This window comes from Mobula hypostoma, chromosome 9, assembly GCF_963921235.1.
Source record: "Mobula hypostoma chromosome 9, sMobHyp1.1, whole genome shotgun sequence".
NCBI classification, from domain to species: Eukaryota; Metazoa; Chordata; class Chondrichthyes; order Myliobatiformes; family Myliobatidae; genus Mobula; species Mobula hypostoma.
This window is the reverse complement of record NC_086105.1, coordinates 138,252,271-138,377,033: the sequence shown is the minus strand read 5'-3', so window position 1 is coordinate 138,377,033 and position 124,763 is coordinate 138,252,271. Positions and strand designations below refer to the sequence as shown.

At 43.7% G+C, this 124,763-nt stretch overlaps 2 long non-coding RNA genes and 1 other non-coding gene across 7 annotated transcripts; all 3 read right to left on the bottom strand.

Moving 5' to 3' along the window:
- Positions 1 to 21,139: 21,139 nt before the first annotated feature.
- Positions 21,140 to 70,787, bottom strand: LOC134352102 (uncharacterized). 5 transcript variants are annotated; one of them, XR_010019340.1, is made up of 5 exons: positions 70,471 to 70,787; positions 70,094 to 70,153; positions 65,729 to 65,810; positions 34,824 to 34,960; positions 21,140 to 23,570 (listed from the first exon to the last, which is right to left on the bottom strand). It is a non-coding gene; the product is annotated as an uncharacterized LOC134352102 (long non-coding RNA). The 5 variants fall into 5 exon arrangements; XR_010019341.1 differs by lacking the exon at positions 65,729 to 65,810; XR_010019344.1 differs by lacking the exons at positions 34,824 to 34,960; positions 70,094 to 70,153 and adding an exon at positions 47,452 to 53,104.
- A 9,068-nt stretch (positions 70,788 to 79,855) lies between these two features.
- Positions 79,856 to 120,029, bottom strand: LOC134352103 (uncharacterized). The gene is made up of 3 exons (XR_010019345.1): positions 119,883 to 120,029; positions 96,711 to 96,838; positions 79,856 to 79,919 (listed from the first exon to the last, which is right to left on the bottom strand). It is a non-coding gene; the product is annotated as an uncharacterized LOC134352103 (long non-coding RNA).
- Positions 119,996 to 120,067, bottom strand: trnat-cgu (transfer RNA threonine (anticodon CGU)). Its single transcript has one exon. It is a non-coding gene; the product is annotated as a tRNA-Thr (tRNA).
- Between the last annotated feature and the right edge of the window lie 4,696 nt (positions 120,068 to 124,763).

Sequence of the window (124,763 nt, the reverse complement as noted above, 5' to 3'; positions counted from 1 at the left end):
AACGTGTGCTGGCACTTTGGGCTACCCACAGCACATCCTTAGGCTTTGGCTGGTAACAGAAAAAAACATTTCACTGTATGTTTAAAGTTCAAAGTCCAACACAAGTTTATTAACAAAGTGCACACGTCACCATATACAACCGTGAGACTCATTTTCTTGCAGGCATACTCAATAAATCTATAATAGAATAACAACCATAATAGAATCAATGAACCACGCCATCTTGGGTGTTCAACCAGTGTGCATAAGACAATAAACTGTGAAAAACTGTACATGTGATAAATAAATCTGAAATCTAAAATGGGTGAGACATTATTTTAAAACAGTGGCTTTAAAACTGGTTCTAGAGTTTTCCAAAAGAAGAAACTTCCTTTGCACACCCAACTTATCAAGACCTTGTTTCAATCATCCGCTACCCTGCCGAGCACCAGTAGCTATAAACCTGGCTTTCTAACCTCTCTCTCTACAAGACAATCCACTCCTTCCAGCTATTAGTCTGGTAAACCTTTGAACGACTTTCAAAGCATTAAGATCCTTCAGTAAGGAAATCAGCACTAAATATAGTCCTTCAAATGTTATCTCAGCAATGCCTATGTAACTGAGGCGTCAAATGGCAGTTCAGTAGTATGGCAGTTAGCATAAAACTATCACAGGGCCAGCAATCAGCAACCTGGCATTCAGTTCCCACTGCTCTCTGGAAGGAGTTTGCATGTTCTCCCCGTGACCATGTGAGTTCCCTCACGATACTCTGGTATCCTCCCACATTCCAAAGGCGTACAGATTAGGGTTAGTAGCAGAAGCATAGCGACACTTGTGGGCTGGCCCCAGCAAACATTCGGACTGTGTTGGTTGTCGACGCAAAGGTCGCATTTTTGGTTTTAAGTACATGTGACAAATCCCCCATTTTTCACTCTATTCCCCCTGGCAATACACCTTATTTAACGTTCTCACTCACTCACTTAACCACCCTTTTGCGAATCATGCCACAGAGTCACCCAGGTCCCACTGCATTTTAGATCTCTGCGTTCTTTTGCCATTTAGATCCCCTCCCCCCCAGCTGAATAGATTATTTCACAATTTCCCACATTATACTCTATTAGCTGAACCTTTATCCACTCACTTGACATTCCCAACACCTTTTGTACTCAGCCACTACTTTGGTTTTCCTGTTAAGCAATCACACAATGCAAACGTGTTGTTCTTAAATCACTTCTGCTGTTATTCCTTCCTTCCTGCACCCCAGTGCACACAAAGATCAACTGATTTATATCCCTGCTTACATTCGAATGATCCCAGCAGGAAGCTTGTGTGGAATTTAACCAAAACTCCAGCCCTCTGTGGGATTTCCTAAAATCTGGGATTATTCTAGAACCTCCAAAAAGTGAAGATTATTTCCTAGGCCACTATTAAGTACCTCAAGAGAAAACTAGATACAGATTTATTCATCACGTGTGCATTGAAACTTAACAGTGAAATGCATCATTTGTGCTGACCATAAGGCATTGGAGAAGATTTAGGGAATTCAACCCATCAAGTTTGCTCCACCATATGATCAGGGCTGATTTTCTACCCCTCTCAGTCCCATTCTCCTGCCTTCTCCCCATAACTTTTAATGCTCATATCAATCAAGAGCCCCAACACTCCACTTTAAATATATCCAGTGACTTGGCTTCCACAAATTCATCATCCTCTGGCTAAAGAAATTCCTCATCTCTGTTGTAAAGAGATGTCCTTGCACTCTGAGGCTGTGCCCTCTAGTCTTAGATTCTCCCACTATTGAACATATCCTCTCCACACCCACTCTACCCAGGCCTTTTATACTCTATGAGATCCACCCCCCACCCCCCATTCTTCTAATCTCCAGCAAGTACAGGCCCAGAGCTACCGTATTAAATACTTCTCATCCATTAACTCCCAGGATCATTCTCATGAACCTCCTCTGGACCTCTGCAACACAAGTACATCTTCTGAAAGATAAGGGGCCCAAGATTGCTCACAACACTCTGGAGGCCTTCTGACCAACGCCTTACAAAACCTCAGCATTACATCCTTGCTTTTGTATTCTGGTTCTCTCGAAATTAATCCTCAGATAGCAGTTGCCTTCCTTACTCAAGCGGCAAGTTAACCATTAAAGAATCCTGCACTAGGACTTGCAAGTCTCTTTGTACCTCCAATACCTGGATTTTCTCCAAGTTTAGGAAATAGTCTACGATTTTATTCCTTCTACTAAAGTGCATGAACATGCACTTTGCACACAGCTAAGAATGTATTGGGTGCAGCCCACAAAGGTCATCACACTTTCCGGCGCCAATATACCATACCCACAACATTCTACTGATCCATTAACAGGAGTATTAGCAAAGAAATATCACAGAAGACAAAGCATTTTCTCACCTGTGGTTAAAAGTACAGAGATAAAGGTTGAGCATCACAAACTGAGACAATTAATCCATGCCAATTTTAACATAGAACTTTACAGCCCTTCTGCCCATAATTTTGTGCTTAACCCTTTTACAAAGAACATTTGGAAGATAGGAAGTTCAGGCTTGATAGAACAGATTACTGATTATTATTTATTAATAATCAGTTTTTTTTATCCTTTTTGTATTTGCACAGTTTGTCTTTTTCACATTGGTTGTTAATCTTTGTGTGTGGTTTTTCATTGATTCTATTGTATTTCTTTGTTGTATTGTGAATGTCCACAAGAAAATGAATCACAGAGTAGTATATGGTGAATTCAGTTTACGTACTTTAATAAATTCACTTTGAACTTTGATCAAGGAGAGACGAGGACAAAGAAGTATGTAGTGAGTTCTCACATGGAAATGTCTATCACTTAGAGTTGACACCCTAAATTCTATAATCTCAGAACTTTTTGTTAAAGGAGGATCATACCATTGCCTATCATGCAGTTTATAGAGAGCTATCATTCTGATACCAATTCTTGTCTCTAATCTTGTGTGTTGGATTCTGCCACACTTATGTCCCCACTCCCTGAACCAGAACTTCAGGCTATGGTAAGTCAAACATGTCTCCAGGCTCTATCAGTACTGCCCTTGTTGTCTTGCTGACCAATGCAGCAATCCCACTGAGAAATGGATTACCGTACAACCATCAGGCTCCTGAACCAGTGTGGATAACTCCACTCACCACAACTCAAAGTTCAAAGTAAACTTTATTATATGGAGCTCATTTCTGACTGACAGACTTAAGTAGGCTATTTAAAATTTTCCTGTTTTCGAGTAACTGGTTTGCATTGGAAAGCTAGTGTTAATAATTGCATTCCTCTTTGTGGGTGGTGTGATAACATCAGAACTAGCATGAGTTTATGGCTGGTTATTTCTAATCACTGATAAGAGCATACCACACAACCTAGCTTACTGAATTTTGAATGTTGAAACACACACACACACAGCCTAAGTGACAGTCATATAGAGCATTTTCAGAAAATGCTTTTTTTTCATTTAAAAAATTCATATTTATTTCTCCTGCCACTAATTTTGAAGGGAGAGAAATTCTCCAGCGTCGTACCTAACAGTTATCCTTCAAGTGACATTACTTTTAACCAACATCATTTATAGAACCTGCTCTGAATAATTGCTACATTGCTTTTTCCTGCACCGCAGTTTGACGACACTGAAGGAGCTTAAGGGGGCCCTGAGGATGTAAATGGATAATGTACAGTTCTGTATGAACTAGATGGGCCAAAGAGCCTGTTTCTGAATTTCTCCACGACTATTTTTTGAAAGTTCCATCAGCCAGCTCCATCATGGGTACTAGCCCGGAGAACATGGTCAAAAGGTGGCATCCATCACTAAGGACCCTCACAATCCAGGCCATGTCCTCTTCTACCATCAGGGAGGTGGTACAGAAGCCTGAAGACGCACACTCAACACTTTAGCAGCAGATTCTTCCCCTCTGCCACGAGAGTTCTGAATGGATCATTAACACTGTCTCACTATTTTGTGCTTTTGTTTTGCTACTTGTTTTAATTTCCTTATTGTAACTTACAGAAATTAATGTACGGCACGGTACTGCTGTCGCAAAACAACAACGTTCATGACATATACCAGTGATAATAAACCTGATTATGATTCTGAAGTACACTCCGGTACATAGCTGTGGCCCCATGGCAACCGGTGCAGAATTAAAAACTTGCGGGCCGACAGCCAGTGACGAGTTTCAGATATTTATCTTGCGAATGGGTGGGATATATTCACTCTGAACAAAATATAACGCCACTGTCAGTCCCCGGGTCTGAGCCACGGCGACCGATCATCAATTAGCCCCCAGGGGTCAACAGTGAAGATGGGAGCCCGAGGGTCGATCGGAGGTTCGGAGGGCGCTGCTCAGCGGCCGAATCTGCAGGGCTGTCCGTGTGGGTGGGGAGAGGCGGGTACCTAAGACTTCCGCACAGCACCGTCTCGTCAATATGGAGAGTTTGTAAATCTGGCGGGAGCACAGGAAGTTGGGAATGGTGAGGGTGGAGCGCAACGAGAAGGGTGTGGGGCAGACGGTAGAGAGGGAGCAGACAGACACACCCAGCCCTGAGACTTCCAGGCAATGTCATTTGATTCCAAACAACTGGTTTATTGATCAGTACAGAATGTCCCTCTGGTGCTTCCCGCTCGCTTCCCCTTTTCCGAATCATAATTCTCTCCCTGCCCCCTTCCCACTCTCAGTCCACTATAGAGACCCATATCAGAATCAGGTTTATCATCACTCACATACGTCATGAAATTTATTACTTTTCTCCCGTGGCAGCAGTACTGTACAGTGCAATATATAAAATTACTACAGCACTGAACAAAACTCCTCGGCACACTAGGTCTATATTGCGCAGACCTGTAGTTACATTTGCGGGCTGCCTCCGGCACATCCTTAGATTGCGTTGGTTGTTAATGGAAGCGAAGTATTTTATGTTTCAATGTACATGTGATCAATAATCCCTGCTCAGAGAAATCAGTGATGTCGCATCAGAAAAACTCCCTGACATCACCCAGGTCTCATCATTTACAAAGCACCCCGGTGTTATACAGTTTACTTTTTAAACCTGTGTCGTAAATGCACCTTTAATTATTCGTTAAGTTATTTGTGGTAATGTCACTTTGTGTGTTGTGTGTGTAAGTTATATAGACTGTGTTGGTCCAGAGGAACGATGTTTCATTTGGCATAATACATGTACATGTTTGAATGACAATAAACTTAAAATAGAGCGACACAAAATACTTTAGATATCTCCATACTAGAAAAGTAATCGTTACCATCAGTAACCACTGCTACAATGGCTAAATCATTTATGTGCAATGTCACTTTTCAAATATTCAAACACAAATTCGTTGTTAAGAAAAGCTGGGGTGTTCTGTAGCTGCCCTCCATTCCCATGCTTTTTAACAGACTGAAGATTTCAAAGCAACATGTAAAGATCATAAAACATAGGAGTAGAATTCGGCTACTCAGCCACCGAGTCTGCTCCGTGTCTGATTTATTATCCCTCTCAACTCCATTCCCCTGCCTTCTCACAACAACCTTTGATGCCCTGACTAATCAAGATCCTATCCACCTCCACTTTAAAATATGCCCAATGGGTTGGCCTCCGCAGCCGTCTGTGGCAATGATTTCGACAGATGCACCATACTCTGGCTCAAGAAATTATTCCTCTTGAAAGATAAATCCCAGTCAGCATGATTTTATTTTATTTTATTTGGTGATACCTTCCGGCCCTTTGAAAGACACTGCCCCTCAAACCCCATCAATGCCAAATTAACCCTAATCTAATCACGGGACAATTTACAATGACCGCTTAACCTACTTGGTACATTTCTGGACTTTGGGAGGGAACTGGAGCGCCCGGGGAAAATTATTGTGTTCCACGGGAGGACATACAGACTCCTTAGAGGGGACGCCGGAATTGAACTCCAAACTCCGACGCCCCTAGCTGTAATAACAATAAGGGCATTCTTATCTGTTGTGTTTTTGAAAAGCCCAAAATGATACAAGCTGTCAGTTAGAAATGAATGTAAAATTTCTCAAACTGGAATTACTTTAACTAGGACAGGTACCCCAGTATCTGAAAGGACTCTCCAATCTCACAGGATTAATGAAACGAAAGCCAGGCTTTTGAACAGAAGGGTGGGGTGCAATTAACCTTCGACCTCATCCACTGCTTACTTAAACTATGTTTATAGTTTGCAACTTTAAGGTGTCTCAGATTTACACAGGCAGTGGAACAATACATTTTAACAATTGTTCTTTAAATACTGTTCTCTCTGAGGAGAGAGTGGAAAGCCTTATTGTGGTACAACTGTAACCGTTTAATCTCAGCCCAGACCGGTTGCAATGTGCTCAGGCGATCCTTTAAACCTGACATTCACATTACTGGCTGATGTCAGTGCATCTAGTACCTTATGTAACCTCACTCCAGTTCTTGTTCCCGAATTCCTTCTGTTGACAGTTATTTGCTGCCAGTGGTCAAAAATAGATTATACAGTTAAAGCTATTTTAATGAAACCTCAAAACACACACACACAAAAAAAAAACAAAATGCCAGAGGAACTCAGCACGTCGGGGGCTTCTTTGGAGGAGAACAAACAGTTGACATTTTGGACTGAGACCCTTCATCAGGACTGGAGAGGAAGGGGGAAGAGGCCAGAATAAGAAGATGGAGGGAGGGATAGGGATAGAAGGAGATAGGTGAGACCAGGTGAGGGGGGGAGTGGGTGGTGGGTTGATGTGAAAAAGGAAGTGGTGCAGAGTTGAAGAGGGAGGATTCTGATTGGAGGGGACAATCTATGGAGTAAAGGGAAGATGGTGGAGAACTAGTGTGGCAAGTCATGAGGGCAAGGGAGTGTTAGGGAGGGGTGAGAGGGCCACCAAAAATGGGGAAAAAACAAAAATGGTCATCTTTCATTCCATCATCCTTTGTTTTCTCTTACCGAACCACCTCGCTAGCTCCCCCCAAATCCCAAGTAACCTAACTTTCCAGAGCAGCATGCCATGAGGAACCTTGTCAGGTACAGACAACATCCCTTGCCCTACTTTCATCCATCTCCTTACTTAACTCTTTGAAAAAACTCCCCAGAGATACATCAGGCATGACCTCCCACGCACCAGCCTAGCTGACTATCCTTGATCGAGCCTTGAATTTTATTCCTGATCAAGCCTTGACTGTTCCTGATCTATTCCCGATCAAACTTTGAATTCCTGATCAAGTCTTGACTATCCAAAGGATAGATCCAACTGTCACTCAGAATTCTACTCCTGATCAAACCTTGGCTATTCTTGATCAAGCCTTGACTATCCAAATGATGGATCTAATGGTTGCTCAGAATTCTCCGCAGTAATTTCTCTGCAACTGAAGTCCAGCTCACTGGCCTGTCCATACTACCCTTCTTGAACAACACTAGTTAGCTTACCTTATATTCCTATGTTCTAGGGAATAAAGTCCCAGTTTACACAACCTTTCCCTGTAACTCAAGCCTTCCAGTTCAGTCCACTTCCTGGTAAATTTTTTCTGCACTCTTTCTAGTTCAATATCATCTTTCGTATGGCAGGATAACCAAACTCTTCACAATACTCCAAGTATGGCTTCACTAGTGTCTTCCATAACTGTAATATAATTTCCCAACCCCTATGCTCAATGCCGACTGATGAAGACCGCCGTAAACACTTTCCTCATCACCCTATCTACCCATGACATCACTTCCAGCAAATTATGCTGGGCAAATTATACTGCCACACCCCTTTTTTCCATAACACCTCCCAGGAGCCTACCGTTCACTGTATGTCTTATTCTGGTTTGATGTTCCAAAATGCAAAACCTCAGGGTTATTTGAATTGAAAGCCATTAGCTAATCCTCAGCCTGCATATCTAACCGATCACAGTTCAAAGTAAATGTATTATCAATGTACGTACATGTCACCATATACAACCTGAGGTTCAATTTCTTGAGAACCTATTCAATAAATCCATAACAGAGGCTTCTTCACTAAATATATTTAAGATACGGTTAGATAGGTTTTTACATAGTAAGGGAATTAAGGGTTATGGGGAAAAGGCAGGTAGATGGAGCTGAGTTTACGGACAGATCAGTCATGATCTTATTGAATGGTGGGGCAGGCTTGATGGGCCGGTTGACCTACTCCTGCTCCTATTTCTTATGTTCTTACGTTTTTATGTAGAATCAGTGAAAGACCACACTGACTTGGTGACAACAAACTCTGCAATACAAAAAGAAAGAAATAATGATAAGGAAGTAAGCAATAAATATTGAGAACATGCGATGAAGAGTCCTTGAAAGTGAACCCATAGCTTGTGGGAACATTTCAATGATGGGGCAAGTGAAGTTGAGCGATATTTGGTTCAGCAGCCTGATTGTTGAGGCTAATAACTCTTCCTGAGCCTAGTGCTCTGGATCCTGAGGCACAAGTGATCCTAGATCTTCTTTTCTGATAGCAGCAGCAAAAAGAGAGTTGGGCGACCTGGGTGGTGGGTGACCTGCTTTCCTGTGACAAGAAAAGACCCCCCCATAATTTTTCCATAACCTTCTACATTATCTATAATTTTAGTATCATCTGCAAATTTGCTAACCAAGCTTTGTACATGAACATAGCCACATTATTCCTTTCTTTTGCATTAATTATTTCTGCAATTTATTGTAACTTTTTGGCTTTGTAAGGTACTACTGATGCAAACAGCAAATTTCGCATCATCTAAGCCAGTGATAACGGACCAGATTCTGCTATTCTGGTGTGAAGCACAGATAGATAGACTCTTCGCGGCCTGATGGTTATATGGTGCACAGTGGCTCATTTGACAACAGGTTATTGATGCTGAACAGGTTATTTTAGATCCTGATCTTGTAGACCCCTATCAGGTCACCCCTCAGTCTCTCACATTCCAGGGAATGAACTCCCAGGTAAGATAAGAACAGGTTATTCATATTATGTGAAGCTGAAGGAATACAAACAGGTCCCCATCAGTAAAATGACTTGTTACTGAAGTGGTCCCCTATGAAGACCAGGGCAACCATTTTGATGGTAATAAAGGTCCATCAGTCCAGTCACGTTATTTCCAAAAGTGGATTTCACCACTCTGGTTTGAGGAATTTACTTGCAGCATCAAACTGTACAAACTTATGTTGAAAATTGATTTCAATGCAAGAAGGTAGCTCTGTTGTGGCTGCCTCCGCAGATTAATTAAACACTGCCAAAACACTGAATATACTTAATTCGTGCTCTTTTAACAAATAAATCCAAATGGGACAGTAGTGCAGATTCTTTTTTTGTCCCTGCCGAGTTTCCACACCTAAGTGGAATTAGTTAGAGCAGGCCTATGTTCTCAGTGAGATTCCTTCCAAATTCAATGCTCTTCTCCCTGTGGATTCTTGAGGATTTGCAGAAAGCATGCTGTACTTTCTATTTAGAGGTTTGAGGAGTGTTGGATTAATAGCTTAAAATGGTTCAACCTACTCCATTGCCTGGATCTTTTAGAAACTAGTTTGGCTAATGAATGAGCCCACAAGCTCTAGGGAAGATCCAGGCCTTAGCAGAGAATTTCACGATCTACATTCATCCCAGTCTTACACCGTGCTATGTACCAATAGGAAGGTTAATTGGTCATTGTAAGTTGTCCCGTGATTAGGCCAGGGTTAAAGCAATGGGTTGCTGTACAGTGTGGCTCAAAGGGCCAGAGGGCCTACTCCATGCTGTATCGCAATCGATCAATAAATCCATAAATATTAGATTAGATTAGATTAGATTATGAGGACAGTCAGTCCTTGTTTATTGTCATTTAGAAATGCATGCATTAAAAAATGATACAACGTTCCCCCAGAATGATATCACAAGAAAACACAGGACAAACCAAGACTAAAACTGACAAAACCACATAATTATAACATATAGTTACAACAGTGCAAAGCATTACCATAATTTGATAAAGAGCAGACCATGGGCACGGTAAAAAAAAGTCTCAAAGTCCCGATAGACTCATCATCCCATGCGGGCGGCAGAAGGGAGAAACTCTCCCTGCCATGAGCCTCCAAGCGCCGCCAACTTGCCGATGCAGCACCATTGGAAGCACCCGACCGCAGCAGACTCTGAGTCTGTCCGAAAACTTCGAGCCTCCGACCAGCCCCCTGACACCGAGCACCGAGCATCATCCTCTGCCGAGCGCTTTGACCCCACCCTGGCCGCCGAGCAACAAGCAAAGCTGAGGACTCGGGGCCTTCTCCTCCAGAGATTCTGGACCACACAGTAGCAGCAGCAGCGAAGCTGGCATTTCAGAAATTTTCCAGATGTTCCTCCGTACTCTCACGTCTGTCTCCATCAAATCAGGATTGTGCACAGTACCCTACTTGACAAATAACAGACATCACCACCACAGTGGCCGCTGCGAGCTGCGTCGCGCCACCATCTTCTCCTCCCGATGATTAAATCATTATTTGCAGATACACTCATGCAAAATCATGACCGACTGTTTATGTTCCATGTTATCTGATGCTCACTATCTTCAAAATAATATTGCCTTGGATTTTGCTGTCAAAATACTGAAGCTACTGTTGATCAACGTTATTTATGGCCACAAGGCAAAGCCAGCTGTGGGGCTAATGTGCAATACTGCACAAATTGTTCTCGAGATGCAGCACTGTGCCATTTGCTTCTTGGAAAGAGGTCTCATTGTCTTTCTGATGTCTGCAGTATATTAAACAACCTAATGTTGGTGTATTTACACACAGACAGAAACTAAGCTCACTGCAGAAAGTTACATCTTTATTAATAACTCAGCAGTCTTTAAAGATTGTTCACAAGGGACTCTGCAGATGCTGGAAATCTTGGGCAAAACGTTCAAAATGCTGGAAGAACCCAGCTAGTCAGGCAGCATCTATGGTGGGGAATAAACAGTTAACATTTCAGGCTGAGATCCTTCATCAGGACTGGAAAGGAAGAGGGCAGTATCCATGGAGAGGAATAAACAGTACTCTTTTCCCTTCCACCCCAAAGGAGTCAGAATCATAGAGCTCAACAGCTTTAGTTTGGCTTCTGCCCCCCCTTTCCAGACCTGATGAAACGTCTCAGCCTGAAATGTTGACTCTTTATTACTCTGCATGGATGCGCACGATCTTGACGTAGGGTTTGGAGCCCTCATGTGCCTCAATGACCCAGAGAGAGCTATGTTGGATGGAGTCAAGGCCTTGTGCTTCGACTCTTGGTCGGGTCAGCCATGTCAAACAGGTCAAAGGGTAGAGGCCAGTCTCGGAGCCATCCACTGATCCCTCCGGGTTCGGGGGTTCAGCTCAGGGCCAACAACCCCGACTGGTCAAAAATAAACTGTTACAGAAACAGCAATGAAGAGTTCTTCTACAGACAGAGATGGAGGACCTTCATTGCTGCCCTAAGTGACAGCAGCATAACAAGCAGTATGTGATAGATGCTGCCTGACCAGCTGTTCTTCCAGCATTTTGAGTGTGCTGCTTTAAACATCATATTCAGCTTTCATCACTTCATTTTCCAGGCCTTGTTGATTAACTAACGCAAATGTAGAGTCTTAATTCTTCAGATCTTAAGTTTTTTGAACAACAAAATGCAAAAATCATTTGTTTTTACCTTCTCTCTACTTGATTCCCCAATTGGTCCACTTTCTGGTCTGGCCAGGTACAGTATTAACACCTGACCACAGCCAACCCAAACCACAAGTCCTGATGAAGGATCTAGGCCTGAAACACTGACTGTTTACTCTTTTCCTAACCTGCTGAGTTCCTCCAGCATTTTGTGTGTGTTGCTTTGCAATTCCAGCATCTACAGAATTTTTCGTGCATGTCAAAGGGAGTGTAAATGTTCTCGCACCTGAAAGACCCATCATCTTTAATGGGATTACAAATAGGCTATATATAGGGGTGTTGCTTGTTCATTAATTTCTTTCCAACACCAATTTATTTGTTATCACAGTTGAACAGGGAAGTTATGCATAGATTTGTCAGGATAGGGATGACCAGATAGACAGAGGAAAACATTCAGGGATGTGCTCCAAATTCCCTTGATAAAGTGCGACACCCCTTTTAATTTTTGGAATCCCTGGCCCATGAAAACTCTAACGTGGAGAAGCAGCATTCTGGGTGATACTGAGAACTTCGAATTCCAGCCATTGGGATGAATATTGAGAGGCCTAGAGACAGTGGACATAGAGACGATGTTTCCAGTAGTGGAAGAGTTTAGAACCAGAGGGCACAGCATCAGAATACAAGAATGTCCCTTTAGAAAAGAGATGAGAGGGAATTTCTTTAGCCAGAAAGTGGTAAACGTGTGGAATCCACTGCCACAGACAGCTCTGCAAGTCAAGTCACAGGGCATATTGAAAGCAGAAGTTGATATGTTCTTGATTAGAAAAGGTGTTACTGTTAAGGTTACAAGGAAAAAGCAGGAGAATGGGGTTGAGGGGGCACAATGGAATGGCAGAGCAGACTAGATGGGCCAAATGGCCTAATTCTTCTCCTACGTCTCATGAACCACACAGAAACTGCCTGTAAAGTGCAGAAGAAATTACTTAATTCATGCACCCTGATCACCTCCTCCATAAAGCATAGGAGCAGAATTAGGCCATTTGACCCGGAGTTTGCTCTGCCATTCCACCAGGGCTGATTTATTATTCCTCTCAACCCCATTCTCCCGCCTTTCCCTCACAACCCTTGACAGTCTGACTCATCGAGAACCTGTCAATCTCAGCTTTTAAATATGCCCAATAACTTGGCCTCCACAGGCGTCTGCGGCACTGAATTCCACAGATTCACCGGCCTCATCCCTCCTCATCCCCGTTTTACAGGGGCGTCCTTCTATCCCGAGGCTGTGCCTTCTTGCCTTAGACTCCTCGACAGAGTTCAAGTGCCTCCAAAATAAACCTCAAAAGTGCAGGTCCTGGGGCAATTCACCCTCTCCTCTCCTCTTTGGAACACTAACTAAATATTCATTAAACGAATCGAAAACTAATCATTCGTTCCAAAAATCCAAGATTCAAGATTCTTTAATGTCACTTCCAGTACACAAAGTGTAAAGGAGAATGAAATAATTATTATTCTGGATCCGATACAGCACAAAAGTAATGGCAGCACAATATTAAAAACAGTATATATAAATCCATTCTAGTTTAAATAGATATACTGATTGTATATACAGTAGATAAAATGACGCCAGGTATAGGAGTGTCTGTACATAAGGTGACTGACAAAGTAGTGGTGGTTGGGGGTTTGTTGATCAGTCTTCTCGCTTGGGGAAAGTAACGCCTCACACAGGAGGACGAAATGGGAGAAGGCGGCAGTGTATTGTGGCATTCTTTTAAAAAGATACTTTTTAAATGTCAGCTCATTTCAAAGAGGCAGGAGCCGCAACTCGAGCATTGTTCGTGAAAGCAGATGCGAACGCCCGCTCCCCGGCTCGGTCCGCCGCGACGTTATTTACTGCGCCGTGTCCTGAATTCACCCGCTCGAAAGGCAGCATGGGTCTGCTGGCTGGCAGTCGGGCAGAGTGAGTCAGCGGCTAATAGCGTCTATCATTACACATCAGAGGAGCAGGCAGAGAAAAAAAGTTCTCTGGTTTCATTTTCTTGGCTGAAGCCCGTAACCCTCGACTGATGCATAATACACAGTGTGCGTGTGGATCGGTAACTCAGGCAACCATAGGACATGAAGTTGCAAACTATGACAGAAACCCCATCCAGAGAACTGTTGCTGAGGTTTACGCTTTCTTGCCAAATGTTTCAAACTTTTTTAAAATAAAGAAAATGTCACAAGCTCTTGCAAAATGATTTTTGTAAGGCCACTAACAGACAGCGAGCTTTGCTTCAGCAGTACAATAATAGGCCTTGTCTCCCACAACATGTTTTAAATCATGGTCTGTCACCCTCTCTAAGTTGCATCCCAAACTCATGCATGATGGATTAAGGCTTTCTTCCCCCTTGCTAAAATTCCACACCCTTCATTTATGCGCAACTGGTCGAGCAGCTTTGTTAAGGCATTGATTAGACCACATGTGGAATACTGTGAGTAACGTGCGCACAAAAATGCTGGAGGAACTCAGCAGAATCAATGTGGAGAAGATGTTTCAGAGGACACAATCTCAGCATTTAGAACAGAGATCAGGAGGAATTTATTTGGCCAGAGGTTGTTGAATCTGTAGAATTCTTACCATCCAGGCCATGTTCTTTTCTCGCTGCTGCCACCAGGTAGACGATACAGGAGCCTCAGGATGTGCACCACCAGGTTCAGGGACAGTTACTGCCCCTCAACCATCAGGCTACTGAACAAAAGAAGGGGATAACTACACTCACCTGCCCATCCATTGACATGTTCCCACAACCAATGATCTCACTTTAAGCACGTCATGCTGTTATTTCATGTTCTCATTTATTCATTGCTTTGTATTTACATTTGCACAGTTTGTTGTCTTCTGCACTCTGGTTGATCTTTCACTGATCCTGTTATAGTTACTGTTCTATAGATTCACTGAGTATGCCTGCAGGAAAATGAATCTCAGGGTTGTATGTGGTGACATATATGTACTCTTGATAATAAAAGGAACTTGACCACAGACAGCTGTAGAGGCCAAGTCATTGGGTACCTGTATGTCTAATGAGGAGTTTGATAGTCAGGGCATCAACTGCTAAAGAAGAAGGCGGCAGAAGATAATACTTCAGCCATGATAGAATGGCAGAGCTTGATGGGCTGAATGGCTTAATTCTGTTCATGTCCTACAGTCCATCAGCATCTATGGAGAGGAGTAAACAGTCAGTGTTTCAGGCTGATAAGTCACTGAGGGGCTGAACCTGGCAGAACTGAAGAAGATGGAGTCTTTTATATAAATAAACATACATTCAGTGGCCATTTTCTTAGGCACACCTGCTTGTTCATGCAAATATGTCTAAATCAGCCTATCATGTGGCAGCAACTCAATGCATAAAGCATGCAGACATGGTCAGGAGGTTCAGTTGTTGTTCAGACCATACACCAGAATTGGGGGAAGAAGTGTGATCTCAATGACTTTCACCATGGAATGATTGTTGGTGCCAGATAGGGTGATTTGAGTAACTTAAACTGCTGCTCTCCTAGAGTTTACAGAGAATAGTGCAAAATAACAAAAAATAAAATCCAGTGAATGGCAGTTGTGTGGTTAATGAGAGAGGTCAGAGGAGAACGGCCAGACTGGTTCAAGCTGACAGGAAGGTGACAGCAATTCAAATAACCACACATTACAACAGTGGTGTGCAGAATGGTAGTGGACAACACATGGTACTTTAAAGTGGATGGGCTACAGCAGCAGCAGACCACAAACACTCAGGGGCCACTTTATTCGGGTACAGTAGGTACCTAATAAAGTGGCCACAGCATGTTTTTACATTTGAGTCAAGGTCAACAACCTTCCCATACCACAAGCCAAGCCTGCCTTTTAATTAGCTGATTCATATCCGTGCAGTAAATCATGTTGTTTTGCAAATTTAATTGTTTGAGGGCAGCTTTCATTGCAGAGAAGACCAAAAATATCAAGTCTCTTCAGAGTTTCAAGTAATAGCTTTAGTAATGATTTCTTACTTCAGGAGGGAATGTGAGCTTTGACGCATTAAGATTTGAATCAAAATACAGTTTAAACATTCTGCAACATTTTCCAGGATTATATCACTTTTAACTTTGCCATAGGCAGCCTCAAGCCTGGCTGCTGCTGGGAAGGAGGAGGGTAGGGCATGGGACTAGCAACTCTGTCCTGTAAATATCCAGCGCTACAGAAACATCAACAGCAGCTCCAAAGACGTCATTCCTGAGAGAGGAAGGATACACTAAGAAGATGGGCTATACCTGGGGACAACTTGAAAGACAGGCCAGGGCAGAGTACTCTCCCGAGCTGCTGGCTTATGCCCCAGTACGGGTGATGGCCTTAAGTAGTAGTAGTAGTAGTCATACTTTATTGATCCCGGGGGAAATTGGTTTTCATTACAATTGCACCATAAATAATAAATAGTAATAAAACCATAAATGGTTAAATAGTAATATGTAAATTATGCCAGGAAATAAGTCCAGGACCAGCCTATTGGCTCAGGATGTCTGACCCTCCAAGGGAGGAGTTGTAAAGTTTGATGGCCACAGACAGGAATGACTTCCTATGACGCTCTGTGTTGCATCTTGGAGGAATGAGTCTCTGGCTGAATGTACTCCTGTGCCCACCCAGTACATTATGTAGTGGATGGGAGACATTGTCCAAGATGGCATGAAACTTGGACAGCATCCACTTTTCAGACACCACCATCAGAGAGTCCAGTTCCATCCCCACAACATCACTGGCCTTACGAATGAGTTTGTTGATTCTGTTGGTGTCTGCTACCCTCAGCCTGCTGCCCCAGCACACAACAGCAAACATGATAGCACTGGCCACCACCGACTCGTAGAACATCCTCAGCATCGTCCGGCAGATGTTAAAGGTCCTCAGTCTCCTCAGGAAATAGAGACGGCTCTGACCCTTCTTGTAGACAGCCTCAGTGTTCTTAGACCAGTCCAGTTTATTGTCAATTCGTATTCCCAGGTATTTGTAATCCTCCACCATGTCCACCCTGACCCCCTGGATGGAAACAGGGGTCACCGGTACCTTAGCTCTCCTCAGGTCTACCACCAGCTCCTTAGTCTTTTTCACATTAAGCTGCAGATAATTCTGCTCACACCATGTGACAAAGTTTCCTACTGTAGCCCTGTACTCAGCCTCATCTCCCTTGCTGATGCATCCAACTATGGCAGAGTCATCAGATGAAGAACTCGCTTTTAGGAATTATTTAAAAGCCAAATATGCACCTGTAGGATTAAAAAGGATTACTACATAAAATACATTTTAAAAGTAGTAAAGTCAAACCTGCCAAACAGCCTGATGACTTTTGGTGATGGTAATCATGGTCACCTTGGCTGCAAATTGTAGAGTGCAGCTCTGCCTTTGTAATATCTAACATGAGGAAGTTTTGACAATATGCCAAGAGCTGAAAGCTATAGAGTGTCCTGAAGAAGGGTTTTAGCCTGAGATATCCATCATTTATGTATCTCCATAGATGCTGCCAGAGCTGGTGAGTTCCTCCAGCATTTTGCACATTACACAATGAAGTCTGGAACCATTTTAGCTATCGAGATACTTCCTGTCAGATGTACAGACTGATTGCCACTTGGACTAGCAGCACTCTTAAATTTCCCAATTTGATTTGGTCCTGCCAAACTCCAGGAGATCAACCTCCATTGAACTGAATGGATTTTTAAAAAATCCACTGAGATCAAAGATGCAGAGGGGTGGTTTTGCTTTGGACCGCCAAAAGTGATGGCGGAGCCTGATTCATCTACAGCATTCAATCTATTGGATAGACACCCAAAGTTCAAAGTAAACTTATTATTAAAGTACGTATTTGTCACCAAATAACCACCTTGAGATTCATTTCCTTCTACTAAAGTACATGGCCATTCATTTCCCTGTACCATATTCCATCTGCCACTTTGCCCATTCTCTTAATCTGTCCAAGTCTTTCTGCAGGCTCCCTGCTTTCTGAACAGTACTTGCCTGCCGTCTGCAAGCCTTCAATTCCACCATCCAAACCATTGACAGAAAACTTGAAAAGAGGCAGTCCCAACACTGACCCCTGCACAGTTTTTAAAAAAATATATAATTCTTTTGACTGAGATGTAATATTGACCAAGAGACAAGACACCCTTATATGGTAACTGAGTGCAAACTATACTAGATAGGATTTGAATGGGTTACAGTCACAAGAACAGATGATTGATTCTGCTATCATGATATCCAACTCTTCAGAGTCCAAGTTGCACTCCATGTGAAGTAACTGGGTTGAAGATTAAAATCAATACCAAAAAAAGAGATACTCTTTTGTTGATTCAAACTATCAGCTTTGTAATAGATGAACAATTCGCTTAAATATTTGTCACCCTCACATGTTCATCAGCTCAAAGGGGAATACAAATTCAACAAGGAATCACTAAACTTACTTGCTTATCATACTGGTCTCGAGGAAATCCAGATGACAACTGGTGCTCATCTGCATACCTACTACAAGTTGTGCAGAAGTGAGGTTAATGGTGCCTGGGCATAGAAACACAAGCAAAATAAGCAGTAGGCCATTCAGCCCCTCAAATCCATTCCCTCTTTCAATAATATCATGGTTGAGCTATCCCAAGACTCATTCCATCATCTGTTCAGTTACTTTGAACCAGGATGCCCACAGCCCTCAAATCCCCAATCTTTCAAAAAGATATCTCCCTCCACCTGAATTGACTTTATTTCTTATATCCTTCACATACATGAGTAAAAATCTTTACGTTATGTCTCTATCTAAATGTGCAATCATAGTAATTTATAATAATTTATAATAAATAGAACAGAGAATGTAACATAGAAATACACTCAAATCAGTGTGAGTTAGTTAATCAGTCTGATGGCCTGGTGGAAGCAGCTGTCCTGAAGCCTGTTGGTCCTGGCTTTTATGCTGCGGTACCGTTTCCTGGATGGTAGCAGCTGGAATAGATTGTGGTTGGGATGACTTGGGTCCCCAATGATCCTTTGGGCCCTCTTACAAAGACTGGTGTGAAAAATGTCTTGAATCAGGGCAAGTTCACAACTGCAGATGCGCTGGACTGTCCGCACCACTCTCTGCAGAATCCTGCGATTGAGGGAAGTACAGTTCCCATACCAGGCAGTGATGCATCCGGTCAGGATGCTCTCAATTGTGTCCCCGTAGAAATTTCTCAGGATTTGGGCGCCATATCAGATTTTCTCAACCATCTGAGGTGAAAGAGGCACTGTTGTGCCTTTTTCACCACACAGCTGGTGTGTACAGATCATGTGAGGTCCTCGGTGATGTGCACGCCGAGAAACTTTATGCACTTTCAATGATCTAGTATCCACAACTTGCCGATGCAGAGAATTTGCGAGATTGGATAGATTTAGATTAGCTTTATTTGTCACACGCACATCAAAACGTAGAGTGTGATGCATTGTTTGTGTCAACAACCACAGACTGAGCGTGTACTGGAAGCAGCACATTTCCAGCACACCCACATCTTCAGAACGAGGGAGGAAACCAGAACGCAAGAGGGAGCTGTCAGAGTCACGGGGAGAACGTACAAACCCCTCGCAGATCGTGGTGAAATTGAAACCCAGTCTTTTGTCATTCCAGCTGTCGGCTCCCAGATTCCACCACTCACCTGTATTTACCCGCTGCCGGTTACACCGCTAGCGTTTAGGGCAGCACTGAAGCTCCTCCACCTCTGGTGGCGTTCAGGGCTTCCTTCATCGTGCCAGTCGCTTCTTCTCGGTTTTCACTACTGCCAGTCATGCAAGCCCTGGGTAGAGATTCAGGAATACCATCGCACTTGTACACAGAAGGATTCGCCATTGCTGTTTCGGTAACAATATTGTTTGACCAGTCAGGGTTGTTAGCCCTGAGCTGAACCCCCACTCCTGGAGGACCAGTGGACCACTCTTAGACTGGCATCTACCCCTTGACGTGTTTGGCATGGGTGACCCTACCAAGACCCAAAGCATAAAGCCCTGACTCCAGCCAGCATAGTTCTCTGGATCATTGAGGCACGGAATCCTCCAAACCATGACAAGATTGTGTTCCCCTTAGAGGCCTCACCATAAAGGTAACTTACAGTGCAAAATTAACATATCAACCTGACAGTCTTTGGGATGCGGGAGAAACCCATGCAGTCCCAGGGGTGACGTAAATGTTCTACACAGATAGAGCCCCAGGTCCAGATTGAACGACTCTCCGGCACCACGAGGCAGCTACATCACTATGCCACCCAAATATCACCATTGCTCAAAATGGTCCCTTCCCCGAACCATGTCAGTGTTCTGTACAGAAATCCAGTTCACCCCATTCCACTGCTCAACTCCCCCAAGGTCCTGCAAATTATTTACTCCATTCCCATCCAGCTCCCTTCTGGAAGTCTGCACCAACCCGGCTCCCAGTATCTCTGACGCCAGTGCGCGCAGAGTTCAAAATAAATTTATTATCAAAGAAACGCATACAAAATGCTGGAGGAACTCAGCGGGTCAGGCGGCATCTGTGGAAAGGAATGAACAGTCAATGTTTCAAGCCGAGACCCTTCACCAGCAACAAAATGTCGACTGTTTAATCCTTTCCATAGATGCTGCCTGACCTGCTGAGTTACTTCAGCATTGTGTGTGTGTTTGTTACTCTGGATTTCCAGCATCTGTAGAATCTCTTGTGTTTATTATCAAAGTATATATATATCATCATATACAACCCTGAGATTCATTTTCTTGTAGGCATTCACAGTAGAAGAAACCGGTGGGTATAACCATTCAACTTCACTCACCCCATCACTGAACTGTTCCCACAACCTATGGACTCACTTTCAAGGACTCTTCATCTCATGTTCTCAATATTTATTATTTTCTCTTTTGAATCTGCAGAGTTTTTGTTGTTTGCACATTGGTTGTCTCTCTTCCCTGTTGGATATGGTCTTTCATTGATTCTATGAAGGCTCTTCAATTTACTGAGTACACCCTCTGGGTTGTATATGCTAACATACTAGGGGTGATTGCTAAGTTTGTGGCCTAAGGTAGAAGGAGTCAATTTTAGAAAACCTAGCACATTTATTTTTCAACATAGTCCACTCCTACATGTACACACTTAGTTCAGTGGTCGTGGAGCATACGGATCCCTTCTTTGTAGAAGTGGTCCACAGCAGGGGTGATTGATAAGTTCGTGGCCTAAGGTAGAAGGAGATGAGTTATTAACTTCAAACTTTCTCCATTTTCACTCAAAGAGTTGAACTGCCCTTGCATGTAACGAGAGCGTCTTGGACCTCCAGGTGGTCCACAGCAGTTCGTGGCCTTAGGTAGAAGGAGATGAGTTATACAGTCCTTGTTACATGCACGTGCAGTTCAACTCTGAGTGAAAATGCAGAAAGTTTGAAGTTAATAACTCATCTCTTTCTACCTTAGGCCACAAACTTACCAATCACCCCTGCTGTGGACCACTTCTGGAGGTCTAAGACACTGACTTCTACAAAGAAGGGATCCGTATGCTCCACGACCGCTGGACTAAGCGGATAAATGTAGGAAAAATTAATGTGCTAGGTTTTCTAAAATTGATTCCTTCTACCTTAGGCCACAAACTTATCAATCACCCTTTGTATATGTACTTCAATAATAAATTTACCTTGAACTTTGACAAACAACCAATGTGCAAACAAAGGCAACCCGTGCAAATACAAAAAGAATAAAATAAAAATGCAAGTAAATAAATAATATTGAGAACATGAGAGTCTCTGAAAGCAAGCCCATAGGTTGTGAAATCAGTTCAGTGCTGAGGTGAGTGATGTTACCCATGCCGGTTCAGAAGCCTGATGGTTGTGGGGTGGTAACCATTTCAGATCACTGCTACTCCCTGCAATTAATAAAAGAATCGTTCCCTTTTGTATTTTTTTTTTGCCTTTTGCTTTAAAGCTGAGTGGTGTGATGCTTGAATCATGTGTTACGTGGAAGACCTCTCTATTCACTGTATCTAATCTCCAATTATCTGGTTCTGATATCTATCCAGAAAAATGCACTGCAGAAGATATGCTTGCTCCTCAACACAATAGCAATGTTGACACACGCACAGAGGTCAGATGAAAACCTTCGGCTATCACGTTACCTAACTGAGGACATGCAGCCGAAGAGAAGGTGACTTGCAATTATGTGGCTTTTATAATTTTACCTGAATGTTGTAAAAAAAAAACGAGGTGTTTCAGGGGCTTCTGAAGAGTTGTCACTTTTGTAATAGAAACCAGTTTATCCAAAGAGGGATTTGTAAACAGAGCTGGTAGAGACTTTGCCTCATGCTGCAGTGATCCGCGTTCAATTCCCACCTCAGGTGTTTCCGTGTGGAGTTTACGCGTTCTCCACATTTCTGGGTGGGGTTTTCTCCCGGTGCCCTGCTTTCCTAAAATAAAGTGCAGTTTAGTAGGTTATTTAACTTGGGTAAATTGTCCCATGCTCTGGGTAGAATCTTGTGACAGTGAACAGAGATGTGAGGAAATGGTTAAGTGCATAAAGTATACAAGTATGTATTTCAAAGTTCAAAGTAAATTTATTTTCAAAGTACATAAAAATGCATAATAGAATAATAATTTTACTAGAATTAATGAAAGACCACACCAACATGGGTGTTCAACCAGTTTGCAAAAGACAACTGTACAAATACAAAAAGAAATAATAATAATAAATAAGCAATAAATATCGAGAACATCAGATGAAGAGTCCTTGGGTATTCATACAAAATGCTGGAGGAACTCAGCAGGCCAAGCAGCACCTATAGAAAACAGCAGTTGATGCTATGGGCTGAAACCCTTCACCCAGTCCTGATGAAGGGTTTTAGCCCAAAACATCAACTGTTAGCTCTTTTCTCGTGAACTCAGCTGCCTGGCCTGCTGAGTTCTCCCAGCATTTGTGTCTGTTGCTTTGGATTTCCAGCATCTGCAGACTTTCTTGTGTCGATGGATATTTATATTTATTGTGTTTCTAAAAAAACAATTATTGTATTTTACCTTAGTGGTTTTTTGTACTGCATCGAATCTAGGGTAATAATTATTTTGTTCTCCTTTACACTTGTGTACAGGGATTAACATTAAACAATCTTGAACATCTTGAAATGGAACTTGTACAAGACAAATATAAATTGTGACTTTTATTAAAAAGAGTCTTGACCCAAAATGTCAGCCATCTCCTTGCATGCACAGATCCTAACTGAACTGCCCACTTCCTGCAGCAGTTTTTTGCTGACTGTAAATGGCTGCTTGATGGTTGGCCGGGACCGTGTTCTATGACCATAACCCTAGCACCACCACCTCAGGAAGAAGGCCAGGTTCTACCGAGGCACATTCAGTGAGTGAGGAGCAGTCACCTTCACTGTACATACCGAGGCAGTTGCCCATGGTATTGTTGCGATTAGCGCAGCACTTTACAGCACCAGTGATTACCAATCAGAGTTCAATTCCTGCTATTGTCTTTAAGGAGTTTGTTCGTTCTCTGTGTGGGTTTCCTCTCACATTCCAAAGATGTACAGGTTAGGGTTTGTAAGTGGTGGGCGTGCTACGTCGGAACCAGAAATGTTGCACCAGTTGTGGGCCCTGTCCAAGGGTGACCCGTGAGGCGTGTGGCCTTGAGGCCAAGCAGCCCACAATCGACTCCATTTCCTGATGATTGAAGTGCCGAGGAAGATAGAAATCATTGAGGCGAGTGCAGAAGGCGAGTGAGTGTTCAGTGTTGTCTACCAGCATCTCACTCGCTGCTGCCAGAAGAAGGTTTCTGCGTGAGTCTCAGTCTCTCTCTCTCACTCACCGCTCCCAGAGGAAGGTCCCTGCATCGAGCTGGTCTCTCTCCCTCAACCTCGATGCTGTTGGAGGATTTGCGTCTTGTGCAAGGTTTGATCAAAGTGGTTCATGAATTGGACTCTGCAGTTCACGTTATGATGTCTTTCTGGTTTTTGGCCGCTCCTTTCTTGTTTTCTTTGGTTTTTGTTTTGTGGTTGTCTGTGGAGAAGATGAATGTCAGGGTTGTATACTGTATACATTATTTGATAATAAATTTACTTTGAATCCCTTGGTGTTGGTCACTCGTCCAAATGCCCCATTTCACTGTTTGTTATTTCGATGTACATATGACAAATAAATCTTTAAATCTTATCCTTAAATGTGCCTGGGAACTTCAGATAGACTCTGCCAGGGTAAACTTTGAACTCCACCTTGGATGATCCCAAGCCCGGCTGCAGGAGCAGGAGGGTTGGGCATGGGGTCAGGAATCCATCCAGTGAAAAGCCAGCACAACAGAGACACCAACAGAAGCTCCAAAGACCTCACCCCTGGGAGAGGAAGGATCTGCGACAGACTGAAAGAGTGGCCCAGGATAGAGGACTCTGTCCAGTTGTGGTCAGCAGCCTGTGTCCCAGCAGGGGTGATGGGGCCTGAAGAAAAAAGGGTAAATTCCCAGTTATGACTGGGAAAGGGGGGAGCGGGCTGGGACGCCTGCAGTAAATCTGGGTCAGGTGCGAGACCAGTTACTAATTTGATGATCCCAATGATGGAGAGAGAGTGAATTGTTTCTGCAAGGAAAATGTACATCACTCCATTAAACAAGTTGACTGCAGTCACCAAGTAAAAAGGGAGGCATTTGTTGTTGCTACCCTGGTATTGAGAGGGGTTGGGTTGGCCCTGGAGAGGCGGGGGGGGGGGGAAGAGATTGCATCAACTAGGAGATGAAAGGCAGGGCAAAGAGCAGGGCTCAATGCTAAGGGTCTGATTTCTCAGTATATTGATTTTCTCTAAGCTTTTTGGACAGCAAAGTGGAGAATACCAACTACAATTCTCAATAAAAAGTAGACAATTTCTCCACTGAGTACAGGTGTTGCATAAAACCTTGCGACCGGCTTGGCATTGGTTAATAACCTGCCCCTACAATGCGAGTAAAGCGGTGGTAAGATTGTCAAGTCAACAGAGAAACAATTTTACAGGTCAGCTTTCGAAACCAAAGCGTGGGCTGAAGTATCTGCCATGATCAGGCTTGTAGAGGCAATAGTGTTAAAGGTGCTGTTGCAAAAATTTAATAGAACATTGTACAGTACATACAGGCTCCTTTGGTCCATAATGTTGTGCCATCCTTCCAGCCTACTCCAAGGTCAATCGAACCCAGCGGTGGCCAACGTTTTACAATCCATGCGTCAATTTTTTCCACTCACGAGTTCAGATCCACCATACAACTCTTGCACCCGCATTCAATTCTTGTAAAAATATGTTAATATAGAACTCGTGCATGAAAAAAAAATCCACATCTGAACTCGTGTGAAAAAAATGACACGCAAGGAATGTAAAAGGTAGGCCACCCCTGATCTAACCCATCCCTCCCACATAGCTCAGAACTCTTCATTATAATACCCATGTGTCTAAGACTCTTAGACTTCTCCACTATTAGCAATATGTTCCAGTCACCCACCACACTGCAAAAAAAAAAGTACCTGCCTTCTCCCCTAAACCTTCCGTCTATCGCTTTAAAAGGATGTCCTCCAGTATCAGTCATTGGTACCCTGGGAAGTAGGCTGTTCAGGTCTTTATTCCCTGGAGCGCAGGAGAATGAGGGGTGATCTTACAGAGGTATACAAAATTATGAGGGGTATAGATAGGGTAAAATGAATGCAGACTTTTTCCCCTCAGGTTGAGTGAGACAAGAACTAGGGGTCATAGTTTTAGGGTGAAAGGTTAAATACTTGAGGGGAACCTGAGGGGGGAGCTTCTTCACTCAGAGGGTGGTGAGTGTGGAGCGAGCTGCCAAGGGAAGTGATGGATGCAGGTTTCACTGTAACATTTAGGAGAAGTTTTGACAGGTGCATGGATGGGAGGGGTATGGAGGGGTTTAACCCAGTTGCAGGTAAATGGGACTCGGCAGAAGACCAGCCTTCCCTCTAATTTCTTATTTTAGAACTGCGAGGCCCAAAAACTGCACAAAACTTTGTAAGTAGGATGCCGTGCACAATCCTGATTTGTTGGAGACAGACGTGAGAAGCACAGAGGAACATCTGGAGAAATTTCTGAAATGCCCGGTTCGCTGCCGCTGTGCGATCGAGAATCTCCGGAGGAAAGGCCCCAAAATTGCTGGCTCTGCCTGCTGCTGGCGGCCCGGGCTGGGGTCGAAGCGTTCGGCAGAGATGGTGCTCGGTGCTGGAGGGCTGGTTGGAGGCTCGAAGTTTTCGGACGACTCAGTCGGACTGTAGTCGGGCATGGCAGGGAGAGTTTTCTTCCTTCTCCCGTCTGCGTGAGATGTGGGACTTTCGAGAGACTTTGAACTTTTTTACTGTGCCCATGGCCTGTTCTTCATTAAGTTATGGTATTGCTTGCACTGTTGTAACTATTTGTGGTTTTTGTCAGTTTTTCAGTCTTGTGTTTCTGTGATATCACACCAGAGGAATATTGTATCATTTCTTAATGTATGCATTACTAAATGACCATAAAAGAGGACTGCGTGTCCTCATTATCTAATAATCTAATGTTTTTTTTAAATGTGCATATTACAGTGCCAGCATTCAGTGGATCAGTTTATTAGCAATAATATATATAATAAAATAAAGATGGAGCAGAGAGCTAGTTTGTAAATCAGACAGCAGCAGTAAAGGGGGTTTGGAACAGCAGGGATGGAGCACCACAGGAGAGGTGTGGGACAGGTGGCACAGGAGTGCCAGGAGCATGGGAGAGGGTGGCACAGGTGCAGATACGCCCAGCCCTGAGACATTTGCTTCCAAACAATTGGTTTACTGATCATTACAGAATGTCTTTCTTCTCCGTGGATTGTCACCTTGTTGTGATGGAGAGGCTTGTGTGGTACCGACGACATCTGAAGGCACTTGAAAAGTTCCATCAACGTTGTCTTTGAAACATCTTAAATATCAGCTGGGAAGACGAACGTCTGCCGAAACAAATCTTCTACTCCTAGCTTAAAGGCGGCAAATGTAAAAGAGGCGGACAACAGAAGAGATTCAAAGACGTCTTAAAAGCCAACATGAAGAAATGTAACATCGACATCAACAATTGGGAAACCAATGCCAAGGACAGGAAACGCTGGCAAGCCATCATCCGAGAAGGAACAGCAACTTTCGAAGCCAACAGATGTGCAGAATTAGAAGAAAAGAGAAGAAAATGGAAAGAGAGGCAGCAACAACCAAAGTCCGATCTACCATCTGGAACTGAATGCAGACGAACTTCCAAAGCCAAGATTGGACTCGTAAGCCACTTGAGAGCCCATAAGTAGATCAACAGAACGAAGACCATCATCCTCGACCTCGAGGGATAGCCATGACGACAACATCGGAATGTCTTTGATGTTTCCCGCTCCCTCCCCTTTTCCCAACCATGATTCCCCTCTCCCTGCCCCCTTCCCATTCTCAGTCCACAATAGAATCCCATATCAGAATCAGATTTATCATCGCTCACGTCATGAAATTTGTTTTTTTTTGTGGCAACAGTACAGCGCAATACACAAAATTCCTACAGTACTGCGCCAAAGTCTTAGGCACACTAGCTATACATGTGTGTCTAAGACTTTTGCACAAGACTGTAACACATGGATGCTCTAATATGTTTCACTGTAAAGTTTGTGGTACATTATTTAGAAAATGTATGGATTATATTCACTAACACAATTAATTACAGGGCATTTCACAATAATATTAACAGATTTCAAAATTATATTAATATTACGGACTCAAAGTCTTGGACTATGTTTTTTGTGTGAATGTATTTTACTGATTTATATGGGCTGTAAGTACCTTGTGCTGTGTGTGACAGTTGGTTCAGGTTTCCCCTGCTATCTGAAAGTACTGTGTTCCTATGAAACCTTTCCTAAGCCAAAATGGCATAAAGCAAAGAAGCAATTACCATTAATTTATATGGGGAAAAATTTGAGCATTCCCATACCCCAAAAAATAACCTACCAAATCATACCAAATAAATCATACCACAAAACCTAAAATAACACTAACATATAGTAAAAGCAGGAATGATATGATAAACACACAGCCTATATAAAGTAGATATAATATGTACAGTGTAGTTTCATTTATCAGAATCGGGAAGATTTAGTCAAAACCAATTTGTAGAGGGGGGAAAACGGCACGTACACGCATGCGCACACACCTGCCCACGCAAGGCTTCACGGTCATCGTAGTCTTTCTCAGGGTAAACACAAGTTTAAAGCGGGCACCTTTTTTCGTAAAAGCAAAAATCCTCCGGATTTCTTTCAGTTAGTGAAAACAGGTACTAATGTAGGTCCTTCGTAAAAGCAAAGTGGCGTAAAGCAAACTTTCGTAAAGCGGGGGACACCTGTACTGTGTTGGTACACCTTGTCCACAGAGTAACACAGCTTCATTTAGCTGTATTCATGGCTTTTCGTGGATGGTTGAATGACAATTAAACTTGAATTTAAAGGAAAATTCCAGCTGTGTGGCAACAAAGGCTACGTGCACTGGAGTACTGCAGTTACCGCGTGGCCGCGCACCCCTACAGGTTCAAGGGAACAGTGCAGAAGACCAGCCTGACACAAAGGGCTGTTTCGGTGTTGTAGTGCTCTATGACATTATGCTATTGATAATCTTGAGGAAATGGCGTCAGAAGCACACCCAGACCCTGGGCAAGTGATGGGAAGAGCAAGCTGCCTCAATTTTCCTCAGCCACCAACTGTCCTGCCTGTGGAAGAGTCTGCAGTTCCTGCATTGGCCTCATCAGCCATCTCAAATGCTACAAGACTGACACAGAAGTGAGTCATCCTCCATCCCAAGGGGGGAGCCTGAACTTACAGCAAAGGCCCGGGCTTCTGTTTAACAAACATGATTTCAAATGACTTCTTCTCCAATTTTCTTGGTTGATTCAGCCTGTTTCTGGGAAATCTGAGTAAGGAACTTCTGGAAGTTCCTTTTTTTTTAAAAAAAAAGGAATGAATGAGACCTGGGGAGGGTAAAGGCCATGAGGAACTGCTGATCCTCCAGGGTCAGATAGCTGAAGTCATCGGCAGTCCTGGGCACCACAGGTATTTGTGACAGCCCCTTGCCGACTTCGGTAAACAAGATTCAGATTCCTTACCCAGAGTGATGAAACAGCCTGGCTCAGAGACAGAGGTGAACTTTGGAAGCCGTGTGAAATAGGGTAGGTGTGAATCATCAGTTTTCCCCATCTGACTAGGATCCATTGCCAATTTATTACATTTTTAAAACATACAGTACCAGTCCAACAAGTCTGTGCTACCCAATTACATTCATGTGACCAATTAACCCCTACATCTTCAGAATGTGGGAGGAAACCAGAGCACCCAGAGGAAATCCACAGAGTCACGGGGAGAGCATACAAACTCCTTACAGACAACGGAGGGGACTGAATCCAAGTCACTGGCACTGTAATAGAGTTACACAAACTGTTAACACCTTGGTTCAAATGATTTCACAAAGACTAGTTCCTCCTGGTGATTAACACTCTCAGAGTCAAACAGCTCCCTAATCTGGACTCTCTGTTTCCTCACACACCAGATCCTCTCTCAGAGGAACGTTAAAGAGCCCCTACTTAACGTCTACTTCGAACACAGCTCTTTGGTCTCATGAACAACGTTTAACTCAAACACGTCACCACTTCACAGAATGAACAACTTGAACACTATGTTGTTTATGGAAGCTTGCAAATAGGTTGTCATTCTCCTCATATTCCATGAGCTGTTAAGTGTTTCATCATGTCCTATAAAGGCTAGTGAAGTCATTATAGAAATGCAAACCTTTTCAATAACAACAGCTGGAATCTGCCTAGCACCCACACACTCCTCCCACTGGGTCCAACTGTTTCCATCTGCCTGCCCCATCTCCCTTATTTGGTTTCAGGCTCCACATTCCTCTCCTATCGGATTCTATCATCTACAGCACTTCATTGCCTCCACACATCACCTCCCAACCCCTCTCACTACATCCACTCCTCCCCATTGAATCCACCCATCACCTCCCAGCCTCTCTCACTACATCCATTATCCCCACTGGATCCACCCATCAGCTCCCAGCCTCTCTCACTACATCCACTCCTCCCCACTGGATCCACCCATCAGCTCCCAGCCTCTCTCACTACATCCTTTCCTCCCCACTGGATCCACCCATCAGCTCCCAGCCTCTCTCACTACATCCACTCCACCCCACTGGATCCACCCATCACCTCCCAGCCTCTCTCACATCATCCACACCTCCCCACTGGATCCACCCATCAGCTCACAGCCTCTCTCACTACATCCACTCCTCCCCACTGGATCCACCCATCATCTCCCAGCCCTCTCACTACATCCACGCCTCCCCACTGGATCCACCCATCAGCTCCCAGCCTCTCTCACTACATCCACTCCTCCCCACTGGATCCACCCATCAGCTCCCAGCCCCTCTCACTACATCCACTCCTCCCTACTGGATCCACCCATCAGCTCCCAGCCTCTCTCACTACATCCACTCCACCCCACTGGATCCACCCATCACCTCCCAGCCTCTCTCACATCATCCACACCTCCCCACTGGATCCACCCATCAGCTCCCAGCCCCTCTCACTACATCCACTCCTCCCCACTGGATCCACCCATCAGCTCCCAGCCTCTCTCACTACATCCACCCCTCCCCACTGGATCCACCCATCAGCTCCCAGCCTCTCTCACTACATCCACTCCTCCCCACTAGATCCACCCATCAGCTCCCAGCCTCTCTCACTACATCCACTCCTCCCCACTGGATCCACCCATCAGCTCCCAGCCTCTCTCACTACATCCACTCCTCCCACTGGATCCACCCATCACCTCTCAGCCCCTCTCACTACATCCATTATCCCCACTGGATCCACCCATCACCTCCCAGCCTCTCTCACTACATCCACTCCTCCCACTGGATCCACCCATCACCTCCCAGCCTCTCTCACCACATCCACGCCTTCCCACTGGATCCACCCATCAGCTCCCAGCCTCTCTCACTACATCCACTCCACCCTACTGGATCCACCCATCAGCTCCCAGCCTCTCTCACTACATCCACTCCTCCCTACTGGATCCACCCATCAGCTCCCAGCCTCTCTCACTACATCCTCTCCTCCCCACTGGATCCACCCATCAGCTCCCAGCCTCTCTCACTACATCCACTCCTCCCCACTGGATCCACCCATCACCTCCCAGCCTCTCTCACTACATCCACTCCTCCCACTGGATCCACCCATCACCTCCCAGCCCCTCTCACTACATCCATTATCCCCACTGGATCCATCCATCACCTCCCAGCCTCTCTCACCACATCCACGCCTTCCCACTGGATCCACCCATCAGCTCCCAGCCTCTCTCACTACATCCTCTCCTCCCCACTGGATCCACCCATCAGCTCCCAGCCTCTCTCACTACATCCACTCCTCCCACTGGATCCACCCATCACCTCCCAGCCTCTCTCACCACATCCACTCCTCCCCACTGGATCCACCCATCAGCTCCCAGCCTCTCTCACTACATCCACTCCTCCCCACTGGGTCCACCCATCAGCTCCCAGCCCTCTCACTACATCCACGCCTTCCCACTGGATCCACCCATCAGCTCCCAGCCCCTCTCACTACATCCACTCCTCCCTACTGGATCCACCCATCGGCTCCCAGCCTCTCTCACTACATCCACTCCTCCCCACTGGATCCACCCATCACCTCCCAGCCTCAGAATCAATTTTATTATCACTGGCATGTTGCGTGAAATTTGTTAATTTAGCAGCAGTTCAATGCGATACATAATCTAGCAGAGAAAGATAATAATAAATAAAATTTTTAAAAAATAAACAATTCAATTACGTGTACTGAATAGATTAAAAAACTGTGCATAAAACAAGTACTGTATGGTTAAAAAAAAAGTGAGGTATTGTCCAAAGATTCAATGTCCATTTAGGAATCAGATGGCAGAGGGGAAGAAGCTGTTCCTGAATCACTGAGTGTGTGCCTTCAGGCTTCTGTATCTCCTACCTGATGGTAACAGTGAGAAAAGGGCATGCCCTGGGTGCTGGAGGTCCTTAATAATGGACGCTGTCTTTCTGAGACTCCATTCTTTGAAGATGTCCTGAGTACTTTGTAGGCTAGCACCCAAGATGGAGCTGACTAGATTTGAAACATTCTGCAACTTCTTTTGGTCTGATGCAGCACCCCCCCCCACCACCATACCAGACAGTGATGCAGCCTGTCAGAATGCCCTCCATGGTACAACTATAGAAATTTTTGAGTCTATTTGTTGACATGCCAAATCACTTCAAACTCCTAATAAAGTATAGCCGCTGTCTTGCCTTCTTTATAACTGCATCGATATGTTGGGACCAGGTTAGGTCCTCAGAGATCTTGACACCCAGGAACTTGAAATTGTTCACTCTCTCCACTTCTGATCCCTCTATGAGGATTGGTATGTGTTCCTTCGTCTTACCCCTCCTGAAGTCCACAATCCGTTCTTTTGTCTTACTGACGTTGAATGCCAGGTTGTTGCTGCGGCTCCATTCCACTAGTTGGCATATCTCACTCCTGTACGCCCTCTCATCTCCATCTGAAATTCTACCAACAATGGTTGTATCATCGGCAGATGTATAGATGGTATTTGAGCTATGCCTAGCCACACAGTCATGTGTATATAAAGAGTGGAGCAGTGGCCTAAGCACACACCCTGAGGTGCGCCAGTGTTGATCATCAGCAAGGAGGATATGTTATCACCAATCCGCACAGACCGTGGTCTTCCGGTTAGGAAGTCGGGGTTCCAAATGCAGAGGGAGGTACAGAGGCCCAGGTTCTGTAACTTGTCAATCAGGATTGTGGGAATGATGGTATTAAATGCTGAGCTATAGTCGATGAACAGCATCCTGACGTAGGTGTTTGTGTTGTCCAGGTGGTCTAAAGCCGTGTGGAGAGCCATTGAGATTGCATCTGCCATTGACCTATTGTGGCGATAGGCAATAGTTCCACTCACTACTTCCATTCCTCCTCACCCGGATCCACCTATCACCTCCCACCCCTCACTATTCCCACCCCTCCCCACCTGAATCCATCTGCCAATCAACTTCTCTTCTCCTGGACCCACCAATTACCAGCCAGCTCTTGTCCCACCTCTCCCCTCACTTCTCTATATTGCCCTCACCCTTCTACTTTTGCAGGCTCCGTAAAGGGTCTCGACGCAAAATGTTGACTGGTTACTTCCCTCCGTAAATATTGCTCGACCCGCAGAACTCCACCAGCGACTTGTTTTGATTTTGCTCCGCATTCCAGCATCAGTCACCAGTCCTAATGAAGAGTCTCAGCCTGGAACATTGACTATTCCCTCCGCAGGTGCTTCCTGACTTGCTGAGTTCCTCCAGCATTTTGTGTGTGTTGTTCCAGGGTTTGCTGTGTCCTGCACCTCCTGAAGATTTGGGTGAAATATTTAAGGGGTGTGTGAGGGGGAATTTGTTCGCTCATGGTAGAGAGAGCTGTCAGCGGAAGTGGTTAATGTGGGTTCAATTGTAACATTTAAGAGAAGTTTGGATAAGTACATGGATGGGAAGGGTATGGAAAACCATGGTCCAGGTGCGGGTCAATGGGATTAACCTGATTAATAGTTCAGTTTATTCAACATTTTCATATGACATAATTTGACCTTTCCGAATCCTCCTTATTAACTTAAAATATATGAATAGAGGAGCGAAGTTGACGACGTTATTGAACGTGTTCAATTCAAGATAATGGGTTTAGCCTTGTTTTGTTCCGTTTGATTTTTTTTTTGGGTTTAATATTTAGTTTTTTTTTGTTTCTTTTTGGAGTTTTTCTTTGTATTTTTTTTCTTTTTTTTCTATGATTAACTATATCAAGAGTTTGGAAGTCTATTATACTTGTATTATTTGAAATCTTTTTTGTATATGCTTATCAACAATAAGATTATTCCAATCTCTCTGTATCAACATTGTTATTCTGTTTATAATTTTGGAAAATTAATTAAAAGATTTAAAAAGAAAGAAAGAATAGTTCAGCATGAACTTGATGGGCCAAAGGGCCTGGTTTTGCACTGTAGTATTTGATGACTCTCCCACACCAGCGTCACTGCCTCCTATGTACCTAGACCTTCCGCCAACGACAACTTCCATTACCCACCCCCACTCTCCCCGAAACATCCGTTTAACGCTCGAGTCTGACGTACATTTTCCACTTATCGACGCGAAATAGAAGTATGTGACCCATCCAAGTTTTGACAGTGGGATAGAGTTGAATCTCAGAGACCACATTTCCTCAGTGGATCAACAGAAAACTGGGACACAACGGAAAACTATAAATGCTGGAGGAACAAAAAAAACCCAGCAATGATGAAGACGATGACTGTGCAAGGAAATGGCCATTACCCTGATCAATTTTAAATACAAAAGTTAAATGTTCCAAACAAAGGAAATGTCTGACAAAGAATTTGCATGTTAGTTATCTATAACCAGTAAGACCACATAGAGACAAACTCATTATTCTTGGTTTAGTATAACCATTATCAATGACATTATACATTCTAAAATATGTACCCAATACTTGCACACGAGATACGATTTGACATGATTTGTCATGATGGGATATCAGCTCCTATGTCTTATGGTCACATGTACGTTGAAATATATAGCGGAATGCATTGTTTTGCAACAACGACCACAGTCTGAGGATTATGTGGTTATTGCCAGGTTACGCTTCCAGCACTGACATGGCACAAATCACTAATCCTAACCCATTCTTCTTCGGAATATAGGTTGGGGGTGGGTGGGGGGAGGGAGGAACTAGAGAACGTGGAAGAAGCCCACACAGTCACAGGAAGCAAGTTCAAACTCCTGACAGTGAACCCCGATTAGTGATCAGGGGTGCAGGGACTCCTGACATTTCATTAGGCAGAATTCACCCAGACTGTTACGTGTTACTTTGTACAGTATTATGTTTTGGTGGCGGGCCAGTTGTTTCTGATTGGGATAAAGTGTACGTTGGAAGTAATTACACTCATGTCGATTTTTGTCCACACTCCCAGAGGTTTATTTATTTAGATATCCTGTGCGGAACAGGCCCTTCCCACCCAGTGAGTCACACTGCTCAGTGATGCACCTATTTAACCCGGCCGAGTCACAGGACAATTTAGAATGACCAATTAACTTCCTGACGGGAACATCTTTGGACTGTGTGAGGAAACCAGATCACCCAGGGAAGCCCCATGAGCTCACGGGAAGAACATACAAACTTTCTTACAGAGAATGCTGGAACTCCGAGCTGTCATAGCATTGCGCTTCACACATAAAAGTTGCTGGTGGACGCAGCAGGCCGGGCAGCATCTCTAGGAAGAGGTACAGTCAACGTTTCGGGCCGAGACCCTTCGTCAGGACTAACTGAAAGAAGAGATAGTAAGAGATTTGAAAGGGGGAGGGGGAGATCCAAAATGATAGCAGAAGACAGGAGGGGGAGGGATGGAGCCAAGAGCTGGACAGGTGATTGGCAAAAGGGATACGAGAGGATCGTGGGACAGGAGGCCCAGGGAGAAGGAAAAGGGGGAGGTGGGGAAAAAGCCCAGAGTATGGGCAAGGGGTATAGTGAGAGGGACAGAGGGAGAAAAAGGAGACAGAGAGAAAGAATGTGTGTATACAAATAAATAAATAACCGATGGGGTACAAGGACTCTCCCAACCCCCACCGACGACCCCTTCGCCTGTCTTCAACCCTCCTCCTCTTCATGGACACCTCGCTCTGGTCTTCTGCCTGCTCTGGATCTCTTTATTGCTAACTGCCGATGGGACATCAACCGTCTCGACTTCACCGCACCTTGTTCCCATTCCAACCTCACTCCTTCAGAATGCTCTGCTCTCCACTCCCTCCGCACTAATCCTAACCTTACCATAAAACCCGCCGATAAAGGGGGTGCTGTTGTAGTCTGGCGTAACCTTGCCAAGGCACAGCGACAACTCGCGGATACCTCCTCTTATTTACCCCTCGATCGTGACCCTACTAAAGAGCACCAGGCCATTGTCTCCCACACCATCACCAACTTTATCCGCTCAGGGGATCTCCCATCCACTGCTACCAACCTTATAGTTCCCACACACCGCACTTCCCGTTTCTACCTCCTACCCAAGATCCACAAACCTTGTTCAATCCTCTCCTACCTATGTTCATGACACTTCTCACGCTCTGAAACTTTTCGATGATTTTAAGTTCCCTGGCCCCCACCGCTTTATTTTCACCATGGATGTCCAGTCCCTTTATACTTCCATTCCCCATCAGGAAGGTCTCAAAGCTCTCTGCTTCTTTTTGGATTCTAGACCTAATCAGTTCCCCTCTACCACGACTCTGCTCCGTCTAGCGGAATTAGTCTTTACTCTTAATAATTTCTCCTTTGCCTCCTCCCACTTCCTCCAAACTAAAGGTGTAGCCATGGGCACCCGTATGGGTCCTAGCTATGCCTGCTTTTTTTGTTGGCTTTGTGGAACAATCTATGTTCCGTGCCTATTCTGGTATCTGTCCCCCACTTTTCCTTTGCTACATTGACGACTGCATTGGCGCTGCTTCCTGCACGCATGCTGAGCTCGTTGACTTCATTAACTTTGCCTCCAACTTTCACCCTGCCCTCAAGTTTACCTGGTTAATTTCCGACACCTCCCTCCCTTTTCTAGATTTTTCTGTCTCTATCTCTGGAGACAGCTTACCTACTGATGTCTACCATAAGCCTACTGACTCTCACAGCTATCTGGACTATTCCTCTTCTCACCCTGTCTCTTGCAAAAATGCCATTCCCTTCTCGCAATTCCTCCGTATCCGCCGCATCTGCTCTCAGGATGAGGCTTTTCATTCCAGGACGAGGGAGATGTCCTCCTTTTTTAAAGAAAGGGGCTTCCCTTCCTCTACCATCAACTCTGCTCTCAAATGCACCTCCCCCATTTCACGCACATCTGCTCTCACTCCATCCTCCCGCCACCCCACTAGGAATAGGGTTCCCCTTGTCCTCACCTACCACCCCAGCAGCCTCCGGATCCAACATATAATTCTCTGTAACTTCCGCCACCTCCAACGGGATCCCACCACTAAGCACATCTTTTCCTCCCACCACCCCCTCCGCTTTCCGCAAGGATTGCTCCCTATGCGATTCCCTTGTCCATTCGTCCCCCCCATCCCTCCCTCCTGGCACTTATCCTTGTAAGCGGAACAAGTGCTACACATGCCCTTACACTTCCTCCCTTACCACCATTCAGGGCCCCAGACAGTCCTTCCAAGTGAGGCAACACTTCACCTGTGAGTTGGCTGGGGTGATATACTGCGTCCGGTGCTCCCGATGTGGCCTTCTATATATTGGCAAGACCCGACGCAGACTGGGAGATCGTTTTGCTGAACACCTACACTCTGTCCGCCAGAGAAAGCAGGATATCCCAGTGGCCACACATTTTAATTCCACATCCCATTCCCATTCTGACATGTCTATCCACAGCCTCCTCTACTGTAAAGATGAAGCCACACTCAGGTTGAAGGAACAACACCTTATATTCCGTCTGGGTAGCCTCCAACCTGATGGCATGAACATTGACTTCTCTAACTTCCGCTAATGCCCCACCTCCCCCTCGTACCTCATCCGTTATTTATTTATATACACACATGCTTTTTCTCTCTCTCCTTTTTCTCCCACTGTCTCTCTGACTATACCCCTTGCCCATCCTCTGGGTTTCCCCCCACTTTTCTTTCTCCCTGGGCCTCCTGTCCCATGATCCTCTCATATCCCTTTTGCCAATCACCTGTCCAGCTCTTGGCTCCATCCCTCCCCCTCCTGTCTTCTCCTATCATTTTGGATCTCCCCCTCCCACTTTCAAATCTCTTACTAGCTCTTCTTCCAGTTAGTCCCGATGAAGGGTCTCGGCCCGAAATGTCGACTGTACCTCTTCCTAGAGATGCTGCCTGGTCTGCTGCGTTCACCAGCAACTTTTACGTGTGTTGCTTGAAATTCCAGCATCTGCAGAATTCCTCGTGATAGCATTGCGCTTACCGCTTTGCTACTGTTGCATCCCTACAGGAAAGCATCAGGCCCAGATACCGTCCAGGCCATCGATCCTGCATGGATCAATTAGCAGGGGTATCTGCAGACGTTTTTAACTTTTCGCTGCTTTAGGCTGAGGTTCTTTCCTGCTCTAACAGTTTAATTTAATAGTTTCATTCCACATCAGACAATATATAGAGTATACAACCTGAAATTCTTACTCTTCACAGACATCCACAAAACAGAAAAAAAAACCCCAAAGAATTAACTTTAAGACCACTATCATCCCAATAAGCAGGAAAATAACAAGATAACATGCCCTAATGACTATCACCCAGTGCCTCTCATATCTACCATCATAAAGGCTTTATCAAGCATCAACATGAGCCTTCCAGCCAACGTCAACCCATTCCAATCTGCCTTCTGCAAAAGCAGTTCTATGATGGACATCATCTCCCTGGCCCTACACTCATCTCTGGAACATTAGATGGTAAAGACGCTCACGTAAAGTTGCCAGATAGCTTTTACACTTTATTCTGTTACAGTATTTGATGGCTCTTGGCCTGTACTCACAGGAGTTTAAAAGAATGAGCCTTAGGTCCCACACCACCACAGGAACAGCTATTACTTTTCAACCAACAGGATCCTGAACCAGTGTGGATAACTTCACTCACCCCAACAATGAACTGATTCCACAATTCATGGATTCACTTTCAAGGACTTAACAACTTATCTTCTCAGTATTGTTTATTTACTCCTGTTATTTTTTTCCGTATTCGCAGAGTTCATCTTCCTACACATAGCGCGAGTACCGTAGACTTTGGTACAGTACTATATATTACATCTTTTCAGTTACCACTACTGAGCTAATTAAGTACTTTGATTTCTGTTTCTCAACCACCTTCCTATTTTAACCAATGTACAGAACTCTGCCTCACTCTTGGACAAGATGTAGCACTCTCTTTGCCCCCCACTGATCAGGGTCACATGAAGCCATGGGAGCAGGTGGTGGATGGTCGTATGAGCAGCTGGTGCCTATCACAAATCCTGGTTGTGCGACCAGTGACGCCGGGCAGACAATCTCTGAATAGTATTGATGATGGTTGGGGTCACCCGTCTTGTAAAGACACTGCCCAGGAGGAGACAATGGCAAGCCACTTCTTTGCCAAGAGCAACCATGGTCATGGCCCTGATGAAGCGTTTCGGCCCAAAATGATGACTGTTTACTCTTTTCCATAGATGTCGTCTGGCCTGCTGAGTTCCTCCAATATTTTGTGTGTGTTGCTCTGATTTCCAGCATCTGCAGATTTTCTCTTGTTGATGGTCATGCAAAGACCATGATCGCCCATATCTTATGACACAGCACATAAAGAACAACGAATGAACTACTGAGCTAATCCAAAACTAAGCACTCTTATTTCTGTTTCCCAGCCACCTTCCTATTTTAAAACTGATGTACAGTACTGTGCAAAAGTCTTGGGTACACTAGTTATAACTGCCACAGTACTGTATATGAAGGCATAGATGTATTTTGAACTTTGGCTGGCCCCTGCTGCTATCATACAAAAAGCAACAGGACGAGTGGTCCTGTGTGCTTCTCAGCTGTCTGAATCACCAGCCCAGTGACAGACACAGAGCACTGACAAGTCACCCGGGTTACCATTAACACTCGCAGCGCCAGCATCAGGCCACGAGTGAAGATACACTTGGCTACAATTTTCAGCAGGCCCCACTCAAATGTTATGTTGTCAGTGGTAAACCATGAACAAAAATTAGATGCACATTCAGGGGCCACTTTACATCTGCCCATTATTGCAAATATCTAATCAGCCAATTATGTGGCAGCAACTCAACACATAAAAGCAGGCAGACAGAGTCAAGAAGTTCAGTTGCTGTTCAGACCAAACATCAGAATGGGGAAGAAATGTGATCTGAGTGACTTTGACTGTGGAATGATTGTTGAAGAAACAGCTCATCACGATGCATTTCAAATTATATTTGGCAGTTTTAACCAGGCCTCTTTGAGGAAAACCCTACCCGATTATCACCAGCACCTGACCCGTTTTAGAGCACAGCTACAGCACAATAAGGAATGCCTAATCATTCCTTCCTGAGACCGCATTTTGGCAAGTCGGATCATTTGGCTGTACTCCAACTACCTGAATACAGACAGAGCCTTTAGGCTCCAGAGATCAAGACAACTAAGAGGTGGTCACAGGAGGCCTTGAGTCAGAGCTCTGGGCCATGTTCAAAAACTAATCTGAGGGTTTGAATGAATTCATCAGGGTTGTTACAGACTTTATTAAAACATCTGTTGGATGAGTGCGTCCCCATGAAATCGTCCAGCCTTGGATGAACAATGAAATCCAGGATCTGCTGAGAGCCAGATCAGAGGCATTCGAGTCTGGAGATCAAGAATGCTACAAGAGGTGCAGGTATGATCTCCAGAAGACCATCTCACAGGCGAACTGGAGAATCCAGACTAGACTGGAATCAACAAGGGTTTCTTGACAGCTGTGGCAGGGTTTGAACGCCATAACCTCCTACAAATTAAATCTTGCGACATAGGAGGAAGCAGAGCTTCGCTTCCAGATGAGCTCAATGTCTTCTGGTAGTCAAAGCAAGCACAGAACAGGGAGGAACCATCGCACACTCCCATGTCTCCCCATGATCCTTTGGTCTCAGTACCTGAAGGTGACATGCAGGCTACCTTCAGGAGAGTGAATCCAAGGAAAGCATCCGGTCCGGACGGAGTACCTGGTTGAGTACTAAAGACCTGTGCTGACCAACTGGCTGGTGTGTTCATGGATATCAACTCCTCACTCCAGCAGTGTGAGGTACTCACCTGCTTCAAGCAGGCTTCAATCGTACCGGTACCTGGAGGAGTGTGGTAACCTGACTAAGTGACCGTCACCCAGTGGCGCTTAAATCCAAGTGATGAAGTGTTTTGAGAGGCTGGTGCTGAAGCGTATCAGCTCCTGTCGCTAAAGCAACAGGTCCACAGCAGATGCCATCTCACTGGCTCTTCACACAACCCTGGAACATCTGAACAGCAACGATGCATACATCAGGATGCTCCTTATTGACTATACTTAGCACTTAATACCATTACCCCCTCAAAACTAATCAGTAAACTGCACAACCAGGGCCTCAATACCCCTCTTGTGCAATTGGATCCTTGAAATCTTCACTTGTGGATCCCAGTCAGTTCGGATTGGCAAAAGCGTCTCCTCCACAATCTTCATCAGCACATAGGGATGTGTACTTAGCCCCCTGCTCTACACCTATGGCTCTGTGGCTAAGTACAGCTCCAACACCATTTACAAGTTTGCTGATGACACTACTGTTGCGGGCCGTATCAAAGGGGGTGATGAATCAGCATACAGAAAGGAGATTGAAAATCTGGCTGAGCGGTGTCATAACAACAACCTCTCACTCAATGTCAACAAGTCCAAGGAACTGATTTTAGGTTTCAGGAGAGGGAAACCAGAGGACCATGAGCCAGTAATCACAGGAGGACCAGAGGTGGAGAGGGTCATTATGTCAGAGGACCTGACCTGGACCCATCATACAAGTATTGTTGCAAAGAAAGCACATTAGTGCCTCTACTTCCTCAGGAGTGTGGAGATTCAGCATGTCATCAAAAACCTTGGCAAACTTCTATAGACGTGTAGTGGAAAGTGTACTCGCTTGGCTGCTTTACAGCCTGGTACGGGAACACCAATGCCTTTGAGTGGAAAATCCTACAAAAGGTTGTGGATTCAGCCCAGTACATCATGGGTAAAACCCTCCCAACTATTGAGTACATCTACATGAAACACTGGCATAGAAAAGCAGCATTCAACAAAGATCCTCACCACCCAGGCCATGCTCTTTTCTCACTACTGCCATCAGGTAGAAGGTACAAGTACCTCAGGACTTACACCACCAGGTTCAAGAACAGTTACTACCCCTCAACCATCAGGCTCTTGAACAAAAGGGGATAACTACACTCACTCTACTTCTGGTGTTCCCACATCTGATGGACTCTTTATCCTGTTATTTCACGCTCAGCGCTGCCTCCACTCCATCATGGAGTATCAGCTGGCGGGATCTTGTCTCCAACTTCCAAGCACTGAAGCCACTTTGCTGCTCAAGCAGCTCCACTGTTCGGGCCACGCGTCTCACGTGGACAACTCCAGGTTAATGAAAGGATACTCGATGGAGAACTCTCTCAGGGCAAGTGAGATTGAGCTGCCCCGTGCAAGATGCACAAAGACCAACTTAAACAGCAGCTTCCTCAAGTGAACAGAGGTCAACAAGTGGCAGCAGCTGGCTTGTGACAGAGACGGCTGATCCGCGGTACGGCCAACAATTTCAAAGAAATCCAAGACAGCGACTGCTGAAGAGAAGAGGAGACGCAGGAAGGATCCTACTACCCAAGTGCCTACATCCCAGCTTTTCCTGTTTTCCTACTGCTCCAGGATTGGCCTCTGCAATCACCAACTATTGTGCCGTTGCTCCTGATGGCTCTTCTTCCCTCCTGATCTTTGCAAGTGAAGAAGCAGCCATCTTCATCCTTTATTGCTATTTATTCATACCGTACAGTTTATTTAGTTACTGTTCTATAGATTTGCTAAGTATGTCCACAGGAAAAAGAACCTCAGGATTGTATGTGCTGACATGCATGCACTCTGATAGTAATTTTTACTTTGAACTTTGGTGCCGGACGGGGTGGTTTGACTATGTCAGAAACTGCAGACCTCCTGGGATTTTCCACACACAACAGTCTCTGGAGCAGGAGATTGCACCCTGGGGCCCGCGGACCCCGTGGTTAATGGTGGGGGCCCGTGGTATATGGAGGGTTGGGAATCCCAGCTCTAGCATTTACAGAAAATGGTGCAAACAACAAAAAATAGTCATAGTCATACTTTATTGATCCCAGGGGGAAATTGGTTTTCATTACAGTTGCACCATAAATAATAAATAGTAATAGAACCATAAATAGTTAAATAGTAATATATAAATTATGCCAGTAAATTATGAAATAAGTCCAGGACCAGCCTATCGGCCCAGGGTGTCTAACCCTCCAAGGGAGGAGTTGTAAAGTTTCATGGCCACAGGCAGGAATGACCTGTGAGTCTAGAAAATGTCCAGTGAGTGGCAGTTCTGTGGGGGAAAACACTTTGTTAATGAGGGAGGTCAGAGGAGAATGGCCAGACTGGTTCAAGCTGACAGGAAGGCAATAGACAATAGGTGCAGGAGTAGGCCATTCAGCCCTTCGAGCCAGCACCACCATCCACTGTGATTATGGCTGATCATCCACAATCAGTACCCTTTTCCTGCCCTCCCTTGACTCCGCTATTTTTAAGAGCTCTATCTAACTCTTCCTTGAAAGAATCCAGAGACTTGGCCTCCACTGCCTTCTGAGGCAGAGCATTCCACAGAACCACAACCCTCTGTGTGAAAAAGGTTTTTCCTCAACTCCGTTCTAAATGGTCTACCCCTTATTCTTAAACTGTGGCCTCTGGTTCTGGACTCCCCCAACATTGGGAACATGTTTCCTGCCTCTAGAGTGTCCAATCCCTTAATAATCTTATATGTTTCAATCAGGTCCCCTCTCATCCTTCTAAATTCCAGTGTATACAAGCCCAGTCGCTCCAATCTTTCAACATATGACAGTCCCGCCATCCCAGGAATTAACCTCGTGAACCTACGCTGCACTCCCTCAATAGCAAGAATGTCCTTCCTCAAACTTGGAGACCAAAACTGTACACAATACTCCAGGTGGGGTCTCACCAGTGCCTTGTACAACTGCAGAAGGACCTCTTTGCTCCTATACTCAAGGCAACAGTAATGTTACAACAGTGAAGAGAAGAGCATCTCTGAACGTACAACACGTCGAACCTTGAAGTGGATGAGCTGCAGCAGCAGAGGACCACACCAGGTTCCACTCCTGGACCTAAGTTGGCCAACGTGTGTACACTTAAGAGAAACAGTACCATGTGGTCAGTCAGCTGCACACTTGTGGAAGAGATGGATCAGAGATTGATCACAACAGTTAAGAGGAGTTTGGGTAAATACATGGACAGGAGGGTTATGGAGGGCTATGGTCCAGGTACCTAGGCAGAATACAAACACAAGAGATTCTGCAGATACTGGAAATCCAGAGACAGACAGACAGACGGACACACACACACACACACACACAAAATCCTGGAGGAACTCAGCAGGTCAGGAAGCAACTAATAAACAGTCAACTTTCGGGGTCGAGACCATTCATTAGAACTGGCAAGGAATGCGGAAGAAACAGTTTGGTGCAGACCGGATGGGCTAAAGGACCCGTTTCTGTGCTAGCGTGCTCTATGATTCTAGGATAAGTAGTGGTATCTTACTAAATCAGAGAACCATAGAACCATAGAAACTACAGCACAGAATCAGGCCTTTTGGCCCTTCTTGGCTGTGCCGAACCATTTTCTGTCTAGTCCCACTGACCTGCACACGGACCATATCCCTCCATACACCTCCCATCCATGTATCTGTCCAATTTATTCTTAAATGTTAAAAAAGAACCCACATTTACCACCTCATCTGGCAGCTCATTCCATACTCCCACCACTCACTGTGTGAAGAAGCCCCCACTAATGTTCCCTTTAAACTTTTCCCCCCTCACCCTTAACCCATGTCCTCTGGTTTTTTTCTCCCCTTGCCTCAGTGGAAAAAGCCTGCTTGCATTCACTCTATCTATACCCATCATAATTTTATATACCTCTATCAAATCTCCCCTCATTCTTCTATGCTCCAGGGAATAAAGTCCTAATCTATTCAACCTTTCTCTGTAACTGAGTTTCTCAAGTCCCGGCAACATCCTTGTAACAAGACATAGAAACAACAAAAATAAACTTTTGGATGTCAAATGGTAAAATCTTGTTTAATCAACCTCACTGAAACTTTTTGAAGAGTCAGCAAACTACATTAATGTAGGAGATGTAGTTTATTTAGATTTTCAAACAAGGTCCCATAACAGGCCAATGTTCAAGGTCAGAGGTCAAGACCAGGTAAAGTTCATTGCCATTTCCTTCTGCACAGAAAGCAGACCAAAGGGCAGCTGTTGACAGGGAAGGTGGTGGGATAATGGTGCTCTACAAAGATGCCTGTTGGAATGCTGCCATTCACAATCTACAGTAACAATGCAGACTTTGGAATTAAAGTTAGTCCCAAGCTGAAGAAAAACTTTTTTCCTCCGGAGGGGAGAGCGAAGGGTAAAACAGTCTACGATTGAGGAGACGGCAATGGAGTACAGGAGGTCTTGGAGAATAATTGGCAAAGGAAATTCAATACATGCAGGGCTCCTCATTCAACCAGAAGAGCAGGGAGGTCTCTTTGGAGGGCACAGGCCTAGGTGGGGTAGAGAAACAAAGAGGTCCCAGAGAACAAATACACCAATCGATTTAAGTTGAGCCACAGGTCAACACACCTTTAAAAACAAACACATCAAGCATTTAGAGTCAGAGAGAGAGCATGACAGCACAAAAACAAGCCCTTCGATCCATCTAGTTCATGCCAAATTGTCATTCTGCCATCATCTCACATGCAGACCATACCCCTCCATTACCCTCCTGTCAATATACTTATGCAAACTTCTCCTAAATGTTGATTTTGAACCCATATCCATCACTTCTGCTGGCAGCTCATTCCACACTTGCAAGAAACTGAAAGAAGTTGTTCTCCCTCAGGTCCCCCTTAAATATTTCACCTTTCACCCTTAACCTATGACCTGTAGTCCTGGTTTCACCTAACCTCTGGAAAAAAGCCTGCTTGCATTAACCCTATCCATACCGCTCATAATTTTGCGTATCTCCCCTCATTCTCATTCGCCCCAGGGAATTAAGTTCTAACTTGTTCAACCTTTCCCTACAACTCAGGCCCACAAATCCTGGCAATATCCTTGTAAATTTTCTCTAAAAGAATGGAGAGACCAAGTTGTCTTCTTCCAAAAGATGGCATTCTTTAAAATTATAAAGGGGATTGTTAATACAAGACAGTCACCAAAAAAGTTAAAGAGAGAATCAGTAAGAAATGCTGTGACTGTGGAAGTTTCATGTGTTGGGAGTGATTTGGGTGAACAATACTGACTCACTTATAGCGAAGCCGGACATGCGATGAGGGAGATAGAAACGGAGGTCATGCTGATTTACTTAAATAAGAGGCATTTTATTTGTTGGCTGGGAAGCATGGAATGGCTGAGGGGTTTTTGTGTTGTCTGTAGATGTCAGACTGAATGTGGGCTCATTTGTGGTGTTTACAGGGCAATCCGTCATATTACATTAAGCTCGGCAATCAGTGCTGGGTGATACCCTGTATCATCAGCTCTGGTTTCTGAGGAGTTTATTTATATCAAAATAAACTTCATAATAAAAAAAATTATTTACAAGAATAAACTCGGCAATAACTTTTCATTCTTACATTCACAGGCAATGCTCTGAGTAGTGTTCTATTACATTCTTTAAAACCAGTAGGACTGTTGCCTCTCATGTTGCCCCACGGGGTGACATGTTACTATGATAATTGAGGGACTTCATCACCCAACACATTCCCTCCCTGTCCAGTGGTGAAAGAACCAGTGTGCTCCTTCCCCACCGAGCTCTTGCGCTTTGAATGGAAAGGGCCTCTTGGCAAAATCCCTTCAGTGGATCACAAATCACAGGAGCTGAATTAGGCCCAGAGTCTGCTCCACTATTCATCATGGCCAATTTATTTTCCTTCTCAACCCCATTCTCTTGCCTTCTCACCATAACCTTTGACACTTTTACTAATTAAGTATTTACCTCTGCTTTAAATATACCCAATGACTTGGCCTCTACAGCGATCTGTGGAAACAAATTCCATACATTCACCATAGATCTCATTAAATAAATTCCTCCTCATCGGTTCTAAAGGGATATAAGACCATAAGACAAAGGAGCAGAAGTCGGCCATTTGGCCCATTGAGTCTGCTCCGCCATTTTATCATGAGCTGATCCATTCTCCCATTTGGTTCCACTCCTCCGCCTTCTCACCATAACCTTTGATGCCCTGGCTACTCAGATACCTATCAATCTCTGCCTTAAATACACCCAATGACTTGACCTCCACTGCCACCTGTGGCAACAAATTCCATAGATTCACCACCCTCTGGCTAAAAAATCTTCTTCGCATCTCTGTTCTGAATGGGCGCCCTTCAATTCTTAAGTCATGCCCTCTCGTACTACACTTCCTCATCATGGGAAACAACTTTGCCACATCCACTCTGTCCATGCCTTTCAACATTCAAAATGTTTCTATGATGTCCCCCCTCATTCTTCTAAACTCCAAGGAATACAGTCCAAGAGTGGACAAACGTTCCTCATATGTTAACCCTCTCATTCCCGGAATCATTCTAGTGAATCTTCTCTGTACCCTCTCCAATGTCAGCACATCCTTTCTTAAATAAGGAGACCAAAACTGCCCACAGTACTCCAGGTGAGGTCTCACCAGCGCCTTATAGAGCCTCAACATCACATCCCTGCTCCTATACTCTATTCCTCTAGAAATGAATGTCAACATTGCATTCGCCTTCTTCACTACCGACTCAACCTTTTGACTCCACATCACTGCAGCTGTTTAGAGGCCTGTATATAACTGCCATCAGGGTCCTTTTACCCCTGCGATTTCTTAGCTCAACCCATAAAGATTCTGCACCTTCCGATCCTATGTCACCTCTTTCTAATGATTTGATATCATTTCTTACCAATAAAGCCACACCATTCTGTTCTGAGGCTGTGCCCTCTGATCCTAGACTCCCCACTACTGGAAACATCCCCCACATATCCACTATATCTAGGCCTTCTGATATTTGGTGACTTACCCCTGCCAACCAGGTTCTCCACTGGAGAGAAGAGATTGCAGATGTTAGAACTGCCCAGAAATCTGCTGAAAGAACTCAAAAAAGCAGGAAAAGAAGCTGACGCAGGGGTTCGACCTGAAACGTTAACAATTCCTTTCCTCCTACAGCTGCTGCTTCACCCGCTCAGTTCTTCCAGAAGATTATTTCTCTACTTGAGTTAGTCCCAGTTCCCCACAAGACTCAGATTTTTGTCAGGTGTAGCTGGTTGATCCCAGCTATTGAGGTGACTATTGAGAGCATTTACAGGGAGCGCTGTTGCAGGAGAGCAGCAGCCATTGTGAAGGACCCCCACCATCCAGGCCACGTTCTCTTCTCACTGTTGCCATCAGGGCAGTGATACATGTTCAAGTCATTATTCATCAACCTTCAGGCTCTTGTACCACAGAGCATAACTTCACTCGGCCCATCACTGAACTGTCCTACAACCAATGGACGCACTTTCAAGGACTCTCCATCTCATGCTCTCGATTTTCATGGCTTATTTATTTATTATTATTATTTTTCTTTTTGCATTTGCACAGTTTGCTGTCCTTTGTACATTAGATGTTGGTCCATCTTGTTGAGCACGGTTCTTGATTGATTCTATTGTGTTTATTTCTATTTACTGTGAATACCCACAAGAAAATGAATCTCACAGTGGTGTATGGTGACATATATAGTATGTACTTTGATAATAAATTTACTTTGAACTATTACTGGTTCTAATTACACCCAGGAGCATCAGGTTGGATAACATTTATAAATAGAATTGGACTTGAACTCATGACTTTCTGCCTCAAAGTAAGTGAACACCAGGAGAGCAGCCAATAATCAACACAACTGAGACAGCTGTAAATGATTCAAGATGCCTCCTTTCCTCAGAAAAGAGGCAAAGTAGCTTACAACCTCAGGGGACGAAAAGTTACAACAGAGCAGGAAACAAAATATTGAGCTATAATGTGGCTACAATTCCACACATTAAAACTACTAACAAGAGTCTAACAGCAATAATCAATGTGGAACTCATTACCAAACTATTCTAACTATTCTATCATGCAAACAAGGTATACAGAGGATTCTAGTTAATTGGGCTATCAGTTAATCGGGGCAGACGCTTATTTGAAGCAACTTCTAAAGAACTGAAACTAAATCAAGAAAATAGCCTGGAATCCCTTTGTTTATTTGGGACACTATGCCTCTTAATTGGGACAGGAGGCTGTTGCCAAACAGTTTCCAACTAGCATCAGTCGCGTGCACTCGAACCACCATTACACACTGTACCATGCTTTGAGCATATGGTTTTCAAATAATGTCAGTTGTGTGTGTTTGTGTTCAAAAGGCAGTGATTTTTGTCACTGACAGTTGGTGATAAATTAGCAGCAAGACAATTCAGAACTGTTTTGCTCACTGTGGTTTCAAGCATTCAGGCTTGGAGATGACAAATGGAGTGAAAATGAAACAATTTCACTACTTCAACAGATTGGGAACGGCAGAGAATTAAGGTATTGACAATCATCTTGAAAGTTACAATTCAAATGAAGGTTTGGAGGATGCAATTGTCGTAAGCATTGTATGAAGGCAGTCCATTATCGACACTAGATGTCTGTGCAGATTTTGTTCATTTACATTCAAAAGAACATGTGGATTAATTCCTCCATTGATTACAAACACATACAGTTTCATAGTACCGTAGTAGTACTGGTAGTGTTTTAATTTGTTCTGCATTTCATTTAAATATATAATTTATTACAGAGTTTGTTTTTTAAAAAAAATACTTGAGGCAGCTGCTTAATTGGGCCGAAATGTATCAGCCCTGATGTATCGTAATTATGAGATTCTACCGGATCGAACAAATCATGTGACTAAAATTTGAAACAGCTCATAAAATGATTTTTTTTTACTACTGAGTAATACACACAAAATGCTGGAGAAACTTAGCAAGTCAGGCAGCTTCTAGGGAAGGGAATTAAGAGTTGACATTTCAGGCCGAGAGCATTCATCAGGACTGGAAAGGGGGCAGAAGCCAGGATAAGGTGGGACAGGGGGCAGAACGGAAGGAGTACAAGCTAGGAGTCAAATGGTGAAGGCAGGTGAGCGGGAAGGTAGGTGGGTGGGAGAGGCATTAGTGTGTGTGGCTGGGAGGTGATAGGTAGGAAAAGACAAAGGGCTGAAGAAGGAGGAATCTGATAGGAAAGACGAGTGGACCAAAGGTGAAAGGGAAGGAGAGGCACCAGAGGAAGGTGTTGAGACTGACTGATCCTTGCAGTACGATGGCAAGACACACCACAAAGTCCTCACTTGATTTCAGTCCACTTTCAATTTATCTTGGATCTAATTTTGTTGTTTAACAAAAGTGACATGATGCTAAGAATCATTTAAAAGCAAAAACTCCTAACAAAACAATTTAACCTGTTGTATGACCTTTTGAAGCGATTCAATTGATCACCAGATGGGTTTGATGGCGGGAGGAGAGACAGCAGTGTGCCGTGCGTGCGCAGCCCTCCGGTGAAGAATGATATTGTATCCATTAAATAGGGGCAGTGGACAATTCTGATTTGATGGAGACAGACGTAAAAGCACAGAGGAACGTCTGGAGAAATTTCTGAAACGCTCGTTCGCTGCTGTTGTTACTGTGCGGTCGGGAATCTTCCGGAGGGAAGGCCTTAAAATCCCCGGCTTTGCCTGCTGTTGGCGACCGAGATGGCGATCAAATCGCTCCGACAGAGATGGCGCTCAGTACTCGGCGTCAGAGAGCTGATCGGAGGCTCGAAGTTTTCGGATGACTCAGATTTGGACTGTGGTCGGGCATGGCAGGGAGAGTTTTTCTTCCTTCTACCGTCTGCGTGAGATGTGGGTCATTTGAGAGACTTTGAACTTTTTATTGTGCTCATGGACTGTTCTTCATCAAGCTATGGTATTGTTGCATTGTTGTAACTATATGTTATAATTATATGGTTTTGTTAGTTTTTTCAGTCTTGGTCTGTCCTGTATTTTGTGATATCACACCGGAGGAAATATTGTATCATTTCTTAATACATGCATTACTAAATGACAATAAAAGAGGACTGCTCGTCTTCATAATCTAAAAAAAAATTGATCTTACATTGTGCCTCCTTCTGAGTTTCCCCTGCATTCTACTCCATTCAAAAGAGCATCTCTGTCTAATTAGTGACATTTTGGAAGGGAAACAATGTTAAAAGGATGTTTCATGTCACTGGTCTGCACCCAAAGCCACTTACGTACAAATCTAGACACATTTTGTCTTCCCCTACAGTAGCGTAAAGCATTGTGTTACGCACTACAGTACCAGCAACCTGGGTTCAATTTCTGCTGCTATCTGAAAAAATTTGTTCATTCTCACCATGACTACATGGGTTCTTCCCCCCACCCCCCCCCCACCCCAAGTGCTCCAGTTTCCTCCCACAGTCCAAAGACCTACTGGTCAATAGATTAATTGGTCATGTAAATTGTCCTGTGATCAGGCTATGATTAAATAGGTGGTTTACTGGGTGTCATGGCACAAAGGGCCAGAAAGGACTTATTCTGCACTGTATTTCAATAGATTTTTTTTTAAAAATCACCCAACAGCAACCACAAAAGTCTGAATGATCTTTTAAAGTACCCCTGTTGTAAGAAATCCAGCAGCCAATTTGCAACCCCCAGCAATGAACTGAATAATCAGCATCTGTTAGAATCTCATCCTAGCAGCACAGCTCAATATTTTAACTCTTTTCGTCCACAGAACAATATTCCTGTAATTACTCCCTACAGAAAAAAGGCCTTGCTTCCAGGCAGATGTTATTCCTAGTGGAATTTGGGCAAGAAACTTGCCTTTTAGTCACGAGTTTAAAACCCGAGCAAGGACAGCAGTGGTAAATAGTGAAGTCAGCACAACTTCCTGACAATATGCTCTCACAGATTTAAGGTCAGCAAGCATGAACAAAACTCAAAGGATGAACTGCACAGGTCTAGAAATAAAGTTTGGCAATCCATTAGCACCTGGAGGACGTTCAAATCTGTTCATGTCTCATTTGTTAAGTCTAGCTGAAATTTATTCTAATTTTGCCTCTAAATCACGATATCTGGTCAGCAACTCCAATGCTGATTGCAACTAATCTTCCTGATTGAACGACTGACATTGGACAAGGTCCAGAGGAGGTTCACAAAAATGGCTCCAGGAATGAAAGGGTTAACTTAGGCATGTCTGATGGCTTTGGGTCTGTACTCCCTGGAGTTTAGGAGGAAGGGGAATGTCTTTGAAGTATATTGAAAGGCCTGGATAAAGTGGATATGGAGAGAATGTTTCTAATGTGTTGCTGGGGGGGGCGGGGAAGAGAGGGGGAGAATTCTAGGACCAGAGGGCACAGCCTCAGATAATACAAGGAGGTCTCTTTAGAACAGAGATAAGGAGAAATGTGTTCAGCTCAAGGTTCCCATCCTGGGGTCCATGGATCCCTTGGTTTATAGTAGGGGTCCATGGTATAAAAAATAAGGTTGGGGAACTCTGCTTTGGCCAGAGGATGATCAGTCTGTGGAGTTCATTGCTACAGATGGCTGCGGAGACCACATCACTGTATATATCTAAAGCAAGGTTGATAGCTTCTTCATTAGTAAGGGCATCAAAAGGTATGGGTGGAAGGCTGGAGAGGGGGGTTGAGAAGAATACTAAATCAGCCACGATGGAATAGCAGACTCAAATGGGACAGATGGCCTAATTCTGCCCCTATGTCTTCCAGTCTTTTATTCTTCATCCAAAATAACCATGTGATCATTAAGTCATAGAGCATTCAAGCATATATTATTCTTATCAATACAGAGCATGTTTGACTCGCACATTCAAATACTGCTACAATAGTTCGCTTCGGGCCGGAAACTGAAAGTATACCACATTTCTTTCCTTCAACGGTGATCCTCTTCAGAAAATACTTCACTGTGCAGATACTTTAAAACATAACATTTTACTGAAGTTGCTGTACAGATGCAAGTTCTTTCTACAAGAGCAAACTGTTTATTTAATAAACGAGATTCTGCAGCCACTAGAAATCTCGAGGAACAGGCACCAAGTGCTGGACGAACTCGGAAGGTCAGGCAGCATCTATGGAGAGGAATAAAATCTTGATGTTTCCGGCTGAGACCCGATAGACCAACTCCAGTTCATCCAAGAGCTGTGCATTCAAAGTTCAGAGTAAAAGTGTTTATACCCTATACAACCTTGAAATTCATTTTCTTGCCAGCATCCACAGGTACACAAAGAAATACAGAAGAAACCAGGAAAGACCACACATAACAAAGACTGACAAACATCAAATCTGCAAAAATTAATTAATTGCCCCGATTACTGTTCTGAAAGCTATCTGCAGATTTTATTTAGCAGGTCAGTCATTCGCATGATTTCCAGTGCTTGCTTTTGTTTATTTTCATGAGGTTTTCTTTGCTTGGTGTGTTTTTTCTTAAAACGAAGTCCCCTGTTGCAAAGTTCCACCTTGGTGCGGAAAGGAGTAACACATGGCTGGTCGGGAACAAGCTGGTCATGGTGACCACCAGCAGTGGTGTGGGAACGAGAGCACTAATGGGCCTTCGTGTCGACTGTATATTCCTCTCCGTAGATGCTGCCTAACTCCACCATGACTGGTCCCTATGAAAGGAGGAGAGTTGGGCACAGTGTTAGCAATCCCATCCCATAAAACAGCAAAGCTACAGAAATGCCAGCAGCAGCTCCAAAGACCTCAATCCTGGGAGAGGAAGGATCTTTGCTCACAAGACATACAAAATCCCATGGCAAAACGGGAGTCTCAGGGCTGATCAACGTTCCAAATCAGGACAGAGGACTCCGGCAAGCGGCCTATGCCCCAGTAGGGGTGATGGACTTAGAAGTCCCTAATGTATCTGCCTCCATCACCAGCACAAGCAGTGCATTCCCACTCCAGGCACCTGCCACTCAGTGTAAATAAAAACTTTCCCCTCCCATCTTCTTTGAAAAGAAGGAGACATCTCCTGTGTGACCTAAAATCCTCCAGCTCATTGCCTGTTTATTTAATAAATGACATTTTGTGTATACACAAGGGCACGGAGTAAAACAGAGAATTCCACATACAATCAATACTACTCGGCTTTGATCTACTAACAATCATTACCCAATTTGTGCAATCATTTGCCCTGCAAATATTTAGTTATATATTTTACTGTTTGACAAGGATGTAATCCAAACTAATTAGAGGATGATGCTGAAAATAAGTACTTTATTTAATTGTCATGTAAATATATTTTATAATTAGGGCTTATTCTCTTCCATCTCACTCTCCATTCTATGAACACGAGGCACCTCTGTCCAATTACTGATTTTTGGAAGAGAAACTCTGCTCACATGGATTTTATCATGCTCTGTGCTCGAATGCTGCAGATTTGGTATCAATCCAATATCACTTTTCTTTCCTAAGTATGCAGGAGCAGAATCAAATGCTGCTCCTACATACTTGTCACTGTGTCAAACTACTGGAACTCTCTACCAGACATCACACTCAAGTGCTGAGGCTTGGATTCGTGTCTGAGGCTCATCAACAGTTATTACCGCTCAACCCCTAAGCTCTCGAGCCAAAAAAAGAGACAACTTCACTCAACTTCACTTGCCCCATCACTGAAACAAGCCCGTAAGACACAGGAACAGAATTAGGCCATTCAGCCCATTGAGTCTGCTCTACCACTCCATCATGGCTGATCTCAGTTCTCACTCAACCCCATACACCTGCCTTCTCGCCATATCCTTTGATGCCCTGACCAATCAGGAAATGATCAACTTCCGCTTTAAATACACCCACAGACCTGGCCTCCACTGAAGTCTGTGGCAGAGCATTCCACAGATTCACTACTCTCTGGCTAAAAAAATTCCTCCTCGCCTCAATTTTGAGGCAGTGCCCTCTAGTTCTGGATACCCCCACCATAGGAAACATCCTCTCCACATCCACCCTATCTAGTTCTTTAAACATCTGGTAGGTTTCGATGAGATCCCCTCTTCATTCTTCTAAATTCCAGTGAGTACACAGCCAAAGATGTCAAACACTCATCATGTTAACCCCTTCATTCCCCAAATCATCCTCGTGAACCTCCTCTGGACTCTCCCCAATGACAACACATCCATTCTGAGATATGGGGCCCAAAACTGTTGGCAATACTCCAAGTGCAGCCTGACTAGAGTCTTAAAAAGCTTCAGCGTTACCTCCTTGTTTTTATATTCTATTCCCCTTGAAATAAATGCCAAAATTGCATTTGCCTTCTTTACCACAGACTCAACCTGTAAATTAATCTTCTGGGAGTCTCCCAAGTCCCTCTGCACCTCTGACGCTTGAACCTCCTCTCCATTTAGATAATAATCCACACTATTGTTCCCTTTACCAAAATGCATCATACATTTCCCAACATGGTATTCAATTTGCCATCCTTTTGCCCATTTTTCCAATTTGTCCAAGTCCTGCTGCAATCATATTGCTTCCTCAGCACTACCTACCACTCCATCTATCCTCGTATCACCCACAAATTTTGCCAAAGCCATCAATTCCATTATTTAAATCATTGATAAACAATGTGAAAAGTAGCAGCCCCAATATTGACCCCTGAGGAACACCACTAGTCACAGGCAGCCAACCAGAAAAGGCCCCTTTATTCCCACTCGCTGCCTCCTGTGTCAGCCATTTTGCTATCCATGCCAGTATCTTTCCTGTGACACCACAGGATTTTATCTTGTTAAGCAGCCTCATGTGTAGCACCTTAACAAATGCCTTCTGAAAACCCAAGTAAACAACAACCACTGCCTTCCTTGAAGAACTCAATTTGTCAGGCAATATTTCCCTTTACAGAAATCATGCTGACTTTGACTCATTTTATCATTAGTTTCCAAGTACCTCAAAACCTTATTCTTCATGATAGACTTCAACACTTTCCCAACCACTGAGATTAGGCTAACTGGCCTATAATTTCCTTTCTTTTGCCTTCCTCCCTTCTTAAAGAGTGGAGTGACATTTGCAATTTTCCAGTCCTCCGGGACCATGCCAGAATCAAGTGATTCTTGAAAGATCATGACCAATGCATCCGTTATCCCTTCAGCAACCACTCTCAGGACTCTGGGATGTAGTTCATCTGGTCCAGGTGACTTATCCATCTTAAGACTTTTGAGTTTGCCTAGCACTTTTTCCTTAGTAATAGCAATGGCACTCACTCCTGCTCTCTGACACTCATGGACATCTGGCACACTGCGAGTGTCTTCCACAGTGAAGACAGATGCAAAATATCCATTAGGTTCATCTGCAACTTCTCTGATCCCTATTACTACCTCACCACACTATTTTCTAATGGTTCAGTATCAACTCTCAGCTCCCTTTCACTCTTCATATAACTGAAAAAAACTTCTGGTATCCTGCTCGATATTATTAGCTAGTCTGCCCACATTTTTCATCTTTTCCCTTCTTATTGCTTTTTTAGTTGCCTTTTGAGTTTTAAAAGCTTCTCAACCATCCAATTTCCCACTCACTTTTGCTACCTTATATGCCCTTCCCTTGGCTCTTATGCAGTCCTTAACTTCCTTTGTCAGCCACGGTTGCCTACCCCTGCCACTTGAGAACTTCTTCCTCTGTGGGACATATCTATCCCGTGTCTTGTGAACTATTCCCAGAAACTTCAATTATCTCTGCTCTGCCGTCTTCTCCACCAGTATCCTTCTCCAATCCACCTGGGCAAGCTCCTTGCTCATGCCTCTGTAATTCCCTTTATTCCACTGTAATACTGATACATGCGAGTTATGCTTCCCCCTCTCAAATTGCAGTATGAATTCAATCATATTATGATGACTGCCTCCTAAGGGTTCCTTTATGTTAAGCTCCCCAATAAGATCTGGGTTATTACACAACACCCAGTCTAAGACAGCCTTTCCCCGACAAGGCTCAAGCACAAGCTGCTCTAAAAAGCCATCTCATAGGCACTCAACAAATTCCCTCTCTCGTGATCTGATACCAACACCAACCTGATTTTCCCAATCTCCTTGTATATTGAAGTCCCCATTATAATCGTCTCATTACCCCTACTACATGCCTTTTCCAGCTCCCTTTGCAATCTCAACCCCACTATTTTAGCTACTATTTGGAGGCCTATAAATGATTCCCATAATGGTTTTTTCCTACCCTTAGCTCCACCCACAAAGATTCAACATTCTCTGACCCTATATAACCACCTTCTAAAGATGTAATTCCATCTCTTACCAAGAGAAGCATACCACCACCTATGCCTTGCTGCCCGTCCTTTTGGTACAAAATATATCCTTTGATGTTAAGCTCCCGACTACGGCCTTCTTTCAGCCACGACTCATGACACCCACAATGTCACCCTGACCAATCTCTAATTGCACCACGAGTTCATCCACATTATTCCAAATGCTGTGCACATTTAAATACAGCACCTTCAGTCCTGCATTCTTCACCCTTTTGAATTTTACCTGTGTGGTACAATTTAAACTCTTTGCACTGTCTGCTTTTGTACCCAATCATTGGCTTGTCCCTCCTTCCATTCATGTTACACCCATCATCTACTTGTAAACCTGCTGGCTCATCCTCAGCTCTATCATCCTGGTTCCCACCCCCTTGCTATATTAGTTTAAACCAATTAGTTAAATGTTCCCAATGGACTCACATTCAAGGACTCCATCTCATGTGCTCAATAAGGACCGAGATTAGGAAAAACTTCTTCACTCAGAGAGTGGTGAATCTGTGGAATTCTCTGCCACAGGAAACAGTTGAGGCCAGTTCATTGGCTATATTTAAGAGGGAGTTAGATATGGCCCTTGTGGCTACGGGGGTCAGGGGGCATGGAGGGAAGGCTGGGGCGGGGTTCTGAGTTGGAGGATCAGCCATGATCATAATAAATGGCGGTGCAGGCTCGAAGGGCCGAATGGCCTACTCCTGCACCTATTTTTTCTGTGTTTCTATTATTAATATTTCTTTCTTTTTGTATTTGCAAAGTTCATTGTCTTCTGCACTCTGGTTTAACATCCAAGATGGGCAGTCTTTCATTAATTCTTTTAAGGTTATTATTCTATAGTAGGAATTCCCAACCTTTTTTATACCATGGACCCCTACCATCAACTGAGGGGTCCACTGATTCCAGGTTGTATAGATTTATTGAGTATTCCCACAAGAAAATGAATCTCAGGGTTGTATATGGTGACATACATGTACATGTACTTTGAACCTTTCGAACAGACTACCATGACTGTGATAGAGTGCTCCATGGTCAAAGGTCCGTGATCCCAGAGGTGGAGTCAGCAAGTGCTGAGGAGACTAGCGATCCCCAAGTTCCTTTGTCCTGGATCGTTGGTCCATATGGACAGTGCCACGAGGGGTGGTGGCCACCCAGGTCACCGGGGTCAGAGGGCTGTGAGAGTCCGGAAATTGAGGTCTGCAAGTCAAACCCATGATCCTGGGGTCAACACCCAAAGCAAAGCCAAAGGTTGAAGACCAGAGCCCAGCGAGTCCTGGGGCAGAGGCCCAAAGGTTGAAGCCACTGGGTTGGCTTATCTGGAGGTCAGAGACACCAATGTGAGTGAGTCTAGGCCAGAGACTGGAGATGGAGACCTGATGTATGTGAGCCTGAGTCTGGGGCCTAAGTCTGTCTGTAGTGTGTATGAAGGAAGGAAAGAGGCTTGTTTTGTAATTGGTTGCTCGAGTTCTTTTGCTGAAGACCGTGGGCTTGGTATGTTGGTGACAGAATGCGCAGTGACACTTGCGGGCTGCCTCCAGCACATCCTTAGGCTGCCTTGGTTGTTAACGCAAACTGTGTAAGTGTGATGGATGAATGAATGGTGGTTACTTCCCAGGGTCAGAAAGCAGTGGCTTCAACTCTCTCTCCAAAATCCTGAGCATGCAATCTTGGCTGCCCTTAGTGCTGAACTGAAGGTGGGGTGGGGTGGGGTGCAGCGTTGTCTGAACAGGCTTTTGGATGGGATATTACGTTTAGATGTCTCATGTCCTCTCAGGTGCCACTAAAGATAGCATGGCTCCATCAGAGCAAGAGAGGGAAGTTTCCCTGTTAACCTGTCGGTGTTTGTCCTTCAACCAATACCAACGAAACACATTATCTTCATCTCACGGCTGCTTGTGGGAGTTAGCACTATACAGACCGTATGACAGAAGATTACTGTTCTGGTAGCAAAATATTTTGGGATGCTCTCAGAGATGCATCACAGAAACAAGTTCACACCGACCTTCGACCACCCGTTTACACCGATTCTACACTGATCCCTTATTTTTAAATTGTTTAGAGATATAGTAACAGATCCTTCATGCCAAGCAATTACACCCATGTAAGCAAGTAATCTACGGACTGGAGCACCTGGAGGAAAACCCACACTGTCATGGGGAAACTTCTTACAGACAGCAGCAGGAATTGCCGTCCCAATTTGCCCCACATTATCATCAACTCCCCCGGATTCTACCACTCGCCTACAAACTAGAGGCAATTTATTGAGGTTGAGCAACCTACCCACCCGAGTCTTTTGAGATATGGGAGGAAACTGCAGCACCTGGAAGAAACGTGAAAACTCCACATAGGCAGCATCCGAGGTCAGGATTGAACCCAAGTCTCTGGTGCTGAGAGGCAGAAGCTCTACCCACTAAACCACAGTGCTGCACTACTCGGGTTTAAAAAAAAACACTGCATTCATATTGTGCCTTTCGACTTTATTGTAAAATAATAATGCTTCCTTCCCCACAGGTAGTGGGCTCTGTGGTCTACGGAAGTTTCTGAAAATAACTTTGAATCTGGAAAGCCTTCATGCCTCGCATTTACCCATACAACTTCAGAAGGTGTTGCCTCAAAAAAGGGGGGCATCCGTCAGCAAGGACCCCCAACACCCAGGACATGGTCACTTCTCATTACTACCATCAGGGAGGAGGCACAGGAGACTGGAGACACACACTCAGTGATTCAAGAACAGCTTCTTCCTCTCCGCAATCAGATTACTGAGCAGATAATACTCATTAACACTACCTCACTATTTCTGATTTTTGTACTACTTATATTTTTTCCTTATTGTAATTCTGCTGCCGTAAAATGATGCATTTCACAACATACGTCAGTGATATTAAACCCGATTCTGAAAAGTATACCAGCTATCGTCAATGCTAATGGATAGACGGTGGAACAGAGCAAAACCAAATAAAACTCCCTTAATCAGAACATCTGTATGTATTAAAGTCACCACTGGGAATTAAAGATCAATAGCAACAGTAATTGAAAGAGTACAACATGACAGACAGTATATTTGAAGAGTAACACACACACAAAATGCTAGAGGAAATAAGAAAGTCAGGCAGCACCCAGAGGGAAATAAACAGTTAATGTTTCAGGCAGAGATCCATCATTAGGATGGAAAGGAAGGGGGAAAAGAGTATTTTATGTTTTTTGTATTCTTAAGTACATGGACTGAAGTACGAGCAAATACTTTTCAACTAGTCTGCTGCTCTGTACTTCCCGTGCACAAACAAACCTTTCTTACTTTGAACAATTCATGTACCAGTTCTTTTAGAAATTCCAACGGCATCTGCTTCTGTGAACTCACCACACCACAATTCTACCCTCCCCCAGAGATGACACCATAACACCCTGGATTCACCATTTCTAGCTTAGTCTGCAGTTCTGTCTTCATACCGTTACACCACAGAATCCTAAAATGTGCTGTGCGTCAGTATCTATTGAGAACAGCAAATCACACAAGTATTTATTTCATTTAGCATAGTACCAGGCCCTTCCAGCCCAATGAGCCAGCGTGGTGCAATTACACCCAAGTGACCAATTAACCTATCGGACCTGCACGTCTTTTGGAATGTGGGAGGAAACCGGAGCACCCGGAGGAAACCTACGCTGTCACTGCAAGGATGTACAAACTTCTCACAGACAGTGGCGGGAGTTGAACCCGGGTCCCTGGTGCTGTAATCATGTTATGCTACCATGGCATTCTTAAAGGATCCAAGATGATAACTGAAAGTTGAAATGCCTTTGCAGTTGGATGTACACCCAGGCTAACGGCAGTGTATGGTACGCTAAGGTCAGTTTAGGCAGAAAACCGTTGCCTGGCCATATAAAAAAATCCAATAAAACTCTGCAGGCCATGGAAATCTGGTGGCCATCTTGGAACACGAATCCTTTTCCTCTTTCCACAGATACTGCCTGGCATTTTTACCCCCCCCCCAGCTTTTTCTGCTGTTATTTCAACCCACATACAAACTTGTGTCCAGTCTCTGTATTCATTGCCTTGAAGTCATAGAAAAGTTCAGCACAATCAGGACCTTCATCCCATCTAGTCCATGTCAAACCGTTTAAACTGCCTAGTCCCTTCAACCTGCACCTGGCCCATTGCCCACCCATCCAAACTTCTATCCAAGCTTCTCTGAAACTGGAATCACATCCACCACTTGTGCTGGCAGCTCGTTCCACACTCTCACCACGCTCTGAGTGAAGACGTTCCCCCTCAGGTTCCCTTTAAACATTTCACCTTTAACCTCTAGCTGTAGTCTCACTCAACCTCAGTGGGAAAAAGCCTGCTTGCATCTACCCTGTCTATACCCCTCAAAATTTTGCAAACCTGTATCAAATCTCCCAATCTTCTACATTCTAGGGAATAAAGTTATAACCTATTCAATCTTTCCTTATAAACTCGGCAACATCCTTGTAATTTTTTTCTGCACTCTTTCAACCTTATTTACATCTTTCCTGTAGGTTGGTGACCAAAACTGTGCACAATACTCCAAATTAGGCATCACCAATCATATCATATTCTGTACTCAACACTAATCTATGAAGGGCAATGTGCCAGAACCTTTCTATCTGTGACGCCACTTTCAATGCATTACGGACCTGTATTTCGATACCCCTTTGTTCCACCACACTCCTCAGTGCTTGATTGGTCACTGTGTAAGACCTACACTGGTTGGAATGGATCGAACTTCAGGCTCAGTGCAATATATAGATGTATCATAGTGCTTTATTAGGAATATTGATCCAAGATCTATTTCTATGCAAGTCTATTTGTATAGTAGAGGAAACAGAATAATGACAGAAACGAGAACAACTTCTGATTAAAACAGAAGTTTTTCCTCCTCTGCAAAAATAAAGATGAGCACAGTCCACTTAAGTTATGCGTAGCAAATTAATTCAAGCTGTCACCAGACTTGACTGGGTAATTACCCTATCATAATAAGTGACCTTACTTTACATAGATACAAGAATACAAAATGAACCAAGTTTGCCTAACACGGTTTAATTATCCCACAGTCTCACCTAGGAACTGCATTTGGTCTTAACTAACATCCGTCAAACCAGGCTCCATCCTTGTGAATCTCCTGTGCATTCTCTCCAGTAGATCAATTACAGAGCATAACAGAGTCCTAGATGTCACACCTAGATGTTTGATGGAGTACAATCAAAAATGTACAGGCAACCTTAGCTCACCAACTTCCACAAGGGGTTCATTGCTGAGTGCATTACTACCACGATCACACAAACTTGCACAATGGACAGCCCCAAGCCTGGCTGCAGAAGGAGGGGGGCTGAGCACCAGAACTAGCAACTAGTAAAAACTCAGAGCTATAGAAACGCCAACAGAAGTTCTAAAGACCTCGTCCCTGGGAGAGAAAGGATCTTGACAACTTGAAGGACTGTCCCAGGACAGAGGACTCTGGCCAGTTGCTGTTGGCAGCCTATGCCCAGTAGGGGTGATGAGTTTAAGTAGGTACAATTACACACTTATGGAAATGCGCAAGAGTTTTGGTTACTTTGATTTAGAGAGACACCTTGTTACTTGCATTCTTTAGCACTGGGAATGCTTATGACAACTTTGAATTTGATTATTATGTTATTAGGCTTTTGAGCATTCAGTTTCATGAAAACTCCTTCATAATTCAGGTTTGGGAAATTTTAATCCCACATTGGCACTGTGCTTCTGCTATGCAACATAGAAATAATGAGTTAAAGAATAAGACTCTGTAGATGCTGGAAATCCAGAACACAAAAACACGAATTGCTGGAGGAACTCGACAAGTCAGGAAGCATCTATGGAGGGGATGTTTTGGGCCGAGACTCTTCACCAGGGCTGCGAAGGGAGGGGGGAAGAAGCCACAATAAGTGTGGGGGGGGGGCAGGGTGAAGAGAGAGAGAATGGAAAGGAGTACAAGCTAGCAGGCAATAGGTGAATCCAGGTGAGGGGGAAAAGGTGGGTGGGTGCGGGAATGAAGTGAGAAGCTGGGAGGTGGTAGGTGGAAATGGCAAAGGGCTTAAGGAGTCTAATAGGAGAAGAGAGTGGACCATGGGAGAAAGGGAAGAAGGGAGGTATATTCTCTTCCCATTAACAGAATATTATTTTTTTTTATGATGATACCTCCTTTCATACAGGCTGGTCCACACTGCAGAAGATTCTTTGCTTTTCTTATTTTGTTGAGTTGCATTTTCCTCTCCAACCATAAGACCATAAGACAAAGGAGCAGAAGTAGGCTATTCGGCCCATCGAGTCTGCTCCACCATTTTATCATGAGCTGATCCATTTTATCCTATTTAGTCCCACTGCCTCGACTTCTCACCATAACCTTTGATGCCCTGGCTACTCAGATACCTATCAATCTCTGCCTTAAATACACCCAATGACTTGGCCTCCACTGCTGCCCGTGGCAACAAATTCCATAGATTCACCACCCTTTGACTAAAAAAATTCAGGGACCAGCTGGGGAAAAGTATTCCTGAGGCGCACCATTCTCCACTGCATCAGGTTGGAGAAAGAGACCCCAGGCCACATCATCTGCTCAGTCTCTGCCCTCATTCCCTTGGGGGTTCTCCAAAGTTCTCAAATATCCTCTTCATTCAAACTTTAAAGGATCAGAGACAATCTTCCCAGGAATACCACTGGTCAGTTAGTAGCTTGGGAACTCATTTCTTTTTTTTTTTAAAAAGAAGAGATCAGAGCATTTACAATTATGGCAAAAGAGGCCATGTTCTCTTCTCACTGCTACCACCAGGAAGTTGTACAGAAGCCCACACCACTGGGTTCAAGAACAGTTATTACCTCTCAACCATCAGGCTTCTGAACCTGCATGGGTAACTTCACTCACCTCAACACGGAACTGATTCCACAACCTACGCACTCACTTTCAAAGACTCTACCAACTCGTGCTTTCAGTGTTATTTATATTTGCACAGCTTAACTTCTTTTGCACACTGGCTGTTTGTCAGTCAGTTTCTGTGTAGTTTTTCACTGATTCTATTTTGATTCTTTGTAAACGTCCACAAGAAGATGAATCTCAGGGTACCATATGGTGACACATTTTGATAATGAATTCACTTTGAACTTTAAATACCAACAATTGGTGGAGAGAAAGAAACTTGGATGTAGTGAGTGTAAGAGGCCAGAACCAGAGGTTTTAAGGCATGGGTCCCTAACCTTTTTCGGGTCATGAACCAATACCATTAAGGGGTCTGTGGACCGCAGCTTGGAAGCTCCTGGTTCAGAGGCACACTGACAAGGTTTTCAACACATGAATTTGCTGATTATGCCAAAACCAAATACAGTATTATGATAATAAATTTACTTTAAACTTTGAATACCCACAATTGGTGGAGGGAAGGAAACTTGAAGACGGTTGGGAGAATTATTGTTAAGAGGCCAGGGGGCTCTGGGGATTTACAGACAAGGTTTTAAACAGAGTTTTCCTGCTTACTACCATTCCAAATACAGTACTCTAATAATAAATTTACTTTGGATTCTGTAGCTGCAAATATCACTCGGTAGTAAACTCAGCGTGAATGAACAATATGAAGAGCATGACCCCTGGAAACAACACTCGCGTCCTCAAAGGAAAACGCTCGTAAAAAAAACCCAAATTGATCCCTTCTAATTAAAATGATAGAAGCTTAACACAACCTTCAGGGCAGAAACCAGAGACCTCACTTACAGAGTCCTTTGAACAACTGTTGTCTTTATTTAAGAGGCTGTTAAATGCAAGTACTTAATCACACTGACACTGGATTGAAGGGAAGACGACTTCAGGAACATTGCATGGATCAGTTTTAATTTTCAACAGACTCAAGCAGGAGTCTAATTAGACTGACTACTAAACTGGTTACTGGCTTCTGAGAGAAATGTGTTAAAACAATTAATCGCAATAACCCAAAGATATAGTTGCAATTAAGTAAAAGGAAGAACAACTGCACGTGGCCACTCAGACGTCTTCATCTGGGCGTGATGGACATGGTTTCAATTCATTAACTATTTGCAGCCTGTGACTGTCCACGCTCCCTCCTATTACATCAGCGCTAGCCTATGGCTTCATCAGTTGATCGGGTGGTTAAGGCGGCAGAAGGCAGGTTTTGCTTTGTTAGTCGAGGCATTGAGTTCAAAGGTCAGGAAGTTATGTTGCAGCTTTATAAAACTTTAGTTAGGCTGCATCTGGAGTACTGCATACAGTTCCGGTCGCCCCATTATAGGCAGGGTGAGGAGGCTTTGGAGAGGGCGCAGAAGATGTTTACCAGGATGTTGCTTGGATTAGAGGGCACGTCCAAGGGACTGTTCAAACTTGGGTTGATTTCTCTGGAGTGACAGCGGCTGAGTGGAGATCTGATAGAGGTTTATAAATTTATTAGAGGCCGCGATAGAATAAACAGACAATAACTTCTTTCCCCTCATGTAGGGTGAAATGTCTAATACCAGAAGGCAAGGGGTGTAATTTCAAAGGAGATGCGAGGAGCAAGTTTTTTTGTATTTTTTTTTAAATTATACAGAGTGTTGTGGATGCCTGGAACGTACTGCCTGGGGTGGTGGTAGAGACAGACAGTGACTTTTTAGAAATGTCTAGATGGGCACACAAGTGTGAGGAAAATGGAAGGATATGGACATCGTGTAGGGAGACTAGATTAGCTTAGTCGGCTATTTAATTACTAATCTGGCTGGTTCAGCAGAACATTGTGGGCTGAAGGGCCTGGTCCTGTGTTGTACTGTTCTCTGTCAGGCAAACAGCTCCTTATCGTGCAATAAAAATCACTTTCAACGCAACTGGACAGAGAAGGCATTTTAAAATAAATTGTTCAGTGGGTTAAAAACAACAGGAGACGGAGGCCAGCAGTAACGTGCTCAGACCCAGTCAGAGTCTGGGCAGCTGAAGTCAGCATCGGTTCGCTGTGCCCATCAATCCTCCCTACTGACAATTTAAATCGATTGCCAAGTGCAAAGGTCACTCACTTCAAATTAAACTGGCATCATTTGCAGAGAGTGTCTGGGAACTCTTGACTGGAAATTATGCTTTCATCTCTGCTTGTAGATGCTAAAAAGAGACAAGGTCTAATTATTACTTTGGTAAATGCAACCATGTTTCAAACCCTGCCAGAGTTACCAAAAGGTATAATTTGTGAACCTTTTTTTTTACAAAAAACACTTTATTAACCCTATGATAGAAATGTTATATTTATGTCTGCTTTTCTGCTATTAAGCATGACTACATAATTTTATAACTATTGCATTATTTATTGTTATTAATAATATACCATTAATTCTAGTGCTCAGCATTTAAGCTTGTACCTGACTGATCACAGTGAGGTTCTATACATAATTTTTCTCCACCCCCCCCCCGGCCAAATGCAGTCTCTCCCCAAGACATAACCCACTTTTTGGCCACGCTATTAGAGCTGAGGGCAGTCTGGAGTTTGGAGTTCAATTCTGGCACCCTCTGTAAGGAGTTTATACATTCTACATGCGAGCTGCGTAGGTTTTCTCCGGGTGCTCTGGTTTCCTCCCACAGTCCGAAGACGTACTGGTTAGTAGGTTAGTTGGTCATTGTAAATTATCCTGTGATTAAACTAGAGTGAAATAGGTGGTTTGCCAGGAGGTGCAGCTCGTTGGCCCATAAGGGTCTGTTCCACGCTGTCTCGCCAAATAAAAATAATTAAATTTTATGAAGGGACAACAGGGTAACAGCACATTTTGTACATTGGCAAAAACATTCTGATTTAATAGGCGTAGCATTAAAAAAGCTGAATTAAAAATTATCTTCCCGATTCAAATTTAAGTTTTCTGCCAATTTGTTTCAAATATTTAAATTTATAATATGTAGAATCTCAAATGGTAAAAGGATAACAACATTGCGAGACTGATCTCAAACTGAGAGTACTATTTACAGAGTTTTATGAAAAGTGGCAGGGATGTTGGCTTAAAGTTAAAAGCAAAGCCAGAAACTTAATAAGCATTAAATGTCTGGTTCCCTAATGGATCCTGTTTAGTTTTTAAAATAGATACGTGTCACCCTGTGCTGCTGAGACTCATTTCTTGTGGGCATTCCCAGTAAATACAAAGACAACAATAGAATCAATGAAAAATTACACACAAAGACGAACAACCAATGTGCAAATAAAAAACAAATTGTGCAAATATAAAAGAAAACAAAATAATAAGTGATAAATACTATTGAACCATCAGCTATAGAGTGCTTGAAGGTTGAGTCCCTAGGCTGTGGAAAGAGTTCAGTGCAGGGATGAGCGAAGTTATCGACTCTGGTTCAGGAGCTGATGGGCGAGGGATGCAATTTTAAGCTTGTAAATTATAGCAGTGGGGCAATGATATTCCATAGATATGAATAAGTCATCAGCAACTGCTATCAGAAGTAACACATTTTCCACGGAATTTACTGGCAACATTTCATTTCTGTTTAACGATAGCCCTTCTCTGACAACTATTGATAAACTATCAGGGTGGTGGCAGCACATTGTGACCCAACCCTTTCAGCAGCCACACAAACAACCTGACACAGCATAACCACTTCAAGACTTCAGTTTTGCTTTACCAGAAGACACAAGACACAGGAACAGAATGAGACCATTTGACCCATCGTGCATGCTCTGCTATGACACTCCATGACAGATAATCAAATAAAGAACGAAATTCAGTGACTTAATCTAGTCCCTTTGCCTTTTCAAAGCAAAGATGTTCTTTTATTTTCTATGGCAAATGCTCAACAATACTTTCATTAATCAGGATTTTACAATACAATTCAAAGTTCAAAACAAACTTATTATCAAAGTGCATGTCACCGTGTCTACCCTGAGATTCATCTTCTTGCAGGCATTAACAGTAAAATAAAGAAACGCAATAGAATCAATGAAAAACGACAGGGAAAAAGACCGAGTAGCCATTGTGCAAAACACACTGTGCAACAACAAAAATATTAATAAGTAAATAAATAATACTGCCAACTTGTGCTGTCGAGTCCTTCGAGGTGAGTCCATAGGTTGTGGAATCAGTTCAGTGTTGAGGTGAGCGAAGCCATCCACACTGGTTCAGGAGCCTGATGGTTGAGGGGTACTAAGTATTCCTGAACCTGGTGGTTTGCCACCCGAGGCTCCTGTATCTCTGCATGATGGTAGCAGTGAAAAGAAGCGCATGGCCTGGAATGTGATGGATGCCGTTTTCTTGTGTCTGCGATGCTCCTTCCAATAGCGGGCTTTTCATTAGGAGGGCTTCATTTTACAGATCCTCTTTATTTTTGAATTCCTCTGATTCTGGACTAATTCTGGACATCATCACTTTTTGGCAGTCTCAAACACTCAAAAACTTCTATAGATGCACGGTGGAGAGCATTCTGACAGCCTGCATCGCTGTCTGGTATGGCGGGGCTACTACACAGGACGGAAAGAAGCTGCAGAGGGTTGTAAATCTAGTCAGCTCCATCCTGGGTACTAGCCTACAAAGTACCCAAAACATCTTCAAAGATCGGTGTCTCAGAAAGGCAGGGTCCATTATTAAAGACCTCCAGCACCCAGGGCATGTCCTTTTCTCACTGTTACCATCAGGAAGGAGGTACAGAAGCCTGAAGACACACACTCAGCGATTCAGGAAGAGTTTCTTCCACTCTGCCATCCGATTCCTAAATGGACACTGAACCCGTGAACACTACCTCACATTTAAATATATGTTATTTGTTTTTGCACGATTTTTAATATATTCAATATGCACAGACCGTAAATAATTTATTTATTTTCCTTCTTTACTATGTATTGTATTGAACTGCTGCTAAGTTAACACATTTCACGACACGTGCCGGTGGTAATAAACCTGATTCTGATTAAGAACACCGTACTAATTTGCTGTTCATTTTACCTTGAATGACTGCAGCTAACTACATTTTTGCATTTCAGAAGTGTGAACGATCGTTTCGTTTCCCCCTCCCCCCTCTTTCAGTAGAAGTAACTGGCCGATTGTAACATACGTTCCCGCCACCGTGAATCTGGTTTTAAAGTGTCAGTATGTCGCATCTTCTGAAACTTAGAGCATCACGGATCGCACTGCAAAGCAAGCGACAAGTTCGCGTCGTCAACATCACTTTTCGGACACAGCTGATTACTGCAGGAACAATAAGGATTTTTAGGGGCATTATGATTGTGCGGCTAAAAACACAACTGCCCCCAAAAGTCCCTGACTTTCCCTGCGGAATTGGACTCCTTAATAACCTCCCGAATCTGATTTATTGATCCGCCACCTGTTACCAAGGATACCGAGTGACGGCCGCTGACACCGTGCGTGAACGCTCGCTCGCGTTGACACTGTGTTGACCACAGATTAGGGACAGAGACATTTTACTTAGACCTTACAGCTTTTAGCAACCCATGGAGAAGCTGATACAAGTCTGGCAGATAGCTAGTTAATGGTCAAGTCATCTAATTTGCCATTTCCCAATCTATCAATTAGCATAATTGGAGAAGGGGGCCTTCGACACAACGCAGAGCGACGGAAATTATATCTGATTGACGTTTAACAGCGTGGCCGTCCCTGAAACAGGAAAATGCCACACAGCTGTCAGTAAACCCTACTTTTTTTAGAAGGCTCACGCTTTACAATTTGTTCCCTTCGGGTTTTTGGAAACTTACAACTCACGATTTGCGGCCCGAATGCCATTTTTTTTAAAAAAAAACTCTTTGCCATCTGCAGATCACAGCGGTCTGCTCGCACGGCCGGTACCAGACCGAACTTACAGTTTAAACTGACAGCCGAATGCGTGAGGTTTCAAAGCGGGACTTTGCGGGCCAGTTGGTTACGTTCACCAGTCTCATCTCGCCCACAAAACCCCGCTCCTAGACCCACAGCCAATCTTTTCCTTCACGTCTCCATCTGGCATCTGACATCTTCCTCGCCCGCGATTCTAGTTAGTGGCATAACCTTCGCAACTTAAAGAGTCCGACATTATTTTTAAAGCCAAAACGTTAACACCCAAACCTTTCAAGCCCGGGGCTGCGGCTGAGTGGGGAGATTTTATTTCTCTAACGTATCGGGCTATTGGCAATTATTAACAAATGCAGATTATATTGGATTTTTTTTTCCTGGCTATGCTTGGCTACAACTGCAATATCGCACGTAGCAGCAGAAATACAGATCAAGCCACCAGAGGCTTCGAACGCGATATCGTGAACTCGTTACCGCTTTCACGCACCGATTATTTGCCCTCGGTTACTCTTAAACGTGACAAAGTATCGTTGATATCTGAAATATTTAATCAGCCCACCGATAATTTCAACCCCTCCCTTCCCAAGTATATATATATTTTTTAAAAAAACAACGGACCTGACCGGATCTCGATTCTGGAATTATCACGGGATTCAGACTGGTAACGGAAGAATGCGGCTGCGAAGTAATTTCACATGTTAATGTCACATGTTGATTCGCACATGTTAATTTCACGTGTAAATTCCAATGGCACAATTTTACTCCCCGTTGTTTCTTGGACCAGCGATTAAGGTTTGTGTCAAAGTTATTCAATAAATGAACAGATTTGGCAACAGATCTGTATTTACCGGAATGTCTGGACAGACTGTTAAGAATGGTGCTCTACCACAGATCTGTTTTCGTAACTTCCAGAAGGTAGGAATTGAGCAACGCGCTGGAATAGTGGGTCAACCCGATTTAAAATGCGCACACGTACACACATACTACGACGTTACCTGTAGAATCCTTGACCCACGGCCAAAGGACCTCGAGGAGATGGTCCGTGGTGTCCGAATTGTCACAGGATTTGCATTACAGTCACGTCAGTGTTCCCGTCTGTTCTCCCGAAGCCCCTTCTCCTCCTCCTCACTGTAATGGATCCACTTTCGCCTGTCTAGTTTAACAAACGCTTCAATCTGCCGACACCACCACACCTGCCTGTGTCGCTAAAGGTACAGATGTCTGAGGTGTAACTCCATGCGCCCCTGGGACTTTCGGGTTCGTTTGGTTATCATTAAACGCAGAATGGGCGAGAAAAAAATACTGGGAAAAAAATCTTGATACTCACTTGAGAAGTTTGCGACCTTGCGCCGTCAGACTATCGCCCCGCACGCAGCGCACGAGTGTTTCTCTCGCTCGGCAGGTCCTGAGTCATAAGACCACGCTGCTTAAAAACTCCTGGTTATTTCTCCTCCTGGTTGCGCCAGCTCTTTTAATGACTGAAGCCAAACAAGGGGAAGGGGTGGGGGTGGAGATTTAAAAAAAAACAAAAAAAAACTTGAAGCCGTTGCTGGAATAACATTCCCCAAGATCTGAAGGGCTCGTCCTTTGCAATTCTCCAGCCCTCTGTACTCTCCTCCCGAGGCTCAGTGGCGTAAGGCTCATTATTGTCGCAAAATAAAAGAGGAAATTTTGCAAAGTACACGGAGGTGCCTTAAAGTCCGGATCGCATTAGAATGTTTTTTTTCTAGAAATCACCTCCAAATATAGTAACGCGGAAGGGGCATTCCTAGAAATTAGGAGACGTCAGACAGTGGCAGAAACTGGCCGTACGCTTCGCAGCTGCCGAGGCCCTCTGCAGGCCAGTCCTATCTTCGGTTCTACAACAGCCTCTCTCACAGACACACACACACTTTCCCCCTAATTATCATTTGCCTAGCTAACCGCCCCTCGGAATTACTAGTGCGCCCATCATCTCGGTCATGGATCCGCTTAAGAGAACATCTAAAAGTCTGAAAGAAAGCAAGTTCTGAATTGTGTCTAAACGTGCCCAATGACACCACTGTGGTCTGAAGAATCTCGGACGGCGATAAGGAGGCGTGAAGTAATTCGGCCGGGAGAGGGGCGTCCCGATGACCACTTCGCACTCAACGTCAGGAGTTGATTGTGGACTTCGGGGAGGGGAAGTGCTCATTGAGGGGCCAGAGGTGGAAAGGGTGAACAGTTTCAAGTTGAGTGTCAATGCTTAACAGGGATAATCTATCCAGGGCCCAACACATTGATGGAACCATGAAGGAGGCACGCCAGCTGCTCTGCATCGGTGGGAACCTGAGGAAATTATACCACCGAAGGCTCGTGCGAATTTCTGAAGATGTACTATAAACACAGGAGCAGAATTCGGCCATTCAGTCCATCGAGTCTGCTGTGCCATTCCATCATCATGGCTGATTTATTACCCATTTTCCAGCCTTCTCACCATAACCTTTGATCCCCTTACTAATCAAGAACCGATCAACCTCTGCTTTAAACGTACCGATTGACTTGACTTCCACAGCCACGTTTGTCGTGGTAATGAATTTCACAGATTCACCACCCTCTAGCTAAAAAAAAATCCCTCCTCATCTCTGTTCCAAAGGATTGTCTTTTCATTCTGAGGCTGCTCCCCCTGGTCTGAGATTCTCCCACTATAGGAAGCATCTTCTCAATGTCCAGGCCTTTCAATATTCGATAGGTTTCAATGAGATTTCCACCCCCCCCCCCATCTTCTAAACTCCATTTTATAACATTCTGAGTTGTTGCATCACAGCGTGGTCTAGAGGCTCCAATGCATATCCAAGAGGCTGCAGACTCAGCCAGCAACACGTGCACGTCCCTCCGCAATTTCAAGCAAATCTTTAAGAAGGCAGCATCACCCTCCTTTTCTTACTACCATCAGGGAAGAGGTACAGAAGCTGGAAAACCCTCACTCAATACTTAAGAAACATCTTCCCTCCCTCTACCATCAGGTTTCTGAACAGTCCATGAATACGACCTTATTATTCCTCTTTTTAAAATTAATTTTTGTCATTTATAGTGATTGTTATGACTTTGCACTCTACAGCCGCCACAGAGCAACAAATTTCACATCACCTATGTCAGTGATAAATCTCCATCCTTCATCCCATTCAGAGATTGCTAAAAATGGTTCAACTTAACCTTAGAGAATGTATAAAGTGTACAACCTGAATTCTTACTCTTCATAGACAGCCACAAAACCGAAAAAAAACCAATGAATGAGAGAAAACATTAGAATGTTAGAATAAAGCAGATTTAGAGGTCTGAAAGAAAATAAATATTAGAGAAACTTTCAAACTCTGTCAGATTCAGATCTGTCTATTGTCATATACCACAGAGAGCAATGAAATTCCTTGCTCACCTGAAGCTCACAGATTAAACAGGCAATGCTAATAAATACAATGACAAATATGTCAATCAGTGCAAACCAGCAGAATAGTGAAAAGACTGTAGTATAAAAAAATTTATGAGGGCTAAAGAATGGGTAAATGCAAGCTTTTTTCCCCTGAGATCGGGTGAGACTACAGCTAGAAGTCGTAGGTTAAGGGCGAAAGGTAAAACATTTAAGAGGAATTTGAGGGAGAACTTCTTCACTTAGAGGGTGGTGAGAGTGTGGAACGAGCTGCCAGTGGAAGTGATGGGTGCAGGTATGATTTCAACATTTAAGAGAAGTTTGGATAAGTACATGGATGGGAGAGGTAGGGAGGGCTACAGGTCCAGGTACAGTTCGATGGGACTAGGTAGGATAATAGCTCAACACAGACTAGATGGGCTGAAGGGCCTGTTCCTGTGCTGTAGTGCTCTATGACTCTATGATGCCAGACAGCCTTGCTTCGGCTAATATCTTCAGCTGCCGGTGTCAATATCACACTCCTTAATGTTTCCTTTGAGAGAGTCCTTCGAGAATTTCCTCTGGCCCTGTGACTAGATTGGTCAAAAGACCTGTTTCGGTGCTGTGGTCTCTATGACTCTATTACTCTGAAATGCTAAAGTGACAACGACAGAATAAGCAAGAGAGGTAGAATTAAGAATCAGGACATGGCAGTTTCACTGGGAAGGGGATATGGAAGAGGTGACTGGTTCAGTCGTCTGAAAGCAGAGGAGGGTGAAGTAATTCTTGGGTCTAGTCATCTGAGTTTCCAACTTCCTGTATTTTCTCCCAGAACAGAGAAAAGGGAATGACCGGGGGGGCAGGCATCCTTAACGTTACTGCAGATAATGAACGACAGCACTAGATTGTACTAAACTGACTATGCCTGGACTCTTTCATTTCTGTGTTTATTCACTCATTTTTTTTGCCATTTGTGCAATTTGCTTTTTTTGTGTGGGTGATGTTTTATTTTGAATGGGTTCCATGTTTTTCTTTTGTTTCATGACCGTTAATGGGAAGACAAATCTCAGGGTTGCGTACTGCATACATACTCTGATAATAAATGTACTTTGTGTCTTTGAATCTTCAACCTTACTAATGCAATGCTCCATGAAGATGGAGTGGATGGAAGGAATTTGTAGAATAACAGAAAGTTAAAAATCTGTCTCATGTGTTAAGGTGTAAAGGTATAATCTACGAGCCAGTGGGCAATCTTTTCCCAAAATGCTGGAAATACTCAGCAGGTCAGGCCACATTGGGAAGAGAAATAGAGTTAATGATTCAAATCAAAGACCTTTCGTCAGAACTACCTGTTTTCCTTTTGATTGCAACAAGCCAGGGCCAGCACTGAATTTTTAAAATATGAACTTAAACGACTAACATTCACATTCCATTGTTTACAATCTCAGCCGGTACCTTTACTGTATGATGACATGTGAACGAATGCAGGGACCATTTCTACTGACAGGAGAAGGGGCAAAGGCCGGTTACTTACGCCTTAAAACCAGTCGCTTCAGGCAGATGGGGCCCACCAGCCGTGGATGGTGACTCATCATCAACTCTGATCTCAGACCTCCGCTGCCTGCAGAAATACCCACTCATAGGGAAGGCTTCAAGAGTAAACACAGAAGGAAAATCCGGAGCTGGAGACCCCAAGGCAGTCCTATGTTGAGTTCAACTCCTATGACACTGCTGTATTGGTCTCTGCCGTTCCTTTGGATTCATCAATTGCATGGAGAGGGAAAGCCTGCTGCAAGTACAACAGCTTGCTCTCCCTATAGTACAACCCTGGCTTGCTTACCACGAACACAACTGGGATGCAACATCCACGGCTGACCCCAACCAACGGGCAGCCTCAATACTTGGATGTCCTTCTGAGAAAATAACACTGTGTGTAACAAGTATTTCCAGGTTATGGTTATAACAAAATGCAAGAGCATGAATCAGATCAGTGTTGATGGGTGCTTGGTCCTCGACATGGACGTGGCGGCCCAGAAGGCAAGTTGACTCGATGAGAAGATGAGTCCCTCGCTGCGGGACGGACTTGCTTAAAGTCAAAGTGGAGTTTATTGTTTATGCACATAATGCATGTGGGCACAGGTGCCATCAAAATTGTGCTTTACAGCAGCATCGCCAGCAAAAGACATGAGATATACAACAATCCACAAATAAAACACAAATTAGAATGCTATCAATACTACTACAGTACTATAAAATGATGTATTAGTCCCTAATAGTTATTGATGGCTGAATTCATCCAGTGTCCACTGCCGTGTTCTTTTGATTGACTGTAAATGAACAAAATCAGCGCAGACACCTCATGCAGATAATGGACTGCCTTCATACTATGTTTTCGATGATTGCATCCTCCAAGCCTCCATTTTCATTGTAACATTCACGATGACTGTCGACACCTTCAAATCCTTTGTAGTTCCTAACTTGTTGAAATAGTGAAATTATTTCATTTTCATTCCCAGCCTTTTCCGACTTGAAACCGCAGTGAGGAAAACAGTTCCGGATTGTCTTACTGCCTATTTCTCACCAACAGTCAGTGACGATAATCACTGTTCTTTGAACAGAAATACATGCAAGTGACACAATTTAAAAACTGTTTGCTGTAGGCACTGTGTAGTATCTCACAACCACACGAGGGTGCGCAACTGACGCTAATTAGAAATTGTTCAGTAACAATGTCCTGTCCCAATTAAAAGGCATAGTGTCCCAAATAAATGAAGGGAATCCAGGCTATTTTCTTGATTAGTTTTTGTTCTTTAAGAGTTGCCCCAAATAAACAGCTGCCCCAAATAAACAGCTGCCCCAATCAACTGATGGATCAATTAATCTGAATCCACTGTATATTTATATTTGTAATTTATAGTATTTTTTATGGATTGCACTGTACTGCTGTCGCAAAACAACAATTTTCTCAACACGTGCTAATGATATTTAACCTGGTTCTGCTTCAGAATTTTCTGAATTAGTACCAAAATAAGCCCATTGTAGTGCAAAGTGATCATAGTGTTGTGAACCTGTAGATCAAAATTAACTTGTAGAAGGATTATAGGGAAAAAAAAATCGACTTCCCTTAGTGAGTGTGGAAACCCTCATCGTATTTAAGAAGAGCCTGTTACTCCAGATCTGGCTTGGCACAAAAAGAACACAATAATAATAAAACAGAATAAATATAAATGCATAAGGTGGCTTATATACTGATTGATTTTATGTCTACAAAGTTATTCTAGGCACAGTAGTGTCTGTACATAAGGTGACTCTGACAGGAAGTGACAAAGTAGTGGTGGTTGGGAGTGTGGGGGAGGGGGTGTTGATCAGCTTCACTGCTTGTGGAAAGTATCTGTTTTTGAGTCTGGTGGTCCTGGAGTGCATGCTACAAAGCCTGCTCTCTGATGGCAGTGGGTAGACAGTCCATGAGCCTGGATGTGGCCTTAAAGACTCGTGACCTTCAAGGTGGTGGACCAAGAGATGGGAAGAAGTGGGTGGCGGGGGGGGGGGGATGTTGTGTTAAGCCTAAGACCCAGAATTACTGGGACAAATGACCAGTATGTTTTCCATATATTGCTACATGGCCCAGACTGCTCCATCTTACTTTGATCAAACATTGCGGGCACTCCCCACCCAGCAAACTGCCTTGTCCAAAAACTCCCTTCTGTAAAGTACGATAGGGCTATTAAGACAAAAGATTCACGCCGCTTTAAAAGTTTCTTCCCCCAGGCAGTTAATCTGATCAACCATACTATTTAGCCTACCCCACCCCTCTATCTGTTACCCCCGTCACTGCACTGCATTATTTTTTATAATGCTGCTTACATTGTAATACTTTCTGGCATTTAAGTGCATTTTATTCTATATCTGTACTTCTAACTTTAACTTTATATAATTCTTTATTCTGCATAATTGTTAAATGTGATCGATTTTTATTAGCTGTAACAGCGACACCCCACAGCAATTTCCTAATTCATACCAATGTATACGATGAATAAAGTTGATCTTTGATCTTGTTTTTATTTCAAATTTGCAGCATCTGAATTGTTTTCCTTTGGAATTTGTGACTGATTCACGTCACTTCCAGGAATGTCCGCTTTGCTCTGTTCCTTCTATCCTGTCGTCAGGACATGGCAGATGGAATATTATGCAGAAAAGTCCAATTTGAAGAATGGGACAGCTGAGCATTTTTGAAGTGTTGAAGTACTGAAAGGTATTGATGTTCAGAGCGATCTTTGTATATATACATACACACAACGGCCACTTTATTCAACACTACCTATTAGAAACACCAACATCTGCTGTAGCCCATCCATTTCAAGGTTCAATGTGTTGTGCATTCAGAGATGCTCTTCTGCACAGCACTGTTATAATGCGTGGTTATTTGAGTTACTGTCGCCTTCTTGTCAGCTTGAACCAGTTTGGCCGTTCTCTTCTGACCTCTTTTATTAACAAGGTATTTTTACCCCAGAACTGCCACTCACTGGATGTTTATAAAAAAAATTTTGGCACCATTCTTTGTAAACTTTAGATGTGCTGTGCGTGAAACCCCAGGAGATTAGTTTCTGCGATATTCAATCCACTTTATATGGCACAAACAACAGGAATTCTGCAGATGCTGGAAATTCAAGCAACACACATCAAAGTTGCTGGTGAACGCAGCAGGCCAGGCAGCATCTCTAGGAAGAGGTACAGTCGATGTTTCAGGCTGAGACCCTTCATCAGGACTAACTGAAGGAAGAGTGAGTAAGAGGTTTGAAAGTTGGAGACTGGGAGACCGCTTTGCTGAACACCTACGCTCTGTCCGCCAGAGAAAGCAGGATATCCCAGTGGCCACACATTTTAATTCCACATCCCATTCCCATTCTGACATGTCTGTCCACGGCCTCCTCTACTGTAAAGATGAAGCCACACTCAGGTTGGAGGAACAACACCTTATATTCCGTCTGGGTAGCCTCCAACCTGATGGCATGAACATCGACTTCTCTAACTTCTGCTAAGGCCCCACCTCCCCCTCGTACCCCATCCGTTATTTATTTTTATACACACATTCTTTCTCTCAGTCTCCTTTTTCTCCCTCTGTCCCTCTGACTATATCCCTTGCCCATCGTCTGGGTCCCCCCGCCCACTTGTCTTTCTTCCCGGGCCTCCTGTCCCATGATCCTCTCATATCCCCTTTGCCAATCACCTGTCCAGCTCTTGGCTCTATCCCTCCCCCTCCCGTCTTCTCCTATCATTTTGGATCTCCCCCTCCCCCTCCAACTTTCAAATCTCTTACTCACTCTTCCTTCAGTTAGTCCTGACGAAGGGTCTCGGCCTGAAACGTCGACTGTACCTCTTCCTAGAGATGCTGCCTGGCCTGCTGCGTTCACCAGCAACTTTGATGTGTGTTGTTATATGGCACAAACAATCATTCCACGGCCAAAGTCACTCAGATCACATTTCTTCCTCATTTTGAAATTTGGTCTGAACAACTGAACCTCTTGACCATATCTGCATGCTTTTATGTATTGAGTTGCTGCCACCTGATTGGCTGAATAGATATTTGAATTAAAGAATAGGTGTGCAGGTGTACCTTATAAAGTGGCCACTGAGTTTACGTCAATGATAATAAACCTAATTCCGATTCTCTCCTGATTTCCCTCCCAGTGTAAACTTTGTTCTCTGTTCCTCTCCCTGCTATCTTCCTGCAATCTTAAAAAAGTTCAGTTTTTAATTTTTCTTAAACGTATGAGAAATTCTCAACATAAAGAGTTTATTTCATTTCTCCCTCACAGTGTTTCCAGCATTGTCTGTCTATATTGTCTGACCAATCTTCCGTTCGTGGACTCACTTTACACCGCATGCTGTCGGAGCAGTGCTGCCAGGATAATCAAGGACACGACCCACCTAGCCAACAGACTTTTCGTCCCTCTTCCCTCCGGGAGAAGGTTCAGGAGCTTGAAGACTTGTATGGCCAGATTTGGGAACAGCTTCTTTCCAACTGTGATAAGACTGCTGAACGGATCCTGACCCGGATCTGGGCCGCACCCTCCAAATATCCAGACCTGCCTCTCGGTTTTTTTGCACTACCTTACTTTCCATTTTTCTATTTTCTATTTATGATTTATAATTTAAATTTTTAATATCGACTAATTTTAACTATTTTTAATATCTTTAATATTTAATATTTGTAATCCAGGGAGGGTGAAGCGCAGAATCGAATATCGCTGTGATGATTGTACGTTCTAGTACCAATTGTTTGGTGACAATAAAGTATGAAGTATAAAGTATTACTGTTAGAGGTGTTTTGTACTGTGGATTTATACAGTACTCCCATTATATTAAAACAATCATGGGGTTGGCTTGGGGGGAGTCTACGACCAGTGGGTATAGCCTCACAGTACGACTCCCAGTTAGAACAAAGATGAAGAGGAATTTCTTTAACCAGAAGGTGGCGAATCTGTGGAATTCATTTCCACTGACAGCGGAGGTTCATCATCACCGTCGTCATTATGTGCCACGTTGTATAACGTAGGCGATCATGGTCTATGACCATGATTATTCTTGGAAAAGTGGTTTGCCATTGCCTTCTTCTGGGCAGCGTCTTTACAAGACAGGTGACCCCAGGCGCCATCATTACTCTTCAGAGATAGTCTGCCTGGCGTCAGTGGTCACATAACCAGGATTTGTGATATGCACCACCTGCTCCCATGGTGTCATGTGACCCTGATTTTGGTGGGGTCGGGGGCTAAGCAGGTACCACATCTTTCCCAGGTACTACACTCTGCAGGTTAGCAGAGTGCATGAGCACCCTTATGCCTCCTTTGGTAGAGATGTATCTTCACCCCACCGCCCAGGAGGTTGATAGGTTCTTGATTAGTGAGGGCGTCAAAGGTTATGGGGTGAAGGCAGGAAAACGGGCTTGAGAGGGAAAATAAATCAGCCTCGATGGAACAGTGGACCAGACTCGGTGAGCTGAATGGTCTAATTCTGCTCCTATGTCTTGTGGAAGGAACTATTTCTGTGCCGTGTAACTCCGCGACTCGTTGAACTATTAACCTGTTGCAAAGAAAAAAAAAAATTAGCAAATCAAACACCATCTAGGGAGAAAGGAGAAAGGAGGGGCTAAAGATCCGGCCTTAGGAGAAAAGTCAGAAAAGGTTTCCATTGGGAAATGGGACAGGGGAGATCCAAGGCAGCTGTCTGTGGTTGTGGATGTACATTATAAAAATATCTGACATTCCTGGTTAATTACCAGTTCCTGGCATTCTTGCTCAGAATTCCAATGACAAATGGATAGGAGTAGTCACTCTTCATTCTGATTCAGTGAAAAGTCCTGCCTCAGTTCTGGGTGCATCATCACGAGGGCAAGAGGAAGTCAGCTTTATTTTACTTGGCTCAAGGGCTATTGTGTCCATCAAGGAACGTTGCACAGAATATTCATTCCCACGTCTTCATTTTTTACCAGGAAGTAAGGGAGAGAGTCAACAATGGTAACGCAATAGTTATAATCTACCCATGATGCCAAATGGTCTTTGATAGTCTAATGATAGTCAAAATAACACACAAAATGCCCAAAGAACTCAGCAGGTCAGTCAGCATCTATGGAGACCCTTCATCAGCACCAGTCCTGATAAAGGTTCTCTCACTCCAAACCATCGGCTCTTTATCCTCTCGATGGATGCTACCTGATCTGTTGACTTCCTCCAGCATTTTGTGCATGTTCCTCTGGATTTCCAGCATCTGCAGAAACTCTTATGTTAATGATAGTCAGAACTGGTAAAGAGAAAGCAAGTTAGTTTTAAGTTGGAGGAAGGTGGTTCGTTTTCACATCTTTAAGGGTGGATCTCAGGATACCCATGAGAACAGTTCCTTGAGAAGCAATGGATAACGTGAACATACATGTGATCCAAGATAGATCTGAATTCTGAAGGAGGGAATGACAGTTGAAATCCATATGGTTGGTGTTGGGTGCAGACATTTGATAAAGGAAAAGTTAAGGCTCTGGAACTGAGTGTTGGTTAGCACCATATTGAAGACTGAAGATCGTTTAATGCATCTACCATACACAAGTGTAAATGAGAACAAAATAATTGTTACCCCGGATCTGACATGGCACAAAAAGAACACAATAATAATAAAACAGAATAAATATAAATGCATAAGGTAGCTTATACAGTGTACTGATTGATTTTATGTCTATAAAGTTATTCTAGGCACAGTAGTGTCTGTACATAAGGTGACCCTGACAGGAAGTGATAAAGTAGTGGTGGTTGGGAGTGTGGAGGGGCGGGTTAGTGGGTGGAGGTGTTGATCAGCCTCACTGCTTGTGGAAAGTATCTGTTTTCGAGTCTGGTGGTCCTGGAGTGCATGCTACATAGCCTCCTCCCTGATGGCAGTGGGTAGACAGTCCATGAGCAGGGTGGGCTGAACAGGGAGCAGAAACCACAGAGGGTGAACAAGGCGAAGGAGTGAGGAGTTCCCTCCAGAGGGTGGAGGAAAACCTTTTCAGGTTTGGCACTCCTGGAAGGGGGGGTGGAAGTTAACTCAACAGCAAATGATGATCAAAGGACTTCAATCAAATTGACTGCCAATGTAGCAAAGAGTGGGAATGAATCATAATTAGAGTCAGACACTATCACCGACACATTGTTGTTTTGCTGCAATAGTACAGTGCAATTCATTAAAAATAACTTTAAGTTACAATAATAAATATATTAAAACATAGTGCAAAAAGACAGCAAAATAGTGAAGTTGCATTCATAAAATCATGGACTATTCAGAAACCTGATGGTGGAGGGGAAGAATAAAAGAGCATCTTTCGGCTCCTGTCCCTCCTCATTGATGGTAGGGGACATATCCCGAATGCTGAGGTTCCTTCATGTTGGATGCCACCATCTTGAGGTGTCACTTTTAACAAAGTGTAGATGTTGTCAGTGAAGAAACTGGGTCGTTGTGTTCGACAAGGATGCCCTAGAACTGCTGCTGCCCACAATTCATGTTTAGATTTTAGGATCAATGACATAATCTCTAAATTGAGGAGGGGAGAGGAACAGTCAATGTTGAGGATACATGTGGACATTAATAAAACCACAGAATGAAAATTATTTGAGATATATGTTCAATGCAGCTGCATGTGAGACAATGCATTTATTATCAAAGTACATATATCTTGTGCCACCGGACTGGTCTACCTTCTCGCCCACATGCCAGCAGTCATGCCCAGCCACGGTGTCCACCTTCTCTTCCATCTATGACCTCAGATCGAACAGGACAACCCAATGAATTTAAGCATATTACTAAGTGGGAAAAAAAGAAACTAACAAGGATTCTCTCAGTAACTGCAAGTGAAACGGGCTCAGCACTGAAACTCAGCCTGGTGGTCATGGGAACTGTGGCATATAGAAGACTGTATGTTGACGTGTGGCCAAGTGGTTAAGGCGTCGGTCTAGTGATCTGAAGGTCACTAGTTCGAGCCTCAGCTGAGGCAGCGTGTTGTGTCCTTGAGCAAGGCACTTAACCACACATTGCTCTGCGACGACCCCGGTGCCAAGCTGTATCGGCCCTAGTGCCCTTCCCTTGGACAACATCGGTGGCATGGAGAGGGCAGACTTGCAGCATGGGCAACTGCCAGTCTTCCATACAACCTTGCCCAGGCCTGCGCCCTGGAAACCTTCCAAGGCGCAAATCCATGGTCTCAAGAGACTAACGGATGCCTATAAATGTCACTATATGCTACCTTCAGATTCGTTTCCTTGCAGGCATTCAAAGTATAACAAAGAAATACAATACAATCGATGAAAAACACAAGTGTTTTATATGCACTTTGATAATAAATTTACAATGAATTTCAAACTTTTGAACCCACTCAACCAAGTGACCTATTTTTGTATTAGTTCTTCAAGTTCTCCATTGTTTCTGCCACTCTTCTAGATTCACACCTTCCAAGTGATATGGAACATTCATGTTCTTCCTATCAGAATTAGGAGAGCCAGAAGGGGCCATGAGAAGGCCTTGGGGAGCAGGATTAAGGAAAACCCCAGGGCATTTCTACAAGTATGTGAAGAGCAAGAGGATAAGATGTGAGAGAATAGGACCAATCAAGTGTGACAGTATGTATGGAACCGGAGGAGATAGCGGAGGTACTTAATGAGTACTTTGCTTCAGTATTCACTACGGAAAAGGACCTTGGTGATTGTAAGGACGACTTACAGCGGACTGAAAAGTTTGAGCATATAGACATTAAGAAAGAGGATGTGCTGGAGCTTTTGGAAAGCATCAAGTTGGATAAGTCACCAGGACTGGATGAGATGTACCCTAGGCTACTGTGGGAGGTGAGGGAGGAGATTGCTGAGCCTCTGGCGATGATCTTTGCATCATCAATGGGGACGGGAGAGGTTCTGGAGGATTGGAGGGTTGGAGATGTTGTTCCCTTATTCAAGAAAGGGAGTAGAGATAGCCCAGGAAATTAAAGATCAGTGAGTCTTACTTCAGTCATTGGTAAGTTGATGGAGAAGATCCTGAGAGGCAGGGTTTATGAACATTTGGAGAGGCATAATATGATTAAGAATAGTCAGCATGGCTTTGTCAAAGGTAGGTCGTGCCTTACAAGCCTGATTGAATTTTTTGAGGATGTGGCTAAACATATTGATAAAGGTAGAGCCATAGACGTAGTGTATATGGATTTCAGTAAGGTACCCCATACAAGGCTTATTGAGAAAGTAAGGAGGCATGGGGTCAAGGGGACATTAATCTGTGGATCCAGAACTAGCTTGCCCACAGAAGGCAAAGAGTGGTTGTAGACGGGTCATATTCTGCATGGAGGTCGGTCACCAGTGGTGTGCCTCAGGGATCTGTTCTGGGACCCCTTCTCTTTGTGATTTTTATAAATGACCTGGATGAGGAAGTAGAGGGATGGGTCAGTAAATTTGCTGATGACACAAAGGTTGGGTAAGTTGTAGCTAGTGGCTGTCAGAGGTTACAGCGGGACATCAAAAAGATGCAAAACTGGGCTGAGAAGTAGCAGATGGAGCTTAAACCAGATAAGTGTGAAGTGGTTCATTTTGGTAGGTCAAATATGATGGCAGAATATAGTATTAATGATAAGACTCTTGGCAGTGTGGAGCATCAGAAGGATCTTGGGGTCCGAGTCCATAGGACACTCAAAGCTGCTGCACAAGTTGACTGTGTGGTTAAGAAGGCATACGGTGCATTGGCCTTCATCAACCATGGGATTGGGTTTAGGAACCGAGAGGTAATGTTGCAGCTATACAGGATCCTGTTCAGACCCCACTTGGAGTACTGTGCTCAGTTCTGGTCGCCGCACTACAGGAAGGATGTGGAAACCATAGAAAGGGTGCAGAGGAGATTGACAAGGATGTTGCCTGGATTGGGGTGCATGTCTTATGAGAATAGGTTGAGCGAACTTAGTCTTTTCTCCTTGGAGTGACGGAGGATGAGAGATGACTTGATGTTGGTGTATAAGACGATGAGAGGCATTGATTGTGTGGATAGTAAGAGGCTTCTTCCCAGGGCTGAAATGGCTAACACGAGAGGGCACATTTTTAAGGTGCCTGGAAGAAGGTACAGAGGAGATGTCAAGGGTTAAGTTTTTTTACGCAGAGAGTGGTGAGTGTGTGGAATGGGCTGCCAGCAATGGTGGTGGAGGCGGATACAATTGGGTCTTTTAAGAGACTCCTGGGCAGGTACATGGAGCTTAGAAAACTAGAGGGCTATGGGTAACCCTAGGTAATTTCTCAAGTTAGTGCATGTTTGGCACGGCATTGTGGGCAGAAGGGCCTGTATTGTGCTGTAGGTTTTCCATGTTCCTAAGTTTCTAATGCATTGTCTCACATGTATCTGCATTGAACATATATTACAAGTGCTGTGAAAACAATGAATTCCTCAACAACACCCTCTCGCTCAATTTCAGTAAAACCAAAGAGCTGATTGTTGATTTCAGGAGGAGGAGGGCGAACGCCTGCCACTGTACATCCGGGGATCAACTATGGAAAGTCAGTAGCTTTAATTTCCTGGGCGTTAACATATCGGGTGACTTGCCCTGGGCCATGTAGATAGATGCAACCACAAGGAATCACAAAGTAAAACTAGTGACATCACTTTCTTAGGAGATTAAGGAGATTTGTCTTGTCAGTGAATACTCTAGCAAACTGTTACAGATACACAGTTGAGAGTCTCTTGATGGAGTTGCATTATAATCTGATACGGAAGTTCAAATGCACAGGAATCAGGTTTAATATCACTGGCAGATGTCATGAAATTTGTTGTTATGCGGCTGCAGTACAGTGCAATACATAATAAAAGCTATAAATTACAGTCAGTATATACAAAAAAAAGAAAATTACATTTTGTAAATAGTGCAAAAGAGAGGGGAAAACACTGAGGTTGTGTTCATGGGTTCAATGCCCATGTAGAAATCTGATGGTGGAGAGGAAGAAGCTGTTCTTGAGACATTGAGTGTGTGACCTCTCCTTGATGGTAGCAATGAGCAGACAGCATGTCCTGGATGATGTGGGTCCTGAATGATGGGACGCCGCCTTTTCGAGGCATCGTCTTTTGAAGGTATCCTGGATGCTGGGGAGGCTGGTGCCCACGATGGAGTTGGCTGCGTTTACGCCTCTCTGCAGCTTTTTCCGATCCTGTGCAGTGGCCCCTCCGTACCAGACATTGATGCAACCAGTCAGAAGGCCCTCCACGGTACAGCTGTAGAAATTTACGAGTGTATTTGGTGACATACCAAATCTCCTCAAACGTCTAATGGACTATAGCCACTGCCTTCTCTGTAGTTACATCAATATACGTAAGAAGCTGAGGAGAGTAGTGGACTCTGCCCAATATATCAAGGGTCTGTCCCTCACAACCATCAGTAGTATCTTCAGGAGACGCTATCTCAAGAAGGCAACGTCCATCATCAAAGATCCCCACCATCCGGGCCATACCATCTCCTCACAGCTACCATTGAGCCAGAGGTCCAGAAGCCTGAAGTTCCCCAACAGGTTCAAGAACAGTTACTTTCCTTCAGCCACTCAGTTCTTGAAACAACCAGCACCAACCCCAATCACCTGAGCTGCGGCAAGCAAGTCTTTCATTGCTCCTACACACGGACTTGTGCATATGACAATAAACTTGACTTTGAAGATCATGAGGAGTTGTGCCGCAGGTTAGGAAACACATGAGAAACAAACATACCAATTATGTACAGTCCAGGTGAGGGGACTCAAACCCAAAATGTTGACTGTCCATTTACTTCCACAGATGCTGCCTGACCCACTGAGTTTTTCCAGCAGTTTGTTTTTGTGATATACCAAACACTTGGGTTTTTATGCAGAGAGATAGGTTTGAAATGGAGGGATGCTGAGCTGAACCTGTTTTAAAGCTTAGTTAGGACACACTTAGAGCATTATGTGCAGACCTGTTTGTTGCATTATTAAAAAGGGATTCAGAGGCGTAACAAATATTTACAAGGTCAAGAGTAAATCAGGTTACACATATCAGGAAAGATTGAACTGACAGGGTGTCACAGTGTGTGCTGGCAATACCAGAACCCAATTGCAGAGGAAAGACAGTCTCCGATGTAGAGACGGCGACGAGAGTTTAATCATAATTATTCCAACAGGATACCGGTGGCTCGGTCGAGTGGCACCGCAAGAAGTAACATTCTCAAAACTAGGACCCCACGATTCGCACTAATCAGACATCCCCTTACGTAATACCAGTAACACTGCAATCCCTGAGCCTAACAAAATAAACCTAACCAGCTGAAACAGAAAGTACCAGGAACAAAAAGCATTATAAAGTGCGATTCACTTGAGAAAAACACAGGGATTTCTTAATGATTAATGACTCGTTTAACAACAATTAACCAATTCAGGTGCTCTAAAAACCTCAAGACACAATGCCCTTCAGTGCCCCACACAGGCCTAAAGAGCTCATTACACAGGGTCTCTTTTCTCCTGAGAAAAAGCAGCCAAGGACTGAGCTAGTAACGATTAAAATGGTAAATGGTGTTGACAGAATGGATGAAGAAGGAATGCTTCCACATATGGGAAGGGACATCATCAATAATGACGAACACCATAAAGAATGTAATAATAATATGGCTAATATGGGGGGAGTAATTTTAAGGTAATGGGGGGGTGAATTCAGAGGTAGCTTTTTAACACAGAGTGGTAGATTGGGGACATTTAAGAGACTCTTGCATGCGCAACTAGCTGAAATGAAAAGGGAAGGAGGGATATAGGAGGGAAGGGTTAGATTGATCTCAGAGTAGGTAAAAAGGTTGCACACCACCGTAGGCCAAAGGGCCCATCCTGTGTTAAAATATTCTATGTTAATATAAAGTAGTTGTTAATAAATTCAGTGGGGAATTCAGAGAAAACTGACCGGTGGGAATGTGGAGCTGGCTGCCACGGTGGATGCTTAGACAAAGAATATAGATAATGAAACTAGGTTGGACAAGTATGGAGGTGGCGGGAAGGGAACAGAGGGTCAAATAGAGCACAACGCTAAGATTGACTTGGTGGAGCTAAGTATTCTGTGTTCTGTGCCTAATGGCCAGTATAATCCTAAACAAGGATCTTTCCCCTGCGTTTCCAAAATAAAACATATAATCAAATACGATTTCTCTAACAAGCAGAATGTCCAATTTATAAATCAATATCCATCAGAAAGGATAGTGGTTTTCACAAATCCTCATGACTCCTTCACTGTCTCAGATACACTTGATTTCTACTTGTATCGTTGTGCTGTGATATTGCTGCTGACATCACACCATCACGTACAAACACTCGCGGTTACGTTCACACGCGCGTGCGCACACACAGTGCCACCACAAGAAAGCAGCATCCATCGTCAAGGACCCCCGCCATCCAGGCCGTGCTCACTTCTCACCGCTGCTACTGGGAAGGAGGTACAGGAGGCTCAGGACCCCAACCACCAGGTTCAGGAACGGTTATCACCCCTCAGAGCGGATAACTTCACTCGCCGCAACTTGGTCTCACAACCTGTACACTTATTTTCAAGGTCTCTGCAACCTATGTTCTCAGTATGTATATATATGTGTGTATCGATTTATCCATTTGTTTTTGTTTATTATTTGCTTTTTTGGTATTTGCATAGTTTGTCTTTTGCACATTGTTTGCTCGTCAGTCTTTGTGTGTAGCTCTTCATTGATTCTGTTGTATTTCTTTGTTCTACTGTGAACGCCTGCAAGAAAATGAATCACCAGGTTGTATCTGGTGACAAGTATGACTTTGATGATAAATTCACTTTGAACTTTGAGCTGTTACATCTGGAGAGAAAAAAACTATAGCTGTTTAAAGTAAATCTACACTTCAGAATGAAAGCCGTTGGCAACCATGTATTTTAACAAAAAATGACTTCTTCCACACCCCCCCCATATGGTGCATTTTGCCAGCAAAATGAAGCACTGCTATTCAAGGATATTGCATTTATTTATTTCCATCTTCAGGAAATGAGTGTCACCACTTCTGGGAACATAAAGGGACAGTTCTGTCAGTCATGTGCTCCCCTCAACACATTCTTTGACAGTTTCAGAGGAAGGCATGTCCTGTTCTCATTATCTATTGGACTCTAGAGAGAAGAATGCTAAATGGGGAATCTGTTGGTTTATTCTGGCATCCTGAGAGTTTAACATAATGCTGATATGGGCATTTCAAAGTATTCCCAGAAGGAAATTCACTGTACAATTACAAGTATATTAGGGTGCCACGGTAGTATAGCGGTTAGCACAAAGCCATTGTTGTTTGGGGCGTTCTGGAGTTCAGAGTTCAATTCTAGCACCATCTGTAAAGAGTTTGTACGTTCTCCCCATGTTCTTCCGACCTGTCCTACAACCCCTCCCGTGGCACTCCACCCTTGGCATTCCCAATATCCTTTGCTCCTGCCAGATTTGCAAACTTAGTCTCCACTCCCCATTGACAAATGGGTTTCTTCCCGCAGAACAAAGACGTACCAGTTAGTAGCTTAATTGCTCATTGTAAATTGTCCTGTGATTATAGGCATCCATTAGTCTTGAAAGGTTTCCAGGGCGCAGGCCTGGGCAAGGTTGCCCATGCTGCAAGTCTCCCCTCTCCACGCCACCGATGTTGTCCAAGGGAAGGGCACTAGGGCCAATACAGCTTGGCACCAGTGTCGTTGCAGAGCAATGTCTGGTTAAGTGCCTTGCTCAAGGACACAACATGCTGCCTCAGCTGGGGCTCGAACTAGCGACCTTCAGATCACTAGACTGACGCCTTAACCACTTGGCCACGTGATCCTGTGATTAGGCTAGAGGCGAATAGGTGGGTTGCTGGGCAGTGAGGACTCTTCAGTCCAGGAGGGCCTGTTCTGCACTGAAGCTCTAAATAAAATAACATATATTAAGCAAGAAGCTCTCCACCCAAAGCAAGGGTTTGGAACCTCATATTTAATGAGCTGTGTTCCCGTGTGCTCAGTTGGGTTCTGAACATGATCAGTGCTCCTCACCCTCCCACAGCCCATTCGCACCAGTTAAATTCGACTCAAGGAACCGCTATACTCCAGCACTGTCTGCTTTTCCACGATATATTTAGGAGAAAAATGCAAATTTTAAAAGCTATATTTTTCTTCACTTAGATCAATCACTTCCCCCCCCCCCCGTTCTGATGAGAAGTTGTGAGCCTGATACATTAACTCTCAACTCCACAGGTGCTCATGCACGACCCAGAATTTCAGTCTAGATTTACTGTTTGCTTTTGCTTTTAAATAATTGATCTCTTTCCCTTGTAAGTATTTTTTGTTGAATAAAGTACTTGGTTAGTTTAACGCGTCAACTATCCCCCACCCCCATCATATGAGCCTGAAGACTCATGTGCAGTGATTCCAAAACAATTTCTTTCACTTATGCATCAGCTTTCAGATCAGTCCATGGATAGTACCTTGTTAGTTCTTTGTTTTCACACTGTTTATTTTGTCATTTATAGTTTCTTTTTACATTTTGCATTGTCCTGCTGCTACAAAATGACAAATTTCATGATGTATAGCACTGTACAGAAGTCTTCGGTGCATATATATAGCCAGGGTGCCCAAGACTTTTGCACGGTACTGTATTTGTCAACGGGGAGTGGAGAGTGAGTTTGTAAATCTGGCAGGAGCAAAGGATATTGGGAATGCCGAGGGTGGAGTGCCATGGGAGGAGTTGTAGGACAGGTGGCAGAGCAGAAGTGCCAGGGACAGTGGGTGGTGCAAATGCGGACATACCCAGCCTGAGGCACCAGGCAAGGTCATTTGATGTGAACAATTGGTTTATTGATCACTACAGAATGTCTCTCTGGTGCTTCTCAATGCCTCCCCTCTCCCTTCCCCTTTTCCCAATCATGATTCCCCTTTCCCTGCCCCCTTCCCACTCTCTGTCCACAACAGAATATCAGAGCGAGGTTTATCATCACTCACATATGTCAGGAAATGTGTTTTTTTTTTGTGGCAGCAGTACAGTGCCATACATAAATTTATTACAGTGGGATGGGGACAGGGAGAGGGGAATCATAGTTGGGAAAAGGGGAAGTGAAAGGGGAGGGAGTGGGAAGCACCAGAGAGACATTCTGTAATGACCAATAAACCAATTGTTTGGAATCAAATGACCTTACCTGCTGTCTCAGGGCTGGGCGTGTCTGCACCTGCGCCAGCCCTGCCCCTGGCATTCCTCCTCTGCCATCTGTCCCACACCCCTCACGTGGCACTCTACCCTCGCCATTCCCAGCATCCTTTGCTCAAGCCAGATTTACAAATTCGCTCTCCGCTCCAAATACAGTACTGTGCAAAAGTCTTTGGCACCCTAGCTATATACACAGTATGTGCCTAAGACTTTTGCACAGTGCTGTATGTCAGTGATATTAAACCTGATTTTGATTCTATGTGACATGAAATTTGTTGTTTTGTGGCAGCAGTACAGTGCAATACATAAAAAGAAACTATAAATTACAATAAGAAGTACATGTAAATTAAAAAATTAAATAAGTAGAGCAAAAATAGAGAGGTAGTGTTTATGGGTTCATTCATTGTCCGCTCAGAAATATGATGATGTGTATAAGTCAGTGATAATAAACCTGATTTTGATTCTGATTTCAGGTTCCTAGAGATACACTTTGTTGAATGGCACTGCCTTCATGCATGACTGTAAGGAAGACTGAAAAAGAATCTACTGCTTTCCCAGTGTAAATGACAAATAAACTCCTCTTGGGCTTCCAGCTGGGTACAGGTATCAATTTTAACCAACGTTTCAATGACGAACTCTGCCACCTTCTCCAGGGATGATGCTTGTGGATGTCTAGTCCGGCAGTATTTATACCCCCATAGTCCATCCCTCCTGATAGGTTAGTCCTCATCCAATCAGGTTTCTGCTCTCCCACCTTGATAACAATCGAACTCCAGTTCTTACTTAGAACTTACTGGAATTTGATTGGTAGCAAGGCAGAAGAGCAGGAACCTGATTGGATGAGGACTAACCTTTCAGAAGGGATGGAAAACAGGGGTATAAATACCACCGGACTAGACGTACCCAGGCATCATTCCTGATGCAGGTGGCAGAGTATGTCATCGAAACGTCGGTTATAATCAATACCTATACCCAGCTGGAAGCCTGAGAAGAGTTTATTTGTGAGGAAGATTGTTTATGTGTCTGGTCTTATTCTGGCTGTATCAAGGCCATTGAGTTCAGCTGGGATCGAACAAGTACAATAGAGCAGTGCACTCATCCCTTCTTCCAGAGGGTCCATTACATACTGTACTTTCGCATTAAAATCTGCTCACCTTTCCCATCCTCTTTGGTGAATTTTAATTTAAAGAAATAACTTTAGTCAAAATTTTGTTGTAGCTTAGAGCTACTTTCTTCTTAAGTTTCTTTCCAAAGTATTGATACACCTCTAATTCCCTTCACTCGATCATTTACAGATTTAATCCCCTTTTCCGGGAATGAAAGGATTACTGTATGAGGAACGTGTGGCAGCTCTTGGGCTGTATTCCCTGGTGTTCAGGAGAATGAGGGCGGATCTCATAGAAACATTCCAAATGTTAAAAGCCTGAACAGATTAGATATGGCAAAGTTATTTCCCATGGTGGGGGAGTCTAGGACAAGGGGGCACACCTTCTGGATTGAAGGACGTCCTTTTAGAACTGAGATGTGGAGAAAGTACTTTAGTCAGAGGGTGGTAAATCTATGGAATTTGTTGCCATGAGCGGCTGTAGAGGCCAAGTCATTGGGTGTATTTAAGGCAGAGATCGATAGGTTCTTGATTAACCAGGGCATCGAAGGGTATAGGGAGAAGGCAGGGAAGTGGGGATGACTGTAAGAATTGGATCAGCCCATGACTGAATGGCAGAGCATGCAAGCTAATGGCCTACTTCTGCTCCTATATCTTATGACCTTATTCACACAGCCAAAGTTACGAGTTTGGATTTCTATAAAGCCATAAGACATAGGAGAGGAATTAGGCCATTCGTGTCTGCTCTGCCATTCCATCATGGCTGATTGATTATCTCTCTCAATCCCATTCTCCTGCCTTCTCCCTGTGACCTTTGACACCCTTACTAATCATGAACCTATCAACCTCCTCTTTAAATATACTCAGTGAAATGGTCTCCACAGCCAAGTGTGGCAATGAATTTTTACAGATTCACCACTCTCTGAAATTCCTCTTCATCTCTGTTCTAAAGGGATATCCCTAAAGTCTTCTCTCCTCTCTACCTCTCCTCCTTAGATTTTTGGTCATTTGCCCTTCTGGCTCAGCATCTTTGTTTTAGCTAACAGCCTGTGAAATGTCTTGGGATATGCTGCTGTGCTGTATGAATGCAAGCTTTTGGTGTTATTGCTGAGAAGAAAGAACACAAGGTGGGCTGTCCAAGTACCTTCACTTGGATGCAAACCATAGTCCCCTTGTGGCTGTAACATCCTGCCCCTGATGGAGTGGGCAGAGGGGAGAGGATTGTTGGAGTGAGTATGGGCAACAAGCTTGCAAGTACATTTGTTGAAAAATCTTCTCCGAGGATTGTCAACTTGTTGAGCTGGAGAGCCTTGTGTGTTCCTGAGATCCCCGGTGCAATGCCATCTGGAGCGTAGCTCCTGACAGGGTCGCCCATGGTGGTAAGGTCAAGGAAGAGGTTCCAGACAAGGAGCGATCCAACCAAGGTCTCACTGGTGGAGCTGGCAGGAGATGATGACACATCACGAGGGCAGCGAACGCAGAAGACTACAGCTGTGAAGGGTCCCCAGCTGCATTCCACGCCTCTGGACCCTGACCCCGATCTGTCAAGGACCGTGTGGTGGCTGCCCGTACACCAGCCTCCCCACGTTAAACAAAGTCACGCACAGGCGTCCTCCAGTGAGGGAATAACCCCTGTGGAAAACACCATGCTCAACTTGAGTGATCGTATTATTAGAACATTTGTCAATGTTTGTGGCAAGTTCAAACCCTTCTCGTCAACACGACCAGGGCTGATGTCAGTCCAGGCAGGGGAAGAATTCCAACCCAACATGTGGCTATTCTTGTCCTTGGCTGGGATAGTGATTTGGTAGCTGAATATTTTAGCGTGGCCTTTCCTGGAATTAATCGAGGACTGCTTACTCTAAGCAAAAAAGCCCATTTGCAATACCTGGAACTGCATCTTTCCCCCCACAATATATTCTCTCTTTCTCTCAGCAGTGGACCCATAACTGGCCCTCTGACACTTGCTGGCCATGCAGTTTTTAATCTCCTCCTACAGAGTAACTTGCCACTGATTCACTCAGAGACGCTCTGTAGAGCCAGGAGTCACCTTCTCAGAACTAAGGACCACATGATCTCACATCATGTGCCGAGTATGCGGTGCATCGAAACAAGCTCTTCAATGCAAGTTTATTTAAAGCTTTCAGAATTTATCTGCAGAACATGCAACGCATCCAAATCGTGTAATTTCATCCCTTAGTTTTCAGGAGACTGTATACACTTTCCAAGTTTGCCCTTATGATGCGTGACATCATTTGACCCTTCGAGTGGCTTAAAACGTTGCAAGGCAGGTAATTAATTGTCAACTGACAAACAGCATTTTAGTGAAGATCTAATTTCAGCCGTTATTGTACTAGAGAGTGTGGCGTTCGGCTCAGCAGCTAAGGGTTAATGTTAACTCCTGACCTTATTGGCAGCTGCTGAGTTAAGATTAAGCAACATATTCCTGTGAAGTGATGCAATGTGAATATAGATTATGAGTATTTCCTGGACAAAAATACGACTCAGTGTTTGCCAGCAATGCTTATTTATACAATCTTGGTGTCCTGTGGCAATACCCTTATGTAGATCATTTATTCCTTCTGACTGTCCCTTGAAGTAAAGGTGCTTCTACATCTCGCTTAAATAATAAATAAATTGAAGACGTACATAGGATTATAACGGTTTTGAAGAATTTAAGTGGTTTATTGAACTGCAGACACTCTGAGGGCAACAGAGAGGTTTATAAATGAAACACAGGCACAAATTATGATGTCTGATCTGATGTTTAGTCACACTTGTGGACTTGGGTCTCGACTCCTCCAAGAACTACACACTCAGTAACGCAAATATCTAATCAGCTAACCATGCAACTCAATGCATAAAAGCATGCAGACATGGTCAAGAGATTCAGTTGCTTTTCAGACCAAACATCAGAATGGGGAAGAAATTGGTTCCAAGTGACTTTGACCATGGAATGATTGTTGGTGCCAGACAGGGTGGTTTGGGTATCTCAGAAATTGCTGATCTCCTGGGATTTTCACACACAATGGTCTCTAATACAAGGATTCCCAACTTCTTTTATGTCATGGACCAATACCATTAACTGGGGCGGGGGGGGGGGGGCCTGTGGATCTCAGGTTGGGATCCCCTGCTCTAGAGTTTACAGAGAATGGTGTGAAGAACCAAAAAAAATTCCAGTGAGCAGCGGTTCTGTGGGCAAGAATGCTTTGTTAATGGGAGAGGTCAGAGGAGAATGTCCAGACTGGTTCAAGTTGACAGGAAGGCAACAGTAACCCAAATAACCACGTGTTACGACAGTGGTGTGCAGAAGAGCATCTCTGAATGTACAACATGTTGAACCTTGAAGTGGATGGGCTACAGCAGCAGAAGGCAATGGACATACACCCAGTGGCCACTTTATTAGGTACAGGAGGTGCCTTCCAAAATGGCCACTGAGTGTATGTGTCCAGTTTTCACTTTGTGAACACGCAGCGAAATCACTTTGAAACTAATATAACAGCAAGAGTTCTTTATTGAACCGAATTTGGCAAATAATCCTTTTGCTAGCTTTCAATATGTTAGCTGTTCAATGTGTCCATGTGAGTTTGATATAAACCTAAAGACAGGAAAAGCTTAATGGATATGGTGAGTAGGTTTATGAACGTCTCAAGTTACTTACAGTGCTGTGCAAAAGTTTAAGGCGCATGTAAAAAAAATAAGTAAAGCAAAGTTGCTTTCAAAAATAATGAAATAAAAGGTTTCTAAATATCAAAATATTTATTGTAAAGAGCATGAACAGTTTAAAACTAAATCAAATCAATATTTGGTGTGACCATCCTTTGCCTTTCAAACTGCATCAATTCTCTTAGGTACACTGTCGTGCAGTTTTATAAGAAGGTCAGCTGGTAGGTGGTTCCAGGCATCTTGGAGAACTTGCCACAGTTCTTCTGCTGACTTTTGGCGCCTCGCTTGCTTCTGTCTCTCCAGGTTATCCCAGACAGCCTTGATGATGTTGAGATCAGGGCTCTGCGGAGGCCATTCCATCTGAAACCCTATAAAAAATCTAGGGTGCCGAAGACTTTTGCACAGGACTGTGTTTCCTTTCTTAATGGAACCATTACATTCCCTTACATGCCCTTATATTACTTAATAGGAGGAAAGGTCCTTTTGTACACCACAATAACACATGGTTGCTTCTTATTGCAACCTGAAATGGCCTAGCAATCTTCAAAACTGACTGCACAAAGCATCTCTGAAATAACAGACAAATTAGACAGATCAGCGCAAGTACACAAGTAGGGAAAGTCTCTGCCATTCCCAGCTCCGCAGGGAAAGTCTCTGCCATTCCCAGCTCCGCAGGGAAAGTCTCTGCCATTCCCAGCTCCGCAGGGAAAGTCTCTGCCATTCCCAGCTTCCCAGGGAAAGTCTCTGCCATTCCCAGCTTCCCAGGGAAAGTCTCTGCCATTCCCAGCTCCGCAGGGAAAGTCTCTGTGTTCCTTGCACTGTAGACTCTCAGAGTAACACAGTACAGAAACAGGCCCTTCCAACCCAACTTGTTCAGGCCAACCAAGACGCCCATTGAAGGTTGTCCCATCTGCCCACATTTGACCCATCTCCCCCCAACCCTTCTCACTTAGGGGCTACTGGCCAAGGAAAGTGAGCAGTCCTACAGAAACAAGAGATGAGAAATGCTGGAATCTGGATCAACAAACAAAACGCGGGAAGAACCAACCAAACCCATGGATAGTCTCTCCTCAGGCTCACCACTGCCAGGGTGAGCTAAAGGCAAACGGGAAGAACTGTTTACCTTTTTCCATAGACGCTGCCGGGCCTGCTGAGTTCCTCCAGCATTTTGTGTGCATTGCCTAGAGGAGCAGTACCTTGGTATGTTTCATAACTTCAAAACATTAAACTAATTCAAAGGAAGAGAGCCGAGAGATGCAAGTCTTAATTTGTGTTTACTTTAAGCAAGGCACGTACACATCACGTGGTAGTGTCATGATGTAAATCTATTTTTACATATAACCATAATGAATTATGTAAACATCAAAGAATGCTTAATCAAACAATATTACTCAAACATTACTGAAATATTAAATACAGAACACACCTTATATTCCTCCAGGGGAGTCTCTACAGCCCAATGGCATGAACACTGCATACGCCGTTGGAGTTTGTCAGTCCTTGTGTGTAGTTCTTCAATGATTCTATTGTATTTCTTTGTTCTACTGTGAATGCCTGCAAGAAAATGAATCTCAGGTAGTATCAAAATCAGAATCAGGTTTAATACCACCAGCAGATGTCATGAAATTTGTTGTTTGCAGCAGCAGTACAATGTAATACATAATAATAAAAAATATAAAATATATATATTAAATGAAAAAGGAGTGCAAAAAGAGAGAGGAAATACTTAACTAGTATTAATGGGTTCATTATCCATTTAGAAATCTGATGGCGGAGGGGAGAAAGTTATTCCTGAAAGTTGACTGTGTGCCTTTAGGCTCCTGTACCTCCTCCTTGATGGTAGCAATGGGAAGAGTGCACGTCCTGGGCAACGAGGGTCCTTAATGATGGATGCTGTCTTTTTAAAGCATCACCTTTTGAAGGTGTATATAGTACTAGAAGTCTCAGGCACATGTATTTAGCTAGGGTACCTAAGACTTTTGCACTGTACTGGTGGGAGCAAAAGATGTTGGGAATGACGAAGGTGGAGTTCCATGGGAGGGGTGTGGGACAGGAGCAGAGAAGAAGTCCCATGGGTGGGGCTGTGGCTTGGGTACAGTTAAACCCAGCCCTGAAAAAGCAGGCAAGGTCATTTGATTCCAAACAATTGCAAGATGTCTCTCTGGTGTTTCCCACTCCCTCCCTCTCCCTCTCCCCTTCCCACTCTCAGTCCATGATAGAGACTTTGCACCCCTTTGTCACCCCTTCCTATCATATTCCAGCATCTGCAGCCTTTGCCACCTCTACCTATCAGATTCCAGTATCTGCACCCCTTTTCCACCTCTACCTATCAGATTCCAGCATCTGTAGCCTTTGTCACCTCTACAAATCAGATTCCAGTATCTGCAGCCTTTGCCACCTCTACCTATCAGATTCCAGTATCTGTAGCCTTTGTCACCTCTACCTATCGGATTCCAGTATCTGTAGCCTTTGTCACCTCTACCTATCAGATTCCAGCATCTGCAGCCTTTGTCACCTCTACCTATCAGCATGGTGGTAACTCACAGAGTTTGGTCTTGTGTAGTAGGGTGAGTGGATCCAAGCACGTTTGGTGGGTTTGACTCTTGACATCGAATCTAAATCCCATAAATTTTTTCAGCTGTGGGTCAACTAAACCCACGAGCATTTCCAATTATCTATGAATCCTTAAGCAACCATAAGATCATTAAATACAGGAGCAGAATTAGGCCATTCAGCCCATCGAGCCTCCTACACCATGGAAACATAGCTGACTATTTAAAAACCCTTTTCTCACTTCATCTCCCTGTAACTCTTAATCCGCGCCCCCCCCCCCACAAATCAAGAGCCTATCAATCTCTGTGTTAAGAACATCCAATGACTTGTCCTCCATTGCCATCTATGGCAACGAATTTCAGATTCACCACCCTCTAGTCGAAGAAATTCTTTCATATCTCAGTTTTAAAGGAACGTCGCTTAATTCTGAAGCTATGTCCTCGGATCCCAGACTCTCCTACTGATGGAAACACCCTCTGCACATCCTCTCTGTCCAGGCTATCAACGCAAGCAATTCTGCAGGTTCTGGAACACACAGAAAATTGTGTCACAGACTGATAGGGCAACACACAGAAAGTGCTGGAGGAACTCAGCAAGTCAGGCAGCATCTATTGCAACATGCACAAAAAGCTGGAGGTGATGCTGCCTGATCTGCGGAGTTCCACAATCCAAGCAAATCTGCTCTTCTTTGTTTCAGAATGTCACTCAAGGAAAGTTTATACCGTTTGGATGGGGTTTTCCACAGAGACTTCCAAATGTGGCTTGCTAAATGTAATGCTAATGGAACTATTGAAGTCTTGAAGGTAACAGGAGCTGGACTGGCCCTGTTGCAAGTGTGGCAGTAATTCTCCTCCCCAGCCATGGCCAAGGACAACGTATTCCACAGGAGAGTTGTAGGTAAGTGTAGGTGAGTGACTGGAAAGCCCAATATTTGAGGCTTTGGCTGTGATGGTTGCTGATGGTGAGGCCAGACTGTGTGAGTGACTGGGTCTAGTTCCATTCCTTTCCTTTCTGCAACGTTTCCACAGTGAGAAGGTTGCCTGGAGGTTGAACACAGCCTCTCTCATGTGATGATTCCGCACATGAGCTGGTAGAGGATTGGCGGGGTAGGGGGGATTGCTAATGTTTTTTGTTCAAGAAGGACTTTAAGAATAAGCTGGAAAGTTACACGCCGGTGAGTCTGACATCAGTAGTAGGTAGATCATTGGAAGGTATTTGAACGTTAGGTAAGTATTTGGATAGACATGGCTTCGTGTGTGGTGGGTTATGTCTAAGCAATCTAATGGAGTTTGTTGAGGAGGTTACCAGGAAAGTTGAAGAAGGCAGTGGATATTGGCTACACGGACATCAGCAAGGCTCTTCACAAGGTCCCACATGGTGGGTTGGTCAACAAGATTCAGCCATTTGGCATTCAGGACGAGGCTGTAAATTGGATTTGATACTGGCTTTGCAGGAGAATCCAGGCAGCAGGAGTAGATGGTTGCCTCTCTGAATGGTTGTCATCAGTGATCTGGATGATAATGAGGTAAACTGGATCAGCGAATTTGTGGATGGCACCAAGGCTGGGGGCATAGTAGACAGTGAGGAAGATTATCAACACTTGCAGCAGAATCTGGATCCGCTGGAAAAATGGGCTGGAAACCAGCAGATGGAACTTAATGCAGACACATGGGAGGTGTTACACTTTGGGAGGACTGACACAGAGAATGGTAGGACACTGGGAAGTGTGGTAGGACACTGCGACTGAGTGATCTGAGAGCACAGATCCACAATTCCTTGAAAGTAGAGAGGGTCTAAAGAAAGTTTTTGGCACATTGGACTTCATAAAACAAAGTGCTGAATACAGGAGTTGGGATGTTATGTTGAAGTTGTATAAGACATTGGCAAGACCAAATTTGGAGTATTGTGTGCATTTCTGGTCATCTGCCTACAGGAAAGATGTCAATAAGATGAAAGAGTTCACAGAAAGTTTACAGGGATGTTGCCAGGACTTGAGGACAGGAGTTTTACTGGGAAAGGTTGAATAGGTTTATTCCCTGGAGCATAGGGGAATGAGGGGAGATTTGATAGATGTATTCAAAATTACGAGGGGTACAGATAGGGTTAATGCAAGCAGGCTTTTTCTACTGAGTTTGTGTGAAACTGGAACTGGAGGTCATAGGTTAAAGGTAAAAGATGAAATATTTAACGGGAACCTCCTCACTTAAAGGGTGGTGAGAGTGCGGAATGAGCTGACAGTGGAACTGGTGAATGTGGGTTTGATTTCAATATTTAAGAGAAGTTTGGATAAGTAAATGGATGGGAGGGGTACAGAAGGCTTTAATCCAGATATGGGTCAATGGGGCCGCAAAGAATAACAGTTCAGCATGTAGATGGGCTAAATGGCCTGTTTCTGTGCTATAGTGATGCCAGACAGCCTTGCCTCAGCTAATACCTCCAGTTGCCAGTGTCAAAATCACACTCCTTAATGATTACTTTGAGAGAGTCCTTTGAGAATTTCCTCTGGTCCTCTGAGACACTAGAGATTCTGCAGGTGCTGGGAATCTCGAGCAACACACACAAAATGCCAGAGGAACTCAGCAGGTCAGGCAGCATCTATGGAGCGAAATGAAGAGTCGATATTTTGTGCTGAGACCCTTCAAAAAACACTTCCAAAATGGAAGTAGCATGGTAGTGTAGCGATTAGCGCAATGCTTTACATTGCCAGCGATCACGGATCAGGGTTCAATTCTTGCCGCTGTCTCTAAGGCGTTTATACGTTCTCCCTGTGACACTGTGAGTTTCCTCTGGGTTCTAACAGTTAGAGTTAGGGTTAGTGAGTTGTGGGCATGCCAGAAGCATGGTGACAATAACGGCCTGCCCCCAGCACATCTCGGAATGGCTTGTGTCAGCCATCAACGCAAATGACACATTTCATGACACAAAAACGTGTTTTTTTTTGAAACCTCTTCCTAGAGATGCTGCCTGGCCTGCTGCGTTCACCAGCAACTTGGATGTGTGTTGGTGACACATTTCACTGTAGATTTTGGTGTACATGTGACAAACAAAGCTCATCTTTAATCTTTATAATCCTTACTCCTTGACTTCATTGAGGCATTTCATTTGTATCTCGGGCAGGGGCACTGCACAGCTGATGTTAGATAGTCACTGCATCATTATTGGTGGTGTTGCCAGTGGACAGGGCACAACACTACCCATATTTTGGTTCGGCTCAGAAATCTATCCAAACCCCAATAACCTTAGTGAGTAGAGCTACAAAATCCTAAAATGGAAGCTTTACTTCTATGGTGTTACGGTATCTGTTGTACGCTGGTTTCTTCTGCAAAGATATTCAAGGACATATGTTAACAATTATTCCAGGAAAAAAATAGATTGAAATAGAAATGATGCTCCCAGAACGTTGCAAAATCCTGAAAACACCATGTAACATGAATCAGATTTATTGTATCCATATTTAGTTCCATGGTATCCTTGTCTAAATTGCCAAAGTGATACTGTTGAAGCTAATTCTAAGATCTTGAGTAACTTTTGAAATACTCCCATTCTAGGTATTTAAATTGATAAAACCATCTAAAACAAAAAAGAATCCCAGCTGCCAAGTCAAAGTCTTTCTTTCTTTCTTTTTAAATCTTTTTATTGAATAAGTATACAAAAAGATAAGCCATATAGGCACTAATACACTGTTAGAATATAATAAAATTACAGAAGATATTAATACAAAAAAAATACTACAAACAATGTAATTTAAACATAACGTATCAAGGTAACATAATAGTATACTAATTTTTATATATATATCAATAGAGAAAAGGAAAAAAAAAACCCCAAAAAAACCCACCGTGCAACTAACTAAAAGCAAAGCAAAGCAATGGGCTAACTTGAAACCAAACAGAGTTAGAAAACTTAAAATCACGTCCTCAATCCCGACCTCCATTAAAAACAGTAAAAAAAAACAAGAAGGGTATATATTACATTAAATGAAAATATTGAATAAAAGATCTCCAGGTCTGTTCAAATTTATATGAGGAGTCATAAAGATTGCTTCTAATTTTCTCCAAATTCAAGCATAATATCGTCTGAGAAAACCAAAAAAAAGGTAGTTGGAGCATTGAGCTCTTTCCAATGTTGTAAGATACATCTTTTCGCCATTAAAGTAAGAAATGCAATCATTCTATGGGCTGAAGGGGAAAGATTACTGGAAATTTTAGGTAGTCCAAAGATAGCAGTAATAGGGTGAGGAGAGATATCTATATTCAATACCTTGGAGATAACATTAAAAATGTCTCTCCAAAAAGTTTCCAGAGTAGGGCAAGACCAAAACATATGAGTTAAAGAGGCTATCTGCCCCGGACATCTATCACAAAAAGGATTAATACGGGAATAAAAGCGCGCTAATTTATCTTTGGACATATGTGCTCTATGAACAACTTTAAATTGAATTAGGGAATGTTTAGCACAGATAGAGGAAGTATTGACTAATTGTAAAATCTGCCCCCAGTCATCCACAGAAATGATAAACCCCAATTCCTGTTCCCAATCTACCCTAATCTTATCAAATGGAGCTTTCCTAAGTTTCATAATAATATTGTAAATCATAGCCGATGCACCTTTCTGACATGGATTAAGGTTAATTATAGTATCTAAAATGTATGTAGGAGGAAGCATTGGAAAGGAAGAAAGTATAGTACTTAGGAAATTTCTAACTTGTAGATATCTAAAAAAATGTATTCTTGATAAGTTATATTTATTAGATAATTGTTCAAAAGACATAAGGGAACCATCTAAAAATAAATCCAAAAACCGTGAAATACCCTTAGTCTTCCAAGTTTGAAAAGCACGATCCGTAAAAGAGGGAGGAAAAAATATGTTACCTAAAATAGGAATCGCTAACCCAAATTGATTAAGATCAAAAAACTTTCTAAATTGAAACCAAATACGTAAGGTATATTTAACTATCGGGTTAGACACCTGTTTAAGGCATTTCAAATCAAAAGGAAGAGAGGAACCTAAGATAGAGCCAAGTGTAAAACCCTGAACAGATTGTAATTCCAATGCTACCCATTTAGGAATGGATAGTATATCCTGGTCAAGTAACCAGAATTTCATATGTCGAATATTAATTGCCCAATAATAAAATCTCAAATTAGGTAATGCTAAACCTCCATCTCTCTTAGCTTTCTGTAAATGTATTTTACCCAGTCTCGGGTTTTTATTTTGCCAAATAAATGAAGAAATTTTAGAGTCGACTTTGTCAAAAAAAGATTTCGGAACAAGGATTGGTAATGCTTGAAATATATATAAAAATTTTGGCAAAAGAAACATCTTAACTGCATTAATACGACCAATCAAAGTTAAATATAAAGGAAACCATTTAGATGAAAGTTGAATAATATGGTCTATTAATGGTAAAAAGTTAATCTTAAATAAATCTTTGTATTTACAAGTAATTTTAATCCCAAGATATGAAAAATAATTATTAATCAATTTAAATGGAAAGTTATGATATAAAGGAAGTTGTTTATTAATCGGGAAAAGTTCACTCTTACTAAGATTTAATTTATAACCAGAAAAGAGACTAAATTGTGCTAATAACTCTAAAACAGCCGGGATGGATTTTTGGGGGTTAGAAATATATAAAAGTAAGTCATCAGCATAGAGTGATATTTTATGGGACTTTAAGCCCCGAGTTATCCCAGTAATATTTGGAGATTCTCGAATGGCAATTGAAAGAGGTTCTAATGCAATATCAAATAATAAAGGACTAAGAGGACAACCTTGTCGAGTACCTCGAAAAAGAGGGAAAAAAGGTGAACTTAAAGAGTTAGTACGGACCGAGGCCACAGGAGAATGATATAACAGTTTAATCCAGGATATAAATTTCAAACTAAAATTAAAGTCAAAGTCAACTTTCAGCTGGTACCAGGCCCGTGGAGTCCTGTATAATCATAGATAATGATCAAGAACTGGCTGCTATCTATGACCAAGAACTTAGAAATGAAAGAATATTACAGTTCTAAGTAATTCATAGACAGTTTTTTTTCTCCCATCCTACAATTTCATAGGATACAGAACTGTACAATATGGGACAGGCCATTCAGCCCATGATGTTGTGCCAGTCTTGATATCAATGTGCACTAAATGACATCTTCCTGTTATTCACCCATATTCCTCCAACCCCTTCATATCGAGTGTCTATCTGAAAGTCTCTTAAACTCCACCAAAGTGCCTGTTTCCACTACTACACCTTAACATGCCCATTCTAGGCACGTATTGCTCTCTGCGTAAAAAATAACGTGCTCCTCACATCACCTATAAATGTCCCCTCTAATCCGAAAAGCATGTCCTCTCATTTCATATTTAATTTCATTGCAATCTCCTTAAAGAGTACTTATTTAAAAAAAACTCTTCTTGCTTTAATTGCACTTTTGAAAGGTGTGCAGCCCTCTTGGGAGTTAGCTGGGTAGAGGTACGTCTCTAGCAAAAGAGGTGTAAGGCACTCTTTCCCTCTGCTAGTCTACAGGTCACCCTTGGGCAAGGTTCAGCACCTGTTTAGCTCCTTGATCAGGGTCACGTGAACCCATGGGAGGAGGTGGTGGATGGTCGTATGAGCAGCTGGTGCATCTCACAAATCCTGGTTATGTGACCACTGACGCCAGGCAGACAACCTCTGAAGAGTATTGGTAATGGCTGGGGTTGCCTGTCTCGTAAAAACACTGCCCAGAAGAAGGTAATGGCAAACCACTTGTGTCAAAAAATTTGCCAAGAGCTATCATGATGACTGGAAAGACCGTGATCACCCACGTCATCAAACAAACAGAAGGGAATAACTGTAGACCAATTTCCAATTTTAATGTCAGGCGCTGGGACCAATGGATGCCAGAAGATATGAACGGCAATATGAGCAGAAATGATTGAATGGGAGTTTTGGGGTCTGACATCATGCCAGCCATCCTGCCCAAACCAGCACACGGTGACCAGCTGCCCATCCAGGGACACACACTCCGACAAATATCAAATATCACTGGTAAGCCGTTGACTCAGTGAGACCCGTCGTAAATTGGGGGAACCACTTTGTCGAGCACCTCCTCTCCATCCGCCAAAAGCCAAACATTTTAATCTGATCTCCATTCCTATTCCGACACGTCTCCTCTTGTTCCAAGATGAGGCCACCCTCAGGGTGGAGGAGCAACACCTTATATTCCACCTGGGTAGCCTCCAACCTGATAGCGTAAATATCGACTTCTCCTTCCGGTAAAAAAATTTCCCTCTCCCTCTCCACTTCTTCTATTCCCCACTCTGACCCTTTATCGCTTCTCACCTGTCTACCGCCTCCCCCTGGTGCCCCTCCTCCTTCCCTTTCTCCTATGGTCCACTCTCCTCTCCTATCAGATTTCTTCCTCCCTAGCCCTTGACCTTTCCCACCCACCTGGCTTCACCTTTCACCTTCTAGCTATACTTCTTCCCCTCCCACCCACCTTTTTATTCTGGCGCCTACCCACCTTCCTTTACAGTTCTGAAGAAGGGCCTCAGCCTGAAACGTTGACTGCTGATTCATTTCCATAGATGCTGCCTGACCTGCTGAGTTCCTCCAGCACTTTGTGTGTGTTATTCTGGTCTGTTGTTGTCACTGCTGTTTGTGTTGTTGTGTTGAGCATTGTAGGCATGCTCTACTGATAAAACACAAAAGCTGCTGGCGAAACCAAGTGGGTAGGAAAGGTAAAGGGCTGGAGAGGAAGGAATCTGATAAGAGAGGAGAATGGACCATAGGAGAAAGGGAAGGAAGAGGGGGACCAGGGAGGTGGTGATAGGCAGGTGAGAAGAGGTAAAAGGCCAGGGTGGGAAATAGAAGAAGAGGGGAGGAGAAATCGATATTCATACCGCCAGGTTGGAGGCTACCCAGATGGAATCTAAGGTGTTGTTCCCCCTCCTTGAGGTTGCCCTCACTGTGGCACAAGAGGAGGCCATGGACCGACATGTTGAAATGGGAAATGGGAATGTTTGGCCATTGGGAAGTTCCTTGTGGAGGTGCTTAACGAAGCGGTTTCCCAGTTTATGATGGGTCACACCGGCACATCTCGGTGTGTGTTAGACAACCTCAGCTGATTCACAAGTGAAGTGTTGCTTCAGCTAGAAGGACTGTTTGGGGCCCTAACTGCAGGTAAGAATGGGCAGGTGTACTATGTTGGTGCTGGAACGTGTGGCGATACTTGGAGCTGCCCCTCAGCACATTTTTCGGTGTGTTGATTGTTAATGGAAACGACACACTCCACCGTATGTTCGACGTACGCATGATAATAAGTACGACTCTGAAAGGAATGACACACCAGGCCAAAGGACCCACTCCGTGCTGTACTGTTCCGTATTGTAGTTGGAAAGACGTGGAAAGATATCACTCCAAAGTGGGCCAGCACAGTGGTGTAGCGGTTACTGTAATGGTATCACAGTGCTCGCAACCCAGGTCATTCTCCACCGCTTGTGTAAGTGGGTTTCCTCCGGGTGCTCCGGTTTCCTCCCTCATTCCAAAGACTTGCGGGTTAGTAGGTTAATTGGTCATGTGGGTGTAATTGACCTCATAAGGGCCTGTTACTGTGCTGTATCTCTAAGAAAAAAAAAGATGAGTATATAAGAAAACGTGTAAGGAATGGACAGATGCAGGCAGATGTCTGGATTAAGAGATGAGACAGTACCATAGCTGACAGATTAAGTTGTTGATCGGACAAGGTTTGTATTAAGTAGGGGCATGGAGTGATCACAAAGTTCAAAGTTCAAAGCAAATTTATTATCAAAATGCGTATATATCACCATTTACTAGCCTGAGATTTATTTTCTTGCAGGCATTCCCAGTAGATACAAAGAAATGCAACAGAACCAGTGAAAAACAAATAATCATAATAATGATAAATAAATAGATAATAATATTGAGAATGAGTTATAGAGTCCTTAAAATTAGTCCCATAGGTTGTGGAATTACAGCAGGTCAATGTTGAGGTGAATGGACTTAGTTCAGGAGCCTGATGTTTAAAGGGTAATAACTGTTCTTGGAACTGATATTCCCTTGGACCTTGAAGGAGACTAGTGTTGAAATTGCAGGGGCCCTGGCAGAAATATTTAAAATGTCGGTGTCTATGGGTGAGGTGCCGGAGGATTGGAGAATGGGTCATGTTATTCCGTTGTTTAAAAAAAGGTCGAAAAGTAATCCGGAAAATTATAGGCTGGTAAGTTTAACGTCGGTAGTGGGTAAATTATTGGAGGGAGTACTAAGAGACAGAATCTACAAGCACTTGGATAGACAGGGGCTTACTAAGGAGAGTCAACATGGCTTTGTGCGTGGTAGGTCATGTTTGACCAATCTATTGGAGTTTTTCGAGGAGGTTACCAGGAAAGTGGATGAAGGGAAGGCAGTGGATGTTGTCTACATGGACTTCAGTAAGGCCTTTGACAAGGTCCCGCATGGGAGATTAGTTAGGAAAATTCAGTCGCTAGGTATACATGGAGAGGTGGTAAATTGGTTTAGACATTGGCTCAATGGAAGAAGCCAAAGAGTGGTAGTAGAGGATTGCTTCTCAGAGTGGAGGCCTGTGACTAGTGGTGTGCCACAGGGATCAGTGCTGGGTCCATTGTTATTTGTCATCTATATCAATGATCTGGATGATAATGTGGTAAATTGGATCAGCAAATTTGCTGATGATACAAAGATTGGAGGTGTAGTAGACAGTGAGGAAGGTTTTCAAAGCTTGCAGAGGGATTTGGACCAGCTGGAAAAATGGGCTGAAAAATGGCAGATGGAGTTTAAGACAGACAAGTGTGAGGTATTGCACTTTGGAAGGACAAAGCAAGATAGAACATACAGGGTAAATGGTAAGGCACTGAGGAGTGCAGTAGAACAGAGGGATCTGGGAATACAGATACAAAATTCCCTAAAAGTGGCGTCACAGGTAGATAGGGTCATAAAGAGAGCTTTTGGCACATTGGCCTTTATTAATCAGAGTATAAGAGCTGGAATGTTATGATGAGGTTGTATAAGGCATTGGTGAGGCCGAATCTGGAGTATTGTTTTCAGTTTTGGTCACCAAGTTACAGGAAGGATATTGATAAGGTTGAAAGAGTGCAGAGAAGGTTTACAAGGATGTTGCCAGGACTTGAGAAACTCAGTTACAGAGAAAGGTTGAATAGGTTAGGACTTTATTCCCTGGAGCGTAGAAGAATGAGGGGAGATTTGATAGAGGTATATAAAATTATTTTGGGTATAGATAGAGTGAATGCAAGCAGGCTTTTTCCACTGAGGCAAGGGGAGAAAAAAACCAGAGGACATGGGTTAAGGGTGAGGGGGGGAAGGTTTAAAGGGAACATTAGGGGGGGCTTCTTCACACAGAGAGTGGTGGGAGTGTGGAATGAGCTGCCAGACGAGGTGGTAAATGTGGGTTCTTTTTTAACATTTAAGAATAAATTGGACAGATACATGGATGGGAGGTGTATGGAGGGATACGGTCCGTGTGCAGGTCAGTGGGACTAGGCAGAAAATGGTTCGGCACAGCCAAGAAGGGCCAAAGGGCCTGTTTCTGTGCTGTAGTTTCTATGGTTCTATGATGTTGTGAAACCCAAAGCTCGAATACTTGCTTCCCAATGGCAGCTGCTAGAAGAGATCATGGCTGTGGGTGGTGGGTATTCTTCAGAGATCTAACTAAATTTATTATCAAAGTACATACTATATATGTCAACATATACAACCCCGAGATGCATTTTCTTGTGGGCATACTCAATAAAATTCTAATAAATAATAACCATAATAGAATCAATGAAAGACACCACATTGAGTGAGTTCAGAAATCATACTTTAGAAGAGATTCTGACTGTTTATTCTGACCTTGTGAGCATCTTACTCATTGACCTGTGCTGGATGACGATCTTCAAAAGTTGTAGATAAGTGAACTTGTCCAACAGGCAGAAAACATTTACCCAGTTGGAAATGACTAAGAGGATTTTTCCATTGAGAAACCAATGATTTTTGGGAGAAAGGGGTCAATAACTCTTTCTACTCATGGATAATCAAAGTGACTACACTGCTAAGAAACACGATGACGGTTTGGTTCAGTTCGCCTAACGAGAGAGATGCTAGAATCTTTTACTAAATTCCCAGAATCAGAATCAGGTTCATTATCACTGATATATGTTGTGAAATTTGTTTGTTTGCGGCAGCATTACAGAGTAATACATTAAAAAATGACTATAAGTTACATACACAAAGTACTTTGAGAAGTGTACTTTGAAAATTGCAGGCTTGCTAATTGCTGGAAATGCTCAAAGATTTGTGAGATTGCCTATATTAAATGTTTTACTTGGAGAGAATGACAGAGTTGTCAATTTAAACAAAACCACACACACAAAATGCTGGAGGAACTCAACAGGTCAGGCAGCATCCATGGAAATGAAGAAACAAGGCGACATTTTGGGCCGAGACCCTTCTTCAGGTCTGAGAAGGGAGGGGGAAGATGCCAGAATAAAAAGGTGGGGGTTGGGGGGAGGGAAGAGGCGAGCTGGAAGGTGATAGGTGAAGTCAGGTGGGTGGGAAAGGTTACGGGCTGGAGAAGAAAGAATCTGATAGGAGGGGAGAGTGGACCATCACAGGAAGGGAAGCGGGAGGGGACGCAGGGGATGTAATAGGCAGGTGAGAAGAAGTAAAAGGTCAGAATGGGGAAAAGAGGAAGGGAAGGAGAAATCAATTCTTATTTTAACTATAAATTGCAATAAGAAATATAAATGAGTAAATAAATAAATATTGCAAAAGAAAGCAAAAATGAGGTGGTGTTCATGGGTTTCATAAGAAATCTCATGGCAAAGGGGATTCAGAAACCAATAATGAGGTAACATTAAGCACATGATTATTTTGTGATCTCACCTCATGTCAAACAGTGCAGTGATAAGAGATTATTAAAGAAACATTGAAGAAACAGGTTTGAGAGGGTACTCAGGTTTAATAACAAGACATTAATGAGCAGATCTCTTGCCCAAGTACAGAACAGCAGCACATTCCACAGCAGGTAAGTTACCAACACGTCGAAGATTCTGAACACGACAGAGTTCAGTTCAGCCAAGTCTTGTGGGATGTGTGGAAGAGAAGCAGATGAGGCAGAATTGAAATCACAATTCAGGCCAAGGAAAGAGACGTGTTAAATAACACTATTGAGTTTATGTGCTAACTTCATCTAACAAAATTAACCTTTGGAAAGGGAGTGAAAGGTGAAACAGAATAAGGAGATATGTTGAGAAAATATGAGCTAGATTTAAATATGTGCATGTAAATCACTAAATCTTGTAAGAGATATACACAATATTGAAAACTGATTACATGTATATTCCAAGGCTGAACTAGAGGAGATCGTAAATTCAACAATAAAAGATAGTACTGAAGAGAGTCAAGGAGATGGAAACCCTTCTCAAAGTTCAAAGAAAATTTATTATCAAGGTATGTATACATTATACAACCATGAGATTTGTTTTTTTGCAGGCAGCCACAAAATCAAAAATGAAAATTTAAAGAAGACCAACAATCAACCCAATGTGCAGGAACACAAAAAAAAAAGGCATACAAACAATAGGAGTAAGCAAATAGCATTTAGAATGAAAGTGAGTCCTCAGACATGAGGCCCAAAAGCAGCTGGAGCAGGCCTGCAGGCCACAGCCTCAATTCGGGGCCTAGTGGAGTAAACATCCCGGAGTCCGGAGCAGCTGGACAAGGCCTCAGCCTCAGTGCAGCGAAGAGAAGGAGTAAATGTCACGAAGCAGAGAGCCGCACCGGCCCGACCCACGCCTCTGGTCCCAGTGGTCCTGCCCAAGCTCTGTCCACTTTACTGGCTGATCGATTATCTTTCTGTGGCCCAAGGCCGTCCTCCTCACCACCAATTTTTGTGTCGTCGGCATCAAAGTCCCAGTACCAATCTCTAAGGTACACTCTCCACTATCACCCTCACTCCTGTTACAAGCTTCGTGTTTTTTAATTGACAGTTACTTTGGACTTCCACCATGGTTCAGTCTTTGGTCTGAGGCTCCAGTATAAACGTTAAAATGTATAAAGCTTTAGATACGGTTCCTTAAGGTTGTTATAGCCGGTGGAGCTCCCACTTTCTATTAAATACTCCCAATGACATGTGCCTCAAATAGCCTCTGACAACCAAGTCCAGCTCCTGGTCTTCACATTTGCCTTAGCTACTAAGCCCGGTGGAACCATTTCTGCTGACAGGAGAAGGGGCAAAGGAGAGTTACTGACACCTTGAAACCAGTCACTTCAGGCAGATGGTGCTCTCCAGCCGTAGTTGGCAGCTCATCTAGGAGAAGGAAAACTCGGATCTCAAACTTCCACTGCCCTGTGGCTATACCCATTCATGGGGAAGGTTTCAGGCATAAGCCCCAAGGAAAAATCCAGAGCTGAAGTCGCTAAGGCAGTCCTACATTGAGTTCAACGCTGACTGGCAACTCCTGCGATGCAGCTGGTGCCAAACTATATCAATCTCTGCCGTTCCTTTGGGTTCATCAGATGCGTGGAGAGTGGGAGCTTGCTACATGTGCAACAACTTGCCCTCCATATTGTACTGCCCGGGCTTGCGTATCCAGATAGCTAGAACACAACATCCATGGTCGACCCTGACCAACAGAGGCCGAAGAATATATATAAATATAATTAGCTTGATGATAAGCACCAACATCTCAGGTGAGAGTATCCCAGAGACTTGGGAAACCTATAAAAGGTTAAATCTGTAAATAATGATATGAATAATTCCTTTACAAAAAAGGGAAGATGGTACAGTGCATGTAAGTGTGTGACATACAGCTGACATATGTACAGGGTAACTGGAATGAGTGGATTAAGCAGGTCTAGTAACTTGTGACACTTAGTAATTTAAACGCTGGCCTAGATAGTCTGAGGGCTCCTCTCTCCATGATGCTAAGGCTGTGAGACTGCCCCCGACTGCTGTGCTTTGTGTCTGCGAACTTTGTGACGAGTTGCCCCACTAATGTGATGAACTGAATACTGAGGCTTTGGGCCTACTCTTGAGCTGCTCCGAGGACTTGGATCCAAGGACCCAAATGGTTCGGAATGCCGTTGTTTTTGCTCGCTTCTGTTGTTTGCATGATTTGTATTTTTTTCTTTCTCTGTGGGCATTGGGGGGTTGGTCTTATTTTTTTAAATTGGGTTCTTTCAGGTTCCTTTTTTGCGACTGCCTGTTAGGCAAACAAATTTCAAATTTGTATGATTTATACATTTGTTGAGAATAAATGCACTTTGAATCTCTAATTCATTATATTCCTGACTCTTTGCAATGAAAATAAGAACTCTTACACTGCAGTCTTGATAGTGAACAGTAATTTTCTCTGGCATATGAGCCATTTAGCAAAGATCATTGAGGGGAGATGACACGAATTGCTTTTTCACTAAGCAAAATACCAGACTCGCCTCGAAAGGTTGGTGACCGTCCCCTCAGTCATCCATTCATTTCCCTTCCCAGATGGATTACAATTAAAGCAATGGAATATAATGCCTGACTGCTCTTATAAAGAGTCAGAACAATACAGCGCACTGAATGGTATCTGCCTATGCAGTACATTTGAATATGATTCTACATTTTCATTACTTACCTCTGCATTCAGTGAGTTTTCAAATCCAGTATGAAAACCTGATGTGCTGTACTATATCAAAATATAAAAAGTGGAAACTAATTCGGAATGCCTTCACCCTCAGAATTATTGAAGCCTCCGTCGGTCAGAGTCGACCATGGATACTGCGTTCTGGCTGTCAAGATATGCAAGCCAGGGCAGTACAATATGGAGGGCAAGCTCCCCCTCCCCACACATCTGATGAACCCAAAGGAACAGCAGACACCGATACAGTTTGGCACCAGCAGCATCGCAGGAGTTGCCGGTCAGCATTGAGCTCAATGTAGGAATGCCTTAGGGACTCCCGCTCTGGATTTTTCCCGCTGGGTTCACTCCCGATGCCTTCCCCATGAGGGTGTATAGCTGCAAGGCAGCCAAGATTTGAGATCAGCGTTTTCTTTGGGGGTGTTGTGGATAGTGTGGAGGGCTGTCAGAGGTCACAGCGGGACAGTGATAGGATGCAAAACTGGGCTGAGAAGTGGCAGATGGAATTCAACTCAGATAAGTGTGAGGTGGTTCATTTTGGTAGGTCAAATATGATGGCAGAATATAGTATTAATGGTAAGACTCTTGGCAGTGTGGAGGATCAAAGGGACCTTGGGATCTGAGTCCACAGGACATTCAAAGCTGCTGCGCAGGTTGACTCTGTGGTTAAGGAAGCACACAGTGCATTGGCCGTCATCAATCATGGGATTGAGTTTAGGAGCTGAGAGGTAATGTTGCAGCTATATAGGACCCTGGTCAGACCCCACTTGAACTACTGTGCTTAGTTCTGGTCACCTCACTACAGGAAGGATGTGGAAGCCATAGAAAGGGTGCAGAGGAGATTTACAAGGATGTTGCCTGGATTGGGCAGCATGCCTTATGAGAATAGGTTGAGTGAACTTGGCCTCTTTTCCTTGGAGCGACGGAGGATGAGAAGTGACCTGATAGAGGTGTATAAGGTGATGAGAGGCATTGATCATGTGGATAGTCAGAGGCTTTTTCCCAGGGCTGAAATGGCTAACATGAGAGGGCACAGTTTTAAGGTGCTTGGAAGTAGGTACAGAGGAGGTGTCAGGGGTATGTTTTTTTACACAGAGGGTGGTGAGTACGTGGAATGGGCTGCCGGCGACGGTGGTGGAGGCAGATATGATAGGGTCTTTTAAGAGACTCCCGGATAGGTGCATGGAGCTTAGAAAAATAGAGGGTATGGGTAACACTAGGTAATTTGTAAGGTAAGGACACGTTCAGCACAGCTTTGTGAGCCGAAGGGCTTGTATTGTGCTGTAGGTTTTCTATGTTTCTCCTAGATGAGCTGCCACCCTTGGCAGATGAGCCCCATCTGCCTGATGTGACTTTGGGGTGCAGTAACCCACCTTTACCTCTTTTCCTTTCAGCAGAAACAGTTCGTCCAGGCTTAGTAGCTAAGCCACATGTGAAGGCCAGGAGCTGGATTTAGTTGAGGCTATTTGAGATGCACGCCATTGGGAGCATTTAATAGATAGTGGGAGCTTATCTTCACTACATTCCCCAGTTATAACAACCTTAGGAACCACACTTAGAGTTACAAAGCTAAGAAAATAAAATAAGTAAAGCTAAATACATTAGGAGACCGGATAACCAAATACTATTTCCTCTCTTTCTATCGGTTACAATTTTTCCTGAGTATTTCAATAAATCAAAGAGTTTATTTTGATTTGTTTTTTTTTAAACTCAAGCAAGCTGATTTATATATACAGTCTGTAAAAGCTTTGTACATTTTAATGTTTATATTAGGCCCTTAGACCAAAAACCGAACCGTGGAGGATGTCCAAAGTAACTATTAAACAAATATGGGGTGCGACGTTAGCCTACTGGTTAGCATGACACCATTACAGCTCAGGGTGTTCTGAAGTTTGGAGTTCAATTCCGGCACCGTTCTATAAGGGGTCTCTGCATATCCTGCCCGTAGAATGTGTGGGGTTTGCTCCGGTGTGCCGGTGTGCTCTCACAGTCGAAAGCCACACCTGCTAGGTTAATTGGTCATTGTAAATTGTCCCGTGATTAGGCTAGGGTTAATCAGGGTTGTGGGGTTGCTGGGGCAACGTGGCTCGAGGGTCTGGCAAAGGCCCACTCCACGCTCTATCGCCAAAATATTTTTAAAAATTGTTATTAGGTAATGGGAGACAGAAGGTTAGAGTTGGTTGGAAGTCGACTAATTGTAAGTGGTGTACTGCAGAGATTGGTACTGGGACTTTGATGCTTAGCAAGTTTGCAGATGACACAACAACTGGCAGTGCTGAAGACAGCCTTAAGGCTGATTTTTACTTGTGCGTTGCCCTACGCCGTAGCGAGCATGCGTAGTTGTGTCTGCGTCACTCTGCAATTCACCGCCAAAACGCTAGTTGGCGGTGGGGTTTCTACGCCACTGTGTTGAGTTTCTTCGTGAGAGACATGGACGAGGAAATGCATTTCAAATATTTTCGGATGTCGGCAGGTAGATTTGACGATTTGGTTCATCGTCTCCAACCATTTACTTCACATCAGTGTACAGCCACGGCGGAGAAAAGCAACCGGAAATGTGTATGAGGAAATGCGATGCTACCACATGGACCAATCACAGTTGTTGTGGTCTGCGTCGCCGCGACGCGCGAGTTACATTTTTGGGGAGGTGCACGTCACCCTACGGCATAGGGTACGCGGTACCTACGGTGTACATTTGACGCACAAGTATAAATCAGCCTTTAGGCTGCAGAAAGATATCGATCAGCTGGTGAAATGGGCAGAGCCATGGCAGATGGGATTTAATCTCGATATGTGCAAGGTGATGCATTTTGAGATGTCAGATAAGGGTAGGACATACACAGTGACAGGGATTGTTGAAGAACAACGGAAGTTTGGTGTATATCCAAAGATCCCTGGCAACGCAAGTAGATAGGGTGATAAAAAGGCGAATAGAATGTTAGTTTTCTTTAGAACAACACTTGCTGGCAGCCCATTCCACGCTCTCACGACCATCTGAGTGAAGAAGCTTCCCCACATATTCCCCTTAAACTTTTCACCTTTCACCCTTAACCCATGTCCTCTAGTTGTAGTCCCACTCAACTTCAATGGAAAAAGCCTACTTGTATTTACTCTATCTATACCCCTCACAATTTTGAATACTTTTATCATATCTTCCCTCAATCTTCTACGTTCCAAGGAATAAATTCCTAACCTATTCAATTTTTCCTTATAATTCAAGTCCTCCAATCCCAGCAACATCCTTGTAGATTTTCTCTGTAATCTTTCAATTGTAGGTGACCAAGACTGCACACAATACTTCAAATTAGGCCTCACCAACATCTTATACAACTTCAGCATAACATTTCATCTCCTGTAGTAAATACCTTGATTTATGAAGGCCAATATGCAAAAAAAAACTTTCTTTACAATTTATCTAACTGTCCTGCCACTTTCAATGATTTATGGATCTGTATTCCCAGATCCCTTTGCTCTACCACACTCCTCAGTGTCCTACTGTTCATTGTGTAAGACATACCCTCGTTGGTCCTATCAAAGTACAACCCTTCACACTTGTCTGCACTAAATTCCATTTACAAATTTTCCAGCTGGTCCAGATCCTGCTGGAAGCTCTGTTAGTCTTCCTCACTGTCCACTGCACCCCCAATCTTGATGTCACCACAAATTCGCTGATCAGGTTAACCACATTATCATCTAGTTCAATGATGTAGATGTCAAACAACAACAGACCCTGCACCAGGTCCTGCAGCACTCTACTAGTCACAGGCCTCCAGTCAAGAGAGGCAACCATCAACTACCACTCTCTAGCTACTCCCACAAAGCCAATGTCTAATCCTATTTAGTACTTCATTTTGAATGCAGAGCAACTTAATCTTCTTGACCATCCTCCCATGCAGGACCTTTTCAAATGCCTTGCTAAAGTCCAGGTAGACAACATCCACTGCCTTGCCTTCATCAACCTTCCTGATAACTTCCTCGAACAACTCTATAAGGTAGGCACAACCTACCATGCACGAAGTCATGAAACGTCGACTGAACCTCTTCCTATAGATGCTGCCTGGCCTGCTGCATTCACCAGCAAATTTGATGTGTGTTGCTTGAATTTCCAGCATCTGCAGAATTCCTCGTGTTTATGCACAAAGTCATGCTGACTATCCTTAATCAGTCCATGTCTATCCAATTACTCATATATCAAGTCCCTTAGAAGACCTTCCAATAAATTTCCCACTACTGATACCAATCAACTTTCCAGCTCTTGGCTCCACCCCCCCCCCCATCTTCTCCTATCATTTCGGATCTCCCCCTCTCCCTCCCACTTACAAATCTCTTTCTATCTCTTCTTTCAGTTAGTCCTGACGAAGGGTCTCGGCCCGAAACGTCGACTGTACCTCTTCCTGTAGATGATGCCTGGCCTGCTGTGTTCACCAGCACTTTTTTATGTGTGTTCCTATAATTTCCTGGTTTACTTTTAAACCATTTCTTAATCAATGGAACTATATTGGCCATCCTCTAATCCTCTGGTACCCCACCTGTCACTAAAGATGATTTAAATATCTCTGCTCGGGCCCCTGCAATTTCTTCACTTCCCTCCCACAGGGTCCTAGGGAACACCTTGTCAGGCCCTGGGGATTTATCCACCCTAATTTGCACCAAGACAGCAAACACCTCCTCCCCTGTAATCTGTAGAGAGTTCATGACCTCAGTGCTGCTTTGCCTCTCCTCCACAGACTCTGTCCATCTCCTGAGTAAATACAGACAGAAAAAAGTCCATTTTGATCTCCACCAACTCTTTTGGCTCCACACATAGATTATCATTCTCATCTTCCAGAGGACAATTTTTGTCCCTTGCTCTTAGCATATCTGTAGAATCCCTTAGAATTCTCTTTTACCTTGTCTGATAAGGCAACTTCATGTCTTCTTTTAACCCTTCTCCACCCCCTTCCCGTGCAACACTAGCAAACCTTCCCACTAGGATATTAGTCTCAACCCCTCCTCCACCACCCCTCATTAACCGGTTCAGGTGCAAACCATCTTTCTGAACAGGTCCCACCTTCCCTGGAAGAGAACCCATGATCCAAAAATCTTACGCCCTCCCTCCACCACCAACACCTTAGCGGCGTGTTAAACTGTAAAATTTTCCTAGTTCTGGCCTCACTGGCACGTGGCACGGGTAGCAATTCCTGAGATCACAATACTGGAGGTCCTGCCCTGTAATTTAGCACCCAACTCCCTGAAATCCCTATGCAGAACCCCGTCACTCATCCTACTCATGTCTTTGGTATCTACATGGGCCACCACCTTCGGCTGTTTGCCCTCCCACTTAAGAATGCTGAGGTCTCGATCCGAGATATCCCGGACCCTGGCACCCGGGAGGCAACAAACTATCTGGGAATCTCGTTCTCGCCCACAGAACCTCCTGTCCGTTCCCTAACTAACGAATCCCCTATCACCACAAATACAAGCTCCCCCCCCCCCCCGCGCCTTCTTGTTCTAATTTTCAATCTTTTTTCCCAGTCCTGATCAAGGGTCTCGGCCTGAAACGTAGACAGTTTACTCTTTTCCATAGATGCTGCCTGGCCTGCTGGGTTCCTCCAGCATTTTGTGTGCGATGCTCCCCTACTACCACAGCTCGCCTCTCCCCACCCCCTTCCCTTCTGAGGCATAGAGCCGGAGACCTGACCACTTTCCTCAAAGACTTCCAGCAGATCTGCCCGGCAAGATTTTCTCTTAAGGAAACCATGCTGACTTGGGCTTATTTTACCACGTGTCTCCCAAGTACCCCGAAACCTCATCCTTAACAGTCGTCTCCAACATCTTTCCAACCACTGAGGTCAGGCTAAAGGTACAGGTTCCTGGTCGGGATAACAGGATGGGCCGATGGGCTTGTATGCTACTGGTAAACATTGAAACCGAACACTAGAGAACAGAAATAAAAGCGGAGACGGCTTGTCTAGAATTTAATTTAATAAACTGGATTGGCGGATTTTCTATCCTATAAAAAAAGGGGTGATTTTTCTATCCTTTAAAAATAACTGAAAGATCAGTGAAGATTAAGCCAGCTTCTCTGGACGGTAGGTTTGATGCAAAGTGTCTCATTAAACTTTGCAACAGGTTTAACCACGCACTTCAAATTTAAGAACCAAGTTCTACTCTTACAGATTTTATTTTTTCTAGAAGACAGCAGAACACTCTGTATCGAGTACGCCAGCTAACCTGCAAGGCTCCAGGAGCTCGGGGCGCCGGGTTTCTCCAAGTTCCGTTACTGGAAGAGCTCGGAGCGATGCCAGCCTTTCACTCGGGCTAGTTCGCGGTTTCTGCGCCCTCTGCTGGTGCAGATCTGAACATACGAGCAGTTCCACCAAGCTCCAAACTTCAAGGAATATTGATGACAGCCAACAGGCTACATTTTTTAAAAAGAGTGAACACAACCCTTCGTGATGGCCAAAATTAACATATTAGCATTCTAATTAAAACAGCATCAAATATTTAAGCGAATTGCGCAATTGTCTACCACAAAGTGCAAAAAACATGTTTAGAAAAGTGAGCTTGAACTGTTGAAAAGTGAGGCTGTTTCAAACCCCCGGCATTTTGAATGTGTTACTTTGGATTTCCAGTATCAGCACAATCTTTTCTGATTATTCCTCTATTATCTGTCTTTATAATGTGTCATCCTAATCCGATCTGCAGAGGGATCCCATGACGTTCTAATGATCTTACTTGAGGTGGTAAAACCAAACTCTGCAGACAAAAAACGAGAAGAACATAGGTCGTGCCCAGTAATAGAGATTTTGATTAATGTACCCTACAGCGGTAATAAGTAACAGCAAATACTGAACCTATATTTGTGTAGATTTGAAAAGTTCACTTGAAGACTTGCTAATTAAATCAGCAAGATATCGGACTTGATTCAGTAGGGTGTTCAACACGATTAAATTTTGAATGTTCACCTTTTTGACAAGTATTTACATATAACGTGGCTATCCGGTCACGAACAATGTGGAGCAATCAACAATATTTTCTACTCCATAAAATGATTAATTATTACTTTAAATTATTTGAATTTGAAATAGTAACGTGAACAAGAAAGTTAAAACATTTCAAAGTTAACTTGAAATATGATTACGGAGTCTAGAACGTTTCAAATACTTGGGAAATTTTTTTCTTGGCAGGAATAATTTATAGAAGTTTTTAGTTTGTCTAATTGGCTTTGGACACTAATTGCCAAAAGAGAAATAGCTGATTTGTTTTATAAACTTGTGGAAATACAAAAATGTGGACTATTACAACTTAGCAACCGGATGCAATAGTCATAAGTTGCTTTGGGACATGATCAAATGTCTAAAATTAATGTTATCCCACAGAATGGACACACCGCAGAAATTAATGCAAACTTTCAATAGATCTGGGTTACCTTACTGCCAATTAATAAATGGATGGACGTCTGTACGCTGAGGCCTGGGAATTAACGTTCTGAGAAACTGGCTGGCTTCGCCGGGTTTCAAAATAATTGCGTTTGAATCCCTGAGGCACGGACGGGGTTCGAACCCGCGATCTTCGGTTTACGAGACCGACGCCTTACCACTTGGCCACCGCGCCTGCGCTACAGAAAAATATAACATTCGATTTCTTTCGACTGAGTAATGCGCGACGTAACTACCAGGATATATATATTTATTGATTGAGCTATGGGCATGCGCGTGGAACAGAAGCGACTAACCCTGCGCCCTCTCGGCGTTTCGTATCTGTTCAGTGCTGTAACTAAGACGTCAATTCCACTTTTGGCTGCAGAACAAGCCCCATACGTAATGTATATCACATCTTACACCTCATCCAACCACCTACATTTACTACAAGCCAGAAGGCGAGGAGAAGCCCAATCAACCCCTCCAGACAGCACTTAATAAGTTTTCTCAAAAGTTGATTCAAAATCTTTTCGATGAATCAAATAAGATTAAGTGCAGTGTCAGTTCAAAAGAAAATAAATATTTTGCATTTATGTACTTTTATGTGATCCCAAACAACATTTTAGTGAGTAGTTTTTTAAGTACAGTCATTGTATCAAGGTGGGAAACATTTTTGAACAAAATATAAATATCTTGCGAACGTAAGAAATAGAAGCCGGTATGCGCCACTTGACTTTTCAAATCTGTTTCGTCATTCAACTAGTTCATCGCTGATCTTGTGCTACAGCATTAGTGTTCTGCTATATCTCCAGATCTCTTGATAACTTTAATACTCAGGGATCTAATGAGCTCTGCTTTGAATGCAGTCAACGATTGAGTCTCCACCGTAATAGAGTCATAGACTCATAGAGTCATTGAACACTACTGTTCAGTGACAGGCCCTTCAGTCCATCTAGTCCATGCCAGCCTGGTTCCAACTACCTGCACCTGGACCATAGAACTTCATACCCCCCTCATCCATATACCTATCCAAACTTCTCTTAACTGTTACTACTGAACCCACATCTACCTCTTCTGCTGGCAGCTCATTCCACACTTGCACCAGATCCCGCTCCGATTACCCTTAACTGTTTCACTGGGAGAAGAGAATTCCAAAGATTCACCTTCCACAGAATGAAGAAATGTCTCCCTATTTCAGTCCCAAGTGGCCTTCTCCTTATTTGGTCTCTGTGTTAAAGAAACATTTGTCAGAGGAAGCATTCTCTATGCATCTGCTCTGTCAAGCCCTCAAAGGATTTATTTGTTTCAAATGAGGTCAGCCTTTATTATTTAAGACCTTATCTACTCAACTTCTCCCTGTAGAGCAAACATATCCTCCCTTTGGAAAAAAAGATCAAAATCCTGATGCTGGTGTTGTTGGTGAGGAAAGGAAGCAAATAAGGGTAAAACTGATAAAATCAAAGTCAAATTATAATTTATTATCAGAGTACATACTGTACATGTAACCACATACAACCCTGAGATTCATTTTCTGCAGGCATACTTAACAAATCTACAGAACAGTGACTAAACAGGATCAATGGACAGCAAACTGTGAAAATACAGATAAAAATAAATAGCAATAAATAAGGGTCTCAGCCCGAAACGTCGACTGTACCTCTTCCTAGAGATGCTGCCTGGCCTGCTGCGTTCACCAGCAACTTTGATATGTGTTGCTTGAACTTCCAGCATCTGCAGAATTCCTCGTGTTAGCAATAAATAACATGAAATGAGATAAGAGTCCTTAAATGAGTGTAATTATCCCTCTTGTTCAAGAGCCTGATGGTTGAGGAGTAGTAACTGTTCTTGAACCTGGCAGTGCGAGTCCTGAGATTCCTGTGTTCTTCCAGATGGCAGCAGTGAGAAAAGAGCATGGCCTTGGTGGTGAGGATATTTGATGAAGGATGCTGCTTTCCTACAGTAATGTTTCATGTAGATGTGCTCGATGGTTGAGAGGGTTTTACTTTTGTAAGATTTTCCACTCAAGGGCATTGCTGTACCCATACCAGGCCGTAATGATAGATGGATAGATAGACATACTTCATTGATCCTGAGGGAAATTGGGTTTTGTTACAGCTGCACCAACCAAGAATAGAGCATAAATATAGCAATACAAAAACCACAAACAATCAAACAACAAAATGCAAACTATGCCAGATGGAAATAAGTCCAGGACCAGCCTATTGGCTCAAGGTGTCTGACCCTCCACGGGAGGAGCTGCAAAGTTCGATGGCCACAGACAGGGACACCCAGTGTTGTATCTCGGTGGAATATGGCCGGAGTCCAACAGCAAAAAGTTCAATATGCGGGCTACAAACATGTTCCTCAATCGTAATATGACCAGGATTGTACCATCCATTGTTAACCAGAACAGCAAGCCCCCAACTCCTTTACGCTTACCACTCTCAGTGCACTTCCGGTCAGCCCTCCATGGAAAAGTTTTGGTTGGGTAGCCTGTCAGCACACTTTCCACCACACATCTATAGAAGTTTGCCAAGGGTTTTGTTAGCTAAGGGTCCTGAGGAAGTCTTTGTCATAGTTTCTTGGCAATTATATTTATATGACGCATCCAGGACAGGTCCTCTGAGATAGTGACACACAGGAATTTAAAGTTAGTGACCCTCTCCACCCCTGATGGTAACTGGCACATGGACCTCTGGTTCCCCTCTCCTGAAGTCCACAGTCAATTCTTTGGTCTTATTGACATTGAGTGAGAGGTTGTTGTAATTACACCACTCAGCCAAGTTTTCAATTTCCCTCTTGTATGCTGACTCATCACCACCTTTGATTCAGCCCACAACAGTGGTGTCGTCGGCAAACTTGTATATGGTGTTGGAGCTGTACGTAGCCACAAAGTCATAGGTGTAAAGCGAGTAGACCAGGGGGCTAAACTCACATCCTTGTGCTGATGGAGATTGTGCAGGAGATGTTTTTGCCAATTTGAACTGACTGGGGTCTAAAAGTCTGGGGTCCAGTTGCACAAGGAGTTATTGAGGCCCAGGTCTTGGAATTTACTGATTAGTTTTGAGTTTATTAGATTAGATTAGATTATGAGGACACACAGTCCTTGTTTATTGTCATGTTATATCCTGATTGGTTGCACACTAGTGACCAATGAGAAACAATGAAACTTGATGGACAAATCCAAATACCCTCTCACTTCTTCTCTGCTCCTCACCTGCCTATCACCTTCCTCTGGTAACTCCTTCTTCCCTTTCTCTCATGGTCCACTCTCCTCTCCTATCAGATTCCTTTCTCTTCAGCACTTTGCCTTTTCCACCCATCACCTTCTGGCTTGTACTCCCCCACCCCCATCTTCTTATTCTGGCTTCTTCCCGCTTTCTTTCCAGTCCTGATGGAGGGCCTTGGCCCGAAATGTCGACTCTTTATTCCTCCCCATAGATGCTGCCTGACCTGCTGTGTGTGTTACTCTGGCCAAATCCAAAGAAACCTGAGGGTAGTAGTACTGATACATGGGACAGCAGAGAAGGCAAAGGGATGCTTGTGCCTATTAGCTGGGGCTTAGAATATAACTTCTGGGAGGACTTGATACAACTTTATATGGAGGAGACAAGGATCGAATGTTGCAGTAATGAGGGGAGATAGACTGGGCTAGTTTTCTGTGAATCAGTGGAGGCTGAGAGAGAACCGATAGACTACACAACATTATGAAAGGCAAGAACATTTTCTCCATGTCAGAGGTGTCTATGATTGAAGGACATAAGATTTGAAGAGAGGAATAAAAGAGAGGGGATCAGGTAGAAGATGTTTGCAATCTGGAACACAGTGCCTGAGAAGTTGGAGAAAGTACTCATATAACGTTTAAGGATACCTGGATGAGAACTCGAATAGCCAAGACATAATAGGTATGAACCAAGTGCTGTTAAATGGAATTAGTAGACATGAACATTTAATGGTGAGGATAGTCATGATGGACAGAAGGGTTTCTTTCTCTGCCATGTGACTTAATGACTTGTGTGCAGAGATGTAGAGACCTCTTTGAAGATCAACCTATCCCAACTTCTCACCATTTGAAAGAAAATCGGTATTTATGATTTTTTTCTTCTTATTCTTTACCTCTTCTACCTATCTCCTTCCAACTTCTCAGTTCATGGCCCTCCCCCACCCAACTACCTTTTTCCTCACCTGGTCCCACCTATTCTTCTGCCAATTTATACTCCTTCTAATTCTGGCTTTTGCCCCCTTCTTTTCCTGTCCTGATGAAGGGTCTCACCCGAAATGTTGGCTGTTTATTCCTCTCCATAGATGCTGCCTTACCTGCTGTAATGAGAAGGGCTAGTTTAGTTGTCAGTCGAAAGCCACTTCCATCTTGCCGGTTATCGATTGACCCATTTGAAGGTTACAGAAACTCTTTCCCTTTGGTTGTCTTGTGTGCCACGGCACTGGTCTCCAGTGTCAGGTACCTTCCTTTGTCTTCGGGACACTCTTCTTCAGACTGAGGTTCTGACCAGTGCTGAGGAACCATTGGGAAAGTACGCTGCAGATACGGGAGGGCCTACGCGCACTCTTAGCGAAGTATCTGTTTAGTTTTGTGGTTGTATAACCTGGGGAGACTTAACCTGATGAGCTTGAAGTGTTACTAAATGCTTAGTATCGTAGTTTTTGTAACTTAGGGTGGCTTAGATCTTTTGATTGAATGTTTTACTGTTTGTAAATAAATGGCTCACGTGCTTACTTGTAATCGGTATCTTCTGCCTCACATACCAAACCCGTGAACCTGCTTCCTCGTAACGCCTGCTGAGTTCCACCAGCATTTTGTGTTGCTCAGAATTTATGTTTATTCTACCGGAGTGGAAAACCTCTCATTTTTCCACATTCGACTCCACCTA